We start from the raw sequence: 121,523 nt of genomic DNA, 5'->3' as shown, positions 1-121,523 counted from the left end.
TTGTTTTGCAGTTCATCTTTATGAAAAAGAGGCCATTCACTTTAATTTGTGTTATTGCCACACAGAGAAAAGGAGGGTATAGAAAAGGGATAAGGAGTGTAGAAATATACAATATATATGTGTCTCGTTGTCAGGGCCGGCTCCAGCTTTTTTGCCGCCTCAAGTGGCAAAGAGAGAGAGAGAGGGAAAAAAAGATTGAGCTGCCAATGGAGTGAAGGGAGACTACAGTGGAGGGCTTAAGCTACTGCCAAAGACCCGGATGTGCCGTCCCAATAACGGATGGAGTGCCGCCCCCTTCTACTGGCCATTCCAGGCGCCTGCTTCCTTCGCTGGTGCCTGGAGCTGGCCCTGCTCGTTGTGATGAGGATGTTGCAATCCTCCTTTCACAAAGCGTAACTTCCTCATCCAAAGTAGGATGCATGAATTACAAGTAATCAGGTCAGTTCTAATTAATACACTGGTCCTGGAACTTCAGTTTACAACAGATGCCTACTCTGCTGTTGGAAAGCACAACACACAGGTCTAGAAATGTACTCGGTGCTACACTTTCCTTTTAGCCCTGAAGAACTAGGTTTTGAGGGTATTTGAGACAACAGGACATGAGGGCACTTGGCACCTTACAGGATAAGGTCCATAAAAGGGATAGCCATATAGCTCAGGTGTGCTGACTCAGTTGTAATATGCGTGGTGCTGACTTAGTTGTAATATGCATGGTGCACAAATCCCCTCTAAATAGCTGGTCTCCTGTGATTAGTTGCAATCCCTCAAATGGCAGAGGGAATGCTCCTGCCTGGTGCTATTCCCCCGCTGAACCTGAGTACCTCACAAGAGCAGCTCTAAAATAGTTGCTGGAGATGTTTTAGAAAAAAGTAAAGAGTGAAGCCTATAAACAGTCTTCACAGAAGTATAGGGGTTGGGAGGAAGGAGAATCCACATGCACTGATCATAGGCCAACATGATCTGTTTATCTCAAACTCCAGAAATACATTTAAACAAAAAGGTTCATGTTTAATTATGAATGTTCTTTCCCATCAGTCTGCCTTTCCTGTAAATTGGCTCACTAGCTTATAAGGGATTTATTGACTTCAAATCTTTGACACTGTTATTGCTGTGTAAAATGTGATGTGGTGAACCATATGCCTATGTCTAACTTTACTACATGTGAGCAGTTTTGTATCTGAATTATTAAAATGGTTTCACTCTTTAACGCACCTGTGTCATTTCTGTAATAATCTCTCACCCTCCCCATGTTCTGGATGAAATAAGTTTTTTAGAAAAATCTTTTATGAGGAGAGGAAAGTATATTAGTATCTCACTCCACATACTGGTAATTACAGGTACATTTTTAAAAAACCCACTGCAATTTAAATTCCCTTTAGCTTGCACTTACATGTTTTATTATTAAAAAAGCACGCCTGAGCTATATGGCATTAAATTCTTCATCCTAGTGCAGTCGGTGACACACATGTCTGAGGAATTCAACCCCAAATTCTGTAAACATGACACACAAACTATAATATCTCCCTTTAAGCTTGATAGAAAAGGATTCTCTCTCTTGATAAGGAATATGGGATATCTGTGCTCTCTTCAAAAATGCAGTGACCAAAATCTGTAGTTACTAATGATCTAACTTTGCCACCTGTACGTTAGATTGTATCTTACTCTGCAAGTAGTTGTACTGAGATTAATGGTACTAACACATGGAATTTGAACTACTGAATGTGAGCAAGGTGGGGAGAGCTGGCTTAGGCAGCACATTTTCTTTTCTCGACTCCACCTTCACTTCATCAGTTCTGAACTGATGGATGACAGATGGACAGAAGCTGCCTCTAAAAGGTTAGGGGAGTTTTTGGCAGCTTTGAGCTCTCACTTTCCTTCTGCTGTGATGTCATTTTCCTTCTCTCTGATCTGCCTCAGAGACAGATAGAGTAGTGGTGTTCCTGATATTGTGACTCCTACATTCTCAGATTTCCATAGAATTTATCCATCCTTTAGCTCTACTGGAAGTTGTGGATCAAATTCAGTCCTCATTTATACCCAGGCAAATGAACTAACTTCAGTAAATGGCTGCTAAGCAAACTGAAATCAGTGGGGTTGCATTGAAGTAAATGAAGGCAGGATTTGGCTCCACATGGCTAAATGTTGCTCAGTTCCTTGAACCCTTAGAGGTGGTTATCTCCTCTTCCTTCCTATTCCGCCCACCCCCCAAGTTCTTGTGCTTCTCCAGCTTGGAAGCAAAGAGGAAGCTGGAAATATGGCAGCCATTCAAGCTTGTTACAATGTGTGTAGCAAGCTTGTATAGGTTGGCTTATCTACTGATACTGCAGAGTTGGAAATGATATATATTTACAATATACAGTCTGGATAGGTCTTCAGGTTTGCATTTCTTTTTTTTATGAACACAGGGCATATCATTGTGATTGCTTTGAGGTAGCTGGCTGGGTCCCTCTGAGCAAAAGTGACAACAGTAGTTTACCACATTGTATAATGAGGCACCAGCATTTTTGTTCACTTATCCAAATGCATCCTGTGCTGGACCCCAAACTGATGATGGGAGGCAGGTTTTGGCAAAAGCCACTTCCAAAAAGCTGAATTAAGCTGCTTTTTCTATTAAAAATGGGCTCCATTTTATACCCTAGTAAGCCTTCCCACCATTAAAAAGATCTAGAGCTGTGACCACTGCATTTTAGACTGTGCCCTAAAGTTGTTTGTATGGTAGTATATTTACATTGTTATAAAGTGACAGCTATCCCTATGGCCTTCATGACAAGCAAATCCCATATGGCTAGAATTTAGCAAATAACTTGTAATGAATAAATTATTCAATGGAATTCACCTCAACTTTAGTTTGCATATTGTGCATGAACAGATTGTGTGGTCTCCTCAAATGTATTAGTTATTCACCCAATAATTCTTGCAAATAAATCTAAGTCCATAACTGGTTTGTGAGCAGTTTGTGGCAGGTATTCAAAACTTGAAGGTCAAACATTTTTGACTGGAGACACAGGTCATGTGGTATGTTTCCATTCACTGACAGAATGAGGGTGCCTCTTACAGTCAGTTTCTAGTGTGAATATCTCAGCTACAAATTAGGAACTCGCATTGCACAAATATACATTGAAAATGTTGCCCTTTTGAGCCCGAATCTGAAGTCCACTGTGGGGAGTCCTTCCATGGATTTCAATGAGCTTTGCAGCAGACCCTTGGTGAGCAATCTTGCCAGGAATATTCACTTGCTGGAATATTCATAGAAATGTGGCATATGAGGCTTGGGACACAGATGAAGCATTTGCATTTGTAAATACAAAAGACTATTCCCAAAAATCTTTCAGTGGTATTTAAGTGAGGCTGTCCCAGTGAGTTCAAATTTAAATAAATATGGCATGGGTCTGATTCTAGACTCATGTAACTCTGGCCTATTGTTTATAGTTGACTGTAAGTAGTGACATATATCACTAAAAGCTGTGTGAACTTATTTATGACATTGTATACAGTAGGCCTCCTTTTTCACCTACAGTTATTTATTTATTAAGTGTTTGGGCTAGTTCTTTAGAGGTTCTAACATGTAAGATGAGCACGCAACATATTTATGAATGAGCTACTTGGATATCAACTGTTTTCTTGACATTTATATTATAATGGTTGTTTTTATTTCTATTTTTATTTCTATAGTGCCCACACTGCTGGGTACATTAGGAAGGCATAAAGACAAGATCCTTGTCCCAAAGAGCTTACAAGCTAATCAGAAAATGTACAAACAAACGAATGAGGATGTGATTCAATGGTGAAGCTAAGCATGAATCTTGTTAGTTCTATTTTTTGTTGTTGAGGTGTAAGGGGCTCCTTAGAGGAGTGGGGGAAAAGAAGAGAGGGTTGCCAAAAACTTTTCTTTAATGTTGTCAAGCTATTTTATGGGTATTGGTCTCCATTTTTTGATTAGCAGAGAGAGAAACAAGTAAAACTTAGGTAGATATGCACTGTCACCTAAGTATCCTCTCATAATTTGCTATTAGCTATTAACAAGCTTACAGAAATAATGATATGAATGCTTAGCAATTAGCTGCATAGAGTTGGCAGGTCAAGGCTTCAGCAGATGGTTGATTGAAAACATTCAGAAAAATATTTAGGGTTGGATTTTCAAAAGCATTCAGAACTGGCCTAATTCTGCTCTTACTGAAGCCAATGAGAATGTCACAACTGACTACAATGAGAGCACCAGTATGCCAACACCGAGTGCTCTTGAAATTCCACTCAGTATCTGAGGATCATGTGGTCCAAAGGTTAGAGAAACAGTGTAGTTAGAGGAAACATGTTGAGCTCTGATCCAATCTAATTTACTGTCTGATTTTGCCTTAGTCAGCCCAACCAGATATGCCATCAAAGCTGATCTTTCTCCAGTGAATAAGTTATCTGAGGCCACATATAAATATAAGCTGTGGTATTCTTTCCGCTAATCTAGCTCTCCTTCCTATTTGCCTAGATCAGTGGTTCTCAAACTTTTTTTTCCGTGGGCCACTTGAAAATTGCTGAGAGTCTCAGTGGACCACTTAATGATCTTTCCAAATGTTGTTTGTATCATTAGTAACTGTTATAAAGCGCTTTAGTTAAAAACGCTATATATAAAAGAAACGTAATAATTAACTTTTTTTGTTCTACAAATAAAAGCACAACTCATGTTAATATCAGTAGTCTTATCTTTCTAATGCGATGGATGTGCCCTCTCCCCCCTGCCGTGGCAGCCCCTAAACCAGGGCTGGGAAGGAGTAGGGGTCTCTCCCTCGCCACAGAGCTGAGGCTGGAAAGGAGGGCCATCTCTCCCTGGCAGCCACAGCCTTGGAGCTGGGGAAAGTCACCTCTTTCTCTGGTCACCTCAGCCCTGCATGTCCCAAATTCCACCTACTCCTTCTCACCCTACTGCCCCTTCCCACCTACCTCCCCATTCCCCCCAAGGCCACCACCTCACCTTACATGTCATCTTCTCCAGGGTCCAGGCACCTAATTAGTGGAGCCATGTCTGTGCCGTTCCACTAATTAGGTGGGTGGCCCTTCATTCTCTTCTGTATGGCCGCCCAGGTGCACACCTTAGAGGGAACTATCCATGGACCACCTGAATGGAGCTCATGGACCACTGGTGGTTCGCGGACCACAGTTTGAGAACCTCTGGCCTAGACTATGAGTATATTATTCTATTCCTCTCAGCTTACTGAGAAAATTAGTTTGGATAAAATTCTTCCTTCGCTGCAGTTGTACATAAATCTAACTTGATCACTCTGAGCGATATGACCCTGTGGTAACCTCAAAAAAAAGCCAGATACGAAGGGTTGTACAAGAAGGAGCATATGACTGTGTAGATATGATGGTTTTTGTGTGTGAGCCCTAGGGATATGGAATGTAAAAAACCAAAACAACCTCTCCCCTGACAAACCCACTAGACCTATATTACTGCAACTTTATATAAGGTTAAGAGTTTACACAAATAAAAACAGAGAAATTTAAAGTTATTTTCTACATCACCCATAACTTCCCCCTTATACGTATGTAGGTAGTCTTTGTATTATTGAATGTAGTTTTAATTCAATGTTCTATATATGTTCCCAGACAGAAATACTAAGCTAATATGGAGCAGGTAAATTAAGGGTAAAGAACGTTACAGTGATGATGTAATTATTCCAATGGTAAGAATTTCAAACCAGGAAATTCAGAGTTAAAGTTATACTTAAAAGAATTCCAAATATGTTAAGGTAAATGCACAGTTAAGGCACCCCAACAACCATAACTCTGCCACTATAGTGTCCCCAGGAAATAACAATTGTTGTTAAGGCAATTTAATATTTGTGGTCTTAAATTAGATTAAACTGATTTTAAAGGCACATTCATTTTTTTCCCCACCACCTCCTGGCACCAAAATCTCTCCCAAAAAAGATGTTGCATAATATATTATTCTGAATTAAATGTCCATATTTTTAAAATAAAGAGAGAGACCAGGTAGAAAAAAGGTACGGGGGCTTTTTAGTTGAACAAGTAACCTGGCAATTGAATGGTTTGTTCAGATTTTGCATGCTATAAGGCTATGTACGCCAGTATACATTGTAGCCGGCAAAATATCTGATTTGTCCTTTCTGTCTTTAAGATGGAATCTGATGGCAGAAAGGCAGCCAGACCTGCACTTGAAAAAAATATTTTTAATCTCCTGTGCCCATAAGATTTACATCCATAAGCACGTATTTACATGCATAAATTAGGTATAAATGGGAATCTAGCTGTGTAATTATGTGTAAATATCCAGGCCTCCTTCGTGTGCTCATATGAAGGTCCTGAGGCTATATTTATTTCTCTCTCTCCTCTTTTAGAAAATTCTCTTAACTACATCCTTAAAAATATATATATATTTAAAGCACATGCTGACCTGATCCACACAGTGTGAGTAAACAAAACGTCTGAAAAATCGAGTTGATTTTAGTAGCATGTGAAACCCTGTAGAATATGCAGATAACTGTTCAAAAATACAATAAATGCTATGAGTCAGATAGCGAGCTAACATAAGGAAATGTGATATCCTGTCAACCCTCAAGCCAATGCCACTTTTAGAACAATGGCACTGTATGGCTGTATAATGTTGTTCTCTAAGGCATGTGCAAACAGTATACAGTAAATACTCATTTATGTCTGTATCTCATCGGATACTCACTGTTACTGACTTGTAAACACAATTATTAACTGATTTAGAAATATCCTCATGGTAATTTCATTTCACTTATTATGCCTAATGGATAGCCAGATATTTGCATGAAGTGTGTGTGGCTTTTTGCCTAAATTGTTAATCAAGTGATTAAGTGGTAAGTGAAAGTAGCACATCCAGATGACACTAATGCTGTCCCACTCCTGGGCCTCTCCTGAACAGACTGCCAATCATGGTAAACTGTGTGGTTTTTATTATACTTTTCTTCCAGGCTACTTGTTTACAAATCAATTAAGAAAACAGGGACCCAATGCTTCTCCTTAATGGGAAATATACTAGAAAGCAGTGTTTCTTTTTCGTATGCATATATTTGTCACATTACTTATTTTTCTTCTGTTTTTTTCTTACTATATATGTTGCAGTTTTATGTTTGTTTCTTATCAGTGAAGTATATTGTACTCACATACTACGGTGATGGATGCAACAGAGGGGAGTGGGTGGAGAAATATAGTTTACGATGGGGTAGGCAACCTATGGCAAGCTGATTTTCAGCGGCACTTACACTGCCCGGGTCCTGGCCACTGGTCTAGGGGGGGAGGCTCTGCATTTTAATTCAATTTTAAATGAAGCTTCTTAAACATTTTAAAAACCTTATTTACTTCACATGCAACATAGTTTGGTTATATAATATAGACTTATAGAAAGAGACCTTCTAAAAACGCTAAAAGGTATTACTGGCATGCGAAACCTTAAATTAGAGTGAATAAATGAAGACTTGGCTCACCACATCTGAAAGGTTGCCAACCCCTGGTTTATGAGATGAAAGCTCATTTGGAAATTTGAGTATAAACTTGCGGAAAGCTTGCTTGTGTTTTCTTATTAGCAGTGTTGTCTTTCCTGGTGAGAATTGGTCAGTGATGGTGGAAACATTCACCTTAAACTGTAATCCTTTCCACCCACTCTCAGAATTTAGGAATACTGATAGTAGCATTTAGTCATTTAGGCCATGACCCTGCAACCACTTCAAGCAGCTGAGTAGTTCTTTTGGTTTAAATGGGACTAATCTCATGTCATGTGTAAAGTTAAGCATGTGTATATGTTTGAAAGATAAGGGCCTGTTTGTGGCCCAGATCCCAATGTGATGAGCACAGTATAAGCATCTAAATAGGAAGGAAGAGAAGCCTGAGTTGTGGCTGAGGAGCACTTGGTGCACCTTTGAGTGGGAGAGAAAAGCATGTCAAGGTGGCTTTTAGCTAACATTTTGTGCGCACCAGCCTTGGGCCCTGTGGGTACTGGTCCGGATGAAGTGTTTAAATTAGAGAAACCTGGCCTGATCTTGCTTTGAAAGATCAGAATCTGATTCCTAGGTAAGTCCCCCCTCCATGCACTTAATATCTGGCCGGTACATCTCTGGTAAGATGCACCTGCCTGGAAGAGAGCGGGTGGAAGATCTTCCCCTTTCCTGAAAGCTAATAGTGCAGAGCCAGGCATCTCCACTGCAGTAAACAAGCCAACGGCCCGGCCCGCTGCCCCCAGGAGCTGGGTTGCCAAGTGGCAGGACACGGCGGGTAGAGGCTGAAGTTCCTGGCGTGCAGCAAGGGCTGAGAGAGCGGGGAGCGCACAGAGCGGCCTTCCGTGGCGCAGGGCGGGAGGGAAGGAGAGAGCAGGAGCTGCTTGAAATGCTTGAAATAATTCCGCTTCCGTTTGGAGCAGGGAGCAGCCGCTCGCTGCAGCTGGGTTTCAAACCTGCCTCCCCTCAGCCCTGCACTCGGGCGCGACATGGCAACTTCTCCCCCGAAATCCCCCTCGGCCCCCAAGTCCCCCACCACCCCCAAGTCGCCCCCGTCGCGGAAGAAAGATGACTCCTTCTTGGGCAAACTTGGCGGGACCCTGGCCCGGAGGAAAAAAGCCAAAGAAGGTAAAAGGGCCAGGTTGGCCCGGCTCCTGGCAGCGCCCGGGGCTTGGCGGCCCTGGGGAGGGGAGAGGGGCTGGCTGGGCTGCGGTGTGGCGAAGCAGGAGGGAGTGGCACCCCCCGCCCCCGCCAGCTCCCCGCGCGCTTTGCCCTGCGCTCCCCTTGGAGCAGGAGCAGGAGCAGGAGCGGGGCGGACGGGACCGTGGCGCTCGGCGCGCTCTGCCCCGCAGCGGGGCCTCCCGGGAGGCTGCGGCCGGGCCAGGGGGCTGAGGGGCTGGGTGCGCCCGGGCTGCGGCTCGCCCTGTTTTTTCCTGTGGAACGCGTCACGCTCCAGAAAAATGCTGGAGCCCCAAGCGGGGGCGGGGGAGCGGCTCCTCCGGGGCTCAGCCTCCCCCCCAACCTGAGCGCGCTCCCAGTGCCCCCTCCCTGCTGCCGCCTTCTGCACCTCGGAGCGTATTATCGGCTCCTTAACTGTGCGTAGCCTCTGGCTTGATCTGCACGCCCTAAGCCGCTGGGGCCGGGGCGGTCTCGGTTGGCGGAGGCTGGCAAGCCGCTTAAACTCGTGCTCTGGCTCGTAAGACAAGGGTTGTCTTTAATGCAGACTCTGGGTGACAGGGCCTCTTTGCACGCTCCTCGGCGGTGCTGTGGTGGGAGGAATTTCTTCCCAGAATGGGTATAAAGCAGGGAGTGTGTGTGTGCGCATCTCAATTTATGTTCCCTGGGAAAATGTGCAGTTGGCAGCTGGACAAGGCAAGCCTACAAGGCGATTTGTGTGTTTACATTGCTGGAGCTGCTTGCGGAGTTCAGGGAGTGGAATTTGTAGAGTTTTTAAAATGTACCTTAAGCTTCATTTTTATCTTCATTTCAGAGCTGATTGGAGAATCTAGCGATTACAGTTACGAAAGAATAAAGAGCCAGAGGGGACTGTGTGGGGGAATAATGTATTTGGGCCGAATAACCAGTTTCCTACAAAACAGAAGTAAAAATCATGAAAAGGATGGCAAGGACTTCTCACTGAGCTTCCCTACTAATATTTTAATGAAAAAAATCATAAGTGGCTGATTGGGAGATGCACAAATTAAAGACTTAGGGGTGTTTTCCAGGAAGGTAGGACCAGATTTAGGTGGGGCAAGGGAAGATGTTGGATGAACACCTAGAGAATTTATGCCATTTCACTAAAAGAGATGAAGTGCCAAAATAAAAATGACATACACATAATGGGTCTGAATCAGCTATATGGCCACATTCTGCTGTGCCACCAGTGTGAAATGTCCCTACAGCTGTCTTTACTAGTGCATGGAGGATACTTTTCTGTGCACATCTGTCCTGTTTATGCAGCTATCCAGCTTATATAACTCTTCTCACTGTAGTTCTTATATCTACTCTGAAATAAGGGTGATCCTCCCGTGGCTGGAGGAAAAGGTGCATTGGCAGGTTGCCCCGGGTCACACCAAACCTCAGCTTTTGGTTTTGTTCCCTTGTAGCAATCTGGCATAACCTGGAACAGACTTTAGGCATCTCTAATTTCTTGCAGGGCCCCAGCAGGAATAGTGCAAAGGTCAGTTTTGAGCACCCGTGCCCTGAACTGTACTCTGTGCAAATCAGCCACAAACCAGAATCTGGACCAGTATATTTAAAATGTAGGTTGTAACACTAGTTGAAAACACTAAGGATGATCATACCCTCCTTGACTTGTCCTGTTATGGCAAGCTCTGGCAGCACAGATTACTTTATGTACAGTTGCATGTTGATCTGAGAGGTTGGTGGAGTATCAAAGCCTAACAGGAGGAAATAGCAGTATTAGAATTTCTTTGTTTCTGTTGCTTTATGTCAACAAAATTTCCTTTATTTTTCTAATTTATTGAAGAAAAAATTCTTTAAAGAAATGCATGAGATTAAATGACCTACATATATTTGTGGTATATATTATACACACGAATGATTCTTATTACAGTGGGGATTTTTTATTCTGAATCATATTTTTTGCAGTTTACAGATTTACAAATGATTTCATTCAACATTGCACATTTTTCGAAACATGTTTGATGATATCAATCTCAAAGTAAAATATTTCTCTCTTTAAAGTTTTCTTGTAGTCTGTGACCTTCTCTCAAAGTAACTCATTATTAGACTTTTAAAAAAGTCTAGAATATTAAAAGAAGAGACTACCTTTTTCCCTGTCAGATTTTGTATGAGCTTGGTACAGTGATTTAAAGCAGGGGATTGGAAGTTTGGGGTTCTATTTCTGATTTTACTGATGACTCACTTTAGCCAAGATCCACAAAAGGACTCAAGTACCTACTACCCCACTTGAGAGCCAAAGCCCCAAATTTACGTTCCGCTGAGATCCTCAAAACCCTTGCTCATCTGTAAAGCTGGGATGTGGGAAACTGAGATTCAGTTTTACCCTTTGACTGATGAGGAGAGAGGATTTAAACGGGGGTCTCCCACCTCTCATGAGAGTGCTGTAACCACTGGCCTATGGGATATTCTGATGCAGATCTCTCTGTTTCTCCTATTGAAGCTGTTCCACTTTTGCTAAATAATTAAATAGTCATTGGAGTACGGGAACTGGATTCTGGGTCTTCCATCTTCCAAGTAAGTGCCCCAGTCACCAGGCTATAGAGTCATTCTCACTCTTTCTTTCTGTTAGTTAATGTTGGAATAGGAAATATTTCATCCTCAATATATGACATGAATACGATATCCAGCTTTGTTCCAAATACATCTTCGAAATATGTACTGAATTCTCCCTCACCGTTATGGACAATTTTACCATCTGCATCTGTACTGTTAAGACTCCCCTTTTTCCTGATTATTTATTTATAATTCCTTATTTTCAGTAATCCTAGTGGCCATAGATGTTTAGCGGTTACATTTAGCTTCCCTTATCAATTGCCCTCATTACTTTCTGACTTGTTACTTGCCATTAACCACAACTTTTTTCCCATTTTGTTATATATCGATTTGTAAGTGTTCTTAAACAATTGCTAATTTTCAATTCTACTTTTCTGTTTAGATTTTTTTATCTCAATCAATTCTGCTCATTATTTTTAGCTTTAGTAATTGGACCCCTTTAAACCTTCAAGTATTTATATTACTGGCTGGGACTGTATTCTGTTTGCACAAAACAAATGTAATCAGGTTACAATCACTTGCACCTAAGCCGTCACTTTTATTTACTTGATCAAGTCATCTTTGTCAGTCAAAATGAGGTGTAATATTGAAATACCCTTTGTTGGGTGCAATACTATTTGTGTTAAAAAATTCCCTATAATTTATAGAAAATCCAGTGGTTTTTTTTCACTGCTGGCAGCATGGGACCTCCAGCATATGTCCCCTAAGTTGAAGTTCCCTTTGATTACATGCTTTTTCTTTCTACACATTTGAAGTAGATTCTTAAGAAGCCATTTGTTCTGTTCTCTAGTCTGATTTGGTGGTCTGTCAAACACTCACCAATATCGCATTTTGTACCTTATCATTTAAAACATTGATCCATAAACATTTAATATCCTGTGATTCCAAGATGTCAGTCATCTAAAACAAGTAATGGCGTCTTTGCTGGGGAGTGCCACCCATCTCCCCTTTTACTCTCTCTAAACAGTGATTTTAACATTCCAGTCATGCAAATTCTCCCACCAGATTTCTGTAATATCAACCGTGTCAGTTTATTTTCATGATTTAACAGTTCTTTCACTTTATTATCCAGGCTTCTACCACTGGGATATAGCAGTTAAAGAGTTTATTCTCTTTAAGTGTCAATGGGACTTCTGCTCACATAGGTGCTTTTGAAAATCCCAACCTTTATCTTTCTTGTTACATAATATGTTTATATCTTTGTATACATCATATTGTTACATCTAGGGCAAATTTTAAATTATTTCTCCTGGCTCTTCACAATGAAGATTAAAAATTAGCAGTAGTTCTGAATGATTAAAGAAAAGATATTTTACCTATTGTAGGTATTATGATAGGCTGTTACATATAAAGACTTTTTGTATTAAGTGTTTTAGATGATAATTGTAAATAATACATCATACATATCCAAATGTGACTTCCCAGTTGTGTCATCGAAAAGTGCTTTGACACAGTCAAGACAATATTGAACTCTTTTACAAATTGCAACAATAAAGATAGTGCCCAAATACTCTGCCAAATCAAAGTCCAGTTGGTATTTAAAATGTCTGTGTACGGTGAAGAGTATGAAAACATAAACTAAGGAAACTGCTTGTGAAAGAAATAGTAAAACCTACATCATTCCAAATGCAGGAAAATAATTTGTTTAGAATACCAATATAAAATTCCTTTACATGAATATTTTGCATTTAGTGAACCTTTCCTTCAAGGACTTGAAAGCTCTTTGCAAAGGTTGGTATTATCCCTATTTTACAGATGAGGAAACTGAATGATTTAAACAAGTGACTTCTCCCAAGCTGCACTGCAAGTTCAGTGGCAGAACAAGGAATAATACACATTATTCAAAATAAAGAAATACTTGACAGACTATAAAGTACCATGCCAGGATCAAAATCAAGAGAGTAACCTGAGATGCTCCTACCTAATAAAGCTGATTTCAGCTATGGTCTGAACAAGTGTTAGTGCCTCAATAAGGAAATGTTTATATGTAAAATATATTGTCACTAAAATAATTTTTAAAACAATATTACACCACCTAAGTTTTGGAGATGAGAAATGTAGTTTGCTTTATACAAGGTATTAACATCATTTTCTCTCGCATGGGCTCTTGTACTGTATTTTACTGGCCATTTGTCATTGGCCGTTGGTGTAGTTTAAGGATGGATAACTAAACTCTTAATTTTGGGGCTAATAAGGCTGCTTCTCTGATAAGATAAAAAAATTGTAATAAAAAGGTTATACTTTCTGTTAATTGTTGTATCCAGTGACATAAAAAATAAATGCCTGAATCTGTGTAAAATGTATTATAATTTGTCCTTGTAACATAAGGATAATTTTTTAATACGTGCTTACAGGTGAAATAACTAATTTTCACTTAATGCAAGAAATGTTAACCCCTTAAATAAATATTTAAAAGTTTAATTCATCCCATATATGAAACTGGAGCAGGTTCAATTGTATAACAGAGGGATAAATACCTTAGCTGGCCTATAAAGCCCATTTTACTTGCAGTAATGCTTTTTACCAATTAGAAACACTTTTGTAAGCTCTTCATAGTGTTCAAGACCACTTTCTAGCAAATTTTTAAGATAGTGGAAGAAGAGAACAAAATGATCTCTTCCTTTTTTATTTTCTGGTCTATTCCATTATTAGCTTATGAGTATTTCATGGTGAGTTCAGTAAGGTCACATATGATTGTTCTTCCTGAATGTTCCTGGCCTGGGCTGATGGACATAAAAATTTCACACCTCATAATAGCCTACCTTAGTGGAGAATCTTAAAAATTGGACCCTGACACTCTAATAAATCTGTGATACATTCAGCAAGGCAGAGCAAAGTTCAAAATTGCTTAAATTGGTACAGAAGCAGATGCAAAACAGACAGTTTGGACCCATGAATTGGATGGAGAGCAATTACGGTTCAATGTATGGGCTCTGTCAGACTTCCAGTTGATATGGCATCAATTTTAAGTAATTTGGCCTCTCTTCTATCTAGCTTATTTGGTGCTGATGGTGCAAGAGTTAGAATGAATTTTCCTGCAGCTTCCACTTTTGTGACATTATCTCCCTCATTTTTCCGTATTTCTTATTTTGTTTTCACTTCAGTGCTAGGGGTCAGAGGAGCTTGTATTTCCACTGACTTTGAAGGGAAGCTAATGATGTTAGCAAGAAATAGGAAAATGTAAAACATATACTCTAACTTCCCCCAAATTCCCAACCTTTAATTCTGTGTCATATGGCTGATTGAAGGACAAAGGAATGCTCTGCTCTTGATGTATATGTCCCATCATGGAAGAAATTTATTCTTTAGAGTACAAACAATTTTCTGTTTCTTTTTGAGACCTGAGTACTACTTTTTATTAACCCAATTCTGCAATCCCTCTTCAAGTTAAATACACATTTAGTACTCATGCAAGCGGTTTTAGTGTAGTTAGTCGGCCTATTTGCATGACTAAGTACTATTTAGCATGGGCAAGTGTTGCAGAATCTGTCCCCATTGTTGTAAATTCTACAGAAATATGGGATTGAGGTTTGTTCATCTCTACTTCGTGCTTCATTTGAAGGGAGTGAGTAGGGATTCTAAGAAAGTTTTTAAATGGGTTTTTACTTCTACTCTTGGCTAATATTAGATTTGAAATGGGATACACACTGGGAAGAGGAATAGGTACGTATCAAGACCTTCTTATTCTGTATGGGAAAGTAGGTAAAGTTTGTGAATGAAACATTAGTATTTTGTTTCTAGGCCTTATTATCACGTTAGAATTGCAGTATGCTTGTGTTTCAGAGGTCTGACATGGTATATTTCCTCAGGATATTGAAGTTAATGCATAGCATTTGAAGTGTAGTATGTGATTACAATCTTCCTCTCCCTGGTGTACTACATTTATGCACATTCTCTTCTTCCTTATGTACAGCCAGATGTGGTCCTGGGTGTCAGGTGAAATCCAATTAGTATCACCTCTGAAAAATGAAACGGGTTGGAGCAGGCACTGAGAAATGGAAAATACAGTGAGCTGATTAAGTAGCAGGAACAACTGAAAATAAGGAGAAAAGAAATGATGAGAAGAATAGTGAAAGAGGAGAATCCAGATGGCCTCACCCCTAAGAGTTAAATTACTTTTATTTGTTGTCTCTTCGCTCCTATAGACCTTTCTGAACATATCTGCAGTATTTATAAGGAAGAGAAAGTCTACCCAGATAAAGACTCCAGTCTGTGAGTTTGTCTCAGAAAATATGTTATCAGCTGTTTATAAGTGACAGCCACCACTATACCTTTAATGGCAGGGAGTACCAGGTATGTGCTGCTTGCACTGAAGCAATTGTTCAGCACAAGACAGCAAAATTGCGGAGGTAATTATTCTGTGCCAGTGTGGACAGGAAATACAAGGGCAGCACCTGCAATGGTGCCACTTGCCCTCCCAGTGCAGTCTCACATTGCTCCTGCCCACCGTTGGTGACAACTCTGATAGTTTGGAATGCTGGCTCTGGCTCCCGCCAAATTTTCCCACTAGTTGCAGGTAGTTCCAAGAGCAGGTGAAGTAGTATTTGGATGTTTTCTGCCCTGCCTTCACTTCCCTCCCTGTTTGCACTAGTACTGCTCTCAGCAATAAACAGGACACTGTTAAATAGAACTTCTGTTTGTTTTTAATTATTTAATAAAAAGTTTAAAAAACACATTAGCATTTGTATTTGTGCTAACCACTGTAAACACATGTACACAGTGAATACAGTCCCTCCCCCAGGGAATTTACAATATAAGGTTCTTCAACATTATCTTCTAAGTATTTAAATATCTTTCTATCTTTTACTCCCCTCTCTGAGGCTTTGTAAAATTTAAATTAGAATATTTCTGACATTTCAGCACCTTTTAGTCTCAGTATTGCCAACTCTTCAGAATTTTATTGTGAATCTAATAATATTTGGTGTTCTCTTGCAGCTTCAGCCCCTGGAGTCTTGTTATAAAAGATTCTCACCTTTCATTTTGTAAAGTATATTTCTAGCTCCGATGATTGCAGACAAAAGCTCGAAAGAGTGACCTGAAAGTGCACCCTAGCTGTTCAGAAACCAGAAGGCCAGTAAAAAGAACCCTTCATTATTTGACTTAAAAATCATGACGTTTAAAAATAATCTCCTAGCTTTTTGGCACCTGGTTTATGATTTTTGATCAGTTGGTGTTGACAGTACTGTAGTCTTTTAAAAGTATTTGCTTACTATTTAAAAAAAAAAACCACCAAAAACTCAGTAACATTATTTAACTTTTAGAATCCTGATTCTTTCCCTCAAGTTGTTTTTAGTTGTTATCTAACCCTATAAAAAAGAGACAGTATGTGAAAAAACAAAAGTTTTTTTTTAAAAAAAAAAGGTTAGCAATTAGGACAGTCCCCTATGGCTCATATGTGAGAGATGCTACCCCTGTGAAATAAGCATACGTCTGTACCTTGCTGTATGTCCTTACTAAGGCAGGCAGTGAAGCAGCATCTGCTGGATGCCGGAGACTTGAAACTGTTGAGGAAAGGTTAGTACAAAACCAGCAAATTATACATGGAATCACTAGCTGAGAAACACCCTCCTCCTGTCCTTTGAGATCTTACCATCTATCTGTCCTACACCCACAATTTGCATGCTGTAGTCCATAGTCGTCCCCCCCCCCCAAGTCCAAGGGAACCACTGCCACCAATGTGATGGGTGTGGGTAGGGGTCTAATTCTGGGTGCAGGGGGTCCCTTTGAGGATTGTGCTTGGACCACTCCCTGGTCAGATGTTTCTGGATCCTAAGGAGCAAATAGTATCAATGCAATTTGAAAACAACACACTTGGAAAACCACAAAGCAGAACAATTCACGTACTTCCTTAACCATTGCCACTCATCATCAAAGTATCTCTGCATGTCCTACAGAGGGAGAATCACCCAACCCAGGTACAGTACATTCTTCTTGTAAGGGCAGCATCAGAAATTTGACACATACACGGAGCTGCCTATTGAGGTAGCTCAGGATTAAGATGCTTGTGGGAGACGTGAACTGCCTTTTCAAACAGAATGTGATTTCCCAATACCACATTTGTATTTTTTTGTCTGATTTACCTTTTGATTCAGTCTTTTTCATGCAGTGAACTGTTTTTGCATAGGTCCTAGTTTAATCTCTCTTGACTTCTCAATAAGTCTCTTTTGTGGAAGAAAGTTCCTTGAATCTTTGTGCTTGTGTTTTCTATGAAAATTGGCATGCAGGCTAAGAGTCATTAAATTCTTTTTGGAACTGAGTCAGTCCCAGGTTAACTAGGCAAGTTGCTTGCTGCCAAAAAATGTCCTTTTCCCGCTTTTTTTTTCTTTTTGACCCTGTAATAATTTCTTCATCTTCTGTTCTTATTGGTGCCAAAACAGAATAAAACAGAAATTTCCATAGAGTAGATTGAAGGAAGTGTAAATACACAGTTTTAAAAGCATTCTGTGTTAGGTGATGAATTCAGCAGAGCTCTATTATTACTAAGTATGTTTAAAATTACCCGTGGTAAAATTAGTATTGTGAAAGCCTGAGTTAAGAAGGATTCAGCATTCTTGGGAGCATCATACACTTGTGCCAGATACTACCTTCAAGGACTGGGACTGTCTTTTTGTTTTGAGTTTTCTAGTACCTAGCATAATGGGGGCCTGATCCATGACTTGGGGATCTAGGTGCTACAGTAATGCAAATAAATAATTATTTAAACATCAACTGTCTACAAATTATAGATCTGATCTTACAAATGCTGCCAGTCATAGTGCAATGGGAATAGCAGTGTTGTGTGTTGTATGCAGAGCCCTATGTGTGAAGATACAAACAGAACAGGGAAGGCACTGTGATCAACAGTGAAAATAGGTCAGGTCATGAACTGTGGCCAGATATGAGAAAGGGCACACTTCCTGATCACTCCAACTCATTTCACCTCAGTCCCAGGTGAAAGGAACTAGATACATAGGAATTATCCAGATGAAAGGTAAAAAGGATTAGCCTAAAGTGTTGTTTAACATCATCATTAATCAAATGGGGGAACAGCCTCCAACAGTTTAAAATTACCATTGATGTTTCAAAATTAAAAGTCAAAGCAATAATTGGAAGAAAAGGCACAGCCAGAAAACAGCTCAGACACATGTGTTTTTATTTCAGTGTGAGTTTTCATTCATTCCTTTGGATTTAGCAGTACTGCTATCCCAGAACTATTTGATAAAAGAAACATCTGGACCTCAAGGATTAATGTAAATCTAGCTGAATAAAACCACCTCAACATAATAAATAGAAAATTATCTTGGTTTCATTACAGTCTTTCCTCAATACAATGAGCCCCTGTAGTCAGGATAACTTTTAAATTTAGATTCAGAGCAAAAGAAAATACCACTACAGTTTTCTTATAGTTTCAAGAATCTGTCTTGAAGGTGAGGAATCCTTGAGGTTTTCTCATCTTCAGCCTTATCAATGGAAAAGATCTCTCAGGCTCTAGAATGAATGGATAATACATTGGGAGGCCCTAAATCCTCAAGAAACTCGCCAGCCTCCCAAGACTACTACAGATGCCCCCTGACTTAACACAATTGTTCTGTTCTAGAAAGCCTTGTGTAACTCGAATTTTGCATAAATTGGAAATGTATACCCCTACGTTACGCAAAAATTTCCGCAACTCGAAAATCCTATTTCTGACTTATGGAACTTTCTCCATAAGTGCGAATTTGCATAAGTCAGGTCTTGTGTAACCCGGGGAGCATCTGTAGTCTAAAGTTTTGAGAGTTCCACTAGGCCAGTATCCCTGAAAGGTAGCTTATTTTTTGTGTGGTTCTTTACTTTGTTTGTTTGATTACTTTGAAGACAATGTAATACCGTGCAAGGTAACTCCCTTTTCTGACCCTGCCTCTGGCAAAGCAGTTTAATTAGTGTCATGCCTCCTACATTTCTAACCAATGGATGGCAGAATTTCCTGAAGTTTAGATAGACTGACTTTTTATTTATTATTTCATTTGTTCTGGCATGTTGGACCCTGGGTTCTGAGACCCTTCTGGAGCCCCACAAGCCTGAGTCAGCTGACATGGGCCAGCTGGGGTGTTAAATTGCAGAATAGACATGCCCATTGAGTCAAGGCTGCACTGTTTAGCTTAGTTTCTTCCCCTAGTGGACCCAGGAACCAAAAATGCCCCCAGTAACTGGAACTATTTAGGGCTAAATCATGGATTTAGCTGCAGCTCTGCACTGGAAGCAGTATTGTACCATCCTGTTCCAGTATGAAAACCAGAAGGCAAATACTTCCCAGAGCTTCCCACCTTACAGATGCTCCTGGCCTGAATTTAATGGGAGAGGGGAAGCTTTTTGAGCTACTCTCTGACTACTTTCTGTCCCATTTCCCAACTCAGAGCCATCCCTGTGCTCCTTTGAGCGCAAGGGCTACAATTTATGTATCTGTATAAGATAGCAGAGGTTCCTCACTCCTTTCCCACTATATGTAAAGGGGGAAATAGACTAGCCCTTAATGAAGAAAGTACAACCTTTTCTATTTAATGTCTCAACTAACTCTTATTAGTGGATTGTGTTACTTGATTTAGTGTCCCTGTCTGTTTTGAGAAGGGAAGAGGGAGGAGGTAGGTAAGAGAGAGAATTAACTCACCTTGAGTGACTGAAATGTGAGTTGGACCATAAGCCACCTCTGATCACTGGTCTTAAGCAAGTCCCTAGTTCACCATACAGATTGGCACAGTTGCACATGGTTAGCAACCTGTGCTCAGGCCAGGGGAATCACAGGAGCAGAAAAACAAGGATGCTGTAGGTCAAGAGTCGGTTGTATTTGGCAAAGCTGCGTTGGGAAGATTACACAGCATCTGCTTGCATTATTCCTGCACCTGATTCTAGGCTCAGACAACTGCTAAATTTGCTCAAAATATTAAAGAAATAAAAATTAGACAAGGAGCTATAAGGCCAAAATTGGGTTGAATAAGACACTTCAACGTCCTAAATGTTCTGCTCCTATTACTTGTGTAGTACTGTTAACTATATTTAGGAAATGACATTGTAAAATAATAGTGTATATGCTGATGAAACATTGATGGTAAATGTGAAATTCAAGAAAACACATTTGCCATGAGCAGTGATATTGTTTAGCTCTAGTATTTGATTTCTCCTTTTTAGACTTCTTATTGTTAGGCCTGAATAAAGATATAGCAGATAAAACCAGGTATGCCAACCTGACCAAAGTCAGGCTAACAGAGGTTTGTGGGTAATCCCTGAGTGGAAAACACTGAAAAGCAGCAGCATGTCTCACAATTGCGGTCAAACAACAAACTTTGCCGTCGGGGTTAAAGTCCCTGACATTATTAATGTTCACGGTAGGTGTTTTATACCATTTCAATGGCAGTCAAACATCCCCTATTTTCAGTGTTCTTAGATAATTGTTTTCAAGAAGGAAAATGGAACACCCGTGATTCTAATACCATGACATTTATGTGAATCATTTTGGGCATTTTTAAGCCAAGTTAAGCCCTAGTGGTTTATTTGATGTCTGCTTACATAGGCCTGACACTGCCATTTTCTGCTTGCATTGAATGGTAGTGTACTCTGCAAGTAGTTCCACTGGGTAGGATTAACCCTCCCAGATCTATCTGTTAAGGCAACTTTATGCCCTCTCGCATGGAAATAAAGACTTGTTTAGTAAGGGTGCAGTGGGCATGTCAGAAACTTCAAAGGCGCTGTCAAGGTATTTTTCCCCCAGTTTGAACTTTAACGTCCAAAAGTGGGGACCTGCATGGACACTTCTAAGCTTAATTCCTAGCATAGATCTGATAGCACTGCCACCAGCCAAAATATAGTGTTTGGCACACTTTCTGTTCCCTCAAAACCTTCCCTGGGGAACCCAAGACCCAAACCCCTTGGGTCTTAAAACCAGGAGAATTAAACGATCCCCCCTCCTTTCCCCCTCCCAGACTTTCCCCTCCCTGGGTTACCCTGAGAGGCTACACTGATCCAAACTCCTTGGATCTTAAAACAGAGAGGAATTAACCTTCTCCCTCCTCCTTTCCCCTCACCAATCCCTGGTAAGTTCAGACCCAATCCCCGTGGGTCTTAAACAAGGAAAAAAATCAATCAGGTCCTTAAAAAAGAAAGCTTTTAATTAAAGAAAGAAAAAAGTAAATATTATCTCTCTAAAATCAGGATGGAAAATGTTTACAGGGTATCCACCTCATACAGACTAGAGGGACTTCCCCCTCCCAGCCTAAGATTCAAGTTACAGCAAACAGAGGTAAAATCCTTCCAGCAAAATACACATTCACAAGTTAAGAAAACAAACATAAGACTAATCCGCCTTTTCTAGCTCGTACTTACTATTTTGAACATGAGAGACTGTTTCAGAAAGATTGGAGAAACCTGGGGTGCACGTCTGGTCCCTCTTAGCCCCAAGAGCGAACAACGAACAAAACAAACAGCACAAACAAAGACTTCCCTCCACCAAGATTTGAAAGTATCTTGTCCCCCCATTGGTCCTCTGGTCAGGTGTCAGCCAGGTTCACTGAGCTTCTTAACCCTTTACAGGTAAAAGAGACATTAACCCTTAACCATCTGTTTATGACAGGCGCTATTTCCCACCCTGAGACATTAGGTTCAGAATGGTAAGCAGAGACAGGATGGGCTGGGGGAGTAGCTATACCCTTTTCAGTCCTGTGGGGATTTATAAGAGATGGATACAATCTGATGCTGTAATAGCTCTTTTTAAAGAACTCCCAGGGTGTAACATGTCCTGCTGGAACTGTTCTGACCAGGAACTGGCCAAGATGCACTCAGAGATGCTGTGGAGGCACAGTCTGTGTTTAGCAGACCCCACCTGGCTTCTGATCTCCCCCCTTCCCAGAACCACGCAGTTTGTGACATGCCCCATGACCTGTTCTAGGGTGAGGGGGGATCCCTGTCCCTCACAAAGGAACAATTAGGGAGGAACACATAGAGATTTCCTACTACAACACCTTTCTGCAGGGTATACGTGCAGAGTTAGCTATTGTCAGTACCAGCAAGCAGAGCAGGAGCAGTAATTAAAAAAACAGTGATCCAGTTTCAATGTTCTGCTTTATGATGATCAGGTGAGGTGGCTGCAGGGTTGTCAGAAATTATGAGAGCCTCTTCAATGTGGAAGAGCCAATCAGGGCCAGCTCCAGGGTTTTTGCCACCCCTAGCGGTGAGGGGAAAAAAAATGCGATCACGATCGGTGGCAGCTCCACCGCACCGCTTTCTTCTTCAGCAGCAATTCAGCAGCAGGTCCTTCCCTCTGAGAGGGACGGAGGGACCCACCACCAAATTGCCGCCGAAGAGCCTGACTTGCCTCCCCTTCCCCTTGGCCACCCCAAGCACCTGCTTACTGAGCTGGTGGCTGGAGCCAGCCCTGGAGCCAATGTGGTATTGTTTAAATGGATTTTATCTAATAGTGCAGTTTAGGGCTGAAATTTTATGTACAGCACTTTATCATGGGTACAAAGAATAACTTCTGGATTCTATATTGTAGTCATTGTCAGCAGCAATGAAAGCTGGGTTCAATATCTAGGAGTTCCTTTTCAAAAGTACAACACAGAACCAGATTTAGGGAGGGAAATTTAAAGTAGTTCAGAAAAAAATTAAACACCCACCGCTGGGCACCTCTGAGAGGCAAAACTTCCTCACTCACAAGTACAGAGTCTGAGTGTAAAAAAGAAACATGTAATGAAAGGAGGGAAGTCACCCAACATTAATTAGGGGAAATGACGCAAGCAGGATTCATAATCCTAAAGCTGTGAGCAGGACCCTCACCCCAGAGTGTGTGGGGCAAAGCCTTCTGCCTCAGGTTCTTGAGTTCTGCAAGCAAAATTTCCTTTTCTGTGCCTCTCTCTGTTCCCTCACCATACCCCACTCACAGTGATTGTCACTGGTCAGTGAGGACCCAGGGTTCAGAGGTGCATCTGTGAGTTCACCTCCCACCTGGAGAACAAGGCACCTTGCTTGTTCTGCCATCTGAGCACTCGTTCGCTCTTGCCGGCTGCTCCTGCTGGCCAACTGCTCCTCTCTGCTGCCTGGGCAGAAATGCTGTCCCACCACAAGTGATTTCAGCTCTCATTTAAATGTTTAAATAACAAAGCCTCCTAATGGAGCCTATTTAGCTTTACCTTTGAACAGTGGGGAGGAACAGGTTAAACCAGACTGGGGACCCTTAGAGAGAGTCCACACCTCCTGTCTGGGACACCTGTCCCCATCCCTCTTACGTTCACAGGGGTCTGGCATTCGAGCCCCTGGCTTAACGAGGTCCTTTAAATTGAGGGTAACACCCTCATTTGGGACAGGTTAAGCTCAGTTCTGCTCCACTTTATTCATGCAATAAAAACAACAACATTGATAACATTTCATCACCCCTGCATTCAGAACTAAAGTCATTTGTAACCTAACACCAGCCAAAGTTGATCACTTTGAGCAACACAGCTTTATCTGCTGGATATCTTGGCAGAGTAGATGTGTTCATGTAAATACAGTTTGCTCCTGAAGTCTCTCCCACTCCCAGCTAGCTGTCATGGGAGAACTCATTCAGACCCTGCTTACAAAAGATATCACCACACCCACCTTCTTTCTCTAATATCCTGGTAACAACATAGCTAAAACAACATTGCATACACATGTTTTCAGTCACTTAAAACTCTCTGAAACATACACCTTTCTGAACTTTTTTCAGTCCTTGGTCTCTCTTATTCTCTTCCCTCAGTCCTCCTATTTTCTCTGCCTGTGGCACATCATAGTCTAGTCTTCTGTGGGCTGTAATACTTTGGCCTCATATCAATTTTTGGGTTTACTGTGTGGGTGCTGGCTAGTGTTGGCCTGTGATATACTGGAGGTACGCCTACATGATCTGGTGGTCCCTTCTGGAATAAAACTATAAAACTATGCCAAAAAGTAAATTTATCTGAAAAGACTGACAATCAGCTCAAACATTTTTAAGAATAGAGACTGATAAGTTCTCTTTCTCAATCATGTATAAATAACTTTAATGCTAAAAGTGTTAGCATAAATAACATTGAAATTTGTTATGAAAATGGCTCTCATTGAGGTGAAGTGCCTTCACAAAACCGGGCACATGAAAGCCATCCATATAAAAAAGCACATAGTAAACTCTTTTTACACAATATGCTACAGATTAAGCATAACAACACGAAATAATAGTGAACATTTGCCATTATAGACAACCCACTTATTTTCAGCCAAGTTAATTTCATTGTGAATGTCCTCACTCCCTGACTTCCACTATGGCTGGCTGTGGTGTTGGTTGAAAATGAAATGAATAATACATGTGTCTAACTACATTATTAAAATCTGATAAATATCTCTCAATAGAGAGAGAGTGGATATTTATGACAATGAACAGTGCAAGTAACTTATACAAGAATGCAAAAAATTACATATAAGGTTTTACAAAGAAAATGTTATACTGGGCTAGAAACAGCATGTGATCACGTAATTAAAGCTTGTATGGTCATGCATACAAAAAGAGAGCAGAGTTAAGGTTACACATATAACCGTAAGATTATAATTTCCTGACTTTTTAAGTGTTTAAACATGCAACTGAAAAAGTTCTCTTAACAGATTTTTTTTAATGGTAAATGGATGTAAAATGAGAAAAGTACATTGCTACATTGGCATTCATACCCAAACAATATAAGCCTGCCTCTGCTGCCTCTACAGTGAGAGAGACCTTTTGATTTCTATTCTCAAATCCATCTTGATGACATCAGTGATTGTGTCAATGCACAAAGACGTACACAAAACAGATTTATGTGCATGTCGACATGCACATAAAAACATGGAATAGGGGAATCAGTGTCAGCTAAACTGCAGAGACATATTTTTCTATATTGCTCTTGGAAGTCTTGGAAGACCCTGCATTTCAGCACTATTTTCTTGACTGCTTATGAGCAAGTAGTATTTTCCCATATGTCATCTGTAGAAAAAATAGCAGTGCACACCAGAGACATTGAATGGACTCAACATAGACTAGAATACAGATATTGATTGACCTGTGGGCTCTTAAGTGTAGGACTTAACACTCCAGCAGCCCATACATCTAAGGGGAAACATGTAGGTTTCTTCCCATTGCCTGGCAAGTTGCTGATGTTTGAAAGTCACTGTATCAGTCTAATTATGTCAGTGGAAAAAGTGAAGCAGTTGTATCTTCGGTGCTTCTTTTACCCTTGGCTATTTCTACAGAGTTATGTAGCTTGTCTGTATAACCCAGTTCTAGCTCATTGCTCATGTCCAAAAACCCCACTGCCCTGATTAGCCAAATGAACAGGCTTCATGCTATGAAAATAGATGGACGCGAGTGTAGGCAGCCAAGAGACCATGTATGTGCATCAAGCGTGAATGTTAAAGTCAGAATTTCTCACACAGAAATGTCTAAATTGCTCTGCCATTGCTAATGCAGCTCTGAGTTGGATTAACGAAAGAGAATGTTTGGTGCTTCATTGAATTGGGCATGGACGCGCCTTGGGTACATGTAATGCGGAAGGGGAGAGAAATTTCTCTTTTGTATCTCTGCAGGTGGCCTCTTTGGAGTTAGCCAAAATAAGCTTCCACACCTGGGTAACAGGCTGAATAGGTTGGCAGGGTGAGAGTCCATTTTCCCGTGGGTTTATGTGTATGTAAGAAAAGCATAACATTTTGTCAGAATACATGTGTTTTTTCTTAAGTTTCTTGTCCAGCTTTAGAGTTGAGCCTAATAATGTTTTTTCTGGACCTAAGTCAGCAAATATTAATAGTGGAATATAGATGCAAAAGAGCACTAATATACAGGAGAAGCTAGACTCTGGAGCAAATGAGGCAATGCTGTCAATGCTTCAGTGTTATTAATTAAAATAATTACGTTACAGGAGCTGTAGTTACTATCAGGCAAAAAAAATGATAATGTCTGAGTGCCGAGATAAATGCAGTATAATGTATTTCAGCATTGGATTCAAACAATGATTTGTCCAACCTGTTTTCAGACTGCATGAATATGACAAATTGGGTGGCCAGGGAGCCTTTTGTTGCAAGTAGTTCTATTTTTATGGTCTCTACTTTTTAGGTTTCTCTGACAACACATGCTTCAGGTACCATGAATTTGAATAATCCCATACGAATTTTACCAGTGGGAGTGACTGTTTCTCCTTTTTGATGCCAATAGGAACAGAAAGTATGATCCTTGCAATGAGAAGGGAGGGAAATTTAAAGTGGTTCAGAAAAAAAGTACAATTGCTATTTCAAAAGAGCCAATTAAAATAAAAAAAGGGAACATAAGTATGGTAAAGGTTGCACAGAACCAAAACTTCAGATTCCAGCGCCCCTGGAGATTAGGTCAGATCCTTTTTATACATATGACCCATATTTTATAATAAGTCAAACTAAAATCGCAACAATATTTGGTGGGGGGATGTCTGAAATCTAGATTTGAATTTTGGAGTCCAAGGATAAGCAGTAGTACATAAAATGTAACCATTTTAAGGCTCCATGCTGTGCATCAGACTCAGGTTAGATGCTACAGATTCAGGAAGGAGCCTTTCGTGTGTTGGATGAGAAGTGTTTAGCACAGTGCTACTTGTTTGTTATGCAGTAATGTGACTTATAGTCTCAAAGTCCTACCAGTTTTGTTGTAGTTTTGAATGCTAAGATCCCCAGCAAGTGTGAACTGGAAATCAGTGAAGCTATGACAATTTACAGCAGCTAAAGATCTTGCCCAAACTCTCTCTCGTTATCTTTTTCTTAGACACTTTCCTAAAATTCATCAGATTTATGGATTGTCTTGGAAAAAAAATAAAAGCAAAATGACTCCTTATTTATTTTTTGTATCTTCTCTCTCTTTTCTTAAACAGCTTTAAAATATTAAACATAAATGAAATAGCTTATCATGTAGCATCTGAATAAATGTCTTCATAGAGATTGTTTTTGATGCATACCATACTGGAATGTATACTGGGCTTTATGAACAAATTCCTTACAAGGATTGCAGGATGTAGGTGCTTAGTAGGGCACAAGGTGGCTCCAGTAGCCAGATCACAAGGAAGGCTGGGATGAATTGGAATAAGTTCCAGGAATGAGTTCACAGATATTGACCAAGAGTGTGTCTGAACAGAGGATTGCATTTCTTTCTAATGCAGATATGGTATATTTTTAATTTGGATTTGATTTTAATGGGTTTTTTTGGAAGTGCAGTACATCCAGTCCGAGAGAGAGTGGGGCTAGTAAATATGCACTATATTTCATCCCAGGGATGCTCATATTTCATTGTTAAGGGAACGATTCCTGTGTTCCATAAAATATTATGAGCTAATCTAGTTCGTCTGAATAAAAGGTGATTGCTAAATGTAAAGAATAGAATCTCAGTGGATACTGTAGAAACTACAGAACAGAACTCTACAGAATTGGAGCAGGAGTGTAGAATGAATTTGATAGGTGCTAAAGCTCCGATACAAACAATTGTGAAGAGAATTAGTGCAGATTATAGTTCTGTTTAGATGAGTGTTATTTTGTGAGGGTTCAATCTTGTTTTTCTTCCAAAATTTCAGATTTTGTAAAAATAGAATAAAACAGGTTGAGTGAGAAAATAGAATAGCTTAGCAAATTTACCCAAAAGTATCATCTCAGTATTATTAGTCCAGCATGCCAAAATATTTACAGTATTTTGTTTTGAATGTCTTTGAGAGATGAACTAGTTTCCTGTCATCTCAATTTTAGAAAATTTTATTCTAGGCATCTCAAAACACTTTAAAATGGGTAGTGGGGTGGCAAGTGTTATTTCCATTTTACAAATGGAGAAATTGAGGCAGAAAGAGGTGCAATGACTTGTCTTCCTGTCTGACCTCAGGCAGTGGGATAGCTGGGGAATAGAATTCTAGTCTTCTCACTCCCAGCTGGCTTCTAGTTAATGCTGACTGTCACTTTCCCTGTTTTTCATTTTTTTAATTATCTGTTTTATGTGTTCCATTTGCTGCAGGTTGTAGCCATACAGGAAACTGAATTTAACTATGTTTATTACTGAATTGTTTATTTGTTTAATAAGTACTGGGCTGCAATTTTTTTCTGGCATTCCATTTCCTTATGTGACTCCATCAGAAAATAAAAAATGTAGTTTATGGTACTGCTTTGTGACAGGCATTGTGCTAAATAAGAAAAAATAATAATTACAGAGTATTTCTTTGTTAAGATGGTGTTTGGCTTGCACAGCATCACAAAGGAGAATCAAGATAAAAATTTTGAGCTGACTTATTTAGTGAGATCCTGAAATTTAAAAGGGGAGTCTTCTGTTGATGGTGGTGGTTTTTAAAATAAATTGATGAAACTAGTTTAATCATTTATTTATATGTTTATTTTAGAAACATGAAACAGTTCATATTTGTTCACCTTGAAAATCTATTATAAAGACATATGCATAAGAAAGAAAAAGAAATATCAGAAAGTGAGACAAAAACCAAAAAGCATGTGCACCACTTAGACTTTCAATATTCTTTGTAGACACATTTTGTTATGTTAATTTTATCAAAAGTTAACTTTTGAGGTTAAAACAATAACACATGACCCTGAAATACGGGTCTCTTGTCTCTTGCTCAGGCAGAACTCCCACTGACTTCAGAAGGAGTTTTGCGTGAATAAAGACTGTAAGAAGTGGTCCACTAATGTTAAAATATATACAGGGTCAGATCATCAAGTGGGGTAGGTGGGCAAAACTCCACTGAGTTAAATGGAGCTAAATATCTTGTGCATGGTAGGTAAAACCTTCAGAATACTGTGATGGTACTTTATTAATATTAATTTGTCAAATTTGGAAAAAAAATCTGGCCTTTTTTTGGTTGCTTAAATTCTTATTAGCATGTCTTAGTGTTTTGTGTCCAGGAACTGAAATTATGGAAATATGTGTTCAAAAACATTTCACTCTTTTCGTGAGAGAGAGAAGAAGAGAGAAGTAATCAAAAATTGGAATTAAATACTTTTATAGTTTGGCCAATTAATAGATCTGGAGTTGCAGAATAGGAGGTCTGTGGGTTGGAACTGGCTCTTAACTTAATGTTAACTTACATTTAATTAACCAGACCAGATGGAAGGTGGCTAAGCTTTGCATGAAGGCTTGTGGGAAAAAGACATAATCTTCCATTTTGTCAAAGGAACTAATACCACAGATTAAAGGTCGGTGTTCTTTTCAGAATTTAAAGCGTGGATTCATAGTGTCTGACAGCAAGAAACAGAAAGGGCACTAGCAAATTAACTTAACCCCTAGATGCCTAGTATACAGTCTGCTTCATTTGATCCTAAAATTCATGTCCTAGCACTCCTGTTTGAGTAATAAATCCCAAGTAGATGAAGATTTGTTAATTTCAGTCTTGTATAAGCAAGCAGGGTCACTTCTGGGAAGTTTGTGCTTAGGGGAAGGAAAACAGAGAGAATTCCCCACATAGCTGAGAAATGACTCAATACTGTAAATGCAAAGCTCCCTGGCTCAATTCAGCAAAGCACTTAATTCCACGCTTAATAATAAGCATGCGAGTAGGCACATCAGTGGAACTATTCATGTGCTTACGTACTTCTCTGGCCTGATCCAGCATGCTCAGCACTTTCAGGATTGAGCCATAAATATGTACCATGTTAGAGTATGATAATGTAGTAAGAGGAGTAGAGTAGTAAGCATTGCAGCAAGACATTACACATGTTTAAAAAGAGAGGAAATTAAAGTATAAATAAAAATAATTGTAATGAGAATTAAGGAAAGAAGTAGGGCATGGCTCTGATTTCTCCCTGAGTGTTCAGTCACTCGTGGGGCTGCTTTCTATGCTCACTCAAGTCAGTGGCAAAACTCCAATTGACTTCAGTGGTGCAGGAGTGAGTCCTTTCTGAACTGCTGAAGAACAATTTGCTCAACAAGAAATTAGCCAAAATACAGCACTGCCATGAAACTTATAGGCCACATTGTTTTAGCAGCAAAGAATGTTGTGCTCTAATGAAGCTATGAATTCTTTTTAAGGGCCCAATTCTGCCATCCTTACATCCATCAATTTCTGTGGAATTACTTGCACCAGGCCTACTCCAAATCCCGATGCTCTCAAGTCAGTGAAAAGGATCCTATTGACTTCAGTGGGTTTTGGATCAGGCCTATGATAAGGTACCACTTTACATGAGTAACGGTGGGAGAAATGGGTTCCAGGAAGGTTTTTGATGTGATTAATGTTCAGTAGAGTTGAGCAAATGTTCTGAAAATTCTCTCAAACTTTTCTCTCAACTTTTAAAAATAATTAACTTTAGCTATGCTCTCACTCTCTGTAAACAGGTTTTACCGGCATAAATGCCTGAAAATAGAAAATTTGGGTAACAACGAGACGGCATGGATTTTAAACTTCACCTGAAGTACTTGCATAACCATTTGATCAAGAAACAGAAAAGGGGGGGCCTCTGATTTTGATTTACTGAACATGAGTGAGGATGGCAGAATCAGGCTCTAATTCCTGATGAAATTACATTCTTTGATAGAACAAATTAATCTAGTGAATTATTATTTGAAAATTATTTTCTCACTTCTTTTTTAAAGTTAACTCACCATAGAAATCAGTATTAGATAAGATGAGGTCTATTTTCTTTCAGAGATATTAAATCTGGTGGTGACCGAGAATCCAAATCAATATTTGTATTTACATTTATTACAGAAAATAATTAACAATAATGTGGATTTTGCCATAATTTCATTCAAAATCCGAAGCCAGCAGAAGTTAATGTTTACTACTAATGTTCACATTGTTTAACATCAAAGCTTAATAACTCAAGATATTGTAAGTTATAATGTCAAATATACTTCTTCCACTTCGCCTAGAAAATAAAACAAGACTCTTTAAAGCAGCTTTGGGCTTAATTTGCTATAAAAAACAAAAACTTTTTCATTAAGTGCTGTGTGGTACAGGGGATAGCATAGGGAATTTAGCGCATTGTGCCTATAGGTGGTCAGTTCTAACCTGACCATAGTAACTAAAACCATCAGAGGTCTGTATTTTTTGTTTGTATTAAATTAGTATGGTGGTATTGGGTTAGCCTCTATCAGATACATCATAGAACTTTAATAATCTTCAGTAATTGATCCCCTGGTACTGAATGAGTATGGAAACCTCATCCTATTTGACCTACTTGAAAGTCAAGGTTGCAGCATATTAAGATAAGGGAACTTGTTCTGTTGCTCTCCATGCTGTTCCTAGATTGTAGATAAACAGAGGATTCCAGCCTCCATAGCTGCTATTCCGGCACATTGCAAGGCATACACGTTCAATAAAATAATTTAAAGGAAAAACTCTTTTTATTGTGCCAGCTGGCATCAGGGCACATATGTTTTTGGTCACCCCAGGACTTTAGAAAGTTCTTTTGTTGTAAAAGCTTTGTGTACACTGAATACATGTAACTGCTGATGCTTACATTAAAACATTGTTAAATAACTTTATCTTGTGGATGGCAGAAGCGGAATTATAGTGGTTGCTATTAAAAAGTCAGCACTTACGCACAGTTACCATACAGTGGTACTGGAGATGCCACAGTTATTTTCTATTTTGAATATAGGGAAATACTGGCACATGTCAGACACCACTCTGTGGTAACTCTGGGCAAACATTCACAGGAAACTGGAAGTTAACAAATGGCAACAGCTGCAAGTGACAAACAGTAGCCTATACTTATCACATGACTATTTTCAGCCAATCTGAAACCAGGAAGGGCTAAGTTTATATAATATGGTTTATTGAGAAGTGTAAATATTTCCACATTTTTACAGTTGAATAACACTTATGCTGCACATTAGGGACCAAATTCTGCCCTCTGCTATGCTCTTGCCATGGCTGTAGGATTGTTTAGGGGTGACCTACAGTAGGATTTAGCCCTACAAATTCATTTGAGGAGAACATTTAAGAACAGAATGAGATAGATTCTGCCCTGAGTTATGGTACATAGGACAAATTCAATGAGAGTTCCTTGGAAAAATCTAAGAGTATAAGTTGGATCAATATCTATAAATTCTATCCTCATAGACTCATAGACTCATAGGTCAGAAGGGACCAATCTGATCATCTAGTCTGACCTCCTGCACAAGGCAGGCCACAGAACCCCACCCATCCAATTTTATAACAACCCCTAACCCAGGACAGAGTTATTGAAATCCTCAAAATTGGTTTGAAGACCTCAAGCTGCAGAGAAGCCACAAAAGGCATTGTTAAAAGCATAAGAGTTTGAGAACTGCCTTTTTGATGGAAGTACTATGCAGCATGAACCTTGCCAAAAACTAATGTATCGTTTACAGGAAATTAGAAGTTTAGAGAGGATGAGTCAGTCTACTTCAAGGCTGAACAGTTTCCATTTAACTTAAATAACAAATGCCAAGACTTAGAGACAAAACAGTCAGCTACAACAGTTTTCCCTTCTTCAATTGTGTCTTCCATTCAGTCCATGCCATTCTCTCTTTAGGGGAGTCCTCTGTCCCTTTTACTTCACCAAGCATTAGGAGTGTAAACATAGATCATTGTAACCTTTGGAGGAAAAAATAACATTCTATATATTGCTTTAATGCCAATTATCACAGAGTGCAGGTCAGCATGTGCAATTTTTGCCTCCAGGGAGTTATTTTACAGGAACTTGTCACCCATTTTTGTAACATCAGTCTCCATAAAAGGACAGGAATAAATAAGTAATCTGCTTTAGCTTCACATTTAATTCTGAAAGGGCACAGGTCATTTATTTCCAGGCATGTACAGAGATTGTGACATAATTACAAAGCAACCAATGAGACTGTTGCGTTTATACCAAGAAAATAACTCTGAATAGTTCCTATTTGTAACAGTTTCTACATCTGAATACCAGAACATGTTTATGAAACAAACACTTTTAGTGGTGTATTATGTTAATCTAACTCATGATAGAAACTAGAGAGAAAATGGGTTTTTATATAAACAATTTTTTTTAGATTCTTTTAATGCTGATTATTCACTTGGTGTACAGAGTGGTTCCATGGCCTTGTGAATAATGCTTTGTATTGTCATAGACAAGACAGAGATTTAGAAAGAGGCTTGTGAGCATTGTGTGAAGGTGATAATCTCAGCCTCCAGGGAAGGAGAGGAAGAAAGGGTGGCTGCTTGTATTATGCTCTTATATTCCTCCCTGGCCAGTCCTTGAACAGAGCTGCATTTCCTGAAATGAAAAGGGACTTAATTATTTAGGGCTCCTAGTCAAACTACTTTTTATATCTGTATTGGGGCCTCCTGTGACATTTTTCAACCTGATATAACTATACATGTTCTAAAGATTAGGGCCTTGGTGCTTTGAAGATCATACATACAATACTCCAGGGATCATTCAGCACCAAAAAATTAAAAATTCTGCGCACAATATTTTAAAATTCGTCAAAATTCTGCACATTTTATTTGTCAATAAATAAATCCAGAGACTCCAGCATGGCAGTGGGGAGCACAGGCCACAGGCTGTATGAAGGTGGGAGATCATCCTGCAGCCTCCCCACACCCGGGAATGGACTCGTGGTAAGGCTGCACCCGATTGTGGTGTTTAGATGTTACTTGTAATTATTAGAAATGGGAGCACTGGCTGTTGGGAGTCTGAAAGGACAGGAAACAGGAAGGAGGGGGGAGGAGTTGAGGAGGCAGAGTGAGAGTTACAGAGGGTGCAGCAGCAGCTGGGTAAAGAGGTTTCCACTGTAAAAATAAAGTCCTGTTGAAGCTTGTTAGTACTTTGCCTGGTTGATACAACATTTTGGTGACGAGGATGGATCTTCTGCCTCTGAACCCACCGTCACTCTTTCTGCAAAGCCCAGGTGAGCCTCCAATTGCTTTTACTGTCTGGATCCATATGTTTGAGACTTATCTGCTTGCAATCAGTGCTACAGAGATTTGTGAAGTAAGAAAGTGTGCTCTGCTAATCCACTGCCTTGGAGCAGAAGGACAGCATATATTTTACACTTTTTCCCTTGCAAATGATAAAAATGAAACTGCACTCACTGCATTAAAGAATGTTTTTGTGCCAGAAGTGAATGTAGTAGCTAATCGCTACAGATTTTGCCAGCATGAGCAGAAACCAGGTGAGACTATAATACCGTATATTGCTTCCCTGAGGAATCTTCTTATAACTTGTGACTTTGGGAATATGGCAGATGAGATCATTAGAGACCAGCTCATTGAGAAAACAACCATGCTTCATGTAAGAGAACGCTTACTGCTAGAACCACAATTTACACTAGAAAAAGCAATGACCATTGCTACTCAGATTGAGCCAGCTACAGCTGAAGCCAAAATAATGAGCAGGGATACAGGAGGCACAGTCCAGACTGTGACTCCTTTGCAGAAAAGTTCACTATCACTGTAGACAAACAATTGCAAGAGGAAAACTAATGAAAAGCCGCGGAATCAGCAAATTCAAAATACAGTAAAAGCATGCTTTCACTGCGGACAGAGGATTCAGGGGGCCTGCGGCAAAGCAATTTCGGGGGCCCCTTCCATAAAAAAAATTGTAATATTACAGAATACTATATTCTCGTGGGGGCCCCTGTGGGACCTGGGGCAAATTGCCCCACTTGCCCCTCCCTGCCCGGGCGGCCCTGGCTGTGGATCCGCACAACACCTTTCAAGCTACACAGGATGTCCAGCAAAAGTAGCTCAGTGCAATCATTGCAAAAAGATTGAGCATTTTGCTAAAGTATGTCACAGTAGCCAGTTCAATCAACAGGTGCATGCAGTTACAATACCAGATGTTACTGTGCTGAGTGTGGACAAAACCACTACTGCACATATTCCAGAACAGATAAAGTGCGCTGTTTCCGCCATACCCTCAGGCAAATCACACCCTATTCAGCTAATGTTGGACGCTGGCTCAGCAGTATCTATACTACCTGATTCCATCTATTTCCATTACTTTAAAGATGTGCCTCTTACTGAACCCAAACTTCAATTGGTGTGCTGTTTGAAAAACCATATTCCAGTACATGGCTGCCTGCCAGCAATAGTTACTTTTGGTGATTGCAGAGTTCTACGTTGTCCACAAAGGCACTCCTATCCTTGGCAGAGATTTATTGGCTGCTTTAAATCTCAGGGTAGTTAATGGACAAATTGATCTTCCTCAGCAAAGCACTCTTGCAGTACACCCACCAGTTTCAGCTGGGACCCAACACCAGGTTGAGAAGAAACTCAGCTGTGCTTGTGGGTTTCTGCATAAAGTTAAAATGCAGAATACTGTGATGCCTGTATGACAGAAATTATGGCGCTTACCATTTTCAGTCAGGGAAGCTGTTTCAGAGGAACTTAGAAAACTTGTTCAAAAGGACATTATTGAAGAGATTAACTCCTCAGAATGGATTTCAGCTATAGTGGTGATGCAGAAGAAGGGTGGAGGCATTCGCCTTTGTGTGGACTTAAGGGTGCCAAATAAAGCTATTGTGATTGACAGACATCCTCTTCCTCACGTAGAAGAAGTATTTGCAGAACTCCATGGAGCAAAGACGTTTTCTACTCTTGATTTGCAGAGTGCATACCACCAGGTTATGTTGCATGAATATAGCAGAGACCTCACAGCATTTATTACACATGAGGGACTATTTTGTTTTAAACGTGTTCCATATGGTCTCGCATCAGCCCCCAAGTGCCTTCCAAAAAATGATATAATTGATTCTGAAGAATCAACATGGAGTTCAGTGCTATTTGGATGATATTATCAGGTTTGGAAATACTACTGAGGAGCATGACAATAACCTGCAGTGTGTACTAAACTGCATCAGCAAAGCAGGCCTCAAACTCAATAAGTCCAAATGCAAATTTAGACAAACTAAACTCTCCTTTCTGGGGCATACAATTTCACAGGCTGGACTAAAACCTGATCCAGATCATATCCTGGCAATTTCGAATGCTCCTCCTCCAACAGATTTGCAAACCTTATGTTCCTTCTTGGGTCTTACCTCCTGGCATGCAAAATTCATTCCCAGTTATGCTTCAGTCATTCAACTGTTACAAGAATTACTATGGAGAAGTTCAACCTTAGTGTGGACAATGGATGCACAAGCTAGTTTCGAAAGGCTGAAGGACTTGATTGTACATTATCATAACTCTAGTCCCAGATTTGGACCTTAGCGTCCAAAATATGGGGGTTAGCATGAAAACCTCCAAGCTTAGTTACCAGCTTGGACCTGGTACTTGCTGCCACCACCCAAAAAATTAGAGTGTTTTGGGGCACTCTGGTCCCCCTGAAAAACCTTCCCTGGGGACCCCAAGACCCAAATCCCTTGAGTCTCACAACAAAGGGAAATAATCCTTTTTCCCTTCCCCCCTCCAGGTGCTCCTGGAGAGATACACAGACACAAGCTCTGTGAATCCAAACAGAGTGACTCGCCCTCTCCGTTCCCAGTCCTGGAAACAAAAGCACTTTCCTCTTCACCCAGAGGGAATGCAAAATCAGGCTAGCAAATCCAACACACACAGATCTCCCCCTGATTTCTTCCTCCCACCAATTCCCTGGTGAGTACAGACTCAATTTCCCTGAAATTTCCCAGAAAAGAAAACTCCAACAGGTCTCAAAGAGAAAGCTTTATATAAAAAAGAAATAAAAATACATACAAATGGTCTCTCTGTATTAAGGTGACAAAATACAGGGTTAATTGCTTAAAAGAAATATGAATAAACAGCCTTATTCAAAAAGAATACAAATCAAAGCACTCCAGCACTTATATTCATGCAAATACCAAAGAAAAGAAACCATATAACTTACTATCTGATCTCTTTGTCCTTACACTTAGAAGATTAGAAAGCAGAAACTACTTCTCCAAAGCTCAGAGAAAGCAGGCAGACAGACAACAAAGACTCAGACACAACCTTCCCTCCACCCAAAGTTGAAAAAATCCGGTTTCCTGATTGGTCCTCTGGTCAGGTGCTTCAGGTGAAAGAGACATTAACCCTTAGCTATCTGTTTATGACACGCCCCCCAAATTGCAGACAGTGGTGAAGCTCACTGGCGGCGATTTCCTTCTAGAACTTTAAAATAAACAGATTACTACAACACATGCACCTTTAGATATACTACTAAGTATATAACTAACAGACTTCTACATTTTAAGAACACTTTTTAACTACTGAATTCTGGGAAAATCTCACGGGAGAGTGCATCAGCTACTTTGTTAGAAGCTCCTGTGATGTGCTGAATTTCAAAATCAAAATCTTGGAGAGCTAAACTCCAACGAAGAAGTTTCTTGTTGTTCCCCTTGGCAGTATGAAGCCACTTTAGTGCAGCATGGTCAGTTTGTAGTTGGAACCGCCGTCCCCAAACATATGGGCGTAGCTTTTCCAGGGCGTACACAATGGCATAGCATTCCTTTTCACTGACTGACCAGTGACTTTCCCTCTCAGACAGTTTCTTGCTGAGAAACACGATAGGATGGAAGCTGTGATCTGTTGCTTCCTGCATGAGCACTGCTCCTATACCACGCTCAGATGCATCTGTACTTACTAGGAATGGCTTGTCAAAGTCCGGGGCCCTGAGCACAGGGTCAGACATGAGCATCGCCTTAAGCTGGGTAAAGGCCTTTTGACACTCATCAGTCCACTTAACTGCATTTGGCTGGGTCTTTTTGGTCAGGTCGGTCAGTGGGGCAGCGATTTGGCTGTAGTGTGGTACAAATCGCCTGTAGTATCCGGCCAAGCCTAAGAAGGATTGGACCTGCTTCTTGGACCGTGGGACAGGCCACTTTTGGATAGCATCCACCTTGGCCTGTAGGGGGTTTATGGTTCCTCGACCCACCTGGTGCCCCAGGTAAGTCACTCTGTTTTGGCCTATTTGACACTTTTTGGCCTTAACAGTTAGTCCAGCCTGCCTGATGCACTCAAAGACCTTTTCCAGGTGTAGTAGGTGTTCAGGCCAGGAGTCTGAAAAAATGGCCACATCATCGAGGCAGGCGACTGCAAATTCTCCCAGTCCAGCTAGTAGACCATCTACCAGCCTCTGGAAGGTGGCGGGTGCATTTCGAAGGCCGAAAGGAAGGACATTGAATTCATACACCCCCGCATGGGTGACGAATGCTGACCTCTCCTTGGCAGGTTCATCTAGCGGTACTTGCCAGTACCCCTTGGTTAAGTCTATTGTAGAGATGAACTGGGCCCGTCCCAACTTTTCCAATAGCTCATCGGTGCGTGGCATTGGATAGTTGTCCGGACGAGTTACCGCATTTAGCTTACGGTAGTCCACGCAAAAGCGTATTTCCCCATCTGGTTTGGGTACCAGAACCACTGGAGATGCCCATGCACTGGTAGATGAGCGGATTATACCCATCTGTAGCATGTTCTGGATCTCCCGTTCTATAGCAGCTTGGGCATGAGGAGACACCCGGTAGGGTGGGGTTCTAATTGGATGAGCCTTACCTGTGTCAATGGAGTGGTATGCCCGTTCAGTCCGTCCTGGGGTGGCTGAGAACAATAAGCATCATGGGAAGGGCCATTCATGGTCCAAGAGCGCCTGGGAACTGTGAACTACCTCATAGCATTTCCCAATTCCTCACTAAAACCTAGAGTTTACCATGTTAATTCTCTCAAGCCCTTCTATTCCAGAGACTTACAGGTTTGTCAGTTTACAGTCCAGGGAGATGATGCTGAGTGGCCTGACGGTGTCTACTACGACGGAAAAAAAGACGGTGGCGTGGAACAGGTGAACCTCTCAACCACCCTGGAACGTCTGCAGCGGCGACAAATCAAGGAGCTGTGCACTAGCTTCGCCCCATTGTTCTCAGCCACCCCAGGACGGACTGAACGGGCATACCACTCCATTGACACAGGTAAGGCTCATCATCCTTACCTGTGTCAATGGAGTGGTATGCCCGTTCAGTCCGTCCTGGGGTGGCTGAGAACAATGGGGCGAAGCTAGTGCACAGCTCCTTGATTTGTCGCCGCTGCAGACGTTCCAGGGTGGTTGAGAGGTTCACCTGTTCCACGCCACCGTCTTTTTTTCCGTCGTAGTAGACACCGTCAGGCCACTCAGCATCATCTCCCTGGACTGTAAACTGACAAACCTGTAAGTCTCTGGAATAGAAGGGCTTGAGAGAATTAACATGGTAAACTCTAGGTTTTAGTGAGGAATTGGGAAATGCTATGAGGTAGTTCACAGTTCCCAGGCGCTCTTGGACCATGAATGGCCCTTCCCATGATGCTTCCATCTTATGGGCCTGTTGCGCCTTCAAGACCATAACCTGGTCTCCTACCTTGAAGGAACGTTCTCTGGCATGTCTATCATACCAGGCCTTTTGCTCTTCCTGAGCATTCTTTAGGTTCTCTCTAGCAAGGGCTAAAGAGTGTCGGAGGGTGCTTTGTAGGTTGCTTACAAAGTCCAGAATGTTAGTTCCTGGAGAAGGCGTAAACCCCTCCCATTGCTGCTTCACCAACTGTAATGGTCCCTTAACCTCGTGACCATACACAAGTTCAAATGGTGAAAACCCTAAACTGGGATGTGGTACAGCCCTGTAGGCAAACAGCAACTGCTGCAACACTAGGTCCAAATTATTGGAGAATTCATTGATGAATTTTCGTATCATGGCCCCCAAAGTTCCATTGAACCTTTCCACCAGGCCATTGGTTTGATGGTGGTACGGGGTGGCAACCAAGTGATTCACCCCAGGAGTTTCCCACAGTTTTTCCATGGTCCCTGCCAGGAAATTAGATCCTGAATCTGTAAGGATGTCGGAGGGCCAACCTACCCTGGCAAAGATGTTTGTTAGGGCCAGGCACACAGTGTTAGCCCTGGTGTTGCCTAGAGCTACTGCTTCCGGCCATCGGGTAGCAAAATCCACTAAAGTCAGTACATACTGCTTTCCTCTGGGCATCTTTTTTGGGAAAGGGCCCAGAATATCCACAGCTACTCGCTGAAATGGGACCTCAATTATGGGGAGTGGCTGGAGAGGGGCCTTGAGCTGGTCTTGAGGCTTTCCCACTCTTTGGCACACCTCACAAGACCGGACATACTTGGCAACGTCCTTGCACATCCCCTCCCAGTGGAAGGACTTCCCCAACCGGTCCTTGGTTGTGTTCACCCCAGCATGGCCACTGGGATGATCATGGGCTAAGCTTAAGAGCTTCCCCCGGTACTTAGTTGGAACCACCAACTGTTTTTGCAGCTGCCATTCTTCCCGGTGTCCACCAGAAAGAATTTCCTTGTATAAAAGTCCTTGGTCTATAACAAACCGGGATCGATTAGAAGAGCTGAGAGGCGGTGGGGTGCTCCGTGCCGCCGCCCAAGCTTTCTGAAGGCTGTCATCTGCTTCCTGCTCAGTCTGGAACTGTTCCCTTGAGGCTGGGGTCACCAATTCTTCCTCAGACTGTGGACTTGGGCTTGGTCCCTCTGGAAGCGATGTAGATGATGGGGTTGTTTCCGTTGCTGGTGAACCGCTCTCCGCTGGTGCACCTGAGGGTATTTCAGGCGCTGGCTGAGCCTTTTGGGTATGGCTGTCTGTTGCTTCTGCCAGTTCTGGCTCGCTGGCGCCCTCTGGCGTTGAGTTTGAAGATGTGGTTGCACTTGCTGGTGCTGGTTGCTGTTCCAGTTCCGGGCCTGGGACTGGAGGTGCTGTGGCTGTTTCAGTGGTAGGCATGGAATCCGGGTCCACTACCTCTGTCTGGGTCTCTGGTAACACAGACGGGGCCTCTGTGGACGGCTCAGGAACAGGAATGGGTCTGGAAGCTTGCCTGGTTTGGCTACGTGTAACCATTCCCACTCTCTTGGCCCGCTTCACCTGGTTGGCCAAGTCTTCCCCTAGTAGCATGGGGATAGGATAATTGTCATAGACTGCAAAAGTCCACATTCCTGACCAGCCTTTGTACTGGACAGGCAGTTGAGCTGTAGGCAAGTCTACAGCTTGTGACATGAAGGGGTAAATTGTAACTTTGGCCTTTGGGTTGATGAATTTGGGGTCAACGAAGGATTGGTGGATAGCTGACACTTGTGCCCCCGTGTCTCTCCACGCAGTAACCTTCTTTCCGCCCACTCTCAAATTTTCCCTTCGCTCCAAGGGTATTTGAGAGGCATCCGGACCTGGGGATCTTTGGTGTGATGGTGGTGTAATGAATTGCACTCGCATGGTGTTCTTGGGACAGTTGGCCTTGATATGTCCCAGTTCATTACACTTAAAGCATCTTCCATCTGATGGGTCAGTGGGCTGAGGTGAGTTACTGGAGACTGGTGAGGTGGAAGAGTAGAGTGTCTGTGGCTTTACTTGGGTGGTATGTGGGGTCTTTGGCTGTCCTCGGTTGTAGGGTTTATGGTCGGTGTGCCCCCTGGGGTAATCGTTCCCCTTGACAGTAGCTTTCTTGCTTTCTGCCACTTCCATCCATCTGGCTCCAATCTCCCCCGCCTCAGCGAGATCTTTGGGTTTTCCATCTTGTATTTACCGTGTGATGTCTTCAGGAACACCATCCAAGAACTGCTCCATTTGTATGAGGAGGTGCAGTTCTTCCAAGGTTTTAACATTGTGTCCTGATATCCAGGCCTCATAATTTTTTGCAACGTAGTAGGTGTGTTTGGGAAATGACACATCTGGTTTCCACTTTTGGGTTCTGAAGCGCCGACGGGCATGATCCGGGGTGATCCCCATTCTGTATCTGGCCTTGGTTTGAAAAAGTTTATAGTCATTCATTTGCTCCTTAGGCATTTCAGCTGCCACCTCTGCTAAAGGTCCACTGAGCTGTGGCCTCAATTCTACCATGTACTGGTCTTCAGGGATGCTGTACCCAAGACAGGCTCTTTCAAAATTTTCCAAGAAGGCCTCGGTGTCATCACCTGCCTTGTAGGTGGGAAATTTCCTGTGCTGTGGAGCAATAATTGGCGCCGGGTTGTTAGGGTTGGCTGGCACATGCAGCCCAGCTTGCGCCAAGTGCAGTTCATGTTTTCTCTGTTTTTCCTTCTCTTCATTCTCTTTTTGTTGTTTTTCCATGTCTCGGCGGTGGGCCGCCTCTTTGGCTGCCTGTTCTCTTTGGTAGGCTGCCTCTCTGATCTGTTCTTCTCTTTCTCTCAGTTCCATTTTTTTTTTATTTCCAGTTGTCGCCTGTGTTCAGCTTCTCTGAATTGTTCTTCAGCCTCCATTTTTGTCTTGGTAGACATGGTTTCTGTTTTCTTGTGTTGGGGTGCCCTCCGGTGTTTATCTTCAGAACTGCAGGTTCTTTGTTGCCTCCTGAAGTCTGCCTAGCAACCGTGCTTATTTCCTTTTCTTCCTCTAGCGTAAACTAGAAAAACCACTTTATTTGCATGTATATAGTACTGGTATTGACTCTCAATGGGAGTGTTATTGCATGACAAAAGACCTGTAACAGCTCCTTAATGGCTTCTTGCTTAATATGCAAGCCACAAACTGCCAGAGAGAGCAGAAAAAAAAATTCTCTCTGGTTTCTTTGAAAACCAAACCCTCTCTGCTAAAAAGTCCCTAGCAGAGAAAAGAAAAATATAATATTCCTACTGGCTTCTGGATTGTATCTCATCACTGCACACCATATCATAACTCTAGTCCCAGATTTGGACCTTAGCGTCCAAAATATGGGGGATAGCATGAAAACCTCCAAGCTTAGTTACCAGCTTGGACTTGGTACTTGCTGCCACCACCCAAAAAATTAGAGTGTTTTGGGGCACTCTGGTCCCCCTGAAAAACCTTCCCTGGGGACCCCAAGACCCAAATCCCTTGAGTCTCACAACAAAGGGAAATAATCCTTTTCCCCTTCCCCCCTCCAGGTGCTCCTGGAGAGATACACAGACACAAGCTCTGTGAATCCAAACAGAGTGACTCGCCCTCTCCGTTCCCAGTCCTGGAAACAAAAGCACTTTCCTCTTCACCCAGAGGGAATGCAAAATCAGGCTAGCAAATCCAACACACACAGATCTCCCCCTGATTTCTTCCTCCCACCAATTCCCTGGTGAGTACAGACTCAATTCCCTGAAATTTCCCAGAAAAGAAAACTCCAACAGGTCTCAAAGAGAAAGCTTTATATAAAAAAGAAATAAAAATACATACAAATGGTCTCTCTGTATTAAGGTGACAAAATACAGGGTTAATTGCTTAAAAGAAATATGAATAAACAGCCTTATTCAAAAAGAATACAAATCAAAGCACTCCAGCACTTATATTCATGCAAATACCAAAGAAAAGAAACCATATAACTTACTATCTGATCTCTTTGTCCTTACACTTAGAAACAGAAGATTAGAAAGCAGAAACTACTTCTCCAAAGCTCAGAGAAAGCAGGCAGACAGACAACAAAGACTCAGACACAACCTTCCCTCCACCCAAAGTTGAAAAAATCTGGTTTCCTGATTGGTCCTCTGGTCAGGTGCTTCAGGTGAAAGAGGCATTAACCCTTAGCTATCTGTTTATGACATACATAGTACAGGACTTGCGCTATTCAGTCCTGCATTGCCCACAATTGTAACTACAGATGCTTCTGATTATGGACTTGGGGCTGTTCTCACACAACTTCATGAGGACAACACAGAGAGGACTGTTGAATTTGTTTCAAGGACACTGAGTAATGCTGAGAGAAAATATTCTACAGTCGAAAAAGCAGCACTTGCTTGTGTCTGGGCTACTGAAAAATGGAGAACTTACCTGTGTGGCTGCACGTTCAAGTTGCTCACAGACCACAGCCCTTTGAAGCCATTGCTCACCACAAAAGGACTGGGAAGAGTAGGATATCGTATTGCTAGATGGTCTGCAAGACTACTCTCTTTCAATTATGAACTGGAATATAAGCCTGGAAACAAGAACATGGTAGCTGATTGCCTTTCTCGTCTGCTTTTGCCTTCACCAGATGGTCCACCAGAGGATGAGGATGTAGTAGTTGCGATTATTACAAGCACTCTTCCTGCATTTACAAGAGAACAATTTCAAGCTGCTTCTTCAGTGTGTCCAATCCAACAAAAAACTATGGGAATTTCTGACAAAGAGATGGCCCAGTATCCCTAAAAACCTTGACCCAGTTTTGCTGCCTTATTTTAGAGTTCAGGGTGAACTTTCTTTGCTCGATGGCTGTGTGCTACGAGGTACACACTGGCTACTTGTGCCTGAAGAATTACAGTCAAAACTCATAGACTCATCAAGGAATTGTCAGAATCAAACAACGACTACAGGATCTGTATTGGTGGCCAGGGATGGACTCTCAAACTGAAGCATTCATAAAATCCTATGTCACTTGCCAAATGCATGATAAGACAGCAGTGACATGTACCCATCCATTACAGCCTGTTCCTTTTCCTGAATCTGCATGGGAAAAAGTGGTGATTGACATTGTAGGACCCTTTGATACTGCTCCAATTGACTGTCATTATGCCATCACTTTAATAGACTATTTCAGTAAATGGCCTGAGGTAGCGTTTACATCGCAAATCTCTTCCGCTGCAGTAATTAAGTTCCTCTCTTCAGTTTTTAGCAGGGAAGATAACCCCAAAGAACTGGTTTCAGATAATGGTAGTCAATTTACTTCCCTGGAATTTGAAACTTTTCTAGCAGAGAGGAACATTTTACACAGAAGGTCATCCCTATATTACCCTCAAGCCAATGGGGAAAGCGAATGATTTAACAGAAGTTTGAAAGAGAGTTTGCAAACAGCTCAACTGGAAGGGCGATTGTGGATAACCTTCACTACTGATTTCTTGCAAGCATACCGGGCTGCATGACATGCCACAACGCAAAGATCACCCGCAGAGTTACTGCATGGGAAACAGATGATTACTAAACTGAACATTGCTGGATTGTTAAAGGCATGACCTGAGGCCCCAACCGAGGATGATGTGAGAAAAACAGTTGAACAGAACCAATCAAAGTGCACCGCTACCTCAATATAACGCCACCCGATATAACATGAATTTGGATATAACGTGGTAAAGCGGTGTTCTGGGGGGGGTGGGGCTGTGCACTCCAGTAGATCAAAGTAAGTTCAATATAACACGGTTTCTATAATGCGGATTTTTTTGGCTCTCAAGGACAGCATTATATCAAGGTAGAGGTGTATAAGGCTTTCACAGACAAACGGTGGGGTGCTGAGGAACCAAAGTTTGAGTGTGGTTCCTTTGTTAGAACATGAAAACCTGGAATTTTACGCAAAAGGGACCATAAATTCACAGCGCCTCTTAAAATCATAGAGAAGAAGGCACCTTACACCTATCGACTTTCCGATGAGCGGGTGTGGAATACTTCTTATCTTGCACCTGCCTATGCACCAAGAGGAGATTATGACAACACCCAGTCTGCACTGGATAACTTCACCGTAGTAGCAACACAACAAGACATTGCACTGGAACCTGGGCTTGAGAGATGGCCTGTCAGACCCAGATAACCACCTGTCTGGACTACAGATTGTTTTGTAGTATCTACAGTGTTTTCAATATAATATTTCTGCCAATAGTATAGTGTCTTGTTTCCTATTTGTTCCTGTGGTTAGAACAACAATGTTTATTTTAATTGGGAGAGTTTCTTAAGAGAGGAGGGAATGTGGTGTTTAGATGTTGCTTGTAATTATTAGAACTAGGAGCACTGGCTGTTGGGAGTCTGAAAGGACAGGAAACAGGAAGGAGGGGGGAGGTGTTGAGGAGGCAGAGTGAGAGTTACAGAGGGTGCAGCAGCAACTGGGTAAAGAGGTTTCCACTTTAAAAATAAAGTTCTGTTGGAGCTTGTTAGTACCTTGTCTGGTTGATACAACACTGACCCTGATGCAACATGAGACTTGGGTGTGCCCCAGAAACACCTTGAGGCCCTGCTCCTCTGCGCCAGCTGCACTAGGTGTGGGACAGGCTGGCTCAACCAGGCAGAATCCAAATGTGATGGGGCTCAGTGTGTGGGGGATCCAGGTTTGGCATGAGAGGGTGCTGTATGGGACAATCTGGGTGCAGGCAGTTCAGTGGGATCTAGGTATGGGGGGATCTGGATGCACAGAGGCTCATGGGGGGGATGTTCCAGGTGCAGGGGCAATGGGACTGCAGGGGCTTCTAGCTGAAAGTGGTTGGGGCTCAGACTCAGTGAGTCTGGGTGCTGGTGAGTGGGGCTTGATGAGGTGGGAGTCTGGGTGCAGTTAATTGTGGGGGCCAGTGGCATGGGGGCTCAGGAGGGTGGAGCTTGTCAGATTGGGGGTTTGAGTGAAGGGAGCTCGGTGGGGGGTGATCTGGGTGCAGGGGGGTCTGGAGGCAGGGGATCTGGGTGCAGGAGAGCTCCAGATACAGGGGCTGAAGTTCAGCAGGGTGGGGTTTGGGTATGGAGGGCTACGGGGTTCTGGGTATATGAGGTGAGGCTTGGCAGGGGTGTCTGGGTATGGAGGTCCAGATGCACAAATGTTGGGTGGATGGGGGAGCAGCTGTCTGTACAGTGACCCCTCCTGCTGCTGCAGCTGAGGAGCAATGGGGGCAGGAAGCAGGGGAAGATGCTGAGCTTCCTGCAGCTGGGGGAAGTTTCAGGGGGTGAGTCTGACACAGCCCCAGCCACTCCTTGCAGGGGAACAGGAAGTCCTGTCTTCTCCTGTCCCCAGCCCAGCCGGAACTAGCAGCTGATCCCAGCTCATGGCAGGAGTCACTAACTGGTGGTGTCCCCAGCCCTGTGGTGATTTACCACTCCACTGGCTGTTCCACATGCCTGAAATGATGTACCTGCACAGTTAGGGAGTGGTGCGTGACTGCTGTTGCAGCTTCCCTTTGCTTCCTAGTCAGAAAGTCATTTTTCTGCCAGGGAACAAATCTGTGGGGGACATGAATTCTGCGCATGTGCAGTGGCGCAGAATTTTCCCAGGAGTAATACAAGGAGCAGGGCTGGATGTGGGTAGTATGTGTGTGTGAGAGAGAGAGAGAGAGAGCAGACCCACAACTTTGAAGCTACTTCTGGCTATGCTGTGAGTGAGTTCATGAAGCTCTAAGCAAATCTTGTGTACGCTGCAGGGTTGTGTTTTGTGAAGTTGGCCATAGCTTTATGTGAGAATTGGGCTGAATAATCTTAATTTAATTTAAAAGAGCAGTTCAAAGCTTTCTTAAATACAGAGAAGTCAGCCCTGGATTTGAGATCCTCAGGGGAAAGAAGCTTTATTTATTTATTTTATTGTATGAAAACACTATGATTGACATTTTCAAAGCCAGCTAGCGGGTTTAGCCACATTAATTTTAATGGGACTTGGATCTGAAAATTCCAATCTATATTTCTAAAAAGATGACCCCATTTTATATACCCTGCTAACTAACAGCTACATGCTGGGCCAGATTCACTCCCATGGAGGCAAACTGCAACCTCCTGTGCCAACAGGGGAAGCATCTCCCCTGCAAATTCCACTTGAGAAGGTGGCCTTCAATTCTAGCCAAGGCTCCATAGGAGTCTCATTAGCAGAAGTGTCTTTGAAAGAGTAATTGAATAAATACATCTCTCAGTTGCTCTGGCCCTGCCCACTTTGTGGGGTGTGTCAGCAAGCTCCAGACAGAGTCAGAGTAGGGGTTGCGGGAGGCTTGTGATACTTCCCCCTGCAGCCATGCTTTCGGCCATCAGACATAGAACTGGGACTGTGAATTGGGCCAACTGGCTACTTTTGTCAGAAGATTCTTTTCATAATAAGCAACAGCACTCATTGGAGAGCAATAATTATTAGTGAGAATTATTGTCATGTTTGGAATATTTTTTACAGGAAAGAATACTCATTTCTGTCTCTAAAGTGAAAAGGCTGGTCACATGCTCACAATTCAGTTTAAGTCAATTGTTATTCTAACAGCCGTCAGTTTTTACTGGAGTCTTTCACCAGCAGCACAACTTAGGTATCAAATCTATTTGTCACTTGAATTTTTACAGTACTTAACAATTGAGGGTTAAACTCATTGACATAAACTTTAAACTTTATATATATATATATATATATATATATATATATATATATATATATATATATATATATATATAACATTCCTTTTGTGCCATACAGTATCTAATTAGTCAGATTACACTATGATTTACACTTCTTGATATTAAATTAATCTTTCACTTTAGAGCAGTGAGTATCTTTCTGATTTCAGACAGTTTGAGGTCATGGGGTAGTGAGAAGGACATAGGTTCAGCATAGAGGACACGAGACCTGGAATGAGGTTCTGCATTCTATTGTTGGATCCGCCACTAAATTGTCGTGTAATTGTGGGCACTTAATGGGTCTGTGCCTCAGTTTCCAGATGTATAATATGGGGATGATAATGCTTATTCACCTTCGTGAAGCACTTTTGGCTCTACAGATGAAAAATGCTAAATATTATTGCAAGAGTATTGTTCTAGATCTGAATTAAAGAGTGGAAGTGGTTCAAAAAATTCTTTGTAAATCCAAGAATTTAGTTTTGGGCCAAATTGAAAATGGTAACCTTAACACCCAGTGTTAGTGTCTGCCAGGATTTAAATCTAAAGAGTTTGACTATGTAAGTTAAGGCTTTGTAGAATGCTATTAAAGTGTATGAACTTGTCATTCAGCATGTGTTTGCATTATTCCAGTGGAATGGTCTTAACTAAAATTCAGCAGTTGTCTGTGGTGTATGTTATGGTTTTTATCAGGGGCGGCTCCAGACCCCAGCACGCCAAGCGCATGCTTGGGGCGGCATGCTGCGGGGGGCGCTCTGCCGGTCGCTGGGAGGGCGGCAGGCGGCTCGAGTGGACCCCCCGCAGGCATGCCTGCGGGAGGTCCACCAGAGCCTCGGGACCGGCAACCGGTAGAGCGTCTTCCATGGCATGCTGCCCTGCTTGGGGCGGCGAAATGTCTAGAGCCGCCCCTGGTTTTTATCATTGAATTTTACCTTCCAGAGAATGAAGGCAGATTACTAGAAAATAATCTCAGAGATACAGAATTATTAGTATGTTTTTGAACTTCTGTTTTGTACATGATGCTATTCTACCAGGAGATGTTGTAAGAGAGTCCTTGCTGATTTAGAGAGAATGAGTTCTACTCTTCATTCCCCAAATTCGATGTTAGCTATAAGCTGAGAGGAGGGGTTCAAATTAGGTACAACAAGCAATTAGGATGCCTTCATTATGTTATCAAGAAAGGCATAATAAGTATATGGTTATACTGTAACATTTTGTACTTCAAAACTAGAATAACTCTATGTTCCATAGGAGGAATTTTATCCTTTACGTGAGTGACCTACAATGATTGTTTTGTAATGAAATATTATTTATATTGTAAATCTCTTAAATTTTGCTGGGTCTGTAAATAGTTTTATAATTGATGATTACCAGCTAGGCTTAATTGTTTCAATGTGATCAACCTAAGTTTTAAATGTGAATCTAACTTTTTACCCCTATTAATCATAAAACTGTCTGACACAGCTTATGTACAGTAACTCCTGTTTTTTTCCTCCTATGGTGAGTCATGAGCATACACTAAGTGATTTCTAAAGGGAAAAATAAATAAACAAAACCCAATACTTCCTCCCTCTAACAATTTTTTGGAAACTAAAAATCTAGCATAGTCCAATGATCTTTTATATAATGGCGTCAATGAAAATGAGACTCAGATCGTAGTAATGTTTAAAAGGAGTTTATCAACACATGCTGCATTGTGGGGGTGGAAAAATTTGTTGGAGCAGTGGGTTTGGAACTGTGTGTACTCTACCTAGAAATTAGATATAGCAATGCTTCTGTTTAAAGTGCTCATGGAATTAAAACCAGAAACCAAAGGAATATGAAAATCTCCTTTTGTGGTGTTTACTCTCAAAGAAAAACTCCAACTCTGCTTAGTCTTTTTTTGCTTAATCTTTTCTCCTTCCAAAAAATATTTTTAGAATGAAATAAAAAAAAGACTGAAAAAGAACTATTTAAATTTTCTAGTTCAATAAATTATTTTTTTCACCCTGTCATTAAAATTTGAGGGGGGGAGGGAGAGAGAGAAACCTATGGAGCCAAATCCAGTTCCCAGTTACAGTCAGGTAACATGGGATTGCACAGCTGTAACGGAGACCAGTATTTAACCCACTCCATGCACAGTTACTGTAAATTATGCCTTGTGAAAAGAAGCTATTCCGTACTGGTGAGTGTCAGTATACAAAAGTGTCTTTTGGCTTTGATGTAACACACACAGCATCTGTTGTGTTGTTTGCAGAAGACAAATGGGCACATTTAACACATGTAAACTGGCCATATATAATACCATTTAACTCTCACATGATTCTGGGCTGTGCCTGTTCTACTCTGAAGCTAATGTTCAGTAGACTTCCACTGAAGTCAATGTTGGCTAGCATAGTTTTGGGTCTTACATCTTCCAAGTACTTTACAGACTTTTAATTATTTTTGTCAATACCTTTGTGATGTGTATAAGTATTAGTGCCAATTTTACATATGGGGAAACTGAAACACAATGACCTGTTTATTGTGACACCCACTTAAGTCTATGAAAGAGCCAGCCCTAGAACTCAGGTGTTTCTAGCACCGAGTATGTCTCTACAGGGTAGGTGTGATTGCAGCATGTTGGCATATCTGAGCCAGCACTGATCAAGCTAGCTTGCTAAAAATAGCAGCAAAGCTGCAGCAGCACAGGCAGTGGCATAGGCTAGCTGCTCAAGTACATACCCAGGGTCCCAGGCAGGCTTATACTCAGACTGTTAGCTAGTAGTGCTGCCCATGCCTCCATAGCAATTTTTAGAGAGCTAGCTTCATCAATGCTAGCTAAGGGCATTCCTACATGTAGTGTAGGGGCTGGCAACCTTTCAGAATTGGTGTGCCGAGTCTTCATTTATTCACTCTAATTTAAGGTTTTGCATGCCAGTAATAAATTTTAACGTTTTTAGAAGGTCTCCTTCTATAAGTCTATATTATAACTAAACTATTGTTGTATGTAAAGTAAATAAGGTTTTTAAAAATGTTTAAGAAGCTTCATTTAAAATTAAATTAAAATGCAGAACCCCTGGACCGGTGACCAGGACCCCGGCAGTGTGAGTGCCGCTGAAAATCAGTTCGTGTGCCGCCTTCGGCATGCATGCCATAGGTTGCCTCCCCCTGATGTAGTGTAATCACAGTTGCAATGTAGGCATACCCTCAGTCCTCGTTCAGTATGCTAGATTACACTGCCTCTTGAATATTTAAAGTGCTATCTCTCTCTCCCCCTTTGTTACCTTCTTCCTCCATTCTGTTTTCACAAGTCATTTTAATTCTTGCTTTGCTCCTTTTCCTGTGGGGCGCTTTTCTTGTTGACGTGCACATCCATTTAATGCCAAAACAATAAAGGGCTGACGGATTTTGAAAACGTAAAGAATTGTAGATATCACAGCAACAGACGGGGCTTGGATTTATGTTACTTTTTTTTTCTTACTTTCTTTTGACCCGACTTTGACTTATTACTTTTATTTTTTAAAAATCATTTAGTTTTTCAAGGCCTGTTTCTTTATAGACTGAAGCATATAATTTTACTCACATAGGTAAAAGCTGTTTGCTTAAACCTTTGCAGGGCCAGGTCCTTAGTTTTCAAGTGGATTATGAGACCAAAAAATAAACCCACCCCCCAAAACCAAATGTAGAACTGATTGTTAGAAGCTTACAGAAGAGCCTAGAGACTTTTTGTAGAAAATGTTACATATAAATGTTGCTCACTAGCCTGGATTACAGCATATGAAAGATCTATGGAGTATAAAAAGAGAGACTGCATTTCCCTGCACGCTAAATCTGTTGTGTCTCAGGAGCTCTAACATTTATCAGTTTAAAAATGAATTGTGTATAGACAAATGCATGCTACATGATTCCCCGTTTTACTAAGGAGTTAACAGTCTGGAGCTGTGCTTCATGAACCAGATGGTCTTTAACAGTAACATTGTTCATATTGTTTAGATTATCCTGTTGCAAGTACAGTGCCCCGTTTACCTTTTATGGAAGAAAGTGTGGAAAATTGACCACAGATGTAAGTAACCAAGAATGATGGCTGAGGCAATTCTTACCAGGCCTTCCTCTCTAACATGCCTGATCCTGCAGATAAAAATAAATAGAGAAATGTGAGGCAGCATGAGAAATATCTAGTGTTACCTATTTAAGTATTTAATTTGAGCTCTGTGAACTACTAAAATCTTTTTTTTTAAACTGAGACTTCTTCATATTGGATTAGTTTCAGTCATACAATATAGGCAGCCTGAATATATATTTTATCCAGGTACTAAATAGCACATAATAATATATTTTTCCATCCTGTTTGAAAAGGGAGGAGGAGAAGCCAAATACACTGACCTCAAACACAATTTCTGACCCAAAAATCTTTCTGAAGAGATTGACACCCATTTTGTGCTGTAATGAGAGAGTGTGCACTCCCCCTTAATATTGATTTGATTGGTATCATAAGCAAAGGCTGTGTCAAGTTAATTAGAGCTAGTCCATTGTTACTCCTAATAATGTATTACTGAGTTTGTGCCGTGTCTTGAAAGGCAATCTCAGATAGAAATAAACTTTTTTTAGACAAGTATCTCTTTTGCGCTGTATCTGGAATTGGAAGGTACAGTGCTTAAACAGAACAAAGGAAAATTGCCACGAATGAAAGCAATAAACCCTGTTTTATAAAGTCCTTTTATTTCCTATCACTTTTCTCCCTCTCCCTCATTTCCTTCCTCTTTTTAGGAGCTGCTGTCAAACGGCATTTACTTCTGGCAAGTGGTTCCCTTCGGAGCTGTAAAGCTGACACCACTGCATTTGCATGCAGGTGCTACTGCAACAGAGTGCAGCCCCTCTTGCCGCATGCCTCCCTGGGAGCAGAGAGGGCCATAAACCCATTCATCACTTGTAGGCCCAGAAACTGAAAAACTCCAATTTGTTTTTATAAATTAAATGTCTTGGCTTGTATCCCTTTAGCCTATGGTTGAAAACAAGATGGCAGCTTTCTTTGACCTTGTTGACAGCAACATTCTCCTTTATTACACCTAGACTTAAACAAAAGATCTTAGAAGTGTTTCCTATCTCAGTCAGTGCTTTTGAGCTTCATTCTGAGAACACAGTGAGCCTTTGGTACATAAGTGAAACTTCAATGACTTCCAGATGCGTAGAGTAGCCGAGCGTGGAACTTGGCCCCATAACTCTAACACTGTGAAATGGACACATACATAATTAATACAAATTATAATTTAAAATTGTTCTGCAGGAGAAATATCCATTACACTGAAGGAATCTCAGGAAGTTTGAGATTAAACTCCAAACTATGCACTATAAGTTACTAACATAAAAACAAAAGAGTTAGCAATTTTCCCTGTGGAGAAGAAAATAGGTTTTGACCTTTCAGATAGAAAATACAGCAATAAATACATATTTTAAATGAGGCTAAATTGTGCACTATAGAGAGTTAGTATGCCCATCTCTAATATTTGGATTAAGTTCTTGTAGATCAAAAGTAAAAATAAGTTTTAGACTTGAATGGCAGCATGGTTTAGTGGACTAAAGCATGGGTCTGGGAGCCAGGAACTCCTAAATTCTAATCCTTGCTCTCATGTGGGGTACTGGGAAAATCCTCTCTTTGTCTGTTTTCCTCATCTGTAAAATGGGGGTTGTTACAAATCCAGACCTCAAAGTGATATTGGGAGGCTTAGACTGTAGTTCTACTCTGAAAAGTGACCCGGCTGCTACTCTGAAACTTGTAAAAGTGGTGTTTTCATACACAACAAATCTGCTGCTCCCAGAGTCATATCTGCTTACTTCAGTGACAAAAATGATGTTTTACTTCTGCTAGCACTGCAGCTCTGGGAGGAGGAGGTTGATGCAATTCTGGCTAATATATCATCAACAGACTTCTTTACTAAATTAATACTGCAGGGCAAATTCTACCCTCTGTTATCTGTGAAACCCTTTTGAAGCCAATAGGATTGCTGAAGTGAAATTGAGGGCAGGATATGACTGGCAGATTCTTAGTTACTGCTAAAGATGGACCAGCCAGCATGAAAACAGCTAGCTTTAGTGATCCCTGGTTGAGTTTGGACAGCTGGCCGTTAAAAAAAATAAAATCAGCTAGTTAATATGTATCCAACATTTTGCAATAGTACATGGTAAAATCTGATAAGCAGTGATGTTTTCAAAACAACCCCCCAGATCTGACCATTTTGTCATAATTACCAGAGAAAAGTACAGACAACTGGATTTTGTGCGTGGATTGGGTATTTTTCATGAAGTTGTGCAAGGCTGATATCTTTCTCCCGCTTTTTAACTTGTTCAAACTAGTGTTGTCAGAAAAGATTGGCATCACTCCAGGGTTCTGGGTGTTCTGGTTTTAATTTTTTAGACCTGGAAGTGTAGTGAATTTTAAAGCAGAGTTTTGTAAAGGTTGGCACAAAGTTCCTGTAGTTTAATCTGGATGGCCTGGTAGATAATTGATTTTTTAAAAAAAAATCATGTAGCTCCAGAAGGATGGCAGCAGGAGAGAAATTTTCTGTTACACCCAGCCCATAGGAGTCTCCTGCTGGTCCACTGCGTGCAGGAAGTTTTAGTGGACTACAGACCTAAGAAAATAAATCACCTTTGTTATCTAGAGCTGATAGGTGAAAGGATGAACAGAGAATTACTGTAGTTAGCGCTGCCTTATGGGGCCATTGCTATAGTACACCAAACTTTCTCAGATATTTGGTAGCATGCTAGGTATACCACAAGCTCAAGGGCAAGTGCTGAAGGCGTGTTAGCTTCTAGGCCATGTAGAGACTAGCATCTGGTGGGTTCACAATAAGTATCATCACACAGCTCAATAGAAAGGATTTTAATATACTAGAACTGGCAGAAAGAAAAGGGGAAAGAGAGACCCTCAGTATGATGGCTTAGTCCAGGGGTTCTCAAACTGGGGGTCAGGACCCCGCAGGGGGTCACGAGGCTATTACATGGGGGGTCGTGAGCTGTTAGCCTCCACCCCAAACCCTGCTTTGCTTCCAGCATTTATAATGGTGTTAAATATATTTAAAAGTGTTTTTCATTTATAAGGGAGGGGTTGCACTCAGAGGCTTGCTATGTGAAAGGGGTCACCAGTACAAAAGTTTGAGAACCACTGGTTTAGTCACTTACCACTGAAGATCAACACAGTAATTACTTACTCTGTTGCTAGAGAATTGTTCAATTAGAGGGGCAGAAAGATAATAACCTGCACAGCAGACTCATAGTAAAGGGAATTGCTTAATTTTTTCCCTTATTCTCTGGCATCCTGCTTCCCTCATGCCTAGTCCACAAAGGAAAGGGAACGATGTTAAAACTAGAGATGGGCCCAAACTGGTAACATTTCTCCACACCCTTATACTAGACTTTGATGGTTTAAATAAAATAGAACTCAGGAGCTGACCCATACCAGGTCTGGCAAAACCTATGAATGAGGCTTTCTAAAACAAAGAATACCTGCTTTGCTTTTTATGGGTGATAGGTCAAAGCGTCATACTTTTTTTTATTTCTCACCTCCTCCTCCCTAAACGTGGGACCAAATGGGAATAGATCTGAATCTGCCTCTGGTTTTACAGAATCAAACCCCAGCTTATAAGGTTATAAAAAACATGACGTTCTTAGCTCAGCTCTCTACAAAACATGTTCTTTTGGGCTTTTATAGGGCCTTTGAGGTTCCAGAACTGAATCATTCACTTTTTTCAATAAACTAAATGTACCTATTGAACTTTAAAAGGGCTCTGTGATCTGAATCCTGGCATAAAACTTTTTGGGGTTCGAGTTCAGTATTCAAATACTTACAACAAGTATAAGTTTTATACTGTGTGTCATAGTGTCATCCTTCTGTTTCCCCAATCCCAAATGTACATGGCATCAGTTAAAAAGCATGATAAACTTATGAAAACAGCCAGACTGGCTCCCTAAAGCATCTATATAACTCTCCGAAAGTCAAGGTAATCCTTGATTCAGAGTTGCCTTAGTGGGAGTTAACCACTAGGTCTGGTAGAAAGGAAAGCAGCATTATATATATTTACCACATAATCTAAAAAGCCACTTGTGTTTGTTTTTACTCGAACTGGTAACAAAATATTCTCTCTGCACATGACTCGTAGTTTCTATCTTGTTTGTTTTACTAGTTTCTATCTTGTATTCTGGTGGTTTTTCTTCTTCAAAAGTTCTGCGACTCTAAATTTAAGCTTGGAAATGCAAGCCCTTCTGGAGAGGCACTGTGACCTTGTGGCTAATGCACTGAACTGGGACTCAGGAAGACCTGGGTTCTATTTCGAGCTCTGCCCCTCGCCTGCTGGGTGTTTTTGGGCAAGGCACTTCACTGCTTAGTCAGTTTTCCTTTCTGTAAAAGAGGGATAATAATACTTACCTTCCTTTGTAAAGTGCTTTGAGATCTGCTGATGATAAGAACTATGTGGTAGTATTATTTTATTTTTAAAATATTGTAGAATAGAGGAAAGAGAGACTTTTTTATTTTTGGTACCCAGTAAAAATGAAAAGATTTTTTTTTTCCTTTGAGAATTACCTTTTCACAAACTATGCAACTATTGGTGGAAGCCTGTTTCCATGACTAAGACTATAATGAAAGCATCCACCAACTAGGGTTCCAGGAATAACCTACACATTTGCTGCAATCAGCCAAAAACATAGAGACTGTTATTGAGATGAGTGGTTTTGGTTAATATGCATCATGAAGCAGAAAAAATTATGCCTATGTATTTCAGGGCAGAGGTAATTATCAAGAAATTGTGTGTAGAGAGAAATAATGTATGGTTAGGGAATAAAAATGTAAGCCTTGAACTTTCTATCCTGAACATATAAATCACTGCAAGTTTTAAAGCTCTTGCATGACTCATATAGAGAGGTCATTGACCAAATTTGCTGATGCAGGCAGGATGAAACAAATTTGGCTACATTTTTATGATTTTTTTTCCTGCTGCTGTTAGCTTTTTTTATTTAACCAAAGTAATACAATTTTCCAGAAAACTGTAGCAACTCTGACATATGGAACTGCTAACCAATTCACTGTCTAGGTGCATAACTGTATGGGAACAGTGGTTGCCAGTAAATTGCTTACTGTGTGACAGGAAAGTAGTTTCTCACAGGAAACTTACTGCCAGCTAGGTAATATTCTAGAGAGAAAGCAAGAGAGAACAAAAAAGAAGTGGAGCATATAATGCAATTTCGCAGATAGGATCCTGAGATGAAGAAATTGGAGTCCAAGTTAAGTAACAAAGAGACAAAGGGAAGGCAGAGAAAGTAACAAGAAAGGAAAGATGGTCTTGTTCAAGTACAAGTCTGACGGTCAAGAGGCTTCAGCTCTATTCCTGGCTGTGTCAAACAGACCTTGAGCCAGACTATGACCTTACTCACACCGGTGTAAATCAGGAGTAATTGCACTGCAATTTTTCACCTGTGGACGTGAGATCATAATCTCTAACACTGAGCAAATTACCTCGTGCCAGATTCTGCTAGACATACTCTCCTGAATAGTACCTTACTTCGCAAGTGGCCCCGTTGAAATCAATAGGAACTGTAACACCGGAGGAAGATGCAGCTTATATGAATAAAGGTGGCAGTATCTGGCAGTTAATCTCTTTACGACTCATTCTGATCTCCGTACTACTTTTACACCATTGGAACTCTGTTGACTTCAGTGTAGTTTCTCTCCCTTTCCACTGGCATTAGTAAGGTCAGAGTCAAGCCCTTTGTGCCTCAGTTTCCTTACCTATGAAACAGTGATAATTCTAAACTACTTCATTACTCAGTATATCTGGTTAGTCAAGCTTTAGACCAACATGTGACCTGATTTAATAGCAGGCAATGGGAGATACTGGATTGAAGAGGGGAGTTATATTGTTGAGCATTTCAAGTTGAAAAGCTTACAAGCGGATCTTTTGGTAAGAACTGGGAGTATCTCTATGGATGTAAGGCACGTGAATATAAATATAACAATAAATGTGATTCTTTCATCCTGTGTATTTAGACTCCCCAAGCTGCTTGCAAGATGAAGGTTGGTGGTCTTGTCATATATTTATTCACACTTGGACCTTTGCAAGAGGCACAACAAATAACAATTGCGTAGCTGTGGGTCTGTCGACCCACTAAGAGTCTGTCTCTTAATCTGAAGTCATTTTTTATATGAGTGAATCATGTTGTATTAGTGGTAATTTATTTCAGTACACAATATAATGATAAATTAAACAGTAAAAAGTCACCAGAATCAGATGGTATTCACCCAAGAGTTCTGAACAATATAAAGAATATATGAAATATGAAAGAACTCAAATATGAGAACTACTAACTTGCCATCAACAGCCTCAGGAACACATGCCTAGAACCCCGACCAGGTGTATTCTGTTTGCTACCCAAGATCCATAAACCTGGAAATCCTGGACGCCCCATCATCTCAAGCATTGGTACCTTAACAGCAGGATTGTCTGGCTATGTGGACTCTCTCCTCAGGCCTTATGCTACCAGCACTCCCAGCTATCTTCGAGACACCACTGACTTCCTGAGGAAACTACAATCCGTCGGTGCTCTTCCAGAAAACACCATCCTGGCCACTATGGATGTGGAAGCCCTCTACACTAATATTCCATACAAAGATGGATTACAAGCCGTCAATAATAGTATTCCCGATAACATCACAGCTAACCTAGTGGCTGAACTTTGTGACTTTGTCCTCACCCACAGCTATTTCACATTTGGGGACAATATATATCTTCAAGTCAGTGGCACTGCTATGGGTACCCGCATGGCCCCACAGTATGCCAACATCTTTATGGCTGACTTAGAACAACGCTTCCTTAGCTCTCGTTCCCTAACGTTCCTACTCTACTTGCGCTACATTGATGACTTCTTCATCATCTGGACTCATGGAAAAGAAGCCCTCGAGGAATTCCACCGTGATTTTAACAATTTCCATCCCACCATCAACCTCAGCCTAGATCAGTCCACACAAGCGGTCCATTTCCTAGACACTACTGTGCTAATAAGCGATGGTCACATAAACACCACCCTATACCAGAAACCCACTGACCGCTATACTTACCTACATGCCTCCAGCTTCCATCCAGGACACACCACATGATCCATTTTCTACAGCCACGCTCTAAGATAGAACCACATTTGCTCCAATCCCTCAGACAGAGATAAACACCTACGAGATCTCTATCAAGCATTCTTAAAACTACAATACCCACCTGCTGAAGTAAAAAAACAGATTGACAGAGCCAGAAGAGTACCAAGAAGCCACCTACTACAGGACAGGCCCAACAAAGAAAATAACAGAACGCCACTAGCCATCACCTACAGTCCCCAACTAAAACCTCCAGTGCATCATCAAAGATCTACAACCTATCCTTAAAGATGATCCCTCACTCTCACAGATCCTGGGATACAGGCCAGTCCTTGCTTATAGACAGCCTCCCAACCTGAAAAAAATACTCACCAGCAGCCGCACACCATACAACATAAACACTGACCCAGGAACCTATCCTTGTAACAAAGCCCGATGCCAGCTCTGTCCACATATCTATTCAAGTGACACCATCATAGGACCTAATCACATCAGCCACGCCATCAGGGGTTCGTTCACCTGCACATCTACCAACGTGATATATGCCATCATGTGCCAGGAATGCCCTTCTGCCATGTACATTGGCCAAACCAGACAGTCGTTTCACAAAAGAATAAATGGACATATCTGACATCAGGAATCATAACATTCAAAAACCAGTGGGAGAACACTTCAACCTCTCTAACCACTCAGTGACAGACTTGAAGGTGGCAGTTTTGCAACAAAAAAACTTCAAAAACAGACTCCAAAGAGAGACTGCTGAACTTGAATTAATATGCAAATTAGACACAATTAACTCAGGCCTTAACAGAGACTGGGAATGGCTGGGTCATTACACTAATTGAATCTATTTCCTTATGTTAAGTTCTCCTCACACCTTCTATGGGTCATCTTAATTATCACTTCAAAAGTTTTTTTTCCCCTGCTGACAATAGCTCATCTCAATTGATTAGACTCTTCCTGTTGGTATGCATACTTCCATCTTTTCATGTTTTCTGTATGTATAAATATCTCCTGTCTGTGTGTTCCATTCTGTGCATCTGAAGAAGTGAGCTGTAGCTCACGAAAGCTCATGCTGAAATAAATTTGTTAGTCTCTAAGGTGCCACAAGTACTCCTGTTCTTTTTGCGGATACAGACTAACACAGCTGCTACTCTGAAACCTAACTTTGGTATGTAACCTCTTCCTTAAATCAGCCTCTGTACCAGATGGGTGGTGAATAGCTAATGTAATGCCAGTTTTTTAAAAAGGCTCCAGAGATGATCCTGGCAGCTACTGGCTGGTAACTCTAACTTCAGTACCAAGCAAATTGATTGAAACGACAGTAAGAACAGAATTATCAGACACATAGGTGAAAGGGCTATGTTGGGGAAGAGTCAACACAGCTTTTATAAAGGGAAATCATGCATCACCAAACTATTAGAATTATTGGAGAGGGTCAACAAACGTAGATAAGAGTGATCCAGTGGATATAGTGTACTTGGACTTTTTCAGAAAGCCTTTAACAAGGTCTCTCACCAAAGGCTTTTAAGCAGAGTAAGCAATCATGGGATAAGATGGAAGGTACTGTCATGGAGGAGTAACTGGTTTCAAGATAAGAAAAAAAGGGTAGGAATAATTGGTCAGTTTTCATAGGGCTAAGTTTGCAGATCATACAAAATTAGTCAAGATAGTTAAGTCCAAAGATGACTGCAAAGTGTTACAAAGGGAGCTCACTGTGACTGGACAACAAAATGGCAGATGAAATTCAATGTTGATAAATATAAAGTGGAAAACATAATCCCAACTACACATACAAAATCAACTTTTACCCCTCAAGAAAGAGATCTAGGAGTCATTGTGGATAGTTCTCTGAAAACATCTGCTGAGTGAGCAGCAGCAGTCAAAAAAGCTAACAGAATGTTAGGAACCATTAAGAAAGGGATAGATAATAAAACACAAAATATCGTAATGCCGCTATATAAATCCGTGGTTTGCCACACCTTGAATACTGCATGGAGTTCCGATTGCCCCATCTCTAAAAAAAAATTAGAATTGGAAAAACATACAGAGAAGAGCAACAAAAATGAATAGGGGTATGGAACAGCTTCCATATGAGGAGAGATTAAAAAGACTGGGACCGTTCATCTTAGAAAAGAGATGAATAAGAGGGGATATGATAATGGTCTATAAAACCATGACTGATGTGGAGAAAGTGAATAAGAAAGTGTAATTTACTCCTTCACATAACATGAGAATGAAGGGGGTCACCCAATGAAATGAATAGGCAGCAAATGTTTAAAATAAAAAAAAACCACACAAGAAATTACTCCAGCAAGAGTGCGCAGTCATCTTGTGGAGCAGGGGATGTTGAGAAGGCCAAAAGTATAACTTGGTTCAAAAATAATTAGGTAAGTTCATGGAGGAAAGGTCCATCAATGGCTAATAGTCTAGATGATCAGGGAGTGCAACCCATTGTCCTTTCACCTTTGACTGCCAGAAACCAGGACTGGACGATACAGGATGGATCACTCTATAAATTGCCGTGTTTTTTTCATTCCCTCTGAGGTATCTGGCATCAGCCACTGTTGGAAGACAGGATACTGGGCTAGGTGGACGCTGGTCTGACCCAGTATTGCCAATCTTTTGTTCTTAATGTTTGCTATCCTGGGCTTCAGGCCTCTAGAATTGCTGAGCTTGAATGTTACCTGCCAATGTAACACTTGCCATTTTCCCTATATTTTCTTTGAAGATTTTTTATATTTGCACTTCTAAAAATACAACCGTCCACTCTTTTTTGCAAAATGCTAATCTGTTTCAGCACAATTCATGCGTGGATTTTACTGCCTCTTAAGATTCCCGGTGAAAATGCGTTTTTCCAAAGCCCTCAGTGTTAGCCTGATTTTTCTCGCATTGAAATCTGAGTTTTGTTGAGAGCTTTTGAAAATGCAACCCTCTACTTTCACTCCTAGCTATTGCGAAGAGAATTTTGAATGTCTAGCGCGTTGTGTTTTCTAGGCCAGATTCTTGACCATGCTTAATGGCCCTTTGCACTGGCTGCTAGAATGGTGCTAAATGACTTTAAACCAACCCTGCTGGAACTCATAAAACCACCATGGCAGGTTTTCACCATCTGCTCCCCCACCCTCCATGAGAGAGGGGATATGTTAGCAGCACGAAGAGATGTTCCAGGGTGTGGTGCTAGACAGGGCCGCCCAGAGGATTCAGGGGGCCTGGGGTCTTCGGCGGCGGGGGGGGGGCCCACTTTGACGGTAATTCGGTGGCAGGGGGTCCTTCCACTCTGGGACCCACTGCTGAAGTGCCCTGAAGACCCCTGGCAGGGGCCCCCCACTACCGAATTACCAGAGAAGACCCGGCACTTTGGCAGGCGGGTCCCGCTTCGGCGGTAATTCGGCGGCGGGGGGGGTGTCCTTCCACCCAAAGGACCCCCAGCTGCAAAAGACCCGGAGCGGAAGAAGCTCCAGGGGCCCGGGCCCCGCAAGAGTTTTTCAGGGCCCCTGGGGCAAGTGAAGGACCCCACTCCAGGGCCCCCCACTTGCCTGCACTCCTCTGCGCGGCCCTGATGCTAGAAGGCACAACACTGTACTGTCAGCAGAGCAAAGTCTGTGAGAACACTGAGGCAGCTTTCTTTATGAAAGGGTCATTTTAGCCTCTTGCTTCTCCTTATTTATACAGTGTGTGTTCTTTTTTCCCCTTTGACAAGATTCCTGTCTTTTTCCATTCAAGTAGATGAGATTCAGATATTTTTAAGTGAATCTGCATCTTTTTGTGATCTATGCACCCTTAAAATGCCCAAAGGGGAGTTTGACAGACACAATACAGGTGTGGGACTTAGAGACTATAAGAAATAGCCTGACTGGCTTTTAGTTTAAAAACAACAGCAGCTTCTCTTATATTATTCTGTTGTGTTTTAAATACCGTGCTTCACAACAGTATAGTGCTAAGGAAAGTATCGTCCTCCAGGGTGCGGCAGTAGGGATGCCTGGGAGTGGTAGAGTTTGGGGGACGTTCCATCAGTTTTTCACCCTTCAGTCCTGATGGCAAGTTTCAGGGCTCCTAATAAAAATTAGAGAAACCTCAAGGCTTCTTAACGTTCACTTGCAGTAACTTCCACGAACTAGTGAGACAGATAGTGTGGCCTAGTGGAGAGGGCAATGGACTGGGGTTCAGTTCCTGCCTGTACCAGTGGTGTTTTGGGTGGCCTTGGGCAAGTCCTTTCACCACTCTGTGTTTCAGTTTCCCCATCTGTAAAATGGCAATAATGGTACTTTGACTTTCTTTGAGATCTGTGGATGAAAAAGTGCTGTATAACAGCTAGGTATAGAGCAGGTGTGGCTGACCTGAGTCTGAGAAGGAGCCAGAATTTACCAATGTACGTTGCCAAAGAGCCACAGTAATATGTCAGCAGTCCCCTCACCATCTTCCCCTCCCTCCCCACTTCCAGCATCTCCCACCCACCAGCAGCCCCACTGATCATCACCTCCCCCTCCTTCCCCACATCTCCCGATCAGCTGCTTCATGGCATGCAGGAGGCTCTGGGGGGAGGAGCAAAGGCACTGCAGGCTCAGAGGAGGGCAGGAGTGGGGGCAGGGCCTGTGACAGAGCCAGGGGTTGAGCAGTGAGCACCCCCTGGCACATTGGAAAGTTGGAGCCTGTAGCTCCAGCCTGGGAGTTGGTGCCTATACAAGGAGCCGCCTATTAACTTCTGAAGAGTCGCATGTGGCTCCAAAGCCACAGGTTGGCCACCCCTGGTCTAGATTCTGATTCCTCTTATGCATAGTGTGCAGGGAGAGGTGGTGATGCAAAGCTGACTGCTCTGGCTTTGTTACCAGGGGATTTCTCTGCACGCAACTAGCTCACTGTCCATTTTTTACAAGGTAGAGCGCAGAAGAAAGAACAGCATCCAGGATCAGGCCCTGTAATTTTTTGATAGATTTTATTAATATAAACAGAAGGCCAAATTATTTACTTGTGCAAATTTGGCTTAGTATTTTTAAAATATCCTGGCATAACATCATGTTTATTAAACACCAATTTCTGAAACCAAATGCTGGGTTTGTTGCATTATCTGTTTAAACTGGAAGCACATCACTTCTCATATAATCAACAATTTAAAGATGGTCCATAAATCATTAAATTTTATGACAAATGAGGTTAGACAAACATCATTTTTTCTACTATCTGGATTTTTTCAGGACCTAGATAATTTTATCTCATTTACATCAAACATGCAGGTAACTTTAGAATTCTGTGTCTGCATTATTTCTAGGGAGGCATAATACAATTACAAATGACAGTAATTGACATTGCATGCTTTAATTAAATTTCCTCCTCTCTGAACCAGAACCTTTTAACCAAGCATTGCAGTGCTATTTCTGTATTTATATGTTACATGGGTTAATGTGCTATGTAGCAGATATGGTATTTATCCATTTTCACAAATTAAGCTATCAGTTTCTTGTTGACTTTAAATTGTTTCCTATATTGATGGCCAAAACCACTTGAAAAAGATTTCCCTCCTGTCTTTGATAAACTTCCTATTTTCATAAAGCTGAAAATTGTGGGGCTGACAGTTTGGGAAGCCTAGGCCCAAAGCATCTCTCCAGTATGCTGTTCTTTTCTGCAGTGATTTCTGCTTAGGGCAAGGGGAAGCACATTTTCTGAATCTGAGACTAATAAAATGATTGATTTTCTTCTAGATTACAGGAAGTAGAAGTGAAATCCTATTTGAAGTTGTTTGTGGGAAGCAAAAATGGATTGACAGGAGGGTGTTCTTACAAAACTTTGCTCCCCACCCCCAAGCATGTGCTTCAGACTATGAATTCTAAACTTCCTAACTAAATAGACTCCTGCAAGTGTTATACCTCTCAGAAAACAACCCCATTTCAATTATTACCAAGCTCTCATTCTTGCCCCCTGTACCTACACTCAGGTATATTAGACAGGGTCCTCCTGGAACTACGGTAGGTACAAGCAGTGTTTTAAAGATGAAAGACCAAGAAAACTTTTGGTATTTCATCCAATTTTTTCCACAATTAACTGGTGTTGCTCAACATGGCAGCACTTCCACCTTCCTGCTCTTTGAGGAAGTGGGTGCTGATGCAGTATGCCAGGTGGATAACCCTTATTATTGTAGAGGGCCACACAGCAGCAGAACTTCCAGGAGGAAGGCTGGAGCTCAGTGAACAGCCCATCAACCACAGCGTTTTCATTAAGGAACATATGTGAGTTAAGTGCTCAACTTAAAGCTCCCCTGTGGCTACACCGTAATGGGTGCAATTCAAGAACCTTATAGAGTACATTGTATTTTTAATATGATGGGTCACTTCAGAACCAGGACCAAGGGTGAGTGGTGGTTTGTAGCGCAGCTGAATAACTCTGAGTAAGAAGCACCCCGCAGTGTCCATTTATGACTTTGGCAGTGGTAATACTGATGAAGTTTAAATGGAAACTAGAAAGGTAACCACTTTCTGCTGCTCAGGATGGAGCCAGTCATGTGTCATTTCCTCCTTGTGCTCCAAGTGGAAACAAGCATTCAGGAACTTTTACAGCTTCTTTTTTAATATCTTCATAGCAATTCAGTTTTGACACCAAGTCAAAACTGATTATTATTTCATCTGGTCCTCTACTAAGCCACAATCACCCTAGAGGGGAAGAGGGTTATATATTTTCCTTTCCCAGTTGTGTTACTGTCCTGTTGATGTCTCATGCATATTCACGCCTTGCCCTCCAACTTTCTGTATGTGATTGTTCCCATTTTAGGGCCTGATCCTCCTCCTGTTGGAGTTTTACCATCTATTTCAGTGGGAGTAGGACCTATAGCTGGAGAAGAGGCACAGTGGATAGGAGTGGAGTTTGAACTTCCCTTGTACCATATTACACTTGCATCTCAGTTCTGGAAATATATTTTATTGATTTGGCTGCTTACGTTGATTTTCACTCTTCAACCATTTTTAGTTTTTTTTATCATTCTGCACCTCTGATTTTTCAAAACCAACGCAGGCAAAAAACAAGGTGTTTCATTTCCTGTTGCCATGTCTCCATTCTGCTCTACCCCATCATTTTAGGATAACTATGGTTCTATCCCAAATTGTACGGGGGAAAATATCAGTTATTCAGCATTAGAACTGGACTCTGAGATTGCATGAAATTACATGCCTCACAGACGCCATTCGAGTCTTTCATTCGATCATATGACAGGTAACAAAAGATATAGTCAAAGCTGCATCTTAGCTCTGCAGACAACAACTTGCCAAGCTGCGAAAGGCAGATTTAGTTTGTTTTGCAGATGGTCTATGAGTCTCATGTGGCATCATATTAAATTATATAGGCAGTCAGTCATTTGTTCTGAAGTGATGCACTGAGCTGAGAGATGTATCAGGAGCCTTCTGTTGAAAAACAAGCTCTACAGCTACGAATACAGCTTCACAGACCAGTAACAAAAAGGGGGCCTACAAGGAAAAGTACTTGAAGTACCTTACAGACAGCTAGTTCTCCTTGTACAGATAAAATGAGGGTGACTTGGAGAGTGTACAATGGGCTGTGGAGCCCTTTGCCCTAAAGGTAGGAGATCCTACACTACTTTGTCATTGTTTTTCATGTTGATTTCTATGGTGTCTGAGTATTACTTTCTGCACTTATACTTTTGTAAGGGGTGTTAATTTTCGTTTTCTAATATTTTAAAATTGAGGGCGGGTGGTTAGTGTCCTGTAGCCTTGGTCAGACTTTGCACTGTGAAGCTCCCACCAGTCAACAGTGGAAGACAATATTGTAGTTTGTTCATTTCAAATATTATTCTGGGTCTAAAATATTTCTACAATATGAGATATTAACTAGGGCATGATTCTAGACCCACTGAAGGTCAATGCAAGTGTTACTATTAACTTCAATGAGCACAGGATCAGGCTCTTAGTAATATCTGAACCAATATGAAATAAACTTCAGAGTCTGAATTTCTACATGGGGATAAATTGTTTAATTTAGTCAAAAGCATGTTTCAAATGAGGATTTTCAGATGAGTTGTGTGGAAGAGGATACTTTAGTTTTTTGTATTCTTTTGACTTTAGTAAATATTTCTTAATACAAATAGCTGTAAGTAATTGTTGTTTTCAATCCACAAGCCCTTTTGGTACATAAAGCAGTTTAAATAACCTGCTATTGAAATTAAATCAATATTTATGGCTTTAACATCTTCAAGTTGAAAATTATGTTCGGAGACCTCTGAATTTGTGTTAATGCTATACAGGAAAATCCATTTAAGATTATTTACTCAGATTTTAACATGTGCCCAATGCAAAGTGGCAAAACTTTGAATCTGCACAAGAGTTACTATTAGTCTTAATATTCTGGATGTTGAAAAAAGTAGCTGGATATTGAGGGGTGTGAGTGAAGTACATTTAACAGGCAGTATGTTGGAAAGAACAACAGCAAATTATGTGCAGTGTGTGCAGTTCACAATACAATTTATTCCTATAATGCTGTTGCTGATATTCTGTACCACTTGTTTTCTAATTTAACAACATACTAATACTGTACTCAAACAAATAACACCAGTACACCACTTACCTGAGAAGAGGCAACTGGAGGCTAGAGCAGGTGGTTGGGTTTGGAAAGAAAATACTGCAGATTGGGAATGCACAAGAGGATTTATGAAGGGTTTATGAAGAGCGTTTCATAGGGCATGATGAAAATTCCCAGAGCTGAGATGTAGGAGGTAGGATGGTCTCGTGATTATGGCATAGGACTGGGATGGGAATCGAGGTTTGGGTGCTATTCCTGTGTGACTACAGGCAAGTCACTAGGGATAGATTTTTAAATGCCCAGTTTACCTTCTACAGGTACAGATTATCTCCACAGACAGGGAGGCTGAGTCTTGACCCAATTCAAAATGTATCTCTTAATTTCTTTGTGCACCACTTTCTCCCATCTGTAAAAGGGGCATAGTAATAATTTCCCACTTCCCTGGGATGTTGAAGCTAAATGAATTAACTTTGATAAAGTATGTTGAGGGGTTAAAATGGGAAGCATATTAATTGAAGAGTAACTCAGTTTCCCCAGGCCAGGATCCTGGACTCTTGTTTTGGTTTCCCAGACATGCTACTTGCACCTTTCTCTGCCTCCAAGTTTTCTGAGAACATCTTCTTTTTAAATTTTCAGTTTAATTTTAAAAGCAAAGCATAAAAACCTTATTACTGATTGAAAAGAGTAACAATGGCCCAGAGCAGTGGTTCTCAACTTTTTACATGTTGTGGGCCGTCTATGCAGCCCACAATGTGCTACCTGGGCTGCAGGGGCTGGGTGGCAGGCAGTGGCAACCTGGACCTGTGCCATGCGAGGGAGGCTGGCTGTCCACCCCGGAACTGCACCGTGTGGCTGCCCTGTGCCCTGTGGGGCCAGCTGGGAGCCCTGGACCCTGGGAGAGGGCCAGCTGCCATGACCCGGGCCTCCGCCCCTGCGGGGTGGGCTGCCTGCCCCAACCTTTGGCCTCTGCCCCTGCCAGGTGGGCCGGCTGCCCCAGACTCCGGGTCCCTGACTGTGCCACGCCAGGCAGCCGGGAACCTGGCGAATCCTAGCACGTGGGCCAGCCTTTAGCACACAGCTGAGCTGGGCTGCAGCTGTGTGCTAATTGTCCTGCAGGCTGTCCACGGGTTGAGAACTGCTGGCCCAGAGTCTCAGCTGTGGCTAGTACACATTAGGTATAGCTGTGAAAGAGGGGGACGCAAAAGATCTAGCTTAGGCTCTCTGATTTCTGGAGCTGGTTCTACAGCTGGGGCATAAATTAAAGAGCATCTGGGCTGTTCTAATCTATGTCATACGACTAGGCCCTCAAGGGGCTTTCCACTAGCCAGGAATTGCCAGAGCTCTAATGTGCTCCCACCGTGCCCTTCCAATCCCTGAAATGCTCCTTAGCTTGTGGACAACAAGGATGGGAGCTATGCTAGATGAGGGCTCCTCTGTGCCAGGGAAATTCCCAGCTAATGAGATTCTAGCTCGGTTCTGACATGCTGCTTTCTCTTATGAGTTTTTACAAACTTTGGATTTCTTCACAAAGTGCACCAAAAAGGCAACTGAAAATGAGGCATTCTTGGCCTTGTCAGGTGTATAAAGCGATTGAGTCCTTACTAGAGGTATTTCTGTATCATCATCAACCTTTAACACATGCCCCACTGCTTTTTTTACATTTTAAGTTACATACTTCCTGTATGCTACTCTTAACAACATCTTGCACTAATGCAACACCATTCATTAAAGGAACTGAATGCTCTAACTATACACACATTAACTGAGCCTCATGACAGCACTGTGCCAAAGGTAAATAGTATTATGACTCTTCTGCAGAAGAGTAAAGATGTCCAATGCTGCAAAGAAGAATAGAGCCCAGAATATCTGACTCCCTGTACATTGCCTTAACCACTAGGCAGCATGGCCTCTCAACAATGAAGCTACAGTAATAATTGCTTATAATCTGTCTTTGGTTTATCAACATACAGATTTCCAATGGCTTTCCACTGTCAAGGTTTCTGGGCCTTAAAATGAACATACTTTGATAGATACTCCATGTTATTTCTATCACATTAAAACATGTAGACATGTACTTTTCTTGAAGCAGTAAATTACAAAACAGAATCCTAAAGTCTAGTTGATTCAGAAATTGTTAATGGGTTATAGAACCTGCTGGCTGTAAGAAAATAAAAAATCAAATTGGGAATTCCTGAAGCACTTAGGCTATGTAAATAAGAATAAATGGCAGTGGCAGTAGGGTAGAAGAAAAATCACCAGTTGCCTGAACTAAGAATCTTGAAACAGGAACTAACTTGTTAGGCAGGATCTCATATTGAATTACCCTGAGAAGGATGAGACCAATACATATATTCTTCCCATCAGCACACGGCAGTTAATTCAGTATCTTCAAACACAGTGGCTTGTCTGAGATCATGATTCCCAATCTGTAGGTCCTGACTCTCGAGAGAATTGTAGAGAGCAGGCAGGTCACAGGAGATTACACAAAAATATTACATTTTACAAAAATTAAATGCATGTAAAGCGATTTTTAAAACTGGATGCACAAGATAATCCACTAATGGTGTGCCCATTTAAGGTGATCATATTGCTGAAATGTGAGACCCCAGTTAGATGTTCAACTAGATGCAGGACAAGTGAAGGATGTGAGCATGTGAAGCAGGCTACTAATAATTATGACATACTTGTCTGCTGTATCCTTCTCTGTTCTAATCTCCCCAGGTCACATTGATCCTGTCTTCCTTTGTGTTTGAGACTCTTCCGGTTTGGTATCATCCACCTGTTTTATCATGGTTAACTTTGTACTAAAGAAATCACAGAGGAGAAGAACTTGAAGACCCTCATGGCAGAAAAGTTGATTTGTTTTGTTCCCATTGGTTGTAAAAATATCTGGAAGTTCTACATAACTCTTGGTCTTCTGTCAAGAAAAGACGTTTCTTAAAGACCACCAGATATTTGTCCATTATGAAAGAAGCAGCTCCAGGAGCTGCAATTTCAGAACTACAGTTCTGTTCTGTGCATACACTATGTGTTTGTCTTGGGAAAGGAACTTTAGTTCCCTTGCGAATGTAACATATATGCAATCATTTCCCTAAATCCACTTGAAAAAAAAGCAAGGCAGATGATGGGAATACAGTAGGGTTAACATTACTTTTTCTCCTTCAGAAAACAAGGCTTGTGTATACAAGGACAAATGAGCAAGAGATTCAGCAAATCATTGTCACGCTATTAGTAGAACAAATGTGTGCCCTTACATTCCTGAGAACTATTTTTGTGATTTCTCTGAGGAATAGACAGAACTTTTTGAACTGGAAAAGACTTCTTGGAAAAAATCTTTGGTTTTGTCTTTTCTGCATGAATGCTTCTTGTTGATGTTGGATAAATTGCTTGGTAATTCAGAGAACATTAGAGGAAAATCAATCCCATAAAAAAAACTCTCCCTCCCCTCCCCCCATTTAACTCAGTTTTTGGAAACCAAATAGTGTAATGAACTGGCTGCCTTCTATTGGCTGGAATCTATTGGCTGCTCCTGTCTCTGTTTATGACTCTATACTGCAGGCGGCTACCTGAGATTTTCTTTTAGCTCAAGTGGTAGAAGCCTATGCTTACGGGGAACGGATGTGAGTTCTATCATTGCTGTCACCATGAAGTTCTGAGTGGATATGGCATGCAGCATAGTGAGAACTATAAGTCCTACTTGGCAGTAGATTTGTCTCGATGATGACATGAATTTTTCATGCAGTGGTATCAGTAGCAGACCAAATAATAACTTACAGCTGTCCCCTGCCACTGCTGAATTGCGTAAGAGCCAACAGGGCATTAAAAATTGAGGCTATTTCCAGGAGCTTCCATCTAGACCAGACACTTTATTAGTCATGGTATGTTCTGATAGAAATCTGGAGCAGTCGTAAAATTTCTGAATGGTACTATTTGTCCTTCTGCTGGGGAATTAAAAAGTAATTTGGATTCTTATCTACCTGTCTTCCCTACCCCACCTCACGTTTTTTTCAAGAATATTGAAAACCCGTACGTGAGATGACATGTTTTAATAGATATGTTGAGAGACTCCAAAGGAATGAATGGAATCATTGGCACCTACATTAGATTGACACTGCATCATTTCTTACCTGTTATAAATCACAAGGGAATGCTGAAGGGTCCTTTATCCCAAACAGAAATTTGGAAGCATGCAAAGTTTAGTGGGGCTGAGTGTCATGTGGTTAAGGAAAAGTACAAGGGATTTTGTAAGGAGTCCTTTGATCCTTCATAAGTTCTCTTATTCATGATGTGTAATCTGTGTTTTTTCTATTTATTGCATGGGAGAAGTCAGATACCAGCAAACAAAGTATTTAAGTACCACTGAATAGCTTTAGACATCTAAGAAAAATTCAATTAATTTGTACTATATACAAGAGAATTAAATTGTAGGATTCCCTCCCCCACCACCCACATGTCTTTTCTGCTAGGTTTTGTTTAATGGAGAAATTAAACATCCAAAGAAAATGGATCCTTTTTAGAGAGTGGTTATTAATGCAGGAACATTAAAGTGAGACACGTTGTAGCCCAGTTTGCATATTTACTTTTACAAATGGTTGGCTTGGAGTCAGCAGTTAATGGAATGAGAATGATATTCCTGTGCAGATCATTTCCTGAAAAACATTTTCAACTGCAAATATATCTCTGCTTTTCTTCCCTCGTTTGTTATGTCTTTGAGAATGAATGGGGAGTAACATTTACAACTTAAGGTTCATGTTCTGAAAACACTTTTGACCATGATCCCCATATAAAAAGGCCCCTTTGTGTATGCTTATGCTGTTTTGTGCTGTGAATATCAAATTTCTGGTGGATGCCATGTCATACTCTGCTAACTTGTAAACATCTACATATTCGCTGCATCATTTCAGTACCATATGTAATGTGGATTCATTGTACACTTACTGTCTTCTGTGTGGGTTTCTTTTGTCTCCAAATTAAGGTTGAGCTGCCAAAATATATATATTAAGTGAATTAGCACCTAATTTTTTTGTATGGATAACATTTTAGATTGCTCTTTTCTTTTCCCTGTATGGGTTGATAATGTGTCCCTGTACTGATAGGATGTAATGTTTTGAATGATCCACAAACAAGTCATACCAGATTGCTTGAACAAACGGTATAATCTGTAAATATTAATTTTGGCATTTTGAAAATATGCCGTCTCTCTCTCTTCTAGATCTTCTCTCACACCAGTGAAAGTCAGGGGTTACTCTTCAGTAGAATTATGTCAGTGTAAAACTAGAGTACGTGAGAGGAAAATTAGGCCTCTGTTGGGCTAGGCCCTCACCTGATGTAAATCAGTGTACCCTCATAGATTTCAGTGGAGCTCTTTTGATTTACACCAGATGAGGATCTGACCAAGACTGTTTATCACTTGTTAGTCTTCAACAAAAAACATTAAAACTGCATTCTTAGTGCCTGATCCAGCAAAGACTTTGAAGTCAATGGAATGGCTCAGATGAGCAAAGCTGTTCCCATGCACAGATGTTTACAGGATCAAGCCCCTAGAGCCATAGATGCTCCCCAGAAAACCTGCACATCAGCAGGGAGAATATGAGGGCAAAATGAGCCATCTAATTTTGACTCTCCTGCAGACTTCGGGGATTTTCCGGGGGTAGTTTTCTCACCCTTCGCTCCCTTTGTTAATTTAAGAGTGGAGAAGGTTTTTAAAAAATAAACTATGAGAAAGTGGGGGGAAACCAAGTTTTTTACTTTTACTGTTTTTCAACTGGAAAAAAAATCAGAAAACAGTGAGAAAATAGGTTTCCCTTCCATTTTCTCCTACTTTCTTACTTTGTTCCAAACCAAAAAAGAGAGGAAAAGGGGATAAGGAGGAAACTCCAAAAATGGAAAACAAAATGTTTTTGGTTTCCAAAAACCAAAGCAAAATGACATTTTAAGTTGAAATGAAACTAACATTTTCATTTTGATTTATTTACATCTTTCCCATGAAAAGCTGAAATTACTTGACTGGTTTTCTGACCATCTCTAGTTTAAGGATGGAGCTTAGGGCTCAGGGTGTACATTTGGTACATATGTATTTGGTATGTGGGTGTGTATGCAACCCTGAGTCTGGCAGTGGCAACTGTGCAGCTAACTGTGTTTAAATTATTCCTACAACAAGCAAGAATAGTTTGAGATAGGCATGCTGCGTATGAGGCCCATAACCAGCCTGAGTATGAATGAACTCTGACTGTGTTGCCAACTCTCATGATTACTACTGGGCTATTTTTTTGTAAAGCCCCAGTTCCTGGAATCATGTGAAGGCAGCCGAATCTCAGCTTTCGTCAAGGAAATAAAAGTACATTTCTAGCCCTCATAATTACAGAGGGAAGCTTGAAAATGTGAACCCTGAAAGCACAAACCCTAGAAAGCAAATAAAAAGAACCCCAAATTTATTTATCTTAAAAAAAACAACACCCTCATGACTGTTTGGGACCTGACCTATGATTTTGAACACTTGAGGTTGGCAATGTTGTACTAACTCTTCCAACATTAGCTCTTCAAACATTAGAGTCCAAACCTACTCCCAGCAAAGTCAGTGGCACACCCCCAGAATCCAACCTTTGTTCTTGTGACACTTGATTTAATTTTGTAAGTGCAGAATCAGTAACACTGTGGAAAGAAAGAGCTGCAGCATACAGAGGAGAACACTTTTAATGCTACCTCATGACATATTTGTTCTGTGATTCTTTTGTAGCATGTACTGTATATCAAACCACAGAGAGCCTATCAAATAACATCACATTTCTGAGCTCAGTTATATTATATTGTAAGAGAAGTTTGACTTCAAGTCTGAATACCATAAAACCCTTCATACTAAACAGAACAGTGTAATGCTTTCGACAGAGAAAATAAATACATAAAACTCCAAATGAAACTGTCTAATAAATACTGTGTGGAACAACAGGGTGCATGTATTAGAGGAATTAAGCCAATTTAAACTGTGCGGGGCGTACTCCACTTTCATATGTGCTCATCAGCTTCCACTGATTTCAATGGCAGTTGGATACATGCATCAAAGGGTAAAATTTGGCTCATAGTACTCACGTGGATTTGTTAACATAGGTTTATGACCTTCTAATGCTAGATTTTCTAAACTGTTAAGAACTCTATCCAGCTGTAAATAGCTGCGATGGCTGCTGTTGATATAAGCCATTGGGCTCCACAGCTCTGGGGCCAAAATCACTGTGGGCATAATTGGAGGCAACTGGTTAACCACTGAAATCCGTAGAGCAGTGCCTACTTACTCTAGCAATGAATTTGGCATATGGGGGATAATTGTAAGTCTGAGGAGGAAACTATCCATTCCTTAGCAGGACTTTTAATGGAGAATTGCAAACTGTCAGTATGAGAAGAGATTTCTCTGGGCCAGGTCAACTCCACTGATTCCAGTGATCTCACAGCAGTGGTAAATTCAACCCTAACCTCCACCCAGCACAATGACCATATAAGCAACTTTGTGAATATAGGGACTGAATCCCCTCCTAGTTACACAAGCATAAAACTTGCATAAATCCATTGAAGTCAGTAGAGTTACTCCTGATTTTTACATTAATTTAACTGAGAGGAGAATTAGCCCATGATAGCCTAGATCCTTGGTTGCAGTTGGGCAGCAATCACCACAGCAGAGGAGGCAGCGTTGTAGATGTGCATTTTGCACTCATGCCCTGATGCTGATCAGCCAGTCTCCAGTGTAAGATAACAGAGCTTGGTGGATGTGTTCTACTTTAGCCCAGCTGTCAAAGATCCCAGTGGGCCATTCTGGCAGCTGGGGATTGCTGCAGAGCAGGGTGCCTCAGTTCTGGTCTCTTTTCTTCAGCCAGGCCTCCTTTGCCATGGGACTGGGAGTAGTGGGTGCAGAAATCTTCTAGTGGTCAGATCCAGTGGCTTTAGAGCAGTGTTGCACCACTAGGGGGGCATAATTCAGCTGTTTTGTGTCAGAGAATCAGGTCTGTGTATTTAAGAATGTAATAAAAATCTTTACACTTTAAAAAAAAACCAAAAACCTCACTGTTCACAAGCAGCATCTCATTTCTAAACCCCAGTCTCACCTCTGGTTTAATTTCTTCCTAACAATACTACAGGACATTGGGCTAATTTACTTGTGAAATGTCACTGTTAAATCACAAAAGTTCCCTCAAACCTGCATGCCTCTGTTTTTGTTAAAATACTAGAGCTTCTTTAGTGATTCTTTATGAAAATTAATTAAAACACATACATTAATAAAATACAATTTTAAAATGGATGCCTCTGCTGAAATGTTATGTGGTATGCAAAGCCATAACCTAAATCGAATTCTTGTGTTGAGCTATGATCTCCTAAACATATAGTAGTGATCTGTAATGGAAATTCTTAGAAACCCCATTGCTATATTATGCAATACATTTCGCTCTCAGCACACACAACCTGACATGATATGTACTTTTTTGAATGGTCATTTCAATATTAATTATATATGTTTGTGTGTGTGTGCGCGCACACAAAATAAGGAGTAACTTCATTGTCATTGGAATTACACTCGTGTATAACCAATACTAGTGAGAGCCGAGTCACATTTCACGTGCGGGTATACACTATAGCCTCAAGATTGCAAATTTACAACATATCTGAGTAATTTTAGCATGTGAATAGTGTCATTGAGTTCAATGGGATTACTCACTTGCATATGCAGGATCAGTGCCTATCACTGAAATCCTGTCTTCATTGAAGTTAATTACCAAACCATACAGATTTTATTCATAATTAAATTGGTTAGACATCAGCCATATGACTAAAATTAGCTGGTTTTGTTTGTTTGTTTGAGTGGGGGTCACTTTTGCCTTCCTGAGACTCTGATACCATATTGCACTGCAGCACTGGACATACAGATGTTAAAAAGTCTGCCTCATATGGCTCTAGTGCAAGGGACTCTAGTGCAAGGGACTCAGACTTTTGTACTGGTGACCCCTTTCACACAGCAAGCCTCTGAGTGCGACAGCCCCCCCCTTATAAATTAAAAACACTTCTTAATATATTTAACACCATTATAAATGCTGGAGCAAACCGGGATTTGGGATGGAGGTTGACAGCTCGTGATCACCACCGCCCCCGTAATAACCTCACGACCCCCTGACCCCAGTTTGAGAACCCCTGCACTAGTGTACCCAATCTCCTGGATGAGGAATCAGCCAGCTTTGCCAATGTCTCCTGATGGGGAGAGGACTTCTCGACTGTTTCCCGTCTGGGTCCTGCTAGGAAGAGAAACTAGCTGCTTCCTCTAGTCAACCAGCTCCTCTGGGAGGGGAAGCCAGGGATCTGCGGAGCCAGCTGGCTTTAGCAGATTTTATTCACTATACTCCCTTATCAGAATGTATGTGAATAAAGTTTTCTACCTAGAAACCGGTGTGCTGAAATCCTTCATGGGCATAAAGATTTCAGTACACAGAGGTCTTTCGTGGAAGACTTTTATTCACTGAAGTTTTTATGCCCGTTAAGACCTTAGAACATAAAAATCAAATGGGATAATAAAACCAATAGTGATTGTCTCCAGGGGGACGTGAGCAGTTAAAAAAAAACAATTGCCTTTATATATAAACAATTACCGAGATTGTACATGCTGTGTCAAAATCAGCCTTGGTGTAATTCCTCTAAATTCAGTGGAGTCACATGAAAAATCAGATTGGTCCATTGTTCTCAGCCTTCAATTTCAGACAATATCCAATAATCCAAGGAACTATTATTGTCAGCATTATTTTACTGTTAAAGTAGCTACTCAGAGCCACTCTATATTTGTGTAAAATATAACACACACACACACGCAGGGTAAGAGTATGGAGTACAGTTACTATTTTAATATTAAAGATGTCTGTTTCTTCTAAGTTTCTTTTGTGTACTTAGATTAATAAGCATTGCAATGGTCATCATTGCTATGGCCTTAATAGTACTGTCCTATGCCACTAGTTCCCAACCTTTTTGTCTGGCGGGCGCCAGATGAAGGACAGTGGTGGCGGTCGAGCATCCGCTGAAATGCCGCCAAATTTCTGCAGGAAGCAGCGTCATCGAGAGGCGTCGCTGCCGAAATGCCACAGAAATTCGGCGGCATTTTGGCGGATGCTCGACCGCCGGCCAGGGCGCAGGGGCATTTCGATGCCCCCGCAGGCACCTTGGCACCCATGGGCAGTGCGTTGGGGACCTCTGTCCTATGCATACAGTACCATTCCTCCAAAGGGCCCCAAAATATTTCCCAAATGATAGCGCAATAATAATACAGTACTTGCACTTTATAAATGTTTTCAAATCAGTGCTCACAATCTCCCTGTGAAGTCAGTAGGTGAATATTATTAGCCCCATTGTACCCAGGAAGTTGATGCAGAATGGTGAAATTATTTGCCCAAGGCCACAGACCCAGTGCAGGGCTGGGAGTAGAATCTGGGACCACTTGACTGTTGTCTGTCTCCTCCATGCCCCCATTGCTTTTTTTGAAACTGAACTGACCACAGCTGGAATGTGCCACTTCTCAAGTGGAAGATGACAACTCTGTCTGTGAACATAAATTCTATGCAATAATTTAGGACAGGGATTGGCAACTTCTGGCACATGGCCCACGGTTTGTTTACCTGCCGTGTCCGCTGGTTTGGCCAATTGCAGCTCCCCCTCGGCCCATGCTGCTTCCTGCAGCCCCCGAGGCCAGTGGGAGCTGCGATCGGTCAAACCTGCAGATGCGGCAGGTAACAAACCAACCCAGCCTACCAGGGTGCTTACCCTGGTAGGCCGCATGCCAAAGGTTGTCAATCCCTGGTTGAGGATGAGGAATACTATGTCCAGCTGAAACTTCAGGAGGAATTTAGGCAGGTAGAATTAAGTTAGCCAGATTAAACTCTGGCCAGGAGAACCGGGTAACAACCTGTTCTTGTGAAAGTGCATTGGAAAGTTAATGACCACAGGTGCTGACGACTTTGTTACTTCTCATCCAAATCTAATCTGATTTGCAATGGTCTTGACATGAGCCTTGTGGCAACCTGGTGATCTCTGGCTGGTAAAGCAGCCCCTAGAAGTATGTTGGCAACAGACCTGTTCAAAACTGTGCTGGTGACTAGGCCAGTCCTAGGACCAGGGACTGCAAAGGGGTCATTTGCTGTTTCTCCCCTATTTGTGTCCAGTGCCCTTTGGGTACATCTCAGAAACTGGGCCAACACCTTTAGCAGCACAGTGTTGGGGCACTGGATCAGTACTGATTCAGGGAGAAAAGTGCCACCCCCCGTTTCTTAATGCACTGTGAGTGTACCTTCAGGAGTACCTTGTCCTGATTCTCCTTCACTATCGGACTGGAAAAGATCACAGATCAAAGTAGTGTAGCTGGTGGAAATGATTATTTCATTTAGCCCAGATGGTTTGTTGGTGCTAAGTACCAGTTCGTTAACCATAAGAAATGTGAGCTGAGCCTTTTCAAACTTGACAAGGAGTGAACCTGATCCTGCAAACTCTTCTTGGTAGTTCCACTGACCTCTGTGTAATTACTCAAGTAAGAACTACTCATGTGAGTAAGGTTGTGTTGAATTGTGCCTCTTATTTTTGTTGCCCTGAGACTTAGGCAATGGGTTCATGTTCTTACAAATAAATGAATATAATTAAAGTAGCTGTTAACAGGAGAGAAATAGTAAGCAAAAGTGGACTGAAATTTGACCAAGCTATTCTTTTTCATTTTCTAGTGTCTGAACTACAGGAAGAAGGAATAAATGCCATTAATTTACCTCTCAGTCCAATTCCATTTGAACTAGACCCTGAGGACACGATGCTGGGTAATTTGCAATAATTTTACATCTTAACATTAGAGCCTGATGTAAACTATAATGTTATAAATGTATACTTTTTGTAATATCTTTTTTTTAAACTCATAGAGGAAAATGAAGTCCGAACAATGATTGATCCAAATTCAAGAAGTGACCCCAAATTACAAGAGCTAATAAAGGTAATGGAAAGCATGCACACATTTTCAGATTTCACTGTAAAAAGAAAGCTAAACTATTTTTTCCTTTTACCTGACTTCTTTCATCTGAACACTTCAGAATACTGTACGAGCAAATAACAGCGCACATGTGATATTCTGGGATTCAATCCAGACCAGTGAGGCTTGTGTCACCGCCTGCCCTGTATCTCCGGATGATTAAATGCTTTGCTGCTGTGGCTCACAGCCCTGATGCCAACAGCTAGTAAACAAATGCAGGAGACCAAGCAGGCAGTTTTGGGGAAATTTGGGACTGGGAGTCTGTTGGGGCCACCCTGCAAGTAGTAACCGAGGTTGGTAGAAGACAGGGTGGCACTGCTTTGTTGTAGGCAGGTGCTGGGGTCAAAGCACTAAACCAGGACTTCACAGTACACAAACACTCAGGGAAGTGGAGCACACTTATCTGCTGGCTGTTAGTGTCTGGGCTCTGAGCCACATCAGCACAGCATTTAAGGCACCCAGAGTTACAAGGCAGGTGGTTACACAAGTTTTTGCTGGTTTGGGTTGAACCTCAAAATGCGACAGCACATGTTCTAATTCAGTAGGTAAAGTATCAATTTTTAGATGAGGTACAAAGCAGTTAAGTGATTTACCCAACGATACAAAGCTAGTGGCAGAGTCTAGGATAGAACCCAGGAGTGTTGGATCCCAATCCCCCTCTAATCATAAAACTACTCTGATTTCCTCTGTAGGTCCTTTCTCTATCTTATACCAGGAGCATCAGTAGGTAGCTTCTTTAGAGGCTGACTTCAGTAACTTTCTCCTCTCACTAAGGGCCTGGTACAAAGCCCACTGAAATCAATGAAAAGGCATTGGCCTAAAAGGGCTTGCATCAGTTCCATACTCAGAGCTCTGTGCTACCCTGACCCTTCCTTCCAAGAAGGGTTAGATCAATATCTCCTCTGTGTCATGCACTCAATCATCATTGGTGTAACCAGCAAACATTTCTTATGCCCTTCTATGCCTGAGTCTCTTCTATTTGCTCTTGTTAGAACTCCACACCAGTTGCCATTTCAGCATTGGTGCTCTCTTTGCTGAGTGTTTGCTGTCGTTACATAAAATGACATATGTTTTACATTGTAAATACACAATGCATAATTCTGACAAATGTTGTGTTCCTCATATAGGTATTAATTGACTGGATTAATGATGTATTGGTAGGAGAAAGGATCATTGTGAAAGACCTTGCTGAAGACATGTATGATGGACAAGTATTACAGAAATTATTTGGTAAGAAACTATATATGTGTATATATACGCATCCCATTGGTGCACTTTCAGTAAGTGGGCCTCTCATTCCTAGTAAGAAGAGGCTTGATATCATTTTACATCTGTTGCACTAAAATGATATAAAAATAGCTCAGTTTTCTAAGACCCTTGAGCAATAGGCTGTATCCTGTAGTATAGAGGAAGCATAGTTTTCTCAACTACATTGTACTGTGTGTTACATTGTAGTTGATTAAAAGAATATAATGCATACCTGGGGTGCTGGAGGCAGGGTTCTAGTCTTGGCAGCAAATCTCTCTCCATTTAAAAGTATTTTCTGCATGTGTGCTGTAGAAACTCAACTATGTGACAAGTGGAAACCAAGTTTGAAAGCAAGGGTATTTCCATTAAAATGGTGGATGTTTTTAATCTGTGCTGGTTCCATAGTTTAGTTTATTCAAATCTCAAAGTCCCTCTGGAAAGTTGAAGTTTCTATCTGATTTGAGGTCTAATTTAATGTTAGTGAGGTAATGATACCCCGTGGACTGCAAACTGAGCTTCAACTGGGAGAGAAAGAAAACACTATAAAAGCAGAGCTGGCATGTAACTTAACTGTTGGCTTGGAAGCCACTTTCTTGGTGATTACAGTAAAATCCAGTATCTGAAACTAATCTTGAAACATTCTATGAGCAGTTCTAGTAATGGTCAGGCAGACCAGGTCCATAAAGAGATTTTGCCTCTATGAATGATTAAGAAATTGAACACATTGTGATTCAATTAATATAGCTCTGTTCCTGTATTGGATCCATGTGGACAGAGCCCCACTGACTTCTGTGCAACCCAAAAACATACATCAGACACAATATAATTAATTTACTATAGATATTAATATTTCATTTATCTGGGCTTGGTCCAGAGCCTGTTGAAGTCAATAGGAATCCTTCCACTGCCTTTAACAGGCTTTGGATCAGACCTCTGAAGATTTAAGCCTGGATCTCCCGGGCCTCATGCAAGAGGCCCACTGACTTTATGTTGATCCTTGCAGGAGTGAGCTGAAGATTTGTCATTGACATCAATGGACGCAAGATAAACTCACAAGCTGAATATTTCTTTTGTGAAACTAAACTGACGGGCGATTAAATGTTTTATTTGTGGTGGTGGTATCAGGGTGGTTTTATTGCTAAATTATCTTTAACAGTTAATCAGTGGTTGGGAGGAGCCTGGCAGTTTAACAAAAACATTATCAAGTATTGTCTTTGCTAATAATGGTAATGGAGCCTGATTCTGCTTGCACTTTCACCTGTGCAGTTCCACTGACATCAGTACAGTTATTCCTGAATTAGGACAATTGGGCCCACTGGATTTTTTTTTGCATTGCTTACTATCAATTTCAAAAGCACCTTCAATAAGTTTGTTTTGAAATTACGTCTCCATTGATAATACAATGTGAGAGTTTAGGATGAAACATTCAGAGCAATGACTAGGAGTCAGAAGCTTCTGGGTTATAATTTTTGCTCTTGGGCAAGCCACTTATCTTCTCTGTACTTAATTTCACTGCATTGGTTTCTAAAACTGTAAAATGTGGATAATTATACTTGCCTACTTCACAGGAATGTTGTGAGGATTAATCAATTGATGTTGAGAAAGCAATTTGCAAATGAAAAGAACTCCAGCATAGGAGTGATACATATTATTAATAGCAATATTTATCTTTTTTTAAAATAACAACTGCTTCTGACAAATTTCTGCTCAGTAAAAAGTTTGCATTCAGATATTCCAGAATTGGAAATTATATTTATGGATGGAAGTCATACAGTCATCTAAGCCCTTATGCACATCCAAATTATTAGATAATTTCACAAATTATGGATGAAAGAACACTATTTAAATTAACCAATACATTTTGTTAAAATTGGATTGATAAAATATCTTTAATCATCACTAAACTTGAAAATATGTTTGTGCCATTTTATCATTACACATTAATTAATTAAATTAATTAAAGTCCTTGTCTATACACACAACTTGCAATAGTTTCCAAAATCAGTTTTAAAAATTGACTTACTTAAACCACTGCAAATCCCTGTAGGGACTCACTTCCATTGGTTCACACCTGGCTTTTATTCATATTGCTTAAGGCAGTAATTCACTGAAGGAGAAGCTATTGGTCTGGAGTGGATGAATCAAACCTTTTTAAGCATGATATTTGTCTCTATCAGGCTTGTTGCTCTGTAGCGCAATTCACTTCTGTGCAGAAGATCCCTCGTGGTAGAGCTGTGGAGGCAGCATCAGCGTGTTTAACCCCCTTAGATGTGCTCTAGAAGGAGTTGCATCCAACCCTTCACTACTTTAGACTAAAAGTTTAGGGGAAATAAGGGGAAAATGTGGGTGATATTGTTAGGATTCCAAAATGAGACTGGAAATCCCCTTAAGGGAAAACGTGTATCCTTCGTTGAACAGGCTGAGAAATCAAGGGTTAATCTTAAAGCTACGATGCCTGATATCATCCAAAAATCCATTGGAACAGAATGTCTTCACATATATTACTCATGATACCTAGGCTTAAGGAGTAGACTGGCTGTTGGTTTTTTTTTCTTCCATTATCACTTCAGAGAAACTTGAGAGTGAAAAACTGAACGTTGCTGAAGTCACACAGTCTGAAATTGCTCAGAAGCAGAAGTTACAGACAGTTCTTGAAAAGATTAATGAAACCCTTAAACTTCCTCCAAGGAGCATCAAGTGGACCGTTGACTGTGAGTTGCATGTTTCACAAGGGAATGCTTGTTTGCTGATAGTATAGATATTACAGTTCCCAGCTGCAATCCATGAATATAGAATAGTAATTCCACCAATTTCTGCCCTTCCTGGTGGTAACTGCACAGGAAGGGGAGGATGAGAGTGAATGCAGCAACTTCTCTCCTTGTTCTCTACTGATGCTCAACCTTTCAGAGCCAGATTTTCAAAACATGACATCTGTGCACTGAAATGCAGCTGCAACAGATAGGCAGGCACATTTATCATATGTATGCATGCAGCATGCATAACGGCAGTATTTAGGCACACTGATACCCTTTTACATGTTATGTGCAGGTAATGTGCTTGCATATAGCTAGATTGGATCAAAGCCAACTGAATATATTTAGGGTGAAAATTTGGCTCTACTGAAGTCAATTGCAAAACTTCTATTGATGTTAGTGGGGTCAGGATTTCACCCCTAGCCTTTAATGTATTAAAAAAAACCCCATATTAACAGCTGGCAATGCAGGAGGGGCCACAGGATGATTTTGCCCATCCTGTGACCCTTTAAAGGGGCCTGTATTTCAGCTCAGCTCTTTTTGAAAACCAGGCCCCTTTAAAAATGTCTCAAGGTGAGCACCCAGAATCACAAGGTCATTCTTAAAAATCTTGGCCAATAGGTTTATAGCAGTTTTTTTCTATCTTCTTCCCCCACCCAGAGCCGTGTTCTCTTTCATCCCCAAAGTCCCATTGTCAACACAGATCTATGGTGGTAAAAGAGGTAGTTATGAGGAGGCAGGGTGAACATTAAGCATAGCTGCCTTTCCCTCTCATCCTATCATACTTTTTGCCCTATAGTTTTCTTCCATTCCCTCCTGGCTCCTATACTGCAGGATGTAGGGCTTGGGGGCAGGGTGACCCTGTGATTGACTTGTCTTTGTTTTAATGTGTTACAGGTGTTTGTGTGTTTTAGTGCTAAGGGAGGAGATTGACAGCAGTGGTTCAGGCCAATTGTAGTGCAAGTAGGGGCAGGTCAGTCTTCCCTATCCAGCTCTGCCAAAGCACCTCATTCTTGACCGTAGTATCCTCAACAAAGTTTGCCTTCTGTGCCAAATCATGTGGTGTTTTTGCAGAGAAATCTGTGGCACATGTTTGTGACTTAGATTAGAAATGACGGAGGAGAACATTTCATTGACTCTTTTACCATTTTACTTGTGTAATAACTTAGTAGTTATTGGTCAGTTTATGTATGGAAAATGTGCAGCATTGTTTTGTAGCTGTCAACCATCATGTTAGAGCATTGCCATAAGGAAGCCTAAAAATGCACTGCAAATCTGGACACAAGCAAAAATAATAAGAAAGGAAGTACTAAAGTTAGAAATAGATTCCCCTTTGATGTCAGTGAGTTGATACTTGATTACAGCTTACCTACAGTAAGTCCTTTGATATCTTGTAATTCTTGCTAGTGTTAACTACCCTTATGAAACCTGCTGAGAAAAAGCTAAAATAACAAGAAGAACTATAACAAGTTCATGAGGAATGTTTGAGTCACTGAGTTTAGTAAGTTATTGCTTCAAGGCTTCAGCCAAAATAGGCTCATTTATCATCCTGCAGACATTGTGACACTTAAAAATGAATAAAGTGCATGTTATGAATACAAAAATATCTTTCTGATAGTTCATAAATCCATATTGAAATAAAGAGGATAAAGGACCAGCATAGGGAGTGCATAGACAGCTGTTTAAGTGGCCGTACATAAAATCTGGCTTTTGGATCAGGTTTAGATTTCCACCTTCCCAGGCCAATGGCATCCAGACATATTGCAAAAGCTAATATATTTTTTTTCACTGCATTTCTACCACCAGCTGATTTATGGAAAGCAGGAAGGCAGTTGAAGAAAAGGTACCCTGATAGCAGCCTCCAGTGAGTTCAGATGCCAAGGGAAAAAGTATCCCATATTTCCTGGTGTTCCTGCAAGCAAAAATAAATATTTTCCTTAGTTACTTTTCCTTATGTAACTTGTGTTTTTAATATCTATTTCAGCTGTTCATGCAAAAAGTCTTGTAGCAATACTTCGTCTTTTGGTTGCATTGTCACAGTATTTTCGGGCACCAATCAGACTCCCAGACCATGTGTCCATTCAGGTTGTTGTTGTCCAGGTAAGAGAAACATAACTCAGCTCCTGGAAATGATTTTGAAATTGATTGGTGAGTTTGTTGAAGAATGAATCTAATACATGTATGTGCAAGTACGTGTGTGTGTGCACACATGTGTTTTGCTGGCTGACAATGCTTCAAGCAAAAGGCAAAAGAACGAGTGTTTTCCCAGATTGAGCCGTGCTTCCGAATATCTTATTTTGATTGCAAAGTGGCCAGACTATGACATTAAGATGTATTAAATATTATTGTCGGAGTGTATTTGTCTATTTATCACACAGTATGATCTCTAGAGTTAATATTTATCTCATTTCTGATGATCTCGCTGCTCCTTCCTAGTGCAGATATTTAAATCAGCCCTTGCACTGAGTGATGAATTGTCACCCTTTATTAAATCCAAATCCATGTTAGGTGAATAAATATTCTTTTTCAGCCTTATATACACTAATCTAGTCTGATTACAAATTTTGGCTCTTTCATAAAGAAACCATCAATTGGATTTTTCTGTGCCAATCACACTCCATATTAGAGCCCAATCTGCTTACACTTTCCAGGCTCTTCTGTTTGTTATTTTTTTCCTACTAGACTCAATTCTATTTGTGCTTGCCATACTTTGTTCTGCTTCTTGCCATGTAATCTGCTTTCCCTTGTCTACAAATCAGTTCTGCCTTTATTTTTCACAGCTTAGTAGCCTTTACCTTTTTTGTTTGTTTATGTTGCTTGCCTGGGGCTCTTCTGCAGTATCTCTTTGCAAGAAGGCATTATTTAGGCTCTCTTCAAATATGCATGACTTGAAGATCTATTAGGCAAATCTAAAAAAATAACAGCTCTTATTTCCACAATTCACGTCAGAAAAGTTTTTGAATTTGGTAATTTACTAATAAAGAAAGCTCAGGGGGAACTTCTGGCAGATATATCGCTGAAGGCTGATAATCCTGCTTGTTGGCTTTAAAATTCCGGTTGGAGGGCCTTCTCCAGATATGATCAAAGTGACCCATGGTGAGACTGCACTGATGAGTGTAAGGCTTCAGAGGAAAATAACTTTCAATCAAACACTTTCCCTTCCTGATTTCGATGTTTTACAAATATTAAAAGGATGAGTTTATCTCAAAGTGCTAATAACCGCCATCCAAGAAGCCAGGAATGTACCTATGAGGTCATCCTTAGGAAAAGGACCAAATGGGGAGAGGGAAAAAAATGTGAAAAATATAGCCATAAGGAGCCAAATCTTGCATTCCTCTTTATTGTGACAAAACTCCCATTGAAATCAATGGGCTTGTTTTTTTCTCTCATGTAGTACAACGATGTAAATCAGGAGTAACTCTACTCAAGTCAATGGAGCTCCATGAGTATAAGGGAATGTCTTTTCTGCAATCACAGCTGATTCATGCAAAAAGTGTTGTAGCGATACTTCATCTCTTTTGGTTGCATTCATAATATTTTTGAGCACCAGACTCCCTGACCATGTGTCCATTCAAGTTGTTGTCCAAGTAAAGATTAAACGTAACTTAACTCCTGGAAATGTTTTTTAAATTGATTGCTGAGTTTCTTGAAAAATGAACCTAATACGTGTATGTGTGCATGCTAGCTTTAATCTACCTAGCTTGGATCCCAGAGCAGTGAAGAAGCAGCAGCAGCAGCAGCAGCAGCAGCAACACGGGCTTCAGTTCAGGCTGGATAAGCCTGCATAGAACCCTGGGTAATTACTCAGGGAGCTAGCTCATATGGTAGCTTATATGCTACTGTGGCTTCGCTGCTCTGGTAACTGAGTATCCCTACGCAAGCTGTAATCATACCCCGTTACTGCACTATAAACATACCCTGAAAAGCATTGTTAAGTGGGGGACAGAATGAGAACCAGGTTTTGTTCCAGCACAGACCAAGCAGGACTGGGTCAATGTGCATGTTTCTCCTCTATTACACTGCTGTAAATCAGGAGTAAGTGCCCTGGTGCCAGTGGAGTTTCACTGGGATAGAATGAGTGCAATGTGGGAGGAGATTTAGCCCCACTGAGCCAGATCCTCAACTAATATAAATCAGTGTAATTCCACTGAAGTCAATGCAGCTGCATCAATTTACAGCAGCTAACGATCTGGCCCAGTATTTTTAGAATAATTCATCTTTGTTTTTTTATCCGTGTGGTTATTTTATACACAGTGGGCCTGATTCTAAATTCCTTGTGGACCTGCAATGCCCATTTGAGTGAAATGGAAGTTTCAAGGAACAATAAATGCAGCCTTAGACATTTTTTCACTGTTTACATTAGAAAGCCTAGTAGCTTCAAACCCTGATATATTCTGTAAAATAAGGTCATGGCAAGGAAAGCTCAATAGGCTATAAGAGGCCTGCTTTTTAAATGCCACTGTTTGCAATTTGATAAAGATAGAGGGAATGTGTATGAGTGGAGGTGGGAGGGAGAATTGGAGAAAAAATACATAAAAAAGCCCTTTATGTGCTTCAGGTTTTTGTTATCAGTTTTATACACACAAAATATGAAGGTTGCAGTGTTGGCTGGAGTTAGTTTACTGAAATACAAATTTGTTTCTGACATAAATAACATGATTAAACCCAACAGGTAATCAGCACAGTGCTTATGAAAGAGTAATTTTAACCTACATTTCCTTCCTTTGTTTTGCACAAAAGCTGTTAGCAATTAGAGTAATGAAAAATCTAGGTTATAAGCCGGTTTCTGAAAAATGATACACTTGGATCTTCCCTGGTTCATTTCTGTATATTATTCTCCATTCTCTCCTGTAGATTTTTTTATTGACAGTATAGGTATCTTTTTTTTTTTTTCATGCGGTGAGAGTACTGTTAAATTTCCACTGAAGCGAGAGGGAGTGTTCAGGAAGAGCTGGATCATGCCTTAATTTTGCATTTCTTTACTCTGTATAATATTCAAATGATTATGGGGCAGATTGTGCCTAGCTTGCATGCAAGGGTTATGGGAAGAGCATAAGAAACCTGGTGCCAATGCAGGGTGCCCAAGCACATTGGTGGCCCTGCATTCCCCTTAGTGCAGGAACTGCTCAATTCTAGAACCCTATGGGACATGAGCGACCATAAAAGGAAAAATGAGCTGGTCTGGGCACAAAGAGCAGAGAGTATTGCACCGTCCTAAACATGGTTCATTGGGTGCTTGGAAGCTCTACCAACTCTGAAACTCTGGGAAGAAGTGAAGTGTTTCAAAGCAGCATTGCCTCCAGGCTCACATAAAATCACTTGGACCCAAGAGCACTTCCAAAGATATATTCATTCTCTGAGGCTGCAGAATGGTTCCCATACTTCAGCATCATGGAGCAGATTATAAGAGCACTCGTCACCAAGTTAAATTTATGGGGCCTAATCCTGCAGTTCTTGCATAGGCAAAACTCCTGTTGACTTAGTGGGAGTTTTGTCTGAGTATGCACTGCAGACTTGGGCCATAGTAAAGAAAACACTGCCAAAATGCTCAGTCAGGGAAAGGGGGAAACAGCAAATGATAGACAACACAAACGCTTTTATTTTCAGATATTCCCCCCCCCCCCCACCGCCCTCCAAGATATGTTTTAATACAGACATGGCTTTTATAACAAGAAGGATCTGTGACCAGCTGGAGCTTGCACAGCCTGGAATGCAACCTTACAGTTATTACTGATTAGCGCCAGCAGAACTGTAAATGCATTAACTTCCAAAGGGTAGCTTGTATGTTAAAATTCATTGATGTGAACATACACCCCTATTTGAAGGGAAGTTTCTGAACTGATACCTAATTCCCTGTGTCTTCAATAGAAGAGGATGAACTTTGCCCTTCATTTCAGCAATAAACTCTGTGATAAAAAATGTATGAGTTGATATCATGGGTACATGCTTATTTCTGTTTTATGTCAAATAACGGAGTTTTGTAGAACTCAAAATGTTCTGTGGGAATGTGTAGATTTTGGTGGGAGAATGGCAAAAATATTTTGATTCAACAAAGTTGAAAGTTTCAATTAATTTAATTTGACTTTTATTAAATATTAAATTTAATATTATATTTAGACATCACCGTATATGTATGTTATACATATGCATACATATAACATATTTTACAGTATTTTAATATAATTGAAAAGTCAAATTAAATTAATCAAAACACTAATGTCAAAATTAAAACTTTCAACACTATTGATATGAACTTTTTGATGATCCCTAATCAAATTGGTGGTAATTTCAAATTTTGGGGGTTTTGTTCCCATTTGAAACAGTTTCTTTAAATCATCAGAATATAATGTGCAATGGAAATTCCAAAGCCCAACTAGTTCTATTTATATGGAATAGCTGACAGGTCACATCCGCCAAAAGCAGCATGGAGTTTGAAAACAAGGTTTTTTTTAAATGTTGTGTTGTCCTGTGGAATTCGTAGTAGCCTTTTTGAATGGCATTACTGGGAAATGGGGGTAGGTTTTGAAACATCTGTGTTTATTTGAAATACGATTTTGGATGGTTAACTCTCAGTCAATAACATTGCTCCTGCTACCATTTTTTAAAAAATATTGTGTCACTTTCCATTTAATTCAAAGCAATCTATATAATATCAAATCACTTCTCCTCAGGATCAGCTATTAATGTACACAAGAGCTATACAAGGAGTCTACACGTTTAAAGTTCTTAAATTACTTTTTCAGAGGTCCATTCTCCAGTTGCTACATTTGTAGAGTTGCCAACTTTGGTTGGATGAATTCCTGGAGATTTCATCACATGACATAATCTTTCATTAAAGATTAATTCCTGGAGAGTCCAGGACAGTCCTGGAGGGACTGGGACTATAACAATGTTTAAAAGGGAACTGGATAAATTCATGATGGCTAAGTCCATAAATAACTATTCGCCAGGAAGGGTAAAGAATAGTGTCCCTAGCCTATGTTCATCAGAGGATGGAGATGGATGGCAGGAGAGAGATCACTTGATCATTGCCTGTTAGCTTCACTCCCTCTGGGGCACTTGGCATTGGCCACAGTCGGTAGACAGAAACTGGGCTAGATGGACCTTTTGGTCTGACCCGGTACGTCCGTTCTTATGTGCTTATGACTTCTGTGCATCTCTTTCATTACAAATGAAAAGCATTTGAAAATACTGCATAAAGCATAACATGCTGGTTGACCATTGTGATATGAAGTATCCAATTGAGGCATGGAGTATTTGGGCAATGTGGAAATTTCATTAACATTAGCAGCATTGAATGCCCAGCACCAGACCGGGACAATGCCTGTTCCTTTTCCCATTAGTTAATGGGGGATTTAGACTCAGAACTTCCATTAACTTTAATAGGAATTTTCTAGTTAGCAACGTACTTGTTCTTAAACTGTACTAGAGAATGTTGTTTGGTCATGTCTTAGATTATTTTGCATACCTGTACAGGGAGTACAAGGACCCCGATTATCCCCTTGCATCACCATCCTACACAGGGTGGTGAACAACTGCCATCTTTTATGCAGCTACTCCCCTTAGGTGCAGATACTGAGCAAAGCCTGGGCTCTGTTCCTCCTCTTCCCTCATAATGCACCACTGCACCTCAGCTCTAGCACAGAGAGGGCCATAAATTGTGCCCGCAAAAAAGGTTTCTTTCTGCCCTGGAGCAAGGGTGAGGAGCCAGATTGCAACTGCATCACAGTCATGTTCCTCCTCAGTTCCTGGGGCAGTACAGCCATATACTGCCCCTTACTCAGGCTACATTTTAAGGTTTCAACCCAACCCTAAATAACTGGGACATTACACAGAAAAATGTGTTTTTTTTTTCAGTAATTTACACAGTGCGGCATGTCTCAGCAGCCATTATCTGAGCCATGTTTAATTAAGAGACATATACGAGCATCAGTACGGTTTGTTTCTTTGTTTGCAGTTTTTTAATGTGTAACATCTCTTCCCCCAATATGGAGTTTCTAGCTAAGTGCAGTTGGTACTTTCAACCAGAAATTAGAACTTTAGTACTTACTTAAATCTATAGTTACAAAACAAACAAACCTGGAACATAAAAACCTGGGGGAGAGATAGCTCAGTGGTTTGAGCACTGGCCTGCTAAACCCAGGGTTGTGAACTCAATCCTTAAGGGGGCCATTTAGGGATCTGTGGCAAAAATATGTCTGGGGATTGGCCCTGCTTTGAGCAGAGGGTTGGACTAGGTGATTTCTTGAGGTCCCTTCTAATCCTTATATTCTATAATATATGATTTTCTCCTCAAAACTAAATTTTATATATTTGTATAATGTCAGTTCATAGTAATATAATCAAACCAAGCCAAATCCTCATCCCACCATGCAGTCTGAGAAGCAGGACTCTGCACTGGGGTTGCCCATGCATCGCTTCCCTTCAAGGAAGGGAGTAGTAGCTTCAAAGATGCCACTGCCTCATTGCTAAGTAGCCACCATGACCACTGTGCCCCTCTTTTAGAGGGGGAACAATCAGTTTTCTTTGAAGTTGTTTTCCTCTAGACTCTTTTATGTAGTGGTTATGTGTGTGATCTTAGGACAAGTATAAAATTACTTTGACACTGCCTTGTGTGATGGTGAGTGGAGAATGGTGTAACACTTAGAGCTTGCCTGATTTTTCTTTTTGTACAACAAAATTTGACGACTACCATTGATTAAAGTTAACAAAGAGAACACCATGAGAGGCAATACATACATGAAATGTGTACTCCAAGGCCAAAATGGCAGTGATCAATGTAAGGGAAAGAACTGAGGAGACTGAGGCTGCTTTCTTTGCCAACTAACTCAGACTCTCTGACAGTCAGTCAACCCCTTAGCCAGTGTACAGCACAGACCACTAATTAGCACATGCAAGGGTCTTCCTGTATATGGGCCTGATCCTTAAAACATTGAAGTAAAACTAACACTGACCTGGAATCCGGATCAGGCCCTGTGTATATTGTCCTCCATTTTGGAGTTTCTTCCCAAACAAACACAGCCTCTAAGGCAGAGAGGAGCAAAAAATGGCAAGTTTGAAATAAAAATAATAATAATAAGGATGAAGAAAGGGAATACGAAAAGAAAGGACAGCTAGAACGGGAGTAAAGGATTACAAAAACTGGGACTGAGTGGGCACCCTTTGCCTGGACTGCTTTTTCAAGATAGGCTGCAATTCAGCACACTGTCTCTCTTCAGCAAACCTCCTATATGTGTGCTTAAGCTATTTCATATGCTTTGCTGAACTGGAGCCTTAGACAGAAAAGTGAGGGAAGAAAAATGGAGAAAGGGAAACAAACAGATCGTTTAGTCCTTAGGTTCTCTGTTACACAAAGTGACATTTCAAGTCTTTTAGTATTATACCATTGGTGGCCATTCTTAACTTTTTATTTTAACAAGTGAGTTATCTGGACTAAATTTTGTGGAATACATACAAATGGAAATAAAATAATACAGTCAATTTTGAAAAGAAATGTAGATTTTTATTTTTATGTTTATCTGATGACATTTGTAGATCATAGATAATTTATATAGTACCCTAAACATTAAACTGTACTAAACTAAACAAAAACCAATTATTTTTTTCCAGAAACGAGAAGGAATCCTCCAGTCCCGACAAATCCAAGAGGAAATAACTGGTAACACTGAGTATGTCAACACCACTGTTGCCAGCAGTTCAGTAATTGAACACAGATGTGTCTCAAAAATTCAACCATTTGGTGATATTTAGATTTCATTATTGGGGTTCCAGGAGGGATCATGCTTCAGCTAGTGATTATAGTTTAGTCTTTACAGGGCTTTCAAACATGCCTCTCAAAATGTAACATTACCGAGTTGGAATTACTAGAGACAAAATAGCGGCAAATCTCCAAAAGACTGAGACCAAAGGAAAGGTAGAGCAAATATGTATGAAATTTGTGCATTTGAAGAAATCTATATTGCATCCTGTTTCAAATACTATACATTCAAAATTATCTGAATATGTTTTTCAAACAGACAAGAAGAGGAGTATGTCTTATGCTTTTACCTTTTACAGTTTAGTTGATGAAGTGCTAAATTAGCACAGAAAAGAAAAAACTGTTCCCCAATATTTCATTCGCCATTAGGCTCTGAAGAAGCATACGTGACTGTGGTAAAACACTTACATGCGATCTCACAGTGCAATGTATAGTGGAAACATTATTCAAATCCAGCAAGAAGCAACAGCAGAAAATCCTACTTTCTAACAGAGTGAGGAGTGTTCAGGCTAATGACTCATTATTAATCCTCATTATTATGGGTTTATTACAAGTGTGATATTTATATGAAGGATCAAATTAAACAAAACTCTGCAGTCCTTAAGAACCTAGTCCAGGCATTGTTGTTTTGGCTAGCACTTTATTGTAGTGGCCGTGACTACTGGATATTTGGGGCAAAGGGAAAAGAGTTCATGAAGTAAACATAGCAAAAACCTTCTTCACAAGAGAAGGCATGTTGATTTGGCTCAGCAGTAGTAAGTGTGCTATTTGGTACAGTGGTGGTTCCAGGCACCAGTGCTCCGGCAAGCCACGGGGGGCGCCTTGCCAGTCCCTGCGAGGGCAGCAGTCAGGCTGCCTTCAGCGGCGCGCCTCCCGGAGGTCCGCCGGTCCCGCGGATTTGGCAGCAATTTGGCGGCAGGTATGCCGAATCCGCAGGACCAGCGGACCTCCCACAGATGCGCCGTCAAATCCGCGAGAACGGGGACCTCCCGCAGGCATGCCACCATAGGCAGCCTGCCTGCCATGCTTGGGGCGCCAAAAAAGCTAGAGCCATCCCTGATTTGGTATCGCCATGAACCTTTATTGAAGTCAACAAGACTATGTTACTTGATTCAAGATGCTATGAGCCAGAGTCTCAAGTGGTTGATGGCGCTTCATTGAACTCTATTAACCTAGTCCGGTTTCCACAGAGCTAAGGATCTGGCCATGTATGCAGTTTTCTTGTCCATCTTAAAGAAAAGCATGAAGTAATGTAAATAAGATACATAATTTTGTTTTGCTTTTTACTATAGGGCGTTATCAGGAAGATATGGTAAGTTTCATTTGATTATTATCATTTTCTTGAGGCTACCAAAGTGTACATTAATTAATTCTCCTGCAGCTGATCTGTTCATTCAAACCATAAGTCAGGCAAGGATTTGCTGCTGCCTTATAATAATAGGAGATATACCAATCTCCTAGAACTGGAAGGGACCTTGAAAGGTCATTGAGTCCAGTCCCCTGCCTTCACTAGCAGAACCAATTTTTGCCCCAGATCCCTAAGTAGCCTGCTCAAGGATTGAACTCACAACCCTGGGTTTAGCAGGCCAATGCTCAAACCACTGAGCTATCCCTCCTCCCTGGGTAAATACACCTCTACCTTGGTAAATACAGCTCTACCTTGATCTAACGCTGTCCTCAGGAGCCAAAAAATCTTACCGCATTATATCGAACTTGCTTTGATCCGCCGGAGTGTGCAGCCTCGCCTTCCCGGAGTGCTGCTTTACTACTTTACATCCGAATTCGTGTTATATCAGATCGCATTGTATTGGGTAGAGGTGTATATAAATAAATTTGTTGTAGACTGGGATGGCAGTTAACAAATAAGAGAAACTTTGATGTCAGAATAGCCATTTTTAAAACAAATTATTTCATATGCTATTCAGCAAATGCTATTTTACAGGTGATTGGTGATTTCACCGTAGAACTTCAATATAAAAACATTAATGATTAGAGGTACCCAACTTGAATGAAAGATGATGTTCCATAATACAACTGCCATTCCTTTTAGAGAATTTGATGCTATGCTCCTCTTAGCTTGAAATGAAGAAGCTTAGTCTCTTTTAATTGAAAAAGTTGTTATGATTTTATCCTGAGATTGCACCTTTAATGTCACTGAGACTAAAATCCTGAACAACGTTAATCTGGTTTACATAATTTATTCACAGCTGAGTTAAAAAATGCTGATCATGGAGATGCTTTTTGGGTCAGACTGTGATACTCTTACTCATGTTGAGTAGAACCTTACTCCATGTGAAATCACCATGGAATTCAATGGGACTGAGTAAAGTTATCATTCTAGCTCTTTCTGTTTAGGAAGGGCAAAAGCAGCTCTCTGTGGAGTCATTTTGTGCCACTCCAATTACTAGCCAAAATGGAGTAACTTGGGGATGATTCAAGGTCTCTTTCTTTTCAGAAGGTGAGTGCACTGTTGCCTTAGTCCTCCCACCTCTGGTAGGTTGGAAATCTGTCCTGGTCTTTAAGAGATTGCTCTAATTTCAGTGGGGTTGTCCTGCAACCTAGGACATTAAAATGTCACAGGACACATTTCACTGTGGCACAAAATCATCTGTACCAAGCATCATATTACAACTGGGACATGAGGACTTGTTGTAATGTGGTAACGAACCAAGATTACGATGAAATGCAGGCATCCCAGGCACTGTGTTACAAATGTTACTCTCTCAGTGACTGAAGGGGCAAGTTCACATTGTTCATGAATTCATTTGGTTCACTATCTACCTGTGCCTAGTTATCTAGCTTTTTATACAGGTAGATATTGATCGTTGTTCATTCTCAGGGAGAAAGTTACAGTTCATTGTTCAGATCACTTCATTAAGCAGCCCAAATCCCAGCAAAAATCTGTGTTATTGGCAAAAGACAGTAAAAGTTTCTAGCAGATTATAGAAAGAGACGAACAATCCAAATATACAGTAACTGCACTAAAAAGAAACTACATTAAAAGATTCTGCTGCTGCTGCTGTTCTCATCATTCATGCTCTTTAAATAGTGTTTATTATGCACTTGGATAGCTGTTGCTTGCTATGTTAACAGATTTGACTATTTTTTCAGAACGGGATGCATTTGACACTTTATTTGACCATGCTCCAGACAAGCTCAATGTTGTAAAAAAGGTTGGAAAGTGTTTTATTTCTGAAATACAATTAAGTAGCACATTAACATATTTAATGTAATAAAACTTAAACTTTACACTGAAAATGAAAGTCATAATCCTGTGATTACAAATTTTGAGTGTTACATTTATTGCTTTCATCAACATTAATTTTGCTTCAGAAGACAGAACAGGAGAGATATATAGAAGTCTCCATTGTAAAGAACTTTGTCATGTAACTGTGGATATGTCTACACTGCAGTAAGACACCCACAACCAGCCAGTGCCAGCTGACTTGAGCTCATGGCTAAGGGACTGTTTAATTGTTGTTTGGCCTTTTGGTTTTGGGCTGCAGCCCGAGCCCTGGGACCCTCCTACCTTGCAGAGTCCTACATCCTGGGCTCCGGGCCGCCCCTGAATGTCTTCACTGCAATTAAACAGCCCCTTGCCCTGAGCCCTGCAAGCCCAAGTTAGCTGGCATGATTCAGACAGGAGTTTTTAACTGCAGCATAAATGTACCCTGTATGTAATGTAAAAGACAACTCAACAGATCGATCCTTAGCTCCGCTGAAGCCAATTGAGAAATGCCAGTTTACATCAGCGGATTATCTGCCCTCATGTATTTCAGCTGCTATCAAATTGAAGCCTAGTCTAATAACACAACTCTCTAGACTCCTACAAATCTTTTTTTTTAAGCTTTCTGAGAAAGAATCACATTATAACAATGTGTTTTAATTGTCTGATTAGTGTTCATGTCAGTTCTATTCCTCTCTCAGAAAACCAAACAATCTAGGAGTAAAATACTTGAAAAATTGCAGGTTTCTGTTTGTAACTTTAAAGCATTTAGAAATCAACTCTAAACACTGTGCATGTGCAAGTCTAACTTATGGGAAAAGTTGAAACTGTTGCTCTAAAAAGTGCGCCTTGATCAACATGTTCTTATTTTTCAGACCCTCATCACTTTTGTGAATAAGCATCTGAATAAATTGAATTTGGAGGTTACAGAACTGGAAACCCAGGTAAGAATTCATAGCCATGGTTGGTGGGGGAGGACAATTGCACCATATTATACACATATCATAACTTGTTCAAAAGTTTCACCAGATTCTTATTAAGCCATCTTCAAATAAATTATTTCACCCAGGAACCCCTCTGGATTGCTTAATTTTATATAGGTCTTTCATGTGAAGATAAAAACTATACTGCAAAGACAATGAGCTATTCTAGTAGTAACTGAATTTCTGGAGCACATTCCCTCAAAAGATTTGTGCTTCCTTTACTATTAATATTAATTAATATTAGCTGTACACTATATAAGGAGGGTCATTAGAGATGCCATAGCAGTTTTTGCAGTTAAGAATCTTGGCCCTGGTATTCTGATCAAATTCCAACTTGGGCAATTGCATTCCAGCTACCTTTACTTTACTCAAATGAACAACCTCATGGGACTGCTGTGACACTTCTCACAGAGACTGCTTACACACGTAAAGTTACTGAGTGTACAAGCAGTTACATCACTGGGTTCTAAGCCTGAGAGCTCCACAGTGTGACATGGTGCTGGTCCTCCTCCTTGTTTCCAGTCACTAGAATGCATGGAAAGAGGCTAAAAATACATTAAATACTTCCCTAGTATTCTTTTTCTATATAAACAATTGCTGCAGGTGCCAATGGAAGTTGCATGATGAGATAGGAAAGAAGGTGATCTGCATGATCACCAGGGAGAGGGGAGATGTCCATAGGGCATTTTTTCCTTTAAGACATGATTCTTTTTACGAAAAAGTTTCAGAATCCCTCGTATAACTGACTACAAGTCTCTAATAGGTATGGATTTTGCACAGGTGACATTAAGAACTAGATGGGAGGAGACATATAAGGGCTTTCAGAAATATGGCTTTGTTTCTAAGTGTATTTGTTTATTCCATTGTTTTCTTAATGAAGAACCCTCATTAATCAAATGTCCCTAGAGACCCCTAAAAAAGTTCATTGAAACTGGATTTCACTAAGCTGAAGGGTTGATTTTATTTCCGACAGCAGAGATTTGATGAGCAGCTTCAGGGAGACACTGAGCTGCTTCAGATAACCTGGGGAATTGGATAAACAGAATTTGATTAAGTGAGGCTATGTTCTAGCATTGATAGTCGTGATGTATAGATAAGATTGAGATGGCCATTCAATTCTAAACCTGTCTTCACAGTCAGTCATGACTTTCTCTGAAATGTTGCCTTTGGGCAAAAATTTGCTCATGCCTGGTCTCAGCCCAGGTTCAGAAAAAATCCATTAATCTGCTTTTGTGTTACACAAGTGTGAAAAGAATACATTTCTTTTTTTAAAAATACAGAATTTGTGTCATCTCAAGGAACTCAAAACCATGTTTTTAAAAAGCTTGACATGCTTATTGTTCTTTATGAGGAAAGTGATCTTGTTCTGAAATTTTTGAGAAACGTGTTTTAACATTTAAAAGTAACATGTACAAAAACCATGTGCATAATGTGTGAAGTTATAGTTCATAATGAAATAAGGATGCACCATAGCAGTTAGATGGATGCCATCTACCTATAACTGTGTACACTGAAAAATAGGTTAATATGGACTTTGCTGAACTTTGGACAACCCTTTTGTTTCTTTATTCCCCTCCTCTTTTTCCAATATATTGAGATTTCTTGTGCAATCATTAGATGACATATTCATGTCTACTTTCTTCTGCTCTGAGGCTATGTGCCATGTCACAAACAGTTCGGAAGAGATGGCTGTGCCTCTGCCACAGGGCCAGCAGAATCTGAATTGAAAGTGTGTTCCATAGACCAGCCATCCCAAGGCTCCCATACTACAGAAGGGGGCTCACAACCCCCTGTTTCTCCAGTGATGAATCCACTTCCCAGTTACCAAATCTACTCAGTCTTCAATGACAAGACACCCATAACTGTAGGTCTCTGCTGGCCACAACCTCTTTCAAGGGTTTTTATATGCCCACTTGTTTATGTTAGTCTCAGATCAATTTAGCCATGAAGGCATAATACCTGATATAAGCATTAAAAGTCACATAGATTAAATCTTTTGATGCAGTTAAAAATGTTTAGGTTAGTAGTGTCACCAGCATGCTGTATTAGGCAAAGGGTATCTTGCTTATCAGGCAAAATAATTATACAGTTTTAGAATATATACTCAGACATATCATGGTCTCTTACAGTTTGCAGATGGTGTGTACCTAGTGCTGCTAATGGGTCTCCTGGAGGGCTATTTTGTGCCTCTGCACAGCTTTTTCTTGACTCCTGATAGTTTTGAACAAAAGGTAATTCTGTTGTTGGATTTTATATTTTTATATAAAGAAAAACACTTTCTGTAATATACCATACAAACCTTTTTACGTAAGACTGATGTACTCTACCGAGGTTAAAAAAAAAGGAACTACACTGGTCACCATTACAAATTCAGCATTTGCCAGCATTTACTACACAGTAGTCTTTGAGATACTATGGTTATTGCCTCATCTGAGTAGAGGAGGAAATTGTGTTGACTGTCTGGTTTCTAGGAAATATTAACTGTTTGTTGGCAGCCACTGCAATGCTGCCATTGAGCAATACTCAGTATTGCCATTGACTTAAATAGGATGTCAGTGCCTGAGTGCTGGCGGAATCGAATTATGAACAACAAAAACTGGACATTTGCAAGATTTCACATAGTTTAAAAATATGAAGGCAGAGTCCCTTATGTGAACAATATACAATTTTAAGACCAAACACTGCCCTTAGTCTTCATACACAATCTCTATTGTCATCCAAGGCAATTCAGCTGTATATTTGAATCAAGGACAGTACCTGGACTATATAGTGTTCAATGTTTACTATTTTATTTTTGTTAGCTTGGTAAATTACTTAAAAATTATCTTGTCTCTCAGTGGACAGTTGAGCCCAAATCCTATTCAGATCAGGACAATCCCATTTGCAAATATTTTGATTTCTGACCAGAAAATACTTGGAATAATGATTAGTTCCCTGGTTTCTATGGGCTAGATCCTCTGATGTATGGAGCCATGACAACTTACACCAGCTGAGGATTTGGCTCTGTAGCCTTAAATGCAGCCTATGCTGACCACGTACATTGGGCAGGAAATAATGTACAATAATGAATATGTTCATTATATTACCAGGTCATTAATGTGTCCTTTTCATTTGAGCTAATGCAAGATGGAGGGTTGGAAAAACCAAAACCGAGGCCAGAAGGTATCCTACTTTATTTATTATTAATCTTTTTATCAGTTTCAGAATGAAATTCTATCCTATGCTGTGGTGTTGCGGGTGGGATGAGGGTACAAGGAACCTCTTAATCCACAAAAGTAGAGAGGCAAGTCTGTCTGTAGTTCTCAGGCAATCTGAGGTTAGGGTATGTGTCTAGCTCTCTTTCAATCAGCATCAAGTGCTACATAGGAGTGCATGCTGATCCTCAGAGAAGCAGCATAGTTCTTTCAGCATGTGTTCCTCAGCCCCTCCTTGACAATTCCTGCCTTTGCCAGTAAAAGCGCTTCTGCAAAGGACACAGTGGGTGATAATTCTGCTCTGGCCAAGGCAGGACTTATCCATCACGAACACTGTACTGAAGAGATGATGATATTAGTAATATGAAAAATTATTTGTGAATTGTATTGCCCACACATCTGGATCATTCTGCTCCCGCCCATTTCACCTTCTCCTGACAAACCTTCTCCCAGTTTGAGTAGTGGTGGTAGGGACTTCCTCTCCCTTCCTCTTATCCTCTCAGGAATGGCAGCTCCCTTCTCCCCCTTCCCACCCCTCATTCCTTATATACACACATGCTTCCCTTGGAAGAGCAAGGGACCCTCAAAAAGGCAGGAATGGCAGCAGGGCCCTGCCCCAGTACTTATACCCAGGCTGTTGGGGTATCTGTTTGCTGGCTTACTGCACTCTGCTGACACCAGGCAATCCTTTTCTGGGTGGTGTTGGCTGGGCATTTCCAGCACAGTATGGTGTGGAAGTAACACCCCATAGAGATTAATGGGACAGTTCGGACTTTTCACACCTATCATTGCAGGTTGTCTGCAGATTAAGGCTAACATCACTGGACCAGCTATGCTATAGTCACCTTTTCAACTATTTCTTTGCAATGATAACAGCTGGAGACTTAGTCTTAGTCTACACTAAAAAGTTAGATTGACCCAGCTACATTGCTCAGGGGTGTGAGAAATCCACAACTCTGACTATCAAAGTTAAGCCAGTCTAACTCCCACTGTAGATAGTGTTAGATTGATAGAAGAAATCTTCCATTGACCTAGCTACCATCTCTCAGGGAGGTGGATTACCTATGCTGATGGGAGAAACTCTCATGTCGGCATAGGTACTGTTTCTACTGAAGCACTACATTGGAACAGCTGCAGCTGTGCTGCAGTAGCATTTCCAGTATAGACAAGCCCTTACTTTACAAAACAAACAAACAAACAAGCTGAAATTCCAACATAATCATAGGCCTCAGGAGCTGGGGTTGCGGGCACAGACCTTTAGGCCTACGCCTTAACCTGGCAATATTGATCCTAGTTTTTCACTTCTTGTGATGGCTGGAACTATTGTGTGTAGGCCTACGTTAGCTAAATTGATGGTGGCCTCATATCACAAGGCCTTATGTTTGGCCAATCAAAGTAAGATGGTGGAAATAGTGAAATCTAGGGTTTCAAGTAAAACAGAGAGTAGCTGTGATCTCCCACTCCTGGTGGAGGTTTAAAATTCTTATGGCATTTTAATTTTTCAGGTATTTACTGCTCTAGGGTACAGCTAATTTTTCCAGTAATAAATCAAGCTATAGGGACATTTCAGTATATGTGTGTGTGTGTGTGTGTGTGTGTGTGTGTGTGTGTGTGTGTGTGTGTGTGTGTGTGTGTGTGTGTGTGTGTGTATATATATAAAATATGCCATTTCTTGTGCAATTATTGAAATGCTTAATATGAAACTTCCTGCCCAATGTGAATGGAAAAATGCATCTGTTTTATGTGTTGTTACATTGGGCACAATGCCCGTGCCTAAAATTTCCAGAGAGCAAAAGAGCATTGGAAAGTATCTTACTATAAATGTGTATATTAAATAGTCTTAAAATTCCTACACAGCTTCTATGAAATATCTGATGAATAAATGCTGCAGAATATGAAAAACATATGTAGAAAAAAATAGTGAATATGGTAAATAAATTAGCATATCTGCATGATGTTAACTTTTTCAGGGCCAACCATTTATTTTTGTTATTTGCAATATATTATTTGCAATTATATACCATGAAAGAGCTTAAAAGGGCCTCCTTAATTTTATCTTTTACTGCTACTTTGTATTCAAGAGACATCTACAGATATGATGCTAAATGTCATCAGCCAACATTTTCAGAAAGAAAAGCCTAAAGTTAGACTCTGAAGTCCATATTTAGGTACCTAAGGATGGAATTTTCAAAAGCACCTAAATATTTTAGGAGCACAGGTTGCATTGAAGTGAATATGGACTGAAGAGCCTAATTTTAGGTTCCCAATTTTGGCCATCATTGTTTTCTTTACTAGTCATTATGATTTTCTTTCCAAAATGTCCCCAACTGCATACAGCAGAAGTGATTTCATAAATTCTGTTCATCAGTCTTTAATGAAAGCCTTGATTTTGCAAGTTCCTGCATGGTGGTGTTGGTGTCCAGTTAAAGCACAAATGCAGGCAGAGACTTGCTGCGGGTGTAATTTAAAATGTGAACACAAACACAATTAAATTGTGATCTCCAGAATGCTGCCGCTTTTCAGGCCATCAACTTTCATATTTAAGGGGCACACTCCGGCAGAAGATAGACTCCATGGCTCATAGTCCAGATCCTGGTTGGACTTCCATCAGTTCTGCTAGGACTCATGGGAATCTTTGCTCTCAGCCTGTGTCTCCTCATCCATGACTGAGTGAAGAATTTTAAAGCATTGTCGAATGCAAGCTCCTTCTGGATGACACTCCATTTTAGAGGCCAGCCATGGAAATGAGCTATTATGGGAAGAATCTGATAAAATTATGTTTCTATAGAAATGTAATAGAGTTCTATAAAAAATTAATAGAATTCAGTGTTACGAAAGTGAATAGAAATGATTAACTTATCTAGAGGGTTTTTGTTTTAACCATCCTGTACTCCTGGGGGAATTCTGCACCACTGTGCATGTGCACAATCATGTCTCCCACAGATTTCTTTGCTTCCTCGCAGAAAAATGACTTTCTGAAAGGGGAGCAAAGAGAAGCTGCAAGAGCATTCACGCACCACTATCTAGCAGAGCAGGTACATCTTTTCATGCACCCGAAGCAGCTGGTGGAGAAGCAAATCACCACGGGGCTAGGGACACCCCAGCCAGTGGCTCCTAACCTGAGCCGGGGTCAGCTGCTAGACCCGGCTGGGTTGGAGGCAGGAGAGGACAGGACTTCCTCTTCCCCTGCAAGGAGTGTCTTGGGCTGCATCAGACCCACCTCCAGAAACCTCCCCCAGTTGCAGGAAACTCAGCATCCTCCCCTGCTTCCTGCCCACATCACTCCTTAACTGTGGCGGGAGGGGTCACTGTACCAGGAGCTGCTCCCCAATCCACCCTACACCCGTGCATCTGGACCTCCTATACTCAGACATTCCTGCCAAGCCTCACTGTGTACATCCAGAATTCCCCTAGCCCTCCATACCCAAACTCCACCCCACTGAACCTCAATCCCTGCATCTGGAGCCCCCATGCCTCAGGACCCCCTGTCTCCAGACCCCAACCCCTGTACCCAGACCATCATCCACTGAGCGTCCTTCACTCAAACCCTCACCCTGATGCCCTACCCCATGCTTCCCCCTGAACCCCCACATCCAGACACCCAACTAGATGCAACCAGACCCACACCCCAAGAAGCTCCACTTCCCCAGCATCCAGACTCCTCCGCTGAGCCCCAAACACCTTCACTCGGAAGCCGCTGCAGAGCCCCATTGCCCCTGTACCTGGAACCCCCCCAATGAGCCTGTGTGCATCCAGATCCCCCCACACATAGACCCCCCACTGCGCTGCCTGCACCCAGATTGTCCCACACAGAATCCTCTCACCCCACACCTGGATCCCCCCACATTGAGCCCCTCCACACTTGGATCCTGCCTGGTTGAGCCTGCTTACTCCACACCTGGTGTGCCTGGCGCAGAGAGGCAGGGCCCCAGAGTGTTTCTGGGGCAGATCCAGACCTTGTGCTGTGTCAGGGTAGAGTGTAGCCTCACACCTGAGTCAGTGTCCCGGGGGTGGAAGGTCTGCAGGGTGATCTCCCACCTTTGTGCAGCTAGTGTCCTGTGCTCCCCACTGCTATGCTGGAGCCTCTGCATTTATTCATTGACAAACAAAGCTTGCAGAGTTTTGCAGAATTTTTAAATTTTTGGTGCAGAGTGCCCTCAGGAGTAATCCTGTAGAATTCCATAGAGATTATGAAATTTTCAGAGACATTTTATGGGGTGGTTTGAAAATATTTGTGCAAAGTTTTCCATTAAGTTCTGTAGGACTCCTCTACAAGGGAATAACGGGGGTCATGTGACTCCAAGATTCCCAGATCCAGGCTTGATAGGGGAACCTCCCCTTTTTAGAGGTAGAAAGGCAGACCATAACTGTAGCAATCTGGGCTGTGTAGAAATGCCCTTCCCTTGATTCCCAGCAGCTTTGGGGTTTTTTTACATTTTATAGCCTTGCCTATTAGCTCCTGGAACCTATCTGTGTCTTCCAAGGGGCCACAAAGTGAAGGGGCCTAGGGATTCATCATTTCCATTAGGTGGAATAGTCCCTTCATGAAACGCAGGAGGCTCCATAATTACTGAACTCGAAATGAAGCTTTTTTTTGTATGGCTTCTGCAGCTGCCTTGCCATGTAGCCAATGTCCACGGCCCTCTACAGTTCGCAAAGCTCAGAAAACCCTGCCTGGGTTTGGCTGGATTGGACCATTAGAGCGTCAACATTTGTTGTGGAATATTCAGAATCACATAAAAGACTGCAGTATAACTACTAGAATGGCAATATTATTTTGATAATCACATACTTTGCTAGGACTGCCTGCTTGCTTTGAAGATGACTTGTTTACACGGACCAGAGCAGTGATTCCGGTCATTTAATTTGATATATATTCTGTTGCAATAACATTGACTTTCTTAACAATCTCTCTTGGAAACAGAGTGGACATTCATTAACTCTCTTGTTTCGCAAAGGTGAGGTTTTTTAAAGCTTAGATGTATATCGTTTGAGGCCATCTACTTGATCATGTTCCTAACTTTTTAAGGATTGGGGATGTGGGATCTTCCGCGACAACTTTCAGAGGCATTTGTACACCGAACTCCCAAGGTGCTTTAGAAAAATCTCACCTTAAGAATGTCAAAGTGCTTTAATTTCCTTGCAAAATAGAAATCTAACAGAATACATTTTATTCAGTATGGACCCAATCCTACAGCTCCTCCATATCTGAACAGTCCCATTGGAGGATCAAGCCCTGCGTGTCAATTTAGAAAAAAAAATGCTTCCAGATTTGTACCTGCAATTTTTCACCCATAATCAAATGTGGGTGCAATTTTGTAGGTACAAATAATCACGGGTGCTATTTGTCCAGTTTCCGTACCCGTGCTTCCTATGTTTGTGGTTGTGTATTTGGGGAAGAGCCTGAGGAAAGAAGAATGTGTTTGCATGCAAGAAGGATGGGCATTTTTTCTGGGGCTTCCTGGATATCATGAAAAGAGCTGATTTTACCTTTTTCCCTCCTTTTTCTAGATATTGTAAATTGTGACTTGAAGTCCACACTGAGAGTGCTGTACAATTTGTTTACCAAATACCGGAATGTGGAGTGAGGAATTTATTTGGGACAGATGAACGTCTGTTAACAAAGCAACCCATCACAACAAACAATCATATGCTTCACGGTCATTCCTTTGCATTTGTATTTTTTAAAGGAGCTGAATCATTTCTCAGAAGTGTTTTGAACTGATTATTCTTGCTACGCTTATTATACCATATGCTTAAAAAATTAGGGCTACATTAAACCAAATGAAATGATGAAGTAAAAAGTCTGAAGGAAGATAAGTAGATACCTTCTGGGGAATTCCATCTCTGATTAATATATCTCTAGTCTGTTTTAAAATACTCAGAGCAACAAGCAATAGACTTGATAGCTTTAATTAAACTGGACTTTGGAACCAATTGTAGGAGGTTATCTTCAGCTGTATATTAAATATTAATTTGAAAAAATCAGTTATTTTTCTAATCTGAGAGAAGACAATATCTTCTATCCATAATAAGATGGATGCATCAGGGGATCCTGCTAACTTACTGAATGTGTATGGAAGGATAACTAGGATGTGATGGTTCACACTGGAGCTAAGAAAAAGAGATCTGTAAAAAGCACTAAACCTGGTTAACTATTTTATGCTGTTGTATAAATCAAGGCGTAAATTTTCTGAGTACTAACTGATATGACTACTTATTCCTTCAGACTCGTAATGATGTGATGTTCTGATTTAAATGTGCATTGTCGATCAATCGGAACAGCACTCTTTACACCTTGTATGCTTGATTTTGTGCAATGAGAAGACCTTCACTGCAAAGTACAAAATTCAGTACAGTGTCAAAACCTTATAGTACAGACTCTTCATAAGTATAGGATCTATCCTGCAAGAACACCAGGGATAGTAGAAACTGAAGTAAAGGAATTATTTTTACTTAAAATGAACGGTTTAGAAAAATATAGTTGGTATAAAATATGCAGTATGTTAGAAGGGCACAAGGAATTAATAATTAAAACCTACATTTAAAAAAAAAGTGGGTTCCCAACTAAAGACCTTAAAGAAGCCTGATTTTCAGAAAGTGAGTGCTCAGTACTTACTGGAAATCAGACCTCTTTGGGGTGCTTCAAGTTAGGCACCCAAAAATGGAAGCACGCAAGATTACTGTTCACTTTTGAAAAATTAGGCCAAAAGCGTAATATAGTGTAAAAGTAGTGAAGCACGTTTGAGCATACATATTTTAATAAAAGTGGTAAAGAATGATCAAGAAAAGTAAAGTTTGTAGTGTGTCATATTGTAATATTTGTAAAGCTATTAGATGGGATAGCACTTAAATACTGTAGCCTAAAAAATACGGGATAAACAACTTTTATTTTTACACTGATATTTTGCCTTTACTTTAGAAAGAAATTATATAAATTTAATAGAAAATAAAATAGTGCCTGTTTTTCTCTATAGTCTATTTTATACATTCAGCTGCAGGCCTACTATTTGCTAGTTTAGATTTATTTACATAAAAGGAGGCAGTGTCTATCTCCTTGGTTAGTTCATGATTGAATTGTTTTGTTGTGCAATGTACATCACGCAAAAGTATGATTGTTATTTTCTGGAAACAGTCCTCCACCCTTCACATTCTAATGCATTGTTTGGCATTAACTCAGACTTGCTGTGATTGTTACAATACAAGAGTCTGTGGAAGTTTTAGATGAATAAGAATTATTTTTCCGCTCTAATCATGACATATATGAGCTGTGATGATTTTACATTTGCAATTGTAAGACACACAGGAGACATAGGGCCTGCTTCTCCTCTCGCACCTCTATCAGGCCTCAATTGGATAGGCATACATGTCCATGCTAGTAGATCACATTGCATGAGTCTAAATCAGGGACAGTGCCATTGAAACCAGCAGTTACCTAGGAGAGTAGTAAATTAATCATTGCTTAGAGTTTTAAAATCAAGATTTAGATGTCTTTCTAAGAGGGATGCTCCGACTCAGCCACACGTTATTGGGCTCAATAGTGTTCACTTAAATAGTTGATAAGAAAAAAAAATCTTTTAGGGCTGGAATTACTGGGTAAAATTTTTGGCCCGTGTTAAGCTGCAGGTCAGACTAGATAGCCATAGTGGTCCCTTCTGGCCTCAAACTCTATGAATTACACCAGTGTAAAATTAGTATAGGTGAAAGGAGAACCATGCCTATGGTCTCTTGAATCAGTTTATCTGAAGAAATGCAATGCTGGTAAGAATTATTCATAACAGATTTATGTTACTCATTATCTGAAGCGCTAAATATTTTATTTTGCAGTTTTTGCTTATTTCTTTTTCAGTGCAGTCATTAGTGTTAAATCAAGCAATGATGTTCTTCCATGGATACTAAGTGATGTTAAATAATAAGCTGATATTAACTTCGGTTGAGGTGCTTATTAAGATTCATTACTCTGAGAGGTAATATTGACTGAGGCAAAGATAACGTCAATATTTAATTCAAGGAACAATAAACCAGGATGTTCACTGAACCAGGTATTCAATATTTGTATTGTTACTTACTTTCTGAATGACCAAAGACTATCTGGATATCCCTACATTTTAGTAATGGTTTTCAAATGCATGGCAGCTTTTCCTTTTAAACGGAGTTTCTAAAGGGCTTATGAAGTTAGAGGTTTAGAAAAGAAAACATATTTTCTTTTTTTAAAGAGATAAATAACTGGACTTTTTGCTCCCAGTCCGAATGCTCTAATTTGTATATGTCATCTGATTAGTTAATGTCCTTCTTGTTCTCAGTATTATTGACCTTTTGAGGAGATAAACAATAGGAACTCATCCTGCGGTGGGTTTTTTTGAAAGCCAGTCATGAGCCAGAAGTGTTCTCCTGTACATACCCATAGTTACAGTATGTTTTAATACTTTGCCAGGAAGTTTCAGATTTCCCTCCTTTGGTTATTTGGCATTTATTTTGTCCATCTACAAGTCTATATGCTAGTAACTGCTAGAATGCCACAGCTCAGTTCTATATTTTTTTTACAGATTTTATTCAGCTGGAAAGACATGGCACTCTCACACGCACTGAACATATTATATGAGCAAAGCATATATTTTTAACTGCCTTTGTTTTCAGGAGAGTGTTTTTTTAGGGAAGACAGGTAGCTCTCTGTGCATAGAAGAAAGATTACGGACAGCAAATCTAATTGTCTCCTGCATCTGTGCATTCGTCCTAATTCTTATTATAGGTTGCTCTGCAATGAAGTAGGGTTGTGAGTTCAATTCTTGAGGGGGTCATTTAGAGATTTGGGACAAAAATCTGTCTGGGGATTGGTCCTGCTTTCAGCAGGGGGTTGGACTAGATGACCTCCTGAGGTCCCTTCCAACCCTGATATTCTATGATTCTGTGATTCTATGAATTGGCAAATTTTTTGTGTCAGTAAATTTCATCTAAAACAAATCAATGGTCAGAATTGTGAAATATTTACAGTACAGTAATTGTTGGACACTTAAGACTATAAAATCTCATTGTTTTTCAAAACAAAATTTAAACTTTTATATGAACATCCATTTTACAGCAAGAATTTTTGTAAACTAAAATCTTATATAACTATATGAAAACACAAGTATTATAAATCTAGAACAGTATAATAGTTTACACACACACACATATATACACACACATATTACAGGCCAGTGGATTACTGCTTATATTTCAGATTATATAGATTTAAATAGCCTATAAAATGAATATGAAATCTAATCTATAGATATCTAATATTTATTGCTTTTAATATAGAAAATAGAATATTACTGTAGTCAGTTTTCTCTTTATCAAATAATATTTGGCCTGCACCTTCCTTATGTGAAGCTAATTGGGTCAAATTTTGCTCTGAATTACAGGGCAGTTACTCCTGATTTACAGCAGTGTAACTGAACTTGAATTTGTCCCATTGGCTTAGAGGTGATTTAAATTTTAGGTCAATTATGGCTTTATTTATAATTCTTGTAAATGATTAAATATTTCCACATCAATCTTAGCAATTTTAAAGGACAGTGTTTTAAGATTGCATTGAAATTCAGTGGGCCCAATCCAGCAAAATAATCTCTGGCATTCTGTGCCATGAAGATCCACAGGTTTCTAGGACATCAGAAGGTTGAGAGAATATTGATGTGCCTTGAGGGATCAAAAAAAAGAAAAGAAAGAAAGAGAAAGACAAAGAAAAATCTTTACCATGGGTGTTAACAAATGCCAGGAGAGCAAGAAGTGCTCTGCTTACCAATTCTTAATTCATCACAGCCATGCAGCAGTGCTTTGTGGGTCTTCCCCATCCCCATAATGACCATCGGGTTGTTTGTAGGAGGGAGACCTCTGCAATAAGCAGAGTACTGGTGGATCCTCCCCTCCCCAGTTACTGTTTGTCTGACAATGAGGAAGGGCAAGTGTCTAGGCTAAGTAGTCTCTACTTCTCAGAAGAGACCTCCAAAATGGAGTTGTCACCCACTGAGGTTCTAAGATCTTAAGGCTATGGCTCCTCCAAATTTTTTTTCCATCTGACTGACATTCAGTCAGCCAGGGAAGAATGAGCCTGTGAAAAGATGTCAGGGCTGAGTGAGTTCGCCTGTTTCTCCAATATCATGTCCATAGAGCTGGGTTGCTATATAGTGCAAATGGACTGTCCATGAAAAGGGGTGCTCACAGAATGCCTAATCCTCAGCATTGCTTAGTTGCTAGGTACTTCTCTCTCAAAAGAGGGAGCAGCAGCCTGTATATCTTCAGAGCTCAGGAAAGCTCATGGAACTTCTGTGGACCAGCAACTAACATTCTAAGTAAAATCTTATGTTTACTCTTTGGAACAAATTCTCTGTTGGTGTATCTCCACTGAAGTCATTGGAGTTGTACCAGCAGAGCATTGGTCCCTTCTGTTTTACAGCAGGGTCTCAAGATAGGGTTTGGGTATTTTTTATGTTCAGACAAGCTGTATTAGTTAAGACAAATGATGCTTGATCAGTGTGACTGACCTTTGCATTGTCCATTGATTTTGCAGGGACATGTTTTTAAATTCATATTTCAGATTCACTTAGCAGATACTACTCCAAGCCACAAATGTTGTTAAACTGAATGGCGTTAAAATGTGATGGGTTTTATTTCATTATGCAGAAATATGTATGAATATTAGATATAGTACATATTAGCTTTAGACCTTTTTATTTGTTTATTTTTGTTATTCCCTTGATCTCCCCTAATAATCACTCAAAGCCTCTGAATGTGCTGAACATCCCAGAGTAGAATAGTCCCTTGAATAATACTTGTAGCCTTCTCTACAGCATTACCTAGTGGTCTTTTATCATTTTATCATGAGAACTATTGTTGCATTTTTCTAAAGTTAATGCAATCACAGATTAAATGTTTCAAGTAAAGTGAAAATTAGGTTAGAATACGATTTTTAAAAAATGTGTTTATATACAAAATAGTCTATTGTAAGTAGATATTGGAGCCAAGATAATAAATAAATCAGAATCACAAATGTTCTACTTTCTAAAGTCCTCTGATCATTTAACATTTGTGAGGGCTAAATTCTTTGTATCTGAGTCTAAATCTGTGCTTTTTTGCCCTGAATCTATTAGCTAAAAACAACTTAGTCATATTCTACTTGTCTGCAGTCTAATAGTTTTAATAATTCTATGCTTTCCGATATTATTAGTCCCATTTCATTGTTTGGTTATAAAATTCAAGATCACAATAATTAAATGTGCAACACACAAAAAAAGAGTTGCAATTCTTGCTTCATAAAACATATATCTAATTGTGTTGGTTTATATAAATTAACCCACATTCCTTCAACCGCAGATTTAATGGCTTTTATACACATGTATTTTTTGTACTCTGTAAATAAGAGAGACACTACATTACCAATATTTCTTGTGCTTTTTCTGAAAGATCTGTTAAGATACACAATAAAAATCACACCTGAAAATCAGAATTGCATGTTACTGTCTGTGCTAAAGATGATTTATGTAACAAAAAGTAGCAAGGTTACGTGGTTGTATATTCCTAGAACTCCAAGCCCTCTGTGTGCATTTTCCCCACTCCGAATTATCTCCTTGTGGGTGTGCTTGGCCTTTATTATTATTATCTGTGAAGGTTGGTGACAGCTGAAAGTGGGTTGATAAAACAAACATGTAAACATATGCTTGAGCCTATTCGCAGCAGCGGGTACAGAAAAGGCTGTACCTGACTCAGAATAGTGTAGGCAAAGCACACCCTGCCTCTCCTGATTATTGTTGGCATATTAGACACTTTCACAGTAAAGTACTATATCATAGTCTGTGAAATATTTCAGTTGTGTTATTCAATAGTGTGTCAGCAATGTATGTAAACTATTGGAATTAAACCTTTCAAGTACATAAAGTAACTGTAGTTGGTGAATGCATTGTTGTTATAGCTGGATTGGTCCCAGGATATTAGTGAGACAAGGTGAGTGAGGTAATATCTTTTATTGGAACAACTTCTGGTGGTGAGACAAGCTTTTGAGATTACACAGAGCTCTTCTTCAGCATTGTTAAGAAAGCTTTGGGGACCTAATTTTTGTAATGAAACTTTGTTGTGATACTTGTATATACACAGTAGTTTTAATGCAGCATTGTTTATCGTTTGCATGCTGTTACGTTAAATTGCTTTCTCAATAAAGTAGGTCATTTTAATGCTAACACATCTATACCACAGTCAAGCAATTAAACTGTATCTGAATTGCATGACTTAGAAGTGTTTGCGAAAGGACTGCACGATTGTGGCTTTAGCCACAAGGGTGAAAATCTGTATGGCCTTTTCCTAAAGTCTTTGCAAAGATACTGGTGGTGGGAAATTCTTATAAAGTCACTTATTCCGTCCACCAGTCAGTGCAGGATTTGTCCCTCCAAACCAAATTTAAAGGAATCCAACAATGGGCTTGTGCTACCTCCCTTATGAGACTATGCCACATTCTAACAGACCTCAGGTTAGAAATGTTGTCCTGATATTCAGTCTATTTTTTACCTGATTCAACTGATTTCACACTGAATACCTGATGTTTTCTTTCTTTGATACTTGCACCATTCAAATTTGGTGAAAATTAATACTATGCTATTGTGTGCTACCGTAATTATTTTTTTTAAATATACAATTTTATTATATTTTGAGACTCAGAAGTTTTCAGCTGTCACTAATAAACACAATTCACTGCTCAGAACTTCTGATGCTTAGAATAACTAACTGCACCAATTATAGTCATTTTGCTGAATTATTAGTCAATTGGATCTGTGCCAGATTTATAGGTATTATATTAGGTGAACATATTATTCTATTAAATTACATAAGGAAAAAACCCTGCGACTAAGATGTTCATGCAATATTTTTTCTAAAAACAACCCCCGTTTTTTTCCATCAGATACAGACATAATTCCTCTGGTACAAGAGAAGAGCAGATAATTTTGTGTATGGGCTCAATCTTTCAAGGTGCTGAGCATTCTCACCCCAATGCAGAAAAGCATGTAAGCACATGCTTCACTTTAAACACTTGAGTAGTCCCTTTGATTTATTTGCAGGATTGAACCCTGTGTAAGTAAAATCTCATGTTACACAGAAATATGTATGTTTAGCAAGAGATGTGGTATGTAGATTTTCACCTTATATATAGGATTTAAGGTCCTAATGTGGCCACCACAGCACCATACTTACTGGGAACTTTGGTTACCTTTAAGACCTGCTTCCTTCAAAGTGTCCTCAATAGTTATTTCATAAATTAGCTCACAGGGATACATACCATCTGTATTATTTTTACCCAACCCTGAAGTCATTCAGGGAAAGTGATTTGAAGTCATTAGGCGTTTTGGCTGCATGCTGGCTGAAGAAACAGGGCAAAGGATGCTTTCTGTGTGTGAGGCTCTTTGATCCAGATTCTCAAAGACACTTAGGTGCCTGAGTCCTATTTAGGATCTGGGATTTAGTGATCAAGAGAGCAGATCATCTGCATAGTAACAGAATGTTGGCACACCTTCAACTTTAATATTAAGTTTTAGGCAGATACGATTAACTCTGTGTGGTTGAATGGTGAGCTGTTTGTTTGGTGTGTGCTTATTAATATTTGTTTTATGGTGGTGTCTAGAGGCCCCATTGTGTTAGCCACTCCACAAATATAGAGACAGCCCCTGCCTTGAAGGGCTTATAATCTTAAACAAGATGTGGGAGGAGATCAGTGGAAGATCTGGGAAGAGAATCCAGGTCTCCAGAGGCCTAGTCCAGTGCAATATCTACTGGACCTCCCTGTGCTGTGGTGGATACATCAGTGCAAAATTGGAAACTAGAGAGAGGAAAATACCAAGGTTCCTGTGAAATTCTAGTCCCCTTGGAAAAGCAGAGGGTTGGCAATGCTGCTGACGTGAGGGAATGTCCCTGGGGTTCTCATTGGTACTCTATGCTGCCCAGCATAAGGAGCTGGGGAGACAATGCATCCAGCCAGCAATGCAGATGTGCACCAAGACGACCAGGTTGCTTTGGGATAGGGGGAAGTGTCAATGCTACCTATAGAAGGTAGAGAAGTTGCCATGCAGCTGGCTCAGAGGGAATCCCCAGCAACATGGGGATCACTGTGGGGTTCTACACTTGCATGGGAAAGAGGCTGGGGTGCATTGTAGTAGATTGAGGGATGTCTAATACTGCCACTGCTCTGGTGATGATGCCCTGGTGGGTTCTATTCAGATTAATGCTGGAACTGAACCTACATGCATGAATGTTGAAGAGATCAAAACAATTTAATAATATCTTTTAAAAAAGCAGAGTAAAGCTATTAAGTTATTAACTTCTGGTGTCTCAAGCCTTCTAAACCTCCAGATACTTCTGAACTGGTGTTTTAAATGGCACTTGAGGACAGAGAAAGGACAAAATTAAAGCAGCTGTGGACTCTTAATTACATAATAGCAATCTACTGTGTCAGGAGCAAGTGCTCAGTTCAGAGAGTGTCATAATGTCTAGCTTCATTTTTTCCTCCACAATAATAGCTTTAGTTCATTATCAGGACAAATTAACCCCTTATTTGCATATACATTATTGTAAATCAGAGTCTACAATATTACCATTCTGGTTTTAATTTACTTTGCCTCCACACCAATGCTCTTCACAAGTGAAATATAGTATATCAGTTATAGCCTACAATAAATTTTTATGAGATCACATTACAAAAACTGATTCTCAGAAAGACCGAGGTGGGAGGTTGAGAAGGAGCTGCAACAGTTTGCCTTCCAGATTGATTGTCCTTACATGTCAGTGAGTTTGAGTTAAACTAATAGAATTAATTCTCATTTTCTAGGTTTACGAAACAAAGGCAGGGGTAAGATCATTAATATTCACAAAATAAAAAATGCATTTTCTCTGCATAATTTTGGTACATTGGATCAAGTTTTACGGTCTTGACTCAGGAAAAATTCCTGTTGAATCCCATGGGATTTTTGATAGAGTGTGGACTGCAGAATTTGGCTTATTAGAATTTAGTTTTTTCTTGTCTTTATACACAATACAACATCTTGTATTTATAGAGAACAAACATAGAAAATCTTAAGGTAATCCCCCTCCTCTAAAATATAGTATACCTGTTGTAAAAAATACAAAGGCTATGTCAGGCAGAACTGTTTTTCACCTAGCATCCTTTGAAAGAACAAATATTATTATTCCAGGTGCTTATTAGCCTGCAAGTTCCTGCAGTGTCCTTTAAAGGAACCTAAACTTTGTTGGCATATGGAAAAAAGGGTCCTTAGGAGTGACATTTCCATAAAGGAGTCAAAAAGCAAAAAACACTGTTTTGCCAGGTAATAATTATCACACTTCTTATAACAATGTTGCTCTGGAATTTAGGCTGCTTTCATAAATAGCTACATCTTTCTTTTTAAAGATGAGCTGAAAAGATTTAAGAAGACAGGATGTTGCTAAAATAAATCTCTTTTGTGGCATTGAACTGGGTGAGAATGCACTCTCCTAAAAAGACAATACTGTACCACTAACATCTGAAACCCAAGCAAACACATCAAATGTAAAGATGGAAATCTAAAACATAACTGACCATAATTTGTCATAACAGAATTAAGACTAATAGAACTAAAGAACTAATAGAATTAAGGAGGTCATTTCTAGCAAAGGACAATTAACTACCTCACAGACCTTAGCACTTTCGGAGCAAACTGCAGAACCCAAGGCCAGAATCCTTTTACTCTATATCTCCTTTATGTCCCTCTTTATGGGGACCTAAAATAGGTATAAATTATATTTCTACTCCCAGAGCAGGCCTTGCTATAAATGAGAACCAGGCCCACAGATACTTGACTGAGGCATCCCACAGGAACATCATCTGTAAAGAAAAATATTTAGAACAATCCCCAAAACATAGTCCAGGGAAAAGAGAGAGAAATATATCTCTGTGTGTATACTTTATAATTAGTGTAGTGCTCATATACCACAGTGAAGGTGCGCTCATCCACCAGAAAAGAACAAGAAAGGCTTCCACTTGGGCAGGTTTCATGTTTTAATTGTATTATGATGAGTGGCACTGAAGAAGAGGGGTCAAGTTTTCAGAGGGACTTAATTTGATATAGCCCCAAAGAGCTCAGGAATAAAGCTTGGCAGCATTTTTCAGTTGAATTTTTTTTTCAATGAAAAATGCAGATTTGGTAACACCAAAACTTTTCACAAATTCATGCTGGTTTTGCTGAATTATTCATATTTTTAAAAAATCTGAAAAAAATCAAAATGTTGAATTTTGACATTTTCTATAAAAAACATAAACAACCCACTCAAAACCTAAACGAAATGGTTAATTTTGAGTTAACCCAAACACAACTTTTTCAAAAGTTTGGGCAAATCAAAAAACAAAACAGAACATTTTGCTTGACCCGAAACAATTTTTATTTTTACTTTTTGGGTCACCAAAAATCATTTTATTTGGAACAAAACTTTTTTCTTGACCTGAAACAATTTTATTTATATTTATTCATCAATTTTATTTTTTACTTTTCAACTTGCCAAATTTTTTGAAAAAAATTTTTTTTGGATCAGCCAAAAATGTTTTTTTTTGGGGGGGGGAATAGCCAGTGAACCGAAAAATCAGTTATTCACACAGCTCGACTAAGGAATGCAACTGAGTGCAGGCTGTTAGCTCTCAAAATCTAGAGCCCCAACATGTAACACTAGCCACGCAGAATAGTTAATCAAGATCTCTTTCCTAGAACTCTGCCTGACTGCTTCTAATAAAACATTAACTGTCCTCCCCACTGCCTAATTAATGACATTATAGATCTTTCATCAAAACAAAAAAATTAGAGGTGCATATCAGAATTTAGCATCATTCCTTTGGAGACTTTCCAAGCGCTTCTCTTCAGAGACTTTGTGTCTCAGAGCCAGGATCTCTCTAGTCCTCCAGTGTATATGAGAAAGCCTCCCTGTTGGTCAGCATTGACTACAATTAGAGTTTCACAGTCACCACCAAAAGTAGCAGAGTCATTTGTCCAGAGGCAAGACCCAGATATCTGTGCACTGGGGCCCATGTGTGCAGTGGTCTCTCAAACACTTGCACTGATTTTGAGGTACGTGTACTTTGATTATGTTAATGTTGATTTCTGAAGTTCCTTGCGCTGCTAACTAGACCCTGTATTTCATTCTCTATTAATTGCAGTGGATATTTTCCTCCTGAGCTTTTTAAGGCTTGCTTGTCTAAGTTGCCTAGAAATCATGCTGATATTTTATTTTATATTTTAAAGAATGGCCAACCTATGAATTGGGCCTGAGGGAAGTGGTTCCTTATGTAATGTATAGTTTGCAGAGCACTATGTGAAGGGCACTATGTAAATAGAAGATAATGATGTATGGGTTTGTCTGAGACAGCTCTGCCTCCTTATGGGCCCTAGGCAAACCTCTCATCCAGCCTCTCAGCTGTTTTTCTAGTAGCGTGTACTTAATAGCAAGGGTGCTTTCTGATTCCATCCTCTCCTCGCTGGTCATAGCGGTCCCATGTGCTTACACTTTAAAGCAGGAGCTTGGATTAGGGAGACCACAAAGAGGGTTCATGCCCCCAGGTACAGCACAATGCCTTGCTTGAGGTGGGCCTGGCAGGGATGGAGTGGACTCAGGGGATCTATCACTCTTCATATCCTTTTAGGAGTCTGCCTCCTAGAGAAGACATATTAAGGGGCAATTTCATGCCAAACTGGTCTCTAGCCTGCCCCCCAAGCTGCTCCATGCACTTGGATCCCACTAGGATTCTTAGATTTGTAAAGTCTGAAAGGACCACTGTGACCATCTTGTCTGACCTCCTGCCTAACCCAGGCCAAAGAACCTCACCCAGTAATTTCCACATCAAGCACCTAACTCTTGCCCCCCCCCCCACACACACAGGCAGCCTTGTTAGTTTTCTCAGTACCCAGCTTCTTGTCCTGGCTGCTGGTACGAGGATTTAAAGCACAACCAACAATGAAAACTGCAAAATACCTAGGGCCAAATCCTTCTATCCTTATTTAGACAAAATTTTCCATGAAGTGAATTCCCCTGAGTGAGAAATACAAGATTTGTCCCAGGGAATAGATACATCCCTGTTATTTCAAACACAGCTTATCTTTTATTAATCTTTTGCCACATTGCTATCAAATGACACTTACCTTTCTCTGTTAGTCCAGTATTACACAGTATTTTCTAATTAACATGACATTGTATTAGATTGTCCTAGGATTCAGTAACATGCCTGCACTAGCATACCCAGTACATGGTATCCTGTTACCTTCAATATAGCGTCGCTATTGATGGAATATGCAGGATGTACTGCATACCATCATTCCTTTCAGAGAGTATTCTGACACTCGGCCTTGATCTTGGCTTTCACTCTGGCAGAGTCCTGTTGTATGTTTATTTATAACTTCTTGCTTTGGGGATAGTGGCTGCCTGAGACACTTTCTTGTTATGCCATAATTCTCAGGGAGAGGCTCTGTGAATTACAGTAAAGAGGGCTTTGCCCATTTGGAAATAAAAAGGCTGTAAATTAATCAGAATGCAATTTTAGCAAACCAGCAATTTAACCAGTCAGTCCAATTATGGTGTGGGTTGCAGCAGGTCTGTGTGTTCGGGACTCCCTTGAGTTGTTTTCAGTTATGAAGTAAAAAATAAGAAATTAGGTCAGTTATACTCTAACAACTCCTCCTAATCACACAGATTGCAAATGCATATAGCAGTATAACTTTACCTAAATTAATATTTCCTATTTTACCGCTGTGACTACCATTTACCATCCTTTCCAAGCTACATGCAGAACACTGATTTCAAATGACACAATATTTAATGTGTCATTGTTGGCTTGGGGATGGTTTTAACCCCTACAGAGAGCTATGACAGAGTTGCCTAAATCTTCCCGTTGCCTTCTGAGTGATGGTCCCCAGTCCCTAGCTGCCAAGACCCACCTGCTACCCCCCAACTCTTCCACCTCTCACTGGGCTAGCCCCCCTGCTAACTCTGGAAGCAACTCCACCAAACCTCTCCTGTTTGCTTCCAGCACCTCCTCCCCCAAACAAACCCTATTTCCAAACCCCCCTACAGGCTTAAACTTTCCTATTACCACTCTGGTCTGCCTCACTTTCTAGAGGCCTAGAGAAGTACTCAACCACGTTCCTCATACAGTGACGCCCACCCTCCCAAAAAAGGGTCTCAACCAGATCCTAGCAAAAGACATTACCGCTACGCTTTTTTCAGTGACATTAAAACCTTTCCACTGCCTCCCTAACTTGCTACACATCTAAGCTGGCAGCCCTCCTTTTGCCATCATCCACCTCCCAGCTGTCACAACCCTACAGACAAGCCAGTGACATTCCCCCACTGTTCTCCATACCACCATTTCTAAAGACAGAATTAAATTAATGTATTACTACTACAAGCACCACTCTCTGCAACATAATTTTCATGATGATTTTCTTCTCCTTAGTCTTATTTAAGAAAAGAGCAAAATTCTAGCCTACTATCCATTATGAGATCCCAAGTTAGCCAGTATTTGGTCAAACATTTGTACCCTCGCTCCCAATCAGATATGCCAGCTAGGAACTGCCCAATCACTAGAAATTATTGCTTCATCTTTTTTCCCTTTATACTCTTGAACAATTTCAAACCAGACTAGTTGCTGGAAAAACCTCAAAAGTGCGGGAGTTTGGCTGCGTTTCAAAGGGTCTGATCACTTATGTGCACTCCGTTCCTTTCTCATTTCTCCATGTTGCAGCCTTCTCCTTCTGACCCTTCTTAATTCTTTCTCAATTCAACCAACTTTCTCCTTTCCCCTGGGCCTGTCTTTCCCTTTATGTGAGCCAGCTCCCGCTCACTCATCTCCAACGAAGCCCTGGTTGGCCATGCTGTCTTGCTGAGCTTGCCTCATCTCTCCCCGACTCCCAGAATGTGCTTCAAATTCATTAGGAATTTAAAGGGCAGGGTATAAAGACCTCACTTTCATATGGCTAGCTGTAGCAACAAAGAAAATAGGTGACATTTCAAAATGAGGGGTTGAAAATTTACTTGAACTTTTTATGTAGGTTAGCTGCGAAGACATGGATCACTGTCAAGGTTACAATTTTGCACTCAAAAGTTAGGCAATGCTGACATTAAGGGTATCATAGTAATGTAACTCACCTACATATATGGCCATATCATGTCATTGACAGGACCAAGTTTTGCCCCCAGATACTTCTGTGATGCTCCCCAACCCCCAAAGCAATAGGGGTTGAGCATATGTACCTGGAGTTAGAATTGAGCTCTTTGATGAACCCATCTCTTCCACCTGCTTGGCCAGCCATGTCCCCATCCCAACCAGCCCGTCCTCACAAGGGGCCTGATCCAACGTGCACTGAAGTCAATGGGAGTCTTTCCACTGACTTCAGTGGGCTTTGGATCAGGCCCAGAGTACAGTATGCAGTAGAACTTAAAAAAAACAGAAGTGTTGGACATTTTATAAAAAGTGCCCCTCTGAGGGGTGTAGGGGATATGGCCTATAGTATTAAAGAAGTCAGAGAGAATAGAATAACATGGTAAAATGAAACTATAGTTAAAACATATTTTGCCTATTGTAAGACTGTAGGATCTTCATCTT

General features: G+C 40.6%; 1 protein-coding gene across 2 annotated transcripts; it reads left to right on the top strand.

Annotated features, from left to right (window-relative positions):
- The first annotated feature begins 8,279 nt into the window (after positions 1-8,279).
- PARVA (parvin alpha) lies at positions 8,280-109,731 on the top strand. Of its 2 annotated transcripts, none has more exons than XM_030560344.1 (13): positions 8,280-8,597; positions 79,432-79,521; positions 79,621-79,691; positions 80,855-80,957; positions 83,546-83,686; positions 85,713-85,828; positions 93,338-93,396; positions 94,778-94,797; positions 96,597-96,658; positions 97,587-97,655; positions 99,824-99,925; positions 100,784-100,856; positions 106,400-109,731. In XM_030560344.1, exons 1-13 carry the CDS (start codon positions 8,459-8,461, stop codon positions 106,474-106,476), a joined length of 1,122 nt encoding a protein of 373 aa, XP_030416204.1. In that variant the 5' UTR covers positions 8,280-8,458; the 3' UTR covers positions 106,477-109,731. The 2 variants fall into 2 exon arrangements, with proteins under 2 accessions (XP_030416204.1, XP_030416205.1); XM_030560345.1 differs by lacking the exon at positions 8,280-8,597 and adding an exon at positions 66,554-66,748.
- The last annotated feature ends 11,792 nt before the right edge of the window (positions 109,732-121,523 follow it).

This window comes from Gopherus evgoodei, chromosome 4 (assembly GCF_007399415.2).
Source record: "Gopherus evgoodei ecotype Sinaloan lineage chromosome 4, rGopEvg1_v1.p, whole genome shotgun sequence".
Lineage (NCBI taxonomy): Eukaryota > Metazoa > Chordata > Testudines > Testudinidae > Gopherus > Gopherus evgoodei.
The sequence above is the reverse complement of the archived record's forward strand: the minus strand, read 5'-3'. Positions and strand labels throughout refer to the sequence as shown.

What these genes read in the sequence shown, in the direction of transcription:
- PARVA (XM_030560344.1), top strand. Translation starts at nt 8,459, where the DNA reads ATGGCAACTTCTCCCCCGAAATCCCCCTCGGCCCCCAAGTCCCCCACC. An exon ending in AATTACAAGAGCTAATAAAG is followed by an intron (nt 79,692 to 80,854) that starts GTAATGGAAAGC and finishes TTCCTCATATAG; the next exon opens with GTATTAATTGACTGGATTAA. An exon ending in AGTATTACAGAAATTATTTG is followed by an intron (nt 80,958 to 83,545) that starts GTAAGAAACTAT and finishes TTATCACTTCAG; the next exon opens with AGAAACTTGAGAGTGAAAAA.